At 33.8% G+C, this 144,179-nt stretch overlaps 4 protein-coding genes, 2 long non-coding RNA genes and 1 pseudogene across 9 annotated transcripts; 3 read left to right on the top strand and 4 right to left on the bottom strand.

Moving 5' to 3' along the window:
• Window positions 1-9,067: 9,067 nt before the first annotated feature.
• LOC128187239 (uncharacterized) lies at window positions 9,068-9,968 on the bottom strand (annotated as a pseudogene).
• Window positions 9,969-17,582: 7,614 nt separating this feature from the next.
• On the top strand, window positions 17,583-41,040 carry LOC128188694 (uncharacterized). Its single transcript, XM_052859906.1, has 30 exons — window positions 17,583-17,895; window positions 18,111-18,253; window positions 18,568-18,697; window positions 18,913-18,993; window positions 19,103-19,278; window positions 19,793-19,885; window positions 20,026-20,269; window positions 20,536-20,730; window positions 20,994-21,082; window positions 21,291-21,421; window positions 21,970-22,141; window positions 22,310-22,487; window positions 22,730-22,896; window positions 23,004-23,180; window positions 23,459-23,567; window positions 24,806-24,901; window positions 25,436-25,676; window positions 33,490-33,684; window positions 34,918-35,019; window positions 36,688-36,930; window positions 37,019-37,144; window positions 37,361-37,460; window positions 37,587-37,631; window positions 38,177-38,300; window positions 38,446-38,549; window positions 38,693-38,789; window positions 38,980-39,129; window positions 39,375-39,546; window positions 39,742-39,790; window positions 39,890-41,040. Exons 1-30 carry the CDS (start codon window positions 17,644-17,646, stop codon window positions 40,227-40,229), a joined length of 4,521 nt encoding a protein of 1,506 aa, XP_052715866.1. The 5' UTR covers window positions 17,583-17,643; the 3' UTR covers window positions 40,230-41,040.
• A 1,394-nt stretch (window positions 41,041-42,434) lies between these two features.
• On the bottom strand, window positions 42,435-47,973 carry LOC128188735 (b(0,+)-type amino acid transporter 1-like). The gene is made up of 13 exons (XM_052859971.1): window positions 47,854-47,973; window positions 47,265-47,444; window positions 46,745-46,846; window positions 46,339-46,578; window positions 45,932-46,057; window positions 45,735-45,834; window positions 45,583-45,627; window positions 45,169-45,292; window positions 44,612-44,715; window positions 44,402-44,498; window positions 43,740-43,889; window positions 43,317-43,485; window positions 42,435-42,963 (listed from the first exon to the last, which is right to left on the bottom strand). The coding sequence occupies exons 1-13, from the start codon at window positions 47,873-47,875 to the stop codon at window positions 42,896-42,898; spliced, it is 1,527 nt and encodes a 508-aa protein (XP_052715931.1). The 5' UTR covers window positions 47,876-47,973; the 3' UTR covers window positions 42,435-42,895.
• A 6,260-nt stretch (window positions 47,974-54,233) lies between these two features.
• LOC128188634 (sterile alpha motif domain-containing protein 9-like) lies at window positions 54,234-107,442 on the top strand. Its single transcript, XM_052859800.1, has 6 exons — window positions 54,234-54,356; window positions 90,483-90,799; window positions 92,213-92,441; window positions 99,397-99,470; window positions 100,624-105,530; window positions 107,068-107,442. Exons 2-6 carry the CDS (start codon window positions 90,511-90,513, stop codon window positions 107,167-107,169), a joined length of 5,601 nt encoding a protein of 1,866 aa, XP_052715760.1. The 5' UTR covers window positions 54,234-54,356; window positions 90,483-90,510; the 3' UTR covers window positions 107,170-107,442.
• A 2,669-nt stretch (window positions 107,443-110,111) lies between these two features.
• Window positions 110,112-114,759, bottom strand: LOC128190900 (uncharacterized). 3 transcript variants are annotated; one of them, XR_008244400.1, is made up of 4 exons: window positions 114,427-114,759; window positions 113,905-113,969; window positions 111,229-111,290; window positions 110,112-111,093 (listed from the first exon to the last, which is right to left on the bottom strand). It is a non-coding gene; the product is annotated as an uncharacterized LOC128190900 (long non-coding RNA). The 3 variants fall into 3 exon arrangements; XR_008244401.1 differs by lacking the exon at window positions 114,427-114,759 and adding an exon at window positions 114,113-114,131; XR_008244399.1 differs by lacking the exon at window positions 114,427-114,759 and having other exon boundaries at window positions 113,905-114,061.
• Window positions 114,760-126,968: 12,209 nt separating this feature from the next.
• Window positions 126,969-134,655, top strand: LOC128189237 (5-hydroxytryptamine receptor-like). Of its 2 annotated transcripts, XM_052860767.1 has the most exons (3): window positions 126,969-127,177; window positions 127,323-127,384; window positions 133,066-134,655. In XM_052860767.1, the coding sequence occupies exon 3, from the start codon at window positions 133,067-133,069 to the stop codon at window positions 134,372-134,374; it is 1,308 nt and encodes a 435-aa protein (XP_052716727.1). In that variant the 5' UTR covers window positions 126,969-127,177; window positions 127,323-127,384; window position 133,066; the 3' UTR covers window positions 134,375-134,655. The 2 variants fall into 2 exon arrangements, with proteins under 2 accessions (XP_052716727.1, XP_052716728.1); XM_052860768.1 differs by lacking the exon at window positions 126,969-127,177 and having other exon boundaries at window positions 127,201-127,384.
• On the bottom strand, window positions 130,083-136,552 carry LOC128189238 (uncharacterized). The gene is made up of 3 exons (XR_008244216.1): window positions 136,525-136,552; window positions 130,554-130,606; window positions 130,083-130,278 (listed from the first exon to the last, which is right to left on the bottom strand). It is a non-coding gene; the product is annotated as an uncharacterized LOC128189238 (long non-coding RNA).
• Window positions 136,553-144,179: the final 7,627 nt, after the last annotated feature.

The raw sequence follows: 144,179 nt of genomic DNA, 5'->3' as shown, positions 1-144,179 counted from the left end.
AACTGCACTTAAAAATGTCGAATGTAACTGAAAATGTTTTATTTTTCGTCTGTAAACATGCAAAAATGCCGAAGCGCAAAAAGGCAGAGGAGTTCCGCAAGGGGTGTGATACGGATCCGTATCAGCCCTGGAGGGCTGATAACCTGTATCAGCCCCGGAGGCCGATACGGATTTTGTGTTGTCATCTGTATCACATGTGCAAAAAACCTGTATTTATTACTAAGTATGTAATAAATCATGATAATCTAGATATTGTACATGATGAAATGTTTCAATTCAGTCAATTCAATTTTGTTAGTGCATTTGATTATACAAACAGATGGTGAATTTGCTAACTTCATATTAAAACACAGAAAATACAATTTATTCATGTTATATATTTGCACCTCTTTCTATTAATTTTCACCTTCATTCATACTCACAGACATACAAATATTGAAATGAAGTTTTCATGATCAGTCTATTTGAAAAGAAAAATATTTAAAATAAGTACGTATGTTTAATAATTCAGTATATTTGAGCAGTTTATATCTAGGAATAAAAAAAAACGATTAGAGACTCTGGTATAAATGTAAATATAGTGGAAAGATTGCAATAAAAAATGTAGGTAAAATCAAAACTACCATAGGAAAATAAAGCCAATTTTGTTGATTAGGCATGCAAGAAAAAAAATGCATGCATGTATTTGTTTCGGATGGAGACTCACAGCATTAGCATCTACTCTCATCAATCAATATATCCTTATATAAGTGAGTTTTTGAATTACAAGAGCTTTGGGTACATCTACGTTTTGAAGTTTGAAAGTTAATGTATCCTTATTTTTTCCGTCAAGGTTATACCATGATTTGTAATAGGAAGTCAATAAAAAATGGAAAATCTAACATGTATTGTGAAGCTAAACCATTGCTTATCGAGTTTGTGCTTAAAAAATAAATGTCCTTATTTCATACAGTAAATACATTATACTGGGTGAAAACTAAGAAGTTTTGTTTACATTTTCCCCAGTAAAGTCAACATTTACATTTTTTTGGCATTAAAATCAACGGCCCATGCTTAGTCTAGCTAGTTTTTAAAGTGTCAAGGTCATTAGTGGTTGCTACATTTTGTTGCAATACAACATCACCAATAAAGAAGTATTATTTGCAAATAATCTGATATTATTTGAAATATCATTAGTGGGGACATTGATATACAACAGAAATAGGAATAGACCAAGTACCGGACCATGGGGTACCCCAGCATACTATATCTTGTTTGTAGATGAAAATCCTTTCAATGTTACTTTTCGTTGCATATGAGTCAAATAATGTTGAATTCATTCTTATGTGCTTCCCCTACAAAAAATGACTTTAACGAATAACCACATGAATCGATCGACACTAAAGGCATCGATCATATGGCGTTGATAAATCACAAATCCCCCAGGAAAACCCAAAACAAAAACAGGTATTTATGTTAAGAGTTCAAAATTAAATACGGTCTATTACACAAACCAATAAATCATACTCTGGATAGAGTCAAAATGTTTAACATTATAAACTAGAAAAATCACGAGTACAAATTAAAGATAAAAGCACATCAAAAATAGAGAAAGTTTATTAACAAATTAAATAAAGCTCTTGCTTTTACATCAAGAAGGAAATGCTAAGATAAACACAGTGTGTCAAATCACACCACCACATGCATGAAAACAGGTTTGAAGAATACCCAGGCGATTCGTGCGATGACTAAAGTCCCTTTCACAATTGGCACACGAGCACTTTACAAAACTTTGCGATCGAAATTCGTTGGCTTTGCACGAGCTATTGCAGACGTTGCACGAACTCTCCCATTTGTTGCATGCGTTTTTGTGGTCGCATTCAAATGTCTCTTCAAAATTGTGAAAATGCACACAATTCAGACGCGACCAAATGCGATCCAAATTATTGCAATGCAACGCACGAACATTGGTACAATCTTTTACAACGTTTTGTGTGCTCGCAAGAGCGGTGCACGATTTTAAAGTTCGTAGGATAAATCGCAGCTGTAGTTGTATAGGTTGTGCGACCACGAGACTGTTGCTCAACGTGTTCCATGTAATCTTGCAACGTTTTACTGTCATTGCAAATATGATCGGTTTCAGTTTACATGTTTTGCAACTAAAATACACTGGATACAATCCTATTTTTGCCCGATGTTATTTTCACTTCTACTCATGGTTTTGCCTCGTCTTGAATTCGCCCCAATAATATTGTGGAAAAAGAGAGATAATATGAGACATTAAAAGTCGCCAATTATTAATCTGCTTACTGACAAAAAGAGCGAAATGAACGAAAAAAATCGGGGGCGAATACCCCTTATATAGTATACACTGTATTTGTTACACTGGCCACAATTGACCTTGATTTTGGCTGTAGCTTTTGTCATCTTCTTGGGCGGTATCTTCTCTTGCTTTTAAATATTTCTACAGAAGAGCATCGGAATCGGGCAGTTTATACCGGTGTCATATAATATTTTGAACCCCGCGATATATTGAACCCGGGTTCAAAATATCGCTGCGATATTTTGAACCCCCCCCCCCCCCCCCCCCCCATAAGATATTGAACCCAGGTTCAATATTTTATGGCTGCGATATTTTGAACCCCCTCTATTTTTTAATTGGTTTTTGGAGAGGGGGTTCGAAATATTATGGCTGCGATATTTTGAACCCCCATCTATTTTTCCTTGCTTTTGGAGAGGGGATTCAAAATATTATGGCTGCGATATATTGAACCCCCATCTATTCTTCCTTGCTTTTGGAGAGGGGATTCAAAATATTATGGCTGCGATATATTGAACCCTCTACCTTTTTCAAATTCCCATTGGCGAGGGGGTTCAAAATATCATGGCCGCGATATTTTGAACCCCCCTCTATTTTTCATTGCTTTTGGAGAGGGGGTTCAAAATATTATGCTGCTATATTTTGAATCCCCCCCCCCCCCCGCTATTTTTCATTGCCTTTGGAGAGGTGGATTAAAATATTATGGTCGCGATATTTTGAATCTCCCCCCCCCCCCCCCCGCTTTTTTTCATTGCCTTTGGAGAGGTAGATTAAAATATTATGGTCGCGATATTTTGAACCCCCCCCCCCCAGCTATTTTTCATTGCTTTTGGAGAGGGGGTTCAAAATATTATGGCTGTGATATATTGAACCCCCTACTTATTTCCAATTCCCATTGGAAAGGGGGGTCAAAATATTATGGCCGCGATATTTTGAACCCCCTCTATTTTTTTAAATTGCTTTTGAAGAGGGGGTTCAAAATATTGTGCTGCTGTATTTTGAATCCCCTACCTATTTCCAACTCCCATTGGAAGGGGTTCAAAATAGTATGGCCGCGATATTTTGAACTCGCCTCAATTTTCCTTGCTATTGGAGAGGGGTTTTTAAATATTATGTCTGCGATATTTTGAACCCCCTACCTTTTTCCAATTCCTATTGGAGAGGGTGTTCAATATATTATGGCTGCGATATTTTGAACCCCCCTCTATTTTTCCTTGCTTTTGGAGAGGGGATTCAAAATATTATGGCTGCGATATATTGAACCCTATACCTTTTTCAAATTCCCATTGGAGAGGCGGTTCAAAATATTATGGCCACGATATTTTGAATCCCCCTCTATTTTTCCTTGCTTTTGGAGAGGGGGTTTTAAATATTATGGCTGCGATATTTTGAACCCCCCTCTATTCTTCCTTGCTTTTGGAGAGGGGATTCAAAATATTATGGCTGCGATATATTGAACCCTATACCTTTTTCAAATTCCCATTGGAGAGGCGGTTCAAAATATTATGGCCACGATATTTTGAATCCCCCTCTATTTTTCATTGCTTTTGGAGAGGGGGTTCAAAATATTATGGCTGCAATATTTTGAACCCCCCCCCCCCGCTTTTTTTCATTGCCTTTGGAAAGGTGGATAAAAATATTATGGCCGCGATATTTTGAACCCCTCCCCCTCTATTTTTCATTGCTTTTGGAGAGGGGGTTCAAAATATTATGGCTGCGATATTTTGACCCCCCCCCCCCCCCGCCTAGTTTTCATTGCCTTTGGAAAGGTGGATAAAAATATTATGGCCGCGATAATTTGAACCCCCCCCCCCAGCTATTTTTCATTGCTTTTGGAGAGGGGGTTCAAAATATTATGGCTGCGATATATTGAACCCCCTACCTATTTCCAAATCCCTTTGGATAGGGAGTTCAAAATATTATAGCTGCGATATATTGAACCCTCTACCTTTTTTCAAATTCCCATTGGAGAGGGGGTTCAAAATATTATGGCCGCGATATTTTGAACCCCCCTCTATTTTTCATTGCTTTTGGAGAGGGGGTTCAAAATATTATGGCTGCGATATTTTGAACCCCCTACCTATTTCCAATTCCCATTGGAGAGGGGGTTCAAAATATTATGGTCACGATATTTTGAACCCCCCTCTTTTTTCATTTCTTTTGGAGAGGGGGTTCAAAATATTATGCTGCGATAAATTGAATCCCCTACCTATTCCCGATTCCCATTGGAGAGGGGGTTCAAAGTATTATGGCCGCGATATTTTAACCCCCCCCCCCCCCCGCTTTATTTTTCCTTGCTTTTGGAGAGGGGGTTCAAAATATTATGGCCGCGATATTTTGAACCCCCCTCTATTTTCCGTGCTATTGGAGAGGGGGTTCAAAATATCATGGCTGCGATATATTGAACCCCCTACCTATTTCCAATTCCCATTGGGGAGGGGGTTCAAAATATTATGATCGCGATATTTTGAACCCCCCTCTTTTTTTTTTGCTATTGGAGACGGGGTTCAAAATATTGAAGTTGGCGGGGGGGGGGGGGGGGAGGGTCAATGACGAGACTAAAAAATAAGGGTTTTAAATGTTTCGCAAATAAAATATATATGTTTCGCAAATAAAATATATATCTTAAAACCCCACTTAAAAGCAATAAAAATCAAGAAGGGGACCGGTGCATTAATATCTATAATTAAATTGCACAGCCATTAAATTTTGAAACCCCTCGATCTCCAATAGCTAGTGATAAGAAGGGTTTTTTATATTTTGCAGCCATAATAGTTTGAACCCCCTCATTACTGGTATAACATAATAGGAATACCATAAAGGCTGAATGGAACTGAATGTTTCCCAACCCTGTGTACACACAACACACATGTGTTAGCCCCCTTTTCCAACTGGTGACTATCATTTAGAGTAACCAAGTATACATTAAGTTGCTAATACGATTGTTGGGGAGGGGGGTGCAGTATATTGCAGACATAATATTTAAACCACATTTTCAATATGCAATGTAATTTAGATGGAAGGGGGTGAAAGAGTTAAAGTTTTGAAACTGAAACTTTTAAGTACATACATGTACAGTTAAACCGTGAAGTGCAATTAACACTTCTGTTCAAAGCCAGTTCAAAACTCTGAAGTCGGAGTCAATTTTTAACAGGGACAATTTTCAACGTGTCGATGTCATAAGAGGTTTGAAAAATATTTTTCAAGCTGTTGAAAAATGACCCCGGGTATAAATTTCACGACTTTTGGTCTCAATTTTCAACGTTGAAAAATGTCCCACGAGTCAAATTTCAAACCGGGTCAATATTTTTCATTACACCGGCGAATGGGTCATAAATGTCCAATACTCTCTTAACACACCTACAAAAAGTGTCTGTTTAGTGTTTGTCTCTGGATTGAACACATTATTTTTTCTGTCGAGTCATCAGTAGCAGAGATCAGTAGCTAATTATGCATCATTTAATATAGGTAATCTGGCAAGTTTAAAAAAAGTTATTGTTAAACTGAATTAATCAAATATTCACTGATCGCGACTTGTCTAATAAAAATATGACAACTGTTCATTAATGTGCTGTCAGTTAATTATCATGACTTCTCAAAATAATTTAAAGTTGTAGCGATTTGCCGGAAATATTACATAAACGGCCGGTATTGGTTTGACCACCTTCGCAAACCCTGGCCATCATGAACATGTTGGAGAGAGTTATTTATACGGACTCCGGACCGTGGCTTGAGACTATGCTGTTTGACATATATTCTTTTTAGCTGTATCTACATAGTTGAATAACAGGATACAGAGTTCTTAGTATTAATAACAAACTGTTGTAATCGGTAAAATAAAAGAATAAAAAAAAAAAAAAAAAAATCCAAATCGGCATGAATATCGGACAATATTAGGAATTAAAAAATGGAGTTGAAAATTTTAATCAGATACATGTTAATTGCGTAGAGCAATTGCAAGTTCCATTTCAAAGACAGTTCAAAAACCTGTAGTTGGTCAATTTTTAATATTTAACGTGTGAGTTCATCAGAGATTAGAAAAAAACAAACCTTTTTAAGCTTTTGAAAAATGACACAGGGTATAAATGTCACGACTTTTGGTCTCAGTTTTCAACGTTAGACACCCACACCCCCCCCCCCCCCGAATCAATAATCAACGTTCAAAAATAAAACCTAGGTCAATATTCTTTGTTACACCGACATGATCACTATTGTTTAAATACTTTTGATAAATTATATTATATCATTATTATTTTATATTATACTATATCATTATAATATTATATTTTGTTATACTTTCATGTTAAATACTGAAATCTGATTGGTTAAGACGCAGTTAATAATATTTACTATTACCCTCAGCGTTAGCAACGCACTTGGCAACGGGTAACATTAAAAAATGTTACATGCGCGAAAATTATGCGCGTACGGTTCGCTGTAGAATTCACGTTATTCCTATATAAAAGCAGTAAAATTTTCTTAAAATTTTTAAAAAAGACATTCAGTATAACAAAATAAATAGTGCCTGTTTGGGAGGATAACAGTTGAAATTGACACCCCTCGAAAACCATTGTCAACCGTCGGTTGACAATGGTTTTCTCGGGGTGTCAATTTCAACTGTTACCCTCCCAAACAGGCACTATTTATATAATATCATATTAAATATTATATTTTATCACATGTTTATCCCAATATACGGTGGATATCACTCATGGGATAAATTTTTGATATTCCACTGTGTGTTCTTACGCCACGTGACGTCATAGTTAATCATTACGTAGGTTTAGACGGTTGATTGACGTAGAATGAAAAAGTAAATAATCAATTCAGTTTTAGGGGTGTTGAGATATAAATTTGAAACATTTAATGTTGTTTCAGTTATTTGTCATGAATTCATAAAAAAATGTTAGAAAATGAATGTCTGTTTGTTGAACTTCGAGGAAACTTTTTTTCCATGCGTAACGTTGTTGACGTGTTGTAAATAATGTGTTAATTGTGCGGCTCACAATCACAATTTTTACAGAAAAAGTTGGGATTAACAAAATACTTGCTAAAACATGTGATAAAAAGAATCTCTCATGATTTGCGATGGTATATGATTTTTATCCAACTCGTTGTGTGTTTTCTATCCCCTCGCCAAGGCTCGGGGATAGAAAACACACAACTCGTTGGATAAAAATCATATACCATCGCAAATCATGAGAGATCCTATATATATCACATTATATAAATAGTGCCTGTTTGGGAGGGTAACAGTTGAAATTGACACCCCGAGAAAACCATTGTCAACCGACGCGAAGCGGAGGTTGACAATGGTTTTCGAGGGGTGTCAATTTCAACTGTTATCCTCCCAAACAGGCACTATTTATTTTGTTATACTGAATGTCTTAATTTTTAAGAAAATTTTACTGCTTTTATATAGGAATAACGTGAATTCTACAGCGAACCGTACGCGCATAATTTTCGCGCATGTAACATTTTTTAATGTTACCCGTTGCTAAGTGCGTTGCTAACGCTGATGGTAATAGAAAATATTATTAACTGCGTCTTAACCAATCAGATTTCAGTATTTAACATGAAAGTATAACAATAGAGGTTGCTACACAGCCATAATAATTTAAACCCCCTCTCCAATAGCAATAAAAAATAGAAGGGGGTTCAAAATATCACGGCCATAATATTTTGAACCCCCTCTCCAATAGCAATTAAAAAATAGAGGAGGGTTCAAAATATCGCGGCCGTAATATTTTGAATCCCCTCTTCAAAGGGAATTGGAAATAGTAGGGGGATTAATATATCGTGGCCATAATATTTTGAACCCCCTCTCCAATAGCAATAAAAAATAGAGGGGGGTTCAAAATATCGCAGCCATAATATTTTGAACCCCCTCTCCAAAGAGAATTGGAAACAGTAGGGGGGGGGGTCAATATATCGCGGCCATAATATTTTGAACCCTCTTTCCAATAGCAATAAAAAAGAGGGGGGGGGTCAAATTATCGCAGCCATAACATTTTGAACTCCCTCTCCAAAGGGAATTGGAAACAGTAGGGGGTTCAATATATCGTGGCCATAATATTTTGAACCCCCTCTCCAATAGCAATAAAAAATTGAGGGGGGTTCAAAATATCGCGGCCATAATATTTTAAACCCCCTCTCCATAGGGAATTGGAAACAGTAGATGGTTCAAAATATCGCGGCCATAATATTTTGAACCCCCTCTCCTAGAGCAATGAAAATTCAAGGGGGTTTCAAAATATCGCGGCCATAATATTTTGAACCCGGGGTTCAAAATTTTATGGGGGGGGGGGGGGGGGGGGTTCAATATATCGCAGCGATATTTTGAACCCGGGTTCATAATATCGCATAATATATTGAACCCGGGTTCAATATTTCGCGGTATCAAAATATTATATGACACCGGCATACCACCTCTGACTGGTACGATCATTGGTGCGATGAAACGAACGCCGCTGATCTTATCGTATTGGCGTACGTTCAATCGTCCGATCATCTGATCTTTCGTGAAATCTTATCGCATTATCTTAAAACACCCGAGTTCACTGTACAACAGTCGCATACATAGAGGCAAGATATATCGCAAGTTTCAATACGTTAAAATCGCACAACGGTCGCTTTGAATCGTGCGAGTTTCTACGAGTACTTTTTCATATGCAGTTATTTTGGCAACAGTTTACGAACCATATTCAATTTTTTCGGTCGCACGAATATTTTATTGCTTCTGCTCGTGCGCCAATTGTGAAAGGGGCTTTACGTCACTACAGCAAAATCTACAGTGTGACAGAATCCCTACATCAGAAATTAACACAATACCTCAACCAACGACAAGGGTTTCACCGACTCTCTTGTCTGTTGGACTTTCTGGCTGCATGTGTGTTTATGTCTTATCGTCAGCTGCTTTTGCAAGCTCCTCCATTTTTGCTCTGTCATATTTTGGTTTCTCCGACTTTGTTGTCCGTTGTACTGTCTGCACGCGTGTTGTTGTATTGTGGTCAGCAGCCATTGAAATTTAAGCTCCTGAATTTCTAGTATGTCATTCTTGCATTTCTTTTTGTAGCAGAGTTGATGAAATCGTAATCCGTCAAAAATCCACATACCAATAAATGGGATGAAGTAAAGAAAGCAGATGAAAATGACAAAAGAGTGGATATTGGTAATGTACAACACACAAAGAACCACAAATGTAATCAATGTGAATGCGGCAAACATCACCATGATGATCAGCCACTGTCTGGAAAACGTTCGTTTATCAGAAAACCACAAAAACCCTGTAAAAGACTTTATTTGACCTAAATTCACTGATCCAGCAAAGAAAACCAAAATGCGACGAAGCATTGAATGGGGTCTGTAGTGTTGTACATATTTTTGGAAGCTTCCACTGTTATGGATAGAAGCATTAAACCCTCGGCCAGTCCTTTAATCACTTCCAAGGAACTACAAAATTTCTCGACGTTTCCAGTAATCATAATGGCAAACAGCAAAGAAATGCTGACTAAGATCGTCAGGCAGATGATAGCGAAGGTCACTTGGATTTCGATATCCCAAGAGAGTAGAAAATAGTTGATTATTTCGTCTGCGACATATCTTGTTTATACTCTGTGAACATCCCTCCATACGTCTCGCGGACATTTGGCAACCAATCTAAACCCATACTTAATCTACAAAAAGACATCAATGAAATAATCGGCTATAAAAAGAGTAACAGACTTAATGTCTATAATATTCGCTATATATGACATTGGATTTAAATTCAGCTAGTAAGAAAACTTCCCAAATAACTCGTTTTGCTTTGAACGAATTTTTGAACTTATCTAGCCCCTGGAAATGTACTAGTGGTACACTGCCTTTGTCCTATTTTTCGGTTTTTGTAATTGGTATCAATAAATCGACAACATTTCTTTAAATCATGCTTTATTCCAATAATTCAATATATTTTTGTAGAAATTGCAAGCAACACATAAACAGACAGGTAGATGCCGGAGAACAGGCAATCAGAAAAGCTCTTTCAAATCCCACATTAAATAATTGTCAGCCAAAAATAGAAGTAAATATTTCAATATTATTTTTCATGCACTGTCTTCCAAACACAGTCACTAATATTAACCCTTGTCAAAAGTCGTTACGTACATTTACGTCATTTCATCAAAAGTATTTCGAAATTCGCTCATATAAACTGTAGACATATCTTTATGTCCCATAATTATTTCTGATTATCAACATCTCTGTCCGCTAAAATACCATATAACTATAAACATTTGAATATATTATTGATAGATAATATAATTGATATAAACATAGTGAAGGATAAATAAAACATATTAATGCTGTTCGATGAATTTAATATTTCAATTTGCTGAAGATGTTGATCAAGTTAGACATCAGCTAAACCTTATACATACCCTCGCACGAGATCTCCAGGTTACAGTTATGTAATTGTTTAGAAACAACGAGAATTTTGAATAGCTATGACCATACTGTGACGATTGTTGTTCACTCAACTATATATGAACCGCCAGATTAACACTCCAATCCAAAAAATGTTCTTCCTAATGCAATACTATTTACAATGTACGATTACAGACCTAGAAATAAACATACGTCAAGAACGGGTATACAGTGTATGTTGGAGATCAGACATGTTCACGTGACATAATTATATAGTTACATCATTATGAAACTAGAAGATTGCATCAATAAAACAAAGTCAGCAGTAATTTATCGATTATTCAATGCGTGTATTAATTGGTATGCGTATCAATTCATTTGTTGCTCTTGATGCTTATCGTTGCTACATGCATCAATTTTTGAGTTGATATATCTCCATCTCCTAGGATTTGTGTAATGTACCCCAATTAACCCCATCGATAACCTCAATGAACTCCGATGCTACCCTACTTAGCTCTGACGTCCTTAAATTACCCTAAACGATACTCCACTGAACACCTATGATGACCTTATGTAGGGCCTGTATAAGTAATGAACCAAATTAATACCCATGAAACCACAATGGTACACAACTAGCTCACGCCCTGAACCAAAATGATACCCAAATGATTCTTAAAAAATACCAAAACTAACCTCAATGGCACTTAAATGAACACCACTGTACCCAAAATATATGGCACACAAAATTCACAAAAATGAGCTAAACATAGTTTCACAGTCGATAAACAAGGTTTATCGACTGTTAACAATAGTTTACGGATCGTAAACAATAGTTACCGACGTTAATCTATATTTCACATCTGTAAACTATAGTTAACGCGATAATCTATGTTTCACATCTGTTAACACTGAAAACAATCATTTGCGGTTGTTAAACATAGTTTATCTGATAAATAGGGTTTTATGATCAGTAAACTACGGTTTACAAATCTAAAGCACGCCAAATTCACATAAATAAGCAAAACATATTTTCACAGTCGATAAACTAGGTTTATCGGCTGTTAACTATAGTTTACGGATCCAAAACTATAGTTACCGACGTTAATCTATATTTCACATCTGTAACTATAGTTTACGAATGCAAATCTATGTTTTTCTCTCTGGAAATACACGTTAACAATAGATTTTGCTGATAAATATAGATTCACATCTGTAAACTATAGTTTACATTCGTAAACTATAGTTTAGAGTTGATAAATATAGTTTTACGATTGTGGAACTATATTTATCAGATACAATTTGCATTCGTGAACTATAGTTTAGAGTTGTTAAACATAGTTTCACAATGGTGAAACTATATTTATCAGATAAACTATGTTTAACAATCGCAAATGATTGTTTTCAGTGTTAACTATAGTTAACAGATGTGAAACATAGATTATCGCGTTAACTATAGTTTACAGACGTGAAATATAGATTAACGTCGGTAACTATAGTTTTCGATCCGTAAACTATATTTAACAGTCGATAAACCTAGTTTATTGACTGTGAAACTATGTTAAGCTCATTTTTGTGAATTTGTCTGATAAATGTAGTTTCATGATTTGTGAAACTATAATTAACAACTCTTAACTATAGTTTACGATTGTAAATTATAATTAACAAATGTGAATCTATATTAATCAGCAAAATCTCTTGTTAACGTTTTTTACAGATAGATAAACTATGATTATCATTCGTAAACTATACTGTGGAATCATTAGATTTCGTGGTGGCTCAATTTTCGTGGAATTCGTGGGTACCTCTCATCCACGAATTAACATCCCCCAGGAATTAATAAATTAGGGCTATAAAGTCATATTCCTTTTGTATGTATACGAAAATACACACACGAAATAACGTCCCCACGAACCTGTAAAATTTAAGCAATCCACGAAAAATGGCCCCCACGAATTTTAATGATTCCACAGTAGTTTACATTCGTGAAATATAGTTTCACAGATGTAAACTATAGTTAACGAATCGTTAACTATAGTTTAGGATCCGTAAACTATAGTTAACAGCTGATAAACCTAGTTTATCGACTGTGAAACTATGTTTAGCTCATTTTTGTGAATTTGGCGTGCCATAAAAATAACCCCAGTAATACTCCGATAAACCCCTTTGATGGCATTGTCATATGCAATAAACCCCATAAATGCCTAAAAAAACCAAATGGTACCCCAAGCAACTCACCGAACCCAAATGATACCCAAATGACATTGAACCTCAATCATACCCTACTTTGATACCCAGTGAAGAAGTAATGTAGTGGACAATGCACTCGCTTCTCACCGCTGCAACCCGAGTTCGATCCCCGTGATCGACAGTGGTTGTATGTGATAGGATACGGCGGTCGCCCGCTTGGACAGGTGGTTCTCTTCGGGTACTCCGGCTTCTTCCCACACCAATGACTCCCTCGCGCTAACATCCTTGCCAACGAGAGATATTAATATAAGTTGTAGAACTTTTTTATCAATCGTTGTAAAATAAATAAAGTTCAGTTTTCATACATTCATATATTTGATCATAATAACAGAAAAAGAATGTAAAACAGCCTATAGGATTATATTGAGGATATAATCAGCTCTGATATAACGAACAACTCAAAAAGATTCCGGAGCTGCATAAAGAGCTAACGATGTGAAACAACAGGAGTTGTACCACTCAGAGACACAGATGGCTTAACATACTCAGACGGAGAGTCCAAAGCAAACATCTTTAACAGCGATGAAGACGTGAGCACCATCCCAGATAAAGGGCCAACTCCACACCCTGTCATGGATAACATCACAGTGACAGCAAACAAGTGTGTAAACTGCTAAGTAACTTGAACAGCCATAAAGCAAATGGCCCAGATGAAATACCAACTCGACTTATTATGGAACAAGCAGACAACTTAGCTCCCATGTTTACAACATTCTTCCGGGCCTCCATTACACAAGGAAAACTACAATCAGACTGGAAAGAGTCAAACGTAGTTCCAATCTTCAAAAAAGGAGAAAAGTGAAAAGCTGCCAGCTACAGGCCTATTTCTCTCACAGTAGTTACATGCAATATCCTAGGGCACAGAATATGCAGTAGTATCTCAAAACATCTGGAGAAGCATGGATTACTCACTGATGCTCAACATGGATTCCGGAAAAACAGATCACGCGAGTCCCAATTGATCTTGACAGTCCAGGAACTAGCCAAGAGTATGGATCTTGGAAAACTTGAAACTCTCCAATGCACATCCTTGGAAGAACGCCGAGCCAGGCACTTACCTACAGGATAGTGCATGGACAGAGAGCATCTATAATCACCTGCACTGTATATACATGCACTTGTTGTCACACCGAGCACAAGCTGAAGTGCGATGATACTTTACAGAGTCCTGTTGGGTGTTGCTAAAACGCGGAACGGAAAACGGAAAGGAAAGCAGAACGGAACGGATAACGGAAAATATCATGTCACGTACGTTTATCGCTTTAAAAGGGTAAAGACTGGCCAGAGACGATTGACTTTGTATCATTAATTCATATGTAATGAATGATTATCAACATGTTGCTGTCTTATTGATATTCTTATGAATGTCTATCAAATTTAGCATTGTATTCATTTGGCTTTAGTTGAGTATGAAACTGAAAAAAAAAAACCCAAATGTATACGAATTGTGAAACATTAACATGATTAAAAGAGCCAACTAGCTATTTTCTTATTTTTCTTATATGGTATTGCTGGCATATCAGCCTAACGTGCACAGTTAGTGAAAGCATTTTGTGTGTTTTATGAGTATCAGATATGATGTATATAAACTTACATCAACATTGAATTTTCGGTGTTCTATACGATCTTAAATCATATAGACGATACAGTATCATTTAGATGGAACAAAAAAACCCGGTACGACTGACGACATTAAAATACATTAAACATTAATGTACTTAGTCAACCTAATATTTTTAGCAATGAATTTTGTTTACGTTTGCATTACTTGGTAGTTGTTCATTCCTGCAGCTACAATGTATATACATGTACATATGATCCGACTAGAAAGCTCTAGACGTTGCCTTGTTTGATTTTCCAATTTTAATTGGGACTATAGTCTGTCGATCCCAAAACATTTATGCAGCAGATTTGGATGATTTAAAAAAAATACACATATCTGTAAAGGATGCAATTGAAATACATGAAACGGGAAATATCATTCATTGGCACATCATGTAAGTCACTCAGAAGACCTTGCACGATTTTTCAACGTAATCACCCGGGTCTGTTTAATTATTTTTAGCCGTGTATTGAAACCAGCTGATGAGGTAATGAGAACGTTTATAAGAAAGAATAATGAGAATTTTAATGCTTCTGGAAGAGAATTGCTTGAACCCTGAGGTATATATAAATATAGAGTTATTAAGCAATATTTGAATCGAGGATATTTTGGGACAGAATATTGTGGTAAATGCATGTACTGTTAATTTTGAGGAAATAATTATTCTTGAATGAAAAATCTAATATTGCTAATCTTTCAAACAAATTTAAAAATAACATAAAGTATATAGTTTTTAGCATGATTAACAAATCTATGAGGTAAATAACATTAGATAAGATTTTCCGTTTTCCGTTCCGTTCCGCTTTCCGTTCCGTTTTAGCACTGGCCCGATTTGGGGGGGGGGGGGGGGGTGGACTGAACGATACAACTTCCACAACACTAGCCTATCGATCTGATGAACTCACAGGAACTGATATTTCTTACATGTACGGCATGGTTAATGAGTTATATGATGTGTTCGAATAGAATCAGGGGGTCAGAGTCGAGGTATGCGGTATCGCGACACTTGATATGCTGTTTATTATACTATTATATACATAATCAGCGTTCCTGCATAAAAGTTGTTGTTAATTCATTAAGCATTTTATTGTTTCATATTCACAAACGAAGTGAGGGAGAATTTAACAATGTTTATATGAGATTGCATATCTTGCAAAAGCGACCTGCAAAGGCAACATTACCCGAATATTCAATGTAGGAATTAATAAAAAAGAACTGTGAACTTTGACCTCCTCGTCTAGTTTCACTTTGATCAACCCAAAATGTCAAATGGACATACGATATCTGACTACTGTAGAAGATAAAATTGTTGCTTTTCAAAGCAAGGTCTACTTCCTCACTTTTAAGTAAGTCATTCACACGCAGATTATATGATTATTGCTAAAAAAAAACGAGTGAACGGGATTTGTTGAGTAACAATACAGTATGGGTATCCGATTTACTTCTGTTATTTGATCAGATGCATGTAGATATAAGGAAGCAGGAAGAATAAAACGTATCCGGAGAAACATTGGGTACTTGTTAATGTCCTTATATTTTCTCATTATTCCAATGTTTTATTTTTGCATAACTTTATCAAAGAAATTGAAAATGACATTCTTGCTCCACCCCCCTGCTGTAAGGAAATGTATTTATAATATGTAATTAACTTAGAACAGATGCAGACGTGACAGGTGTATTTTTTTTAACTTTCTTTAAGTAAAGGGGTTGAGATACGCAGTAAAGGAGAAATCATATTAAAGAAATTATTGGTGACATGAAAAGCATACCACTGCTGTAAAAAAAGAATGAGTAGTATCATGCCGTCATCTGTTTCCGATAGTCACGTGTTTCCGATTGTCTATTTTGGTCACTTGCGTTTATAGCTGCAATAATGTAGCCCTCTCCTGATTATTTTTTTTTTGGGGGGGGGGGGGGGGGGGGGGGGAGTAAACATCAGATATAAAAGGGCCACATTATTGCAGCTATTGCGTTTACTACAAAATGATGTCATTTTTAATTACTTACAACACTGAAAATACAGAATCTCCTTTCATCTTTATACATCTCTCTCTCTCTCTCTCCCTCTCTCCCTCTCTCTCTCTCTCTCTCTCTCTTACAACACTGGAAATACAGAATATCCTTTCATCTTTATACATCTCTCTCTCTCTCTCTCTCTCTCTCACAAGTTATATGCTGCGTGCAAAGGTTTAAATCACACAATTACTCAAAAGGCAAATAAAAAGCTATGTTTTACTATTACTTTATAGTAATAAAAATTGCCTAATATCTTAATTATTATATCACAATGTCTAAATCTACTAATTGTCTTGTAAAATATATCTGTGATGATGTATTTTCATGCTAAAGTTATATCATGACTTTGTACTGTGTTTCTTAGTATCGATATCGAAGCTGAAGAGTGCTTTAAAATAAGGCTCTTCTAAAATAAAAACATAACTAAGTAATCATACAAAAAATGGAATTGTATCATGTTTAAGTGATGAAATGTAGTTTAATATATATGGGGTAAATGAAATAATTGAACTAATTAGGTTAAAATAAATGCTTTAAAGACAATTCAAAATATTAAAAGATACATTCGTAAGGTTTGTTTCTTTTGTTTCAAGTATTATTGAAGAAATTTGCTGATGAATCATACTATTGGAAACACATGACGCCCATTTTCATTTGTCAATTGCGGCATTATGTTTTTTTATACATAGATACTGCATAATATGATGACGTTTTTTCTTTAATTTAGTATCGGCAGTTTTTGATGCTATGTCTGGGGTTTAAAATGACATAGTTTTGAAATTATAGACTATAGAGACAACCATAAGAGGAAACATTTATTATTAGACTATCAGAAACCCATGATGTCAGGATACATTGTGCTAGCTATTATATATGAAATGCACTAACACATTGAATTTGATAATAGACAGGAAATAAAAAGGAAATGAAACTACATGTACAGAATACAATAGCTCTGAATATATATAATTTGTAACATTAAAAATACTTTCATTGGCAGGAAAAGTACTAGCTAAGCTTTTTTGCAATTTATCACCAATACATCTATTTAGACTGCGACTTCAGAAAAGTCAAAATGAGTGCTTTTATTGGAGACATGACTCCTGAAGCTGGGAATGAGACTCAGACGGACGAATCAGGACCGGATCAGGAAAACATAATTACAGAAACCCAGGAGGATTCAGCGTCATCCAGTCAACAAACAAATGAATCACTGCGGCCAAACTTAAGGCACCGCATGTTACAGAAAACAGGCCTTTCAGAGCCGCAACCGAAGGATGACACCATAGAGTACCCAGCAGATGACGAGTATGGACTTTTTGAACAGGTTAGTAACATGCGATACTTACTGACATATTGATGAGATTTGTCATTATTTACAGTTAACCTGTATCGTTTATCGATTATTTTCCTTACTGTTGCATAAAATCACATGGCCTGCTTAGGATTTTTTCCCCTTTATTGTTGTACCCACAACTGTTTGTATCCTGTATGAACAAATGGAGGTTTTGTGGGTTGAATGTATTTTGTTGTTTGTGACAGGGTAGGGACTATGAGCCGGTGTATGTGACACACAAGTACACAAAGGAGGAGCAGAGAACTCTCAGTTCCTTTGAGAGCGTGGATTACCTCCCTCCACACAGTGAAATCTACAAACAATGGCTCAAAAATCAGGGCCCTCTAGGGTAAGAAGATGCACATCCAAAAATTCATACATGAATATTGTGCTCTTTAGTTAAATAAATAAATACTGGTTTGAGCTTTAAGGAATTATTGCAAATACCAGTTAGTTTTAAATATCAACTTTTAAAACCAAATCTGTAGCTTTTGACAGTTAGTGATTGTTTGATCTTTGTTTTATAAATTCTCTTGAAGCAAGATTTAATATTTTGCATTGGTTGTCAATCAGTAATTTGTAGACCTAGATCTTTTTGAAAATATTTTATTAACATTATGTGTTATTATTCTGTGTCTGATGATCGATGCCTTTATTTTCCAGGTACAATCTGGGGCGATGGGTCATCATGGGACTGATTGGGTTCTTTGTGGGAATGATTGGGTTTTTGCTCCATGACCTGATAGAAGAAATAGCTCACTTGAAATGGCATTTAACACGACAATTCATAGATGTATGTATGGACTGGATATATAAACAAATCACTTAAACACATTTTCTGATGTAACAATTTTTTTCATATTAAGTCTATAAAAGAGAGGACCTTACTACCATCTTTTGCTGGCAAAAAACATTAGAAATCCATTTACATGTTGAAAATTGTTATAAAAGAGACATCCTACATGTTTTCAAGCTTTAATTGATGATATGATTTTTTTTTTATTTTAGGACAATGATTTTGCACTGGCATGTGTTGTTGCTATTGCATACAGTCTGGTTTTCATTATATTCAGTTCATTCATTGTTGTGGTGAGTTCAGCACTATATTGATAACAAATTTGAATTCCATCATCATAAAATGATAATGGAATGAATAACAAAGCAATGAAATATTCATGATTTGTTTTTATTTGCACAGTTTTTGCGACCAAGTGCGGCTGGCTCAGGGATACCAGAAGTGACAGGGTTTCTTAATGGGACCATGGTCCGTCATATATTTAATGTAAAGACGCTGGCGGTGAAATTCTTCTCTTGTGTGGCAGCAGTGGGGTGTGGCTTACCTGTTGGCCCAGAGGGTCCAATGATTCACATGGGGTACACCATTGATACAGTACCCGCAACATTATTTTAAGAAATCCTTTCCTTTCATATTGTGTATCAATCCTATCGTATTGTGCATGTTTAGTGTTCTGTTGTGCATTAATCCTCTCAGGTTCATCATTAATTTTGATAGTTTTTCCATTTAAGCTTTTGTGTTGATCGTATCGTGCATTTTTATAAGCAAGTCATTTTATTTTGAAGTCACAAGTCAATAAATGCCCTGATTACAATAATTTATTGAACCAATCCTATCCTATCGTGCATGTATCCTGTTCTATCGTCTGTTAATCCTATCCAATTGTGCTTGAATTCTATCCCATCATTTATCTTATAAAAAATAACATTGTAGGTACTGTACTTTACCACACTATATATTTTCTTATCTAATTATCAGTTTCAATTGATTATTTCTTAAACCTGTAGCAATTAAGGAATGATTAGATTCTGTTATATATGATCACACACTTGATACTTTAGTATATTAAATTTCTGTGATTTTTTTTCCCAGTGCTCTTGTTGGAGCGGGGGTGAGTCAGTTTCAGTCAGAGACCCTCAGAATCAACCTCCCAATCTTTGAGAGGTTCAGGACTTCTGAGGACAGGTAAGCTATCTGTAAACTTAAACATTGTATGTCTTTGAAAGATTTCAGGGGCAAGCAAAAATTAGTTTTGAAAAAATTACATTTCGAATGAAATGCCTGCATATGTTTTTTTTTAATTTTTGAGTGCGATAATTTTTCAGACGTAATTTTATATCTGCGGGGGCAGCTGCAGGGGTGGCTTCGGCCTTTGGTTCTCCAGTTGGGGGCCTCCTATTTTCAATGGAGGAGGTGTCCTCGTTTTGGACCACGACTTTATCATGGCAGATATTCTTCTGTTGCATGATCTCTACCTTCACGACCGATTTATTCAACTCAGCTTTTGCTGGATTCAAATTTACAGGCGCATTTGGTCAGTTCAAGACAACCAGATACATTCTCTTTAATGTAAGCATGTTTCTCCATTATACAATTAAACACTGTTACAGCAAAAAGTGTATTATCATATTCGCATTTACAGTGAATTCAGTTTCATTCCCTTTATCTTAAAATTGTATCATAAACTTATAATACGTTATGATTAACAATTATAATAAATTGAAACTGCTAGGATCTTGTGCTTTGCTGTTAGTGTTTTTTATGCACATTTCAAGCAAGAGTATCCCTGTTATCTAAAGACTGAATTCTGAGAGTTTTTTTAAATATTCACACAGATTGAGAGGGGTATAGATGTTAACATCTTGATGTTTATCCCTACCATTATTATCGGACTCATCGGGGGACTGTTGGGCGCAGTGTTTACAATCCTCCATCTTAAGATGACACGAGGCAGGAAGAGGTTTCTGGCCAACATAAAGAGTGAATGGCTCCAGAAACTTCTCAGGATATTTGAACCTGCTGTTATAATTGTAAGAAGCTTCCACATTCAAACTTTTTAAGAAACCAATTTCAAATGCTTTGCAGATCAAACGCATGTTAAGACTGCAAAGAGTGTTCAAGCAAGTAATTTTAAATGAACTTCATTAAAATATATAATTATTATACTACATACCAGTAATTAAATTATGACAAGTAAGTAAATTTATGATATATCATATCATACTGTATCATATAAAATTGATGTCTGAAAATCAATATGCATTAACTGTCCTTGTATGCTCTGTGTTTATAGATTATTGTGACCATTCTATCAGTGTATCTCCCCCAAGCCTTTGGTTGTACTAAGTTTACCTGCATAGAAGGAGTTAGTGGGGATGTCAGGTTTGTATGTCTCAGGTTTAGTTTTTATTTCCTATTGAAGTATTGGGTAAATTGGTATTTTGATATCATTTACTTGTTCAGTCGCTCTACATGCACATAAAACTTTCAAATCCTTGACAAAAAAAAGTTTCATTGTTAGAGGAATACAGATATTTACATATTTTTAGATGTAGATATTTATTTTTAATGGTGAGGTATTTGTTTACAGTGTGAACTGTATGAATGACACCAGGAATCCACTACATGTGGAGTCTACTGTAGAGACTTACACCTGTAAGAAAGGGATAATCACAGGATCCACCAACACTACAATTTACACTAACAGTACCTATAATGAAAGTAAGAATGCTATGGTGTACACTAGCAGTACCTATAATGAAAGTAAGAATGCTATGGTGTACACTAACAGTACCTACAATGAAAATAAGAATGCTATGGTGTACACTAACAGTACCTATAATGAAAGTAAGAATGCTATGGTGTACACTAACAGTACCTATAATGAAAGTAAGAATGCTATGGTGTACACTAACAGTACCTATAATGAAAGTAAGAATGCTATGGTGTACACTAACAGTATACCTATAATGAAAGTAAGAATGCTATGGTGTACACTAACAGTATACCTATAATGAAAGTAAGAATGCTATGGTGTACACTAACAGTATACCTATAATGAAAGTAAGAATGCTAGGGTGTACACTAACAGTACCTATAATGAAAGTAAGAATACTATGGTGAACAATAACAGTATAATGTATTTATTTAAAAAACAATAAAATGCTTTTTTTGGTAATTAATGCAGGATTTGAAGGTGGCTACATTGCAAAAAAAATACATAACCCAAAAGATACACATTAAGAACACAGATATATTTCTGTTTGCAGTGGCCACTCTGATGTTTGGGACCCTGGAGAATGCAGTGAAGCGGCTCTTTTCCCGCGACACACATCTCCAGTTTGGATTTGGTTCACTGCTGACGATGCTTGTCATCTACTTCCTGTTGATCTGCTGGGCTACAGGAACCTCTGTAGCCAGCGGTGCCTTGGTCCCCATGTTGTGAGTTAACCCTGTATATTGGCTCTTTTTTTCAGTACACTGTACAACATTTTCCTCAGTGACCATTTGTCAGCTGTTTAATTAATGCTGTATGCATATACAGTTCATATTCAATGTGATTCAATTTGTTTTAGCTTGTGAAAGTTGTTTACAATGTTTGTTTGACAGATTGGTGGGGGGTTTGTATGGTCGGGCTGTGGGTCTCCTGATGACCTACATGTTTGGCGTCCACAGTGAGGATTTTGGGTACTGGGCTTGGATGGACCCAGGAGTTTTCTCACTGATTGGGGCAGCCTCATTCTTTGGAGGAGTCACCCGCCTGGCCTTAGCTGTGACTGTGATCATGGTATTTATTTATGATAGCCTTGTTTAGCTAATGTTTTGGCTAATTTATTTCATTTTAAAATACCGAAATTTGAATTCTTTTGAAACATTCTCTATCTAAAATGACAATTCTTGATTCTTAAATAATTCTTTAGCACTTAAGCAATCAAGATCTAGTTGCATTTTGAAGTAATCAAATTCAATCATAACAAGTAAATATGAGATTTCCTCAGTACTATGTGATCAGCATGGCTTTGTTTGTAGATGGAGCTGACCAATGATGTACAGATCCTTCTACCAGTGATGGTCTCGGTGATGGTGGCCAAGTGGGTGGGGGATTTCTTCACCCACCCTATCTACCACGCCCTGCTGGAGCTGAAATGTATCCCTCTCTTGGACCCTGAGCCAAGAGTCAGGATAGACAAACAACAGTGAGTGTTTAATGTGGGGCACCCAATCAGTGTGGGATAGAATGAGAAAACTGAGTATTTTTATGTTTTTTGCCTGTATGACCTTGACCTCTGTCTTTGTTTCACAGGTTGAACTTGGACCTTTACAAGGCGGGTGACATCATGTCGTCCCCGGTGATCACCGTCCAGACCCGCGAGTCCGTGTCCGTCCTGTCCACCCTCATTCTGAACACGACTCACGGAGGATTTCCCGTCATTAGCAAAAACACAGACGGCAGCGAGAGCTTCTTTGGCATCATCACCAGGTTGGAACACCATCCTTTTATTTTCAAATAAGACAATGGTTTCTGTTCAAACCTCAGATTATTGAGATAAAGGATTGGAATGTTAATATGAAGAAGGAATTAAAAAGTAAATAAGTAACATATAATCTGTTGAATTTTTTATATACATGTAATTTTGTCAGTCACTGTGTTGGATCTTATCATATTTCTGATATGATTTTACATGGATAATCAGAGTGATTCAGATTGGATTGATTAATATGTACAAGTAGAATGTGTTAATTTCCATAATTTTGTAGAATGGAGGTCATAGTGCTCTTGAAGAATGATGCTTTGTTTAAGCCAGAGAATGATTCAGAGGAAAGTCTTGAAGAAGATGGAGCTCCATCTTGGGTGGAATACAATCAGGTAAGATTTTAAACAGATTAGTGCGAAGTTTGGGGCTTATAAACTTATGTAATGTGTTTTGTCTATTTTATAATCAATTCTTCTTAGATAAAACAACAATTTATCACTGTTCCCTCATTTCTCTATCATCTGTACTAAGCTGGATTTCTCTGATATTGGATTGATTTAATTATTTAATTTACAGAAAGATTTACCATCCTTTAAAGAATTAGTAAGACTTTCTAAAAGATTCTTTTTCCAAAAAATAAAAAATGTGAAACGCAGATGGTAATGCGCATTTTTTCATATGAGCATATGATATGCATGTGTTTGTATATGCAGGAATTATTAATTATAAGATATATTACTATCAAGAATTAACATGTGATATGAGCTATGCCCTTTTTTCAAACTTAATTGATAGTGAATATTCTTAATTTCATGAAATCAAATATAAACTTTATAACTATATACGATGTTACTAAATACTAATAAATTTGAACTTCAATATCTCAAACACTGATATCTCGAAAACAATGGATATGTAAGAGTAATTTGTAAATCTCAACCACATAATATACATTAAGGAGTTTGCCCTTGATATCTCAAATACTCTGATATCTCAAAGATTTTAACCAGGCCCATCTAGTTCGAGATAACAAGGTTTGACTGTATGTCAATTTACCAATATACATGTAATGCTACATACATTATGACTTTTTCCCTATACTGGGTACACATATTTTCAAATTAATTTCATAATCAGAACTAACAACTATTTATGATTGAATATAATAAAGGATAATAAAATATGTAATGCATTTAAATATAACGAAAAGAACTTGATAAAATTTCACAACATGAGTAATACAATGTACATGTACAATATTCATTGCAGGGTTAACTTGCAAAAAGATCATTTAGTGAAAAAAGCTGTTCCAATTTCCAGGTTTCAAAACACATTGTGTTAAAAAAATGTGTTTCTCAATCCAGGATATCTAAAAGAAACCACTTGGAAACTTCAATTTTCCCAGTGGTTACCATTATAGAACCATAAACTTTTAAACTGGAAGCATACTTTTTAGAGCAAAAAAAAATTTTTTTGGGGATGAAGAAGCATCTATTTCATTGGTCAGATATTGTGATTATAACGATGATTATTCAAATAAACTCTTTGTGTTCTGTTTTGTTCTGTTTGTGTTCTAGCTGTTTTGGACATTTGATGATCATGAAATGAAACTTTTTGTTGGTTTGGACAGTTGAATGTACACAAGCTGACAGATCCCCACGATACATCAGTGATGCTACACAAGTATGCCTCAGATCCACGCTACAGTAGTCTATATATAGACCTGGTCAGTCTCAGATTATTTACTGGAGAATATTTGATTCAACTCTGTTTGAATGATTGTCATGAAATAGAATACTATGGAATCATTTAAATTCATGGGGGCCAATTTTCGTGGATGGTTGGTTTTTTGCTTGTTCATGGGGATGTTAATTTGTGGATGCGTCGGTTTTCAGTTGCAATGAAAAAACTAACCTTTCAAAATTTGTTTTCGTCGAGGATGTAAATTCGTGGGGGAGGGCTACCCACAAATACCACAAAAATTGAGCCACCACGAATTCTAGTGATTCCACATAAATATTGCTTTCTGATCAATTATTTCATAAGTTAAAGAGAGTAAGGTTTTATTTGGAATCCCAATGGAATAAATGAAAAAAATTTAGTATATAATACCTATTTATAGAATAAAAAATTCTTGCTCTATCTCCATTATGATCAATTTTCTTGGCATACATGTATCTGTGTAAATTTATTCTGTAATTCATCATATACATGTACATCGAAACACTTATGAATTTTATTTTTCAATTCCGTTTTTCAGAAAATGTTTGCAAACCAGTCTGCTCTGTTCATTCCGGAGAAGTTTTCGCTCCAGAGGACATACATAATTTTCCGTACCCTGGGCCTGCGGCACTTGACGGTGGTAGACTGCCGGAACTCCGTGAAGGGAGTCATCACAAGGAAGGACCTGATGGGATTCTACATGGAAGAGAGGCTGGAGGAAAAAATGAAAAGGAGGCCAACCTTGGAGTTGGATGACCTTCAGAACCGAGGCACAGATAGTGCTAACCATGTTGTGTAGAAATAAGGGAGTTGACAATCTTTGTATCTAACAAATTTTATATACATGTTCTACATGTGAAAGCTATATCATAGAATAATCTAATATTATTTTAGTGATAAATTAAGTGGTTGGTAGTTATTGGATACTCATAAAAATGATATGTTTGTTAGAATATTTTTGCTGATTTTATTTTTTTAATGAAATATTCGATTTTTGATCATTTTCTATTTTTGAACAAGAGATAACGTACAGGGTGGTTGTGTTTTTATACATGTGCCAAACTTGAAAGTTGATTTTACATGTATATTTAAAAGTTGGGTACAATCCAAATTGTGAAATACTCATTAACACAGTGTACATATTTACTGGGGTATAACATCTTTTGAGAAGTTAGATCCTGTTTAATAATATATTTAAATCAAATTTCATTCCATGCAAACAAATTGAAGGTTTCCTCTAAATTGCATGTTTACATGTAAACTCAAGCATTTGACAATCACAAAGCAACTGGTTACTGTTGAATTGAACATTGCATTTCTTATGAACTGATATACTTAGCAAAGTATTATCCTGAATATGCTCACACTTCTATGAAATCCATCCTTACCTTTTTGTATATACACTGTATAGAGATCAAAGAAGGTTTTTTTTAATCTTTGTTTGTTATTTTGTTCTTTGTATATGAACATTCCATGACCCCTCAACCCTTTCTAAACAATGTTCTTGGTTACTTGTATCAAGTTGTTTGTTACTGATTTAAAATTTAAATTCAATTTTTATGTTGGATGATTTTTTTATTTTCAATTTTTTGGTTTATATTATTAAAGGTTAATACCTTTACAAAACCTTTAGCATATTCAAAAGATTGATTTATATCTGAAATGATTTTTTCCTCTTTACAATTTACATTGGTATTTTTATTCAATCAATTTTATCTATAACGTTTATAGATCCACTGATCATTCACAGATTCATGTAGTTAGTTGTTAAATAGATAGTTACATAGAGTTTTTTTTATCAAATTTCAATTTCAGGTATGCATGTGTCAATCATTCACATGTCAACCATACATCAACAAAATATTTATGTTTTCTTTTATATGTTTCTTAGTAACAAGTAATGAATTATGTAAATATAGTTAGTGATAAAATGGTGCCATGTTTTGCCAATGTTTGCTTTGATTCTCTTTAGTAGTGCTGCATCTTAAATTAATGTCAAGAAATAAAAATATATTAAAACTAAAATAAAGTTTTTTAACTGGGTGTAATTGTGGTTTATCTTTGAATTTCTATATATGTATCACTGAAATGAGAATATTTACTAATGTACAATTCCAGTAATTCGAAATGGCTGTCCAATATGGTTGGTTGTTTGTTGTTTGTTTTGCAGTACATGTATTGATATATGCCTTGCCAAATAAAGTTTTATTTTTTAATATCTAATAAATATGGTTTTAATTTGCATAATAATGTCAAGAGTGGATGATTGTGTTTGCACAATTTATTGAAATTTTCAGTTGCTTAGAGTTATTAAAAATGAATGTTATATTAATGATATGATCATTATACTATTCTAAAAAATATATTTGCTTTTATACAACGGCAATAGATGTACAAGCCATGACCAAACAAGGAAAAGTGTTCTCTCCCACACCTTCTATCCAACAATATGAGGATTCCCGAGAAATCCTGTATCTCTCCAATATGCAATTGAAGTCGACACTTATTGGTTGACTTTGGACTGACCTTTGGTAACAGCGAGACCGGACTGGATACTGTGACACAGATAGACAGATCTTTGTTGATGACAGTGGAATGTCCAAGGTTGTTCTGTTAAATCACACATATAAGTTATATCATATACCATTAGATTTGATAAATTCAAGGCTTTTGAAAATGCTTTGTGCTGTGCATGTTAGAAATGCGTCAAATTTTGGCCAATAACGTTCTTTGTTCTTTTCAAATTTTGCCCTTCAGTTTAGAGGTAACTGTAAATAAAATATTCTGGGTTATAAAGCGGCATTTTATGCATGGCGCATATTTGTTTTTTTTTTACATTTGGTTGCAAAAATGATAATGAATTTATAACTTGCCAAAAAGAGGATGGAAACACTGTGTATAGATATACCTTATTTCTAAGGGGGTTTCAATGTACTTTTGCTTATTGGTCCTAAGTCTAAGATATAAAATAACATGGAGTGATATCATAAGCAGATAACATGAGATGTTAAAACTTGTCCAATATACACTAAAACGGCTATCATGACAATCCGTTTTTACTATCTACATAACCGCCGATAAAATAAATTACTAGCAATTTTAAGAAACCTTGAATTGTTTAACTTGAATCAATCAGCCTCGGTTTGTTATCATTATGTCATAATGATGCTTTAAAGTGTACTTTATAAGATACTGAATAGTACAACCATTCAGTACGTTATTTATCTAAAGTTGTACTAGATAGACAAAGTACACACTATTACGACGTCATAGGAGTCATTATACGATACACAAGATACATGTCTGAGTGAGTGTGCGAGAGTCCCCTTGGAGTATCAACATCAGACTTATCTTATCCGATGTTTGCGGTAAACTGACCACGAGGCCATGTCAATACGAGGGCAAATAAGTCGATGACGACTGTCTCCATAATAGAGGACATATCTGACATTGTTAGCATTTCACGGGGATTCATGGAATACCCCCATCCCCTTCACATGTCATGACGTCATTCCTTGAATTCAGTACCCGCGCACTCCAAACCTTACTCAATCACTGTGTCGGTACCTTTATACAGCTACAAGTGTATTTCAAAATCATACTACAGAAGTCATCTATGAAACATTTAATAGCATGCCTTGATGTCAGTATCGAACTTATTATCGATATTGTTTCGATATTAATTCAGCATTGCGGGCAACTTCATTTTCGTGTCGATGTCCTCTGTATACATGTAATTTATTTTCAGTGGGGTTTGAATTCCGATAATAATTTGAAATGATTTGACAGTTTTTAAACGATATCCTATTCAATGGTCGATATCACATTTAAACTGGGGTTTAATCGATGCATATCGATTTGTCATTACGTGCACGATATCGCCGATATCACCTCATTGGGTTGTCTTGTACATCAAAGTTTTGGTAAGAGGAATTCCAGAGGGATGATGGCCGTGGCTAAATTCAGATTACCCCATTTAAGGTCAGACGACACGTTCCTCGAGCATCTTTTTTTTGTATCTCCTCGTAATAAAGAGTTTCAAATAAAAATTATTATTTTTATAATGATTTTCAAAATGATTAAAATTTACTTGTATATGGATATATGACTTGATGGCCGAGTGGTTAGAGCCGTGGCCAGTTTTTGCCAGGAGCGTAGGTTTTAGAGGTTGTATTATTAATTTATTTTTATATCAGCAATTCAAGTGTATTTTCAAGAAGATAATATAGGAAATTGCATTCTCTAGTATTTTGCAGAAATGCCTGGTAAGGTATCCTAATTTTTTGCAAGAAAGCTTGTCAGAGAAGTAGTAAACCAGTAACAAATTCCTGAAAAATGTTATATAAAATTGAAAACGTGTCGTCTGACCTTAAGCGAGAGCTTTGTTTAAAGAAGTAGGAAAAAAGCAAAAATTTTTGGATTTCTTTCATAACTAAATAATAGTTTATGGCCAAAGTATTGAATTCATAAGTTTACAGCTGATGGAGAATTTGCTGACCACCCACGCTGACCCTTGTGTGTCGTTGGTTATGACCTTACATGGAGAGAAGCATGTAGGATTTAGTATCCTCAGTTGGGATGAGATCGGAAAAAATCCCAAGTCTGCATCAGATCACGTGAAAAATGTAATACTTCAGAAACATGCAATTGGAACGTTTTTCAAATTATCGAAAAGTTCTCGACGCGACTTTTTTTCAGTTTGATAATCGCCCGCACGTGTCAATAGATTCTTGTGTTGTGAAATGATCATACTTCACTAGACCTATTTGAATTTCACTTGATTACCTGCTCTGTACATATGTATTATGTAATCTTTATCCAACTGCTGCAGTTGTTACTAGGAATCTTAAGTAGTGCACTCTTATGTTATCAAGAGAAAAACAGTGAACTAGATCCGTGAAAGTCGTGGTTAAAACTTTAGTGATTCAGAAATTTATTATGAAGAGCATAATATGCATTTCCATTTTAAGAAAAAGAGGTCACCTATAAACTCAAAAACTGCAATGAACTAGATTTGATCTATATTGGGAGTATCAATGGACTTATCTTTTGATCTGGTGCACAATAATACACACCATGTGCGACATTTCACAGTTATATGGCACCTCGATAATAGACATGGTTTAGCAGGGTTTTTTTTTCAATTTATGTCTTTGTTTTTCAACACAACACTTACTTCTATTATCAAAGACAATATAACAGGTAGTCCATTTTTTATCTAAAAAAATGTTAACTATTCTTGCGTCAAAAGAGTTTTATGGAATTCAAGTATTGAATACTAGATATTTGTCTTGAATATTAGTATACATGTACCTATGAAAAGGTTCATATTTTTTCATCACAGTGACAAACGATTAAATGACGAAATTTGGAGTCAATGTTCCTTAAATCCAAGTGCCAAACAAGAAAAGATCAAGGATAACTCTAAAGATCACAAAACGAGATCGGGATTAACATATACTGATATCATTTTAAATTAAATCTTTATCTTTAATAGGATATATAGTGGGTGTTTTAAGGCCCAAAGACAAAGCATTCGAATCTCTGCAAGAGGTTTTCAGAAAGTGATTGTTTTTGTTCCAAAGTTTGTTTTTAGATTATGTTTAAGAGGTTGATGGACATTGGAAGCCAATCAATGTCAACATTTACTGAGACACACATTTTGTCCTCTTTTGTCAAAACATAATAACCAAATAAGTAGATTAAAATGACTTTAAGTCTGGGAATCCAAAGCAATAACCAATGTAACACAATACATGCACTTTTAGAAAAGACACAACTATTAGAGCAACAAAACAGTCCAAGAAACGCAACAATTAATTTAAAAGCAAAACAACAATAAACATAACAATTAAAGCAACACAAGAAATCATGAAAGGCAACAGTTAAAACAACACAACAATCAAAGAAACACAAAATAAAAGCAACACAATAATTAAAACAAAGCAACAATTAAAGAAACGCAACAATTAGAGCAACCCAACAATAAAATAACGCAACGATGAAAGCAATACAACAATAAGAGCAAAACGACAGTTAAAATACGCAACAGTTACAGAAACGCAACAATTAAATTAACAAAACTACGAAAACAACGCAACAATCAAAACAACTCCAAAATAAAGCAACGCAACAATTGAAACAACACAATAATCAAAGAAAGACATTAAAAAACCAGAAAAATGAAAGCAACACCTAAAGCAACATAACAATTAAAGCAATGCAACAGTCAAAGAAACGACAATCAAAGAAACGCAAAGAACAAGCAACAGAAAACTATTAACACCTAAAGTGATATGAAAAGATATACATCTTATACTTGCAAAGTAGTGTTTATGCATTTTATTGCATGCATTTTGGTATTATTGAATTCATTGCATGCATTTTGGTATAATAGAATTTATTGTGCTTACTGTCTACTCCAAAAGCCAGACACTTACTAGGCCCCATTACATTAAAAACACAAATTGTCAAGCTTGTTTTTTTTTTTTGGTGGTATTGTTGTTATTGTAACAGAATCCAGTAAATATTCTAAGGAAAAATTAAACAGCAGTCAAAAGTATAGCCATTGCAGAAATTTCCAACTTCTTTAAAAATCCAGTACACAGAAGCAACGATTGGACGATATGGCTAACATTTAAAAAAAAAAGTCAAGATTGTCTATTTTGGATAATAATTGATTATTTTTTAAGATAAAGAGCATGATGGTTAGAATGTGATCCGTCGGTGTTTGGTCACTGTCGATTTGGAGGGGGGATATGGCGCGTTATCTGGCGGGGGTTACTCAGGGGGACAGCAGATACAAGAAGAAAGAGATAAATAAACAAGAAAGGACATCCCAGTCATCTTTATCAGTTTACAGCAGGGATGAGGCGGAACGTCGGTAAGTCTCCATGTTATTTGGCTAGCGTTGCATTACGTGTATATAGTGATTTTATAGTTAATGCCATTGAAGCTATTGCTTCAATGACATCATCAAAGAAAAAAAATGTATTACTTTTTTATATCATATATAAAATCAAGAGATTGGAAAACTTTTGAGCGTTGCAAAAATAATTTAATACTACTGCAGTATCATTTATTTTCATTGATTATCAAACGAAAAATAAATGAAAGATCCAATTTGTCTTTATTATTTTATGACTGTAACCAAAAATATTCTATTTGATCAGGATGATAGAGTAGTTAAAATAATGAAGATAATTACACTTACAGTATATATTAAACTAAAAAATAATATAAGAAAATGTGATCTCAAATGGCAAAGCCGACACTGCATCCTGTTTACAGGTATAATGTGTTTGGATATTTTAAGTAAATAGTTCCATTGCTGACACTTGGAGAGGAAGCAAAGATTAAAATATAAACCGACCTCTTGAGAAATGTTTGCTAAACACTTTTTCTGCAAGTCCAACAGAACCCGTGGACAAATAAAGATTTGCATGTCAATACCAGCCCATCAATAAGGCCAAACATGTTAAAAATTGAAACGGCTAATTTGAACAGTAGGCATGTTAGGTGATTTATCATGATCAATGGATAGTTATCGCGTAGATCATGTATATCTGATCATTCAGGAGTGTTTTTAATATAATATTGACAGCAAAGAACATAAAACATGCCGAAGAGACCCCCCCCCCAAAAAAAAAAGAAAATCCAAATAAAAAACAACCCCCCTCAAAGAAAATAATAAAGTGAAAAACATTTGTATTTTACGAAGAAACGTCGTGTCAAACGAATGATTAGATTTGATATATCAGATAACTTTGATATTTATAGCGATAAATTTATATCATATATCATGATATCAATATTGTAACATTATTGCCACAGATCTGCAGCTAGCATCCCATAAATATTAGTAGTTATATTGTTATACAAGCTGCATGCATAACTACAATCGCTTATTCAATTCTTTGCATCATATATTTTTTGATGTATCGTTAGTTGAGTGTTTTTATCTGCATAGATATGATGACATTTTGAACGAATCAGTTGAATGAAATATTCACATCAGAGAGAGAGAGAGAGAGAGAGAGAGAGAGAGAGAGAGAGAGAGAGAGAGAGAGAGAGAGAGAGAGAGAGAGAGAGAGAGAGAGATTAATGGGAATCATATTTCGTTGATTTTATAAAACAGGATACGGGTACATAATTTCGAAGACAATGCACAGTCTTGTCAATAGAATACACCGTCAAATCAATTATTTCGATATACATTTCATTTTATGATTATTTTTTTTTTATCTTTAACAATATTTATTGATATTTTACAATAGCAGGTACATGTATTTGACATAATGTACAATAAGATTGGGAAACCAGCCAAAAGGCTTATACAAATCTCTCTCTTAGATAAGACAATTTTTTTCTTATTTTATGAATTGAGTCAAGAACGACATCCACGAAATTTAGTATTCACGAATAATGATTTAACACTGAATTCAAATTCAGTGCAAAATGTCATGAATTATTCGAAAACTTGTCTGAAATAAAATAAAAAATTGGTTTTTTAATAAAGATAGTCCTTTTTTTTTTACGTAGCGAAACTTTGAAATAATTATATATCTTCACACTATTGTGGTTGATTCCTAGGTGACCGGCGGAGTAGCGCCTGCACACAGACAGACTTACTGGACGTGTCGATATGGGTTACCACCCAGAGGCGGGGGTCCGCCGACATCATAGACACCGCCATCAAATCACACAACATCAAGAAGGACTGGCATGCCAGCTTAAAGGAGATTGGAATCTTCTGGGGAGGCTCCCTCATAATGCAAACCGTGATCGGTGGGTAGTCCCCCCTCCCCCACCCCCAACAACCATCCTCATCCTTTACTTCACTGTATATGTTCGAAAGCCATATTGACATTAGATTTTGGGTATTAGGTACATTGGGAGGACTGGAGAGTTGTTGTCAATTTTAACCCATATTAATCTCCTTAAGGTGGTTTGGGATACCTGTCGATATTAATGTAGATGAAAGTACGTCATAATCAAAACACTTTCACCAATTTAGAAATTTCAAATTTTAGAATATTTTTGACTAAAAATAAGTTTAAAACTTTGTTGGAAAGTTAACATTAATATTTTATAAAAGCCCTGACGGGATTAGTACTAACGATTAACAGATTCGTATTTAACGCTCTAACTCATTGCGCTACCTTAAAAGAAAACATTTTTTAAATCATACCTGATTTATTTTTTTTTATTTCTACAAGAAGTACGTCACAATATGGATGTGTACCATATCACCTTAAGAAAAAGAGCCATGTTTACAGATATTTAATTAAAAAGTTATTCAAACTTTACAGCTACAATATTTATTGGGGTTTTTTTAAATAAAAATAAATTGTTTATTGCCAAATGAACCCCATTAACAATTTTTGGTTGATATGATAGGTAATTTGTTGAATACTCAGCCAGCTGAAATCTACACAGTAGATGTAATTGTGATGGTGAATTCACTCCTTGTTATATTTCATTTTACACAACAAAGTCCAACCAATAACCTCGTCCATCGTGTTGTTGACTGACATTGAGAGATGTAGATTAAGATTATTTACAAATGAACATATGTATTCAATATTAAGACAGTATTGCCCGAGTAATGCAGCTGCCACTGTCATATTATGATATCTTAGATAAAACTAACAAGTATGTGTTTATAATCTCCATTAATTTTTCGCCTTAATCGCAGACACCCTGACTTGAACCGAAACCAAAACAAATCCGAAAGTCCGCCTCCCCGAAAAAAAAAATCAACTCATCATTATAATTTGATGTATCCCGTGAAAATTATATACCTATACCAATGATCTTGGCCTTCACCGGTATTTCTAGAGGCACACGGGTGTTGATGAAACATCCTCAACCAGGATGTCAAACTCAACCAGGATGTCAAACTCAACCAGGATGTCAAACAATAATCAACCAATCAATCAAATGTCCTATAAGCGAAATTAATATTTTGTTTGTTATGTCCTTAAAACAGACTTAATTGAAAAAAGAGTCCATTTCCAGGTCCCGGAATTTTCACCTCCCCTAAGAACGTGGTGTCGGGAGCAGGGTCCGTGGGCTTGACCTTTGTCATCTGGGCCCTGTGTGGGGTGTTCTCTACATGTGGTGAGTTTAACATTTCTTTTATCTAGAAGAGTATCAAAATATATAACCATATGATATATTCTTTGCCCTCAGAATTTACAATAAGAATTTTTTTTTGGTTTTTATTAATTTTTAAAAGATACTGTACATTTTAAACTGTTCACGTCAAATTGGTGATATTCTATTTTATTAAAACAGTAGTGTTCTCATAGATAAGAAAATAAAACAATACAAAAAAGTACCAACTAACGAAAGTAAAAGTTTTCGAACGAAGTATTTATAATTTCATACTTCAGTACTTGACTATTTGACCAGTTAAGGGTTAACAGAATGCAGTGTTATTTTATTTTTGTTACTTTTACGACAACGCGATGTATCCAACTCCAACTTTATCACAGGCAAATAAATTTTGTAGACTATTGTGACTGTACATAGGGCTTGTGTTAAGATTGTCCGTGTGCACGTTTTTACTATTTTTTGGTAGATCACGTGCTTATTGCAACCTGGCAATAACCCAGTTATACCTTATCTGTGTCAGTTTGTTTATGAATGCAAAAGATTAAATGTGTTCCACATATAATCAAAACAATAAGCACATTCAATGAAGAATATGTCGATTTATACCTGTCTGCCTTCACGTAGTGAAAACAATAACACTCTTTAAAGTATAAAATAGATTACAATAGGTCTATAAGAAATGACAGGAAAGAAAACACAGTCAATATAAAATTTAAAAAATAAGTAAATGTTATATACCGGTACTTGTAAAAGTACAATGTTTCATTACAGTCAGGTTTAACATTTTTTCACCAAATAACAATATTTATTTAGCATTAAAATTCAAATGTTTGCGTTTTATGAATGGACCCCCGCTAAATTAACCTTGGTTTTCACTACACTACACTACATTGTTGACAATTCTACACTACGGATGTCCATTAATTATATCTTATCAGCTATCTACCCCGGGGTCTTCAATAAGTACACAAGGTTTGCTTAAATGAAAAGCTTTTATTGTCCCAGATGGACTGTTTTTAGACAAGAGGACCTTAATTTTTACATCACTTGGGATGCTTTCTAGCTTTAGCAAACACAACTTGTTTGTCCAATATATGTAGGAAACCAATGGCAGATAACCTATTTTTGAATGGAAAATGTTCCTTCCCCCAATCCTATTTGATAAGGCCTTGGTAATGTTTTCTCAAGGTGTGCAGCAGTACATTCCATCTTAATACTCTGTTTGTCTTTTTAAGTGTTTAGCCTTTTCTTATCTCGAAGACGTCCGGCAAATAAAATTTGTATGAATTACATTTGTCTTCAGATAAATTCTCCATTAGAGTTAAAAACAAAGGTCTAATGTGCCAATACAGAACACACACATCAAACGTCTCGAGGTTTTCTAAGGATAAAGAAAAGAGACCCAAAGTGATCCAAAAATTCAAAAAAAATACCTGTTACACATGTAGGTGTCTAATTTACTAGTACATTCATATAGCTAGTAAGCTACATTACTACCAGTACATTGTACATATATACTGTTATACATTGTCAAATTAAAGATATTACAATGAACACAGTATGCTAAAGAGTGATATTTGGCTTTTTGTATATATGTCTATATAATGCAATATTTCAATTACATGTATATCTATAACTTATTCATAGATATAAAGCACGAATTCGTTTCAGCTGCCTTGTGTTTCTCTGAACTCCAAATCTTTGTCCGACGGGCGGGTTGTGAGTATGGCTACCTCCACAAAGCCTTCGGTCCCCTCCCCGCCTTTATCTACACGTGGATGCGTATTGGTGCGGCCGAACCTTGCACCACTGCTGTCTTTGCCAAAGCGTTTGCCAGCTACATCGCAGATTTAATCGGCGACGATTGTGGACCGCCAGCTATCCTACACAAGCTGTTGGCCATTTTAGCGATCAGTAAGCTATTTAAAAGCCAATATCATGTTTTAAATACTCTATTTCACGTGATGCTTCGTTGATGCTTGTAGTATTGCTTACTCTGCAGTAACACTGTCCATCGTCAATGCATACAACGTACAGTTGGCAAGACAGATGATATCTGTATCAAATCTGGCAAAAGTCATCACTATCGGTACCATTATAGCCAGCGGAATATACAATATTTCATCCGGTAAGTTTTATTATAATTGAATATATCTGTAGATAGTCATAGGACTCTAAATAATTCCCACCTTTATTTTGCTAATACCATGTACACTTCTTCGATTTCTAGTAATATTTTTTGCAGAATAAGCAATAGCAGGAATGTTCATTTCTTAAGCTTCTACACCGGACAATGAATACAATGAATTTTACATACACATTGTTATATTTATTACCAAAATAGGAAGAACGGGGTCGCTGGGGGAGGGATTTAAAAACACCGAGTCCTCCAACAACCACGTGGTCTTTGCCGTCTACAACTCCATGTGGGCTTATGGTGGATGGTAGGTTAATACATGTAAATATAAACCTTGTCTTACCCTGAAATAGGGTTGGAGGGTAGTGCGCCATTATGGCGAATACTCTGATAGGAATGCATCATAAGGTGTTCTTAATTTGTGTGCTTTCAGGTCAAATGTCCCATCTGTCACAGCTGGGGTCAAAAAACCACCCAAGTAAGTAAGCGTGGAGTCCCGCCGGATTCCGCACCATGCCTACCCTATAGCACTATGTTCCTGACTATGTACTGACTATGTACTTGTGCATGCATATTTTCTTGTTTCGTACAGATTTTTTTATCGGTTGGATTAGTCCATCGAGATGCAATGGGAATATAGTTATTCTCTCAGACACGCAAGAATGGTATACGGGGACTGGAATCATACCACTATCTTAGTAGACCTGTTACAGTAAAACATGGTTATAGCGTACACGATCATAACGAATTCCTGCTGAGAGCGAATTCAATTCCACTCTAACTATCAAAACGTATAATGAACCTGTCGAATGTAACAAAATACCTTTATATTTAATGGATGTCTTGTCTATGGTACTTCACTATAACCGTGTTTTACTGTTTATATTTCGGGTCTTATCTGTGAGCAGACAATATGTATGATAGACTGAATCATGCAGTCATTGTATTTAAAACGCTGAAAAAGATACGCTCAGTTGACTATTCGTATTCTGTTGTAATCATAATTTTTTCTGTACGTTTCAGAAATCTTCCTCGATTGGTAAAGATCGTCATTCCGACGGTGATGCTGATTTACCTGTCCACTGTGACGTCATACTTCACGGTGCTGACGCCGGAAGAAATGACGGCGCATCGCTGGTTTGGGGTTGTAAGTTTTTTTATGCCTTTGTTACATATTGCGTAACCACTTGTTCAAATTATGAGCTCCAGCTTTAACTGGTGGTAACATCCAGAAAGAACCAAAAAACGCATGTATTGTTCGGGAAATTTAGACTCACTGTGGTTTTTTGCAGACGTGGGGACGAAAAATGTTAGGAGGGGCAGGCTTTCTTATCCCTGTCGGCGTTGCATTTGTTGCTTTGGGAAATGCCAACAACACAATCATAGCATCGGGGAGGTAAAATAACGAAGGCCTCACTGTCGAATGATTGCAATCACTATTTCAATAGTTTTTTTTTTAAATAACAACGTCTTTTATCATCCGTATAATGAGAAATAGACATTGGGAAGTAGAAATTTTCTTATCGGTTGTTCCTTCAGATTATCGTCAATTTCTGCGGAGGACGGATATGTCCCGGAGTTTCTAACATACAGACACGTCAGGACGAAGAGTCATATTCCGGCCATCATTATGAGGGTATCATGTTACATCAATACTATGGCAGCAGTTGTTTGTAAAATGTTTTTAAACAAATAATTGTGGAAACATATAGTTTCAATACCGAGGGGAATTATTATTATGCACATTGTTAAATAGAATTATCTGACTTTTATTGAATTTTAAAAGTGATTACCTAAACAAGTATATGTACATGTACATATTGCAGGCAATAGCAGCAATCGTCATGGCCACGTGTCTGTCCTCCCAGCTGATGGTACGGTTCTGGATTTTCACGGTCTGGTTGTTTCACGGACTCGCCATTTTTGGTCTGATCGTCATGAGGATTCGCAAACCCCACCTCCCTAGGCCGTACAAAGTAAGCATGCGTCTGTCTTTATCGCCATAAACTACATTTTTTGTAAAGAAAATATTCAGTTATTTTTATTTTAAAATTTAATATTTTCCTTTATATTTATATACAAAGCTCTTTGTCCAAAGAATATTAAGATATTATGTCTAATAGTCGATAAATGGACACGATCCTTTTTTTTTAAAAAAACCCTCAAACATGTTATGTAATAATATAAAGACGACAGGTGTGGATTGTATTTTCTGTTACAGGTGAACATACTAATCCCTATCTTTGTGACCCTGGGGGCGGGCTACTTGGTGATTGCCCCCCTCACAGTCTACCCACTGAAGGGCGAGTTCATCCTGACGCTGGCCGTGGCTGGGTCCGCCGTTGTGTTCTATGTCCCGCTAGTCAGGTGGAGTTGGAATAAAAAGATTACAGGTAAAGATTTATAAAGGAAGACGAAACACTCTGAGAGTATAGTTGAAATTAGCAATCTTTGAAAGGAAAAAATGTATTTACTTGGTAAAGCATTATAACTTTAAATATGGACACCTTTTTGTCTACTATAACGTAGATTCAGTCCTTTTCTTTAGAAGAAACTAAAGGCTTTCAGTGGAAAATTTTGTATTTCAGATTACTTTACGGTTTTCTTCCAACTGTTCTTTGAGATCGTTCCAGAGAAGTAAGTGTAATGCCAAAATGCATATATATCTATATTAATAGACGTTTCCAAAACAAACGAGACACCAGTTCAATTTTATGCATTTTATTTTCTTTACAGACGTTTCCAGAAGCGTCAGAGACAAAAGAAATCCCGGCGACCGGCGTCCGTAGCGCCGATGACGACACTGGAGCCCATCGAGGAAATGATAAACGAGTTTGACGACGCCTCTTCGGTAAGAAGGATGGGTCGCCAGGACTCCAACGACGCATGCTCAGTTGACTTTTCCGACGTGTTCACGGTGGCGACCTATGACACCATGGGGTCACTGGATGACCTTGAGTCGATGGACGGGACCATTGACGACTCCGTGTCAAACTTCAGTAGCTCGCCCTCTAGCGGCGAAAACTCGCCCCCGCCGAGGTACGAGGAATCCTTCGACTATGTGACCAAGCTGTGAAAGGTGTTGCATGTTACACCATTGGGTCATATTTATTCGGACAAGAACGGGTTTTAACGATTTATCTGGTCCAAAATATAATGATAAAGGCACGGGATCGTTCTTTTAGGCATGGGAATCATTCTTTCCTGCGACCAAAAACAATAAATCACAGAGACCATTCTATTTGGCAGCTGCAAGATTTGGCTAGTTCAATTGCCAGTCACCGAGAAAATTCTGAATGCAAAGAGTTCAGAGCGATGTCATCATGCCATGTTAGTTTTATCAAATTGATCAATGGGAGGTTACAAAGTTTTGTCTGTGATAAAATGTTTAGATATATATGTTTGATTTGTTTTGTTACAAAGTATTTATTTTATTCATTGTTCATTTGTTACAACTTTGTTTTCGATATTTGATAAAATTGTTTTCTTTTTCTGTGTTTGCCTACTTCCCGTTCTCAACTACAAGAAAAATATCAGTGACACCTCAAGTCGAATTTAACTCATAGGTGCCGCGAGCAGAATTGCTGTCTGGTCATCCAAGAAATCGGGCGTAAAGATACAGTCATGTACGATTTTTGATTAAACCAATTACAGTTATTACACCAATGAACAGTCGGTGGGTCGTCGCATGATTCTCGAACTAAACCAAAATCAGGCAAGACGATAATCATCATTAGATCTCCAGATAGTCGCCCTTAAATACAAAATCGGTCTTCCAAAAACCTAACAGATTTAGGAGCGTCTGATGTATAACTTGCACATAATAAAGGAAAAACCTTCATACACGTAAGCATAATTATAAATAATGTATATATTCACATTACCAAGTATGATTTCCTCTGTTTCTTACGGAATAATTTAGTGTATTTTACTTACATTTTACAATCTTACAATATTATTTTGTAAAAAGAAAGATTTAAATATTAACAATAAAATGCTTTCCTTGATAATTCATGCAGGTAAAGATGGTAACGACCATTGCAAAAAAAAATTAAAAAAAATTAACATAACCCGCTAAGGCGGGTTATGCATTTTGTTTGCAATGTCGACACCTTCATATTCCGATTGAATCACCAAAGAGAGCATTTTATTGTTTAAGGTAAGGTTTGCGGCTTGCATTTTTTAGAGGTTGTACCAAAGTTACATACCATTTTGTTCACTATACTAAAGTCTTTTTCCTCATGAAATTCAAATGAATTTTGCCCGTCCCGTTTTATAACTAAAAAAGGTCAAAGTTCATGATTTCCAATTTTCATTTTGATGAAATGTAAACAATTTCGTGAAAATATGTACATTTTATATGTGACTATTATGGGGGTTATTTATGCTTAAAATGTTCGAAAATAATATCACTATTGATATCATGATTCACTTTTATTAATTTCTGATGAGCTATCTAAAAATAGAATAAAATGCAACAAAAGTCTTAATTTTGGACTACTATTATGTAAACGAAAACATCTTATTTGAAACCTTTCCAAGTCCACCGATTTCAGGAAAAACGTATCTTAGAATATGTGTAATCTGATGTTTCTAAAACACTATTCAAAACCATATGATGCGGATTTCGTTTTCGTGGAAATTGATAAAATGCTTGTGTCCTCTTATTTTTTCATTGAAACTAAAAAAACCCGCGAAATAAAAAAAACCTGAAATCAATTATGACGTCATATAAATTTTGACGTCATAACTGAAATAAAGGGTAGTTAGTGTTACGTCACAATGAAAATGTGTAAGTTATCTCCCTGTAACCGCAAACCTTACCAAACACAGAGTAACCAATGATCATTTTTCTGCAGAATATTTTATTTCGATTTCATGCCCATAAATTGAAAATAATATTAGATTTCGAATTGAAGTACTTTCTTCTTGACTTCTTAATTGTTTATGAATAAACTTCTCTTTATTAATGCTTGTAAGTTACAAACAGTATAAATTTATGAAAATATCAGCTAGAATAATAAAATACATGTAAGCCTACATACATTACACGTATTTGAAATCACGGTATCTATAAATGTTAATGAATATGTATGAATGATGGTCTGTAACGTTGACGGCCCCTTCCTTTTGTCACCAGTCAAAATAGACTTGCGACTTGCAAAAATACTTTCACTTAAAAGTCTAAAGAACAACTTGATATGAAAATAACCAACCTTGTAAAATTATAATTTTGTAGGAAGGATTGGAATTCTTAATGCACATAAAAAACAGATGAACAAAAGCGAGAACTATTTATTGTATAAAAAAATAAAGCATATCACAGGCTAAAAGACATTGCAATCACATGTAACAGCAACGAAACAATAGTAACCTCGTGTTCAAAAAGCATCTACTCAAAGCAAAATAAAAGAATACAAAGTAAACTGACTTATATTGACGTAAATCTGGAGATTCGAAAACAATCTTGCTTATGAATAGAATGTTATAAAAAGATTACTGAGTACAATTTTGGTTTCATCGAAAAAAATAAAAGATTTCAAGAAAAAAAATGTTTACTTTTAAATTATATATAAAGAAATGTATTATAAAACGTGATATTTTTAAATAAGTAAAATTTTGTGCTTCGAAGAAAATTGATACATATAAATATTGAAAATATTGGTACAAGAAGATGGGTTACATGGAGAAAAATGAATAAAACAAATATGGTATGGCAATGTTTTAGAGTTGTGATCTCTACTAGCTTTCTGGTTCGTAAGGACTAGGAACAACTTCACAGAGTAGTTGCACTGATGTGGTTAACCATTCTGTAAGGAAAGAAACATTCATATAATCGTTATAAAAAAGTATTCTTCACTACAACAAACCTGTCAAAGAACCCTTAATTTGAGATCTTTAAAAATTTTTTTTCACAACATCTGAAAAATCGAAACGAGGGTAATGGGAAACGTCTTTTACACAATTAAAAAAAAAGCCCTCTAGTAATTGTTCTTATTAAGTATACTAGTATTTTTGTTCCGATGGTGAAACACTGATGTTACAAATCAAATGAATATTAAATGCTCGTGATATATCGATATATATTTAAGTTAACAATTAAAGCCCCTTAGATACACCGAATATAACTTTTGGTACAAAGTAACATCAAAAGGAATCTTACCGAATCCTTTGATTTTTAGCTTAAAGTAGACGAATGGAAAGTAGAACAGCAGTCCTCCAATGATAAACAAGAACGCATACAAAAGTTCGATCTGTGGGCTCTCGATGATCGGACCAATCACGAGGTAGATAGCAATCAACACAAACAGGATCGGTATTACAATAGGAACCTAAACAGAACAAAAAACTATGGTAAAATGGCAGATAATGCAGCACCCATAGGTCAAGGATAGTCCAAGCAATACTGTTAACTCAAAACCACAAAAATATTCACTTGATCCAATAAGAATGAGTTTACAGCTTCTTTTATGATAATTAGAGGAAAATTAATCTTAAACAGATTTAATACAAAGTGTACTTCATATATATTTACAAAGTATTTTTTAGTTTAGCTTTGATCATCAATAAGACAAAATAACGTTACTTTAATTGGTCTTTCCACGTCCTTTTTTGTGAAGCGGAAGATAATTAAACAGGAGACTGTCACCCCATAGAACAGCCACGCGGAGAAACTGAAGAAGTCCACCAGGGAACTAATATCTCCAGGGATGATCATAATCAACGAAATCACGATCTGAAATCACGAGCCAAATCTATGAATTGTTAGTTTGTAACCTTAAAAGTTTTTCTACATTTTTTAATTACCGTGGTTTCGTTGAATGCTAAAATTCGTGGATTTTTTTTGTTTGGTAGAACCACGAAATTATGATATTCCATGAAGTGCAATATCTAATATTGATTTCATTGATATAACTACTGGCAACGAATTAACGTATTCTTGGAAGTGCTGTTATTTCTAAAATCTCGAAAACTGATGCCAACGAATGTTTATGATACCATAGTACTTCCATTACACTGAGGATCTGTGACCTCTAGGCAAGCTTACAGCGCGAGATTATTGTAGATGGTAATCGTTTTTAATACATGTACTTTAAAAAATGGGTTTCTTTCTTTGTTTGCAATCTAAAATCGACAGACAATCATGATTTTGACTCACGGTGAATGTGATGGAAGGAAATGGTGTGTAATGTTTGTAATATTAATAATCTAAAATCGACAGATTACAAAATAATGATTTTGACTCACGGTGAATATGATGGAAGGAAATGGTGTGTAATATTTGCATTGTACGTATGATAACATTTCTGGAAGATGACCCTCTCTCGCGGCAACGTATACCACCCTACAACAAGTTGATAAAACAGCAACAGTTACTACATATTCCCTGAGTTTCAAGTTGGTGGATAACAAAAATTTATGAAAGAAGAGCCAGCTATCCGGTAATGGTGTAGGTACCTTCCTCCTCCAAAGAGGGTTCCGTTTGCAGCACCAAACGTTGAGAACAGCACAGACAGGGGCATCAGAACAGCAGCCCCTCCCAGAACGCGGTCTCCCCACGTCTACAAACAGACATACATTCAATACTGACACGTAAATGAAAGGTTATGTACAATATCTTAAATTGTCATCGACTGACTGATGAATTATTGTTTACTTGCTTATTAACCTGTGAATTGTATTATGACCCTAACTAAATAAACCAAAAACAAGGATTCAGATACCAAAAACGACGGTTTTATTTTGCTATGCCAAAAAAACCCCTACATATTGTCGAATGGTCTCAGTAGCCTATATTTTGACGGACCAATAACTTGAGAGTCATTCGGATGAGTACTCATTCATTCATTACTTATAAGTGGATGGTACCGTAATTTTCTGAGTCATATCAGTGGTCCGTTTTGCAGCGCATCTATAAAATTATTTAAGACACGCAAACAATCTTATATAACAGAGTCAAAAGGTCAGCTTTATCATTGTAAAAATCTTAAAGACATGCAATGATGTTTACATACCACGGCCACGGCCGGCGAATTGAGGAGTTCTAATGACGTCATCGCCGTCAGGTAGGAGATGTTGACCAACAGGTAGATGACCGTGGTTATCATGACACCCAGAACATTAGCGCGCGGAAGGTTTCTGCAAGAATGGGTTAGAGTCGAAGCATGTCATAATACAAACAGATACATATGTAAAAAATTTAACTTTGTAATGCATAGTATTAGATTAATAATTTGAAACAGTAATACAAATAGTTTTTACTGGTGCTAATATGTGCATACTGATTTGTGAAAATCATTGTATTTAAGTGTGTAGGGAGATTATTGTTCAGACAACCTGTTGACCAGTCAGTCTCCTTAAACGATATTTGGTCTGTTGTTCTATAACTCTAGATCTTTCAAGTTCAGATCAAGAAGAAAAGCACTTACTTTGCAGGGTCCTTAAGTTCCTCTGTTACGTAATTGAGATTATTCCTGCCAGATAAATAAAATGCACGATAAAGTAAAGAAAAAAATGGCCCAATGTATACGATAGCATAGCAAGGACACGACCCGACTTTGTAAATGTTTGTTGTGTTTACCAGCCGTCGTAAGCCCAGAGAGCATTGTAGAACGCCAGGGCGATGTTGGAAGGTGAAGTCGTCGTACCCTCAAAACTATTTTGAAACTGTGATACGTTCCCTGTAAGCATAGAATAAACAAATTAAAAAATGACTGAATTCAGATCATAAGGTTTTACTTAATAGAATATTGGTCGTTACATCACAGACTGTGGTACCTTGAATCAATTTGACGATTCCTCCGATGACGATGATGATGAGAGCGATGAGTTTTACAAACGTAAAGACGACTTGGGTTCTCCCTGCTAACGTGGTACTGTAACTGTTGATGACCCCTAAGGACACTGCAACGAAAGAAAGAATTCTCGACATTGACATACCACCCGTACATGTACATAAGAAAGATCGACGGGGCCCTCTTGCCAAGTAGATAGAACTCTGCCTTGCATGATATATTTATGGATGTAACTGATCACCTAACAAATAACAAATTCTCCAAAACAAATCCAGATTTGAAAATTATGATATTATAATGTTAATTAACCTATAACTAGTGATCACACATTATTAAAATTGTCGAACCGTCTTCAGTGACATGTTAATATTGTTTCAATGTGGGACATACCGATAGCAAGGGCTGCCACGAGTTTAATAGGAATGATGGGCGAGCCGCAGTAAGGGAAGAAGGTGGCCATGTACTCCCCAAACGTCAGACAAATGATGCCCATCGAGGAGGTCCGAACGACAATCACTGACGTCCATGCAAACAGAAAGGCTGGGATATCGCCTAGAGCTTCCTTGATGTAACTGTATTCACCGCCAGACTTCCGTATCACTGTTCCCAATTCAGCATACGACAAGGAACCTAAATGTTAATACAACGTTCAGTGCTCTGAATAAAGAAGAGGCTCAGCCGATAATTTAAGATGATACCTGGCATGTGTTGATACGAGAGAAAACTGTTTTCAAAATACAGAAGATGCTAAATTGTTTATTTACGGGATATCAAACCATTCCTCTTTATCATTTACCAAGAAGGGCCAGAAATCCACTTGCAGTCCAGACAACGAGGCTTAATCCTACTGATCCAGTTCTATCTAGAACACTTTTAGGGGATATGAATATCCCAGAGCCTAAAAATAAATTCAAAACTAGCAAGGATCTATAACAAACTTTGCAATTACAAACTCTTGATCTTGTAATGTTTTCATGTTTTTTTCTTCATATTACTTAACACATATAGCGTAAAGCCTTAGTTAAGTCTTTTATTACTTTAGAACAATTATTTATTACTTATTTGTAGCGCCTCTTAAGCAACAATGAAATAGTTTAAAGGGCATGACTTATGGCCCTATAAATTCATAAATCAATGGTAAAAAAGGGATTTGCAAATCATGTGGTGATGAAGACTATGTGCCCCATTCTATAGAGCAAGAATTCCTCCGCTACTGTGACACTACTAAATTCTGTCTGCTTTACGACCCCCTGTTATCGTCAGTTTTATAATCTGTGATCTTCAAATGCAACAGATATCGTCTGCTTGTCCTATACCTATAATCGTTCCCACTATGAGAGAAGTGCCACTAATAAGGCCCACTGTTTTCTTCATACGAACTTTCTCTTGCCGGATGCTGACGTCGCTACCGGAATAGTCCGGAGACTCCGTACTTTCCGTTGTATATCTTTTGCGGGAACCATTTTCAGAGGGTACTATTGTAGATTTTTCCGAGTCTGTTGTGAATTTGAAATATTTGATATGTAAATTTGATTAAGGTGAAAAATGCAAATACACTTACAAATGAGACTTAGCAGAGTGTTCTAAATCGAAGCAACTAAACAATAGACATTCATTATTTTTCTTCTTAATGTATACCAAAGGTCTGTTTTCAATCATAAATCCCACATTCTTGAAAAAAAGTTTATCAAAAACATATTCTGCGTTGGTATGTTGAAAAAAAATTCATTGGATGGAACTTTCATGTAAACAGACAACGATAAACACCTTGTTTTCTCTGTGGTTAAAAAAATATTAACAAACCGTTGATATAAGTACATGTACATGTTTAGTTATACAAAAATAAACCATTGCAATACTGTTACATGGAATAACATTCATAAAATGAAAATCCCAAAGATTTACCTTCGAATGCCCGGTTGTCCATGATCACATTTATAGGTCGCCGAATACTGGGTAGATAAGACCGGGTGTTTACATCGGAAAACTTCTAAATTGTCAATTTATAAGCGTTCTTATCAGAGCGGACTTGTACCAGACGTACGGATTTTCTAAATCTCTGCCACCCCTCCCCACCACTTATCTCAATAGCTAATATAATTCCGATCCCGCTTGTAAGTTTGTATATTTCATATTTTACTACATGTAAGCATTTGTTTAAAAATTTAAAAGCTGTTTGATCCAATTGTGGAGTACACATGTATTTTATAAACGCAGTAATATATTACTTCTATTTCATGCAAAACTACATGTACCATTAAGTTTTGCCTTAATTTAAAGTAAACTTTGAAAGAAAAAAAAAGTTATCATAGAGATGTAAAGTATATATTTTCGCTTAGAAATAAAATAAAGAAAGAAGAATTTCTAAACTTTATTGCAAAGCTGTATGTAGTTCTTATTTTTGGTTAAAAACCTTTAAAACTTTTCTCAACTAGTGTATAAACTTAAACATCAAGGAGTTGAAGAAGCTTAAATTGATGTGTTTTGATCACAGGCATTTGTATCTGCGATGAAGTTTACTCCATAGTATACGAGGGTCAATAAAAGATACGAAGACTTTTGCCATAGCTATGTTATTTAACGTCATATTATAATTACTAGATTTAGAAGACATAATTTAGCAATTGTTTTAAACAATTTGATATAAAAAAGTTCATATATTCCTTTATTTCTATGAATTTTTTAGAGTCTAATCCTGTAAAAATGAGGTCAAGGCGCACTGTTGTTCTGTCAAGAATAAATCATATTATGTTGAAAGTAATATCTTTATGAATTGGACATGTTAAATATTGTAATGATATTCTATGTACCAAATAATGACGGGATGTATACTGGTAGATTTGTTGAACAGATATCAGTAACAAAAGTCATCTTTAAAATTTACTAAAAACATTGATGTCGCCGGACGTCACGGTGCAACGAAATGTATAAACAGTATAAATCCAACTCGGGGAAAGGCCGATAAATACTGTGAAATGCTCAATTGTGGAAAAAATAAGTACAAAATTATTTGCATATTTGCCTTTAACACATTTTGCAGGGGGCTGTAATAGATGTATTTTGAGCATTAAACAGTACGAAAGATAGTAGAATATCTGTAAATATTTGACCAAAAAATAAACCACGTCATCTGACATTCAGGGATTTCTTTACTGTAAACAAAGAGGCATGCGGTAAAAATAAAAAAAAAACTTTGAGGAACTAACCACGTGAACATGATTTTCGAACAAATATGAACAAATTAGATGTCAGGTGAAATAGTCCCAATTTAAATTGTATGGTGAAAAACACAAAAGACTCAGGGTGATATAAAGATTGGATATTTCTATTAACTGTCCTAGCGTCATCTTGAAGTCTTGTTTTCTACGTTACCGTACGCCGTGGTGATAAAACATGTTGATTTTAAAATCGAGGAACACAAATACGCTTTCATCAAATGAAATGAAACTTCGTTTATCAATAAAATAAGAATTGTTGCAAAAATTAATATGTTTGTTTTGACTTTAACGAAAAATATATGATAGACAGCCTCATTGTCTTCGTACTTTTTGACTGACCCTCGTAATGAAACGGTCACTTATATATATATATATATATATATATATATATATATATATATATATATATATATATATAAGAAAACACGAAAAACGTTCAATATAGCTGAAGCGCTTTCATTTTTGAAAATGAAAGCGCTTAAGGTGGAATGTCCCATTGATAAGAGAGATAACTTCTGTAGAAAATAATATCACTTTGTTTCTGTTAACTCACAATTATTAATGCATGTAACAACAAGGGAGGTGGTGCATGGTCCCAATTTATGTTGGAAGGCGATACACTTATTTGAATTCAAAGATAGAAAAAGAAAATTAGAACTGAACCCCATGGCTCTTTTGAAGCAGGGGGGCAAAAAAGTAAAGAAAACTTTTACAAAATATTACAAGAAATGTATCATAATGATAAAGTATTTATGAGGCAATATCTACATGACTATTCCTCCCCCTCTCCCCTCCCCCCTCCCGATGGATTTATTCTTTTTTTAAAATATAACTAAATTTTATATACTTGTTCAGTACATGTACGGTACATGTTTGATGTTTTAGGCCAGAGAATATTTGGATTGAATATTTTTATTTCTCTATCTACAGCTCGTTCACAGAGCTGAATGAATTATAATTGGGAAAAATGTGACCTAGACAATTACAAATTCTAGACTTAGTGGAAATCGTTTAAATATAACTTATAACATTTCAAATGTTTAAAATTGAATAAAGCTTTTCTGTTCTGAGGAAGCAGATATGGGAAAACAAATTGAAAAAAACCCTAATATCTCAGCTCATTTGATTCAAGACAGTATATCCCTGTATTGATATACCAATTACTGGAAGATTATTCACTTGATCCCCTTTTTGTGTTACATAACAAAATGCTCTGGTTTACATTTTTAGGATTTCTTAAATATATATATCCATTTACTATCATCTTATCCAAATTTAAAAAAGAAAACCTTTTCTGAAATTTAAGAAACTGTGGCAATTTTTCTTGCACTGTATGTAAAACATGTATGTAAAACCTTCAATAGTCTATGATAAAGAAAGATAACTCTTGTTGATTGAAGCAATTTTTGTTGCAAACCTATACAACAAAGTGCTATTCTGAACTAAAATGCAGCGCTTCAACATGTTTTGTAATATGAATTGAAAATGTATATAACTATATATTATTTTCATATACATTTTGGATTTTTAATTTTATGCTGCGATGGTAAAATTTTGTTTTTTCTAATCACTATGTCTAGTTTTCTTCATATCATGATTAGACATTTTATCAATTTTTGAAAAATTTGTTTCATATGAATCGATTGATATTGACTTTGATGAAAATCAATATGAAATTTTTAAAAAAATTTATGGCAAAATTAATAGCAGAGGGATATTACACCTTCAGCTATATTGAACGTTTTCCGTGTTTTCTTATTTAATTTTGATCTATAACTCGCCGACCTCTGTGGATTTTATTGTGTTTCAATATATATATATATATATATATATATATATATATATATATATATATATATATATATATATATATATATATATATATATATATATATATATATATATATATATACACACACACACACACACACACACACATGTACATGTACTAATTAAATGTTCATGTCTGTCCTAGCTCTTTCAATCATCCAACTCTTTCCCTCTTGTATACATGCATGTATGTTTATTGAATGTTTTATGTACATTGGATGTTGTATGTACAGTCTTCATGTTGCCCCTTGAGGGCCCTTAATTGGTTAATAAAGAAATTGAAATTGAAATTGAAAGTGTTAATGGCGACTCTTTTGCTGATTAGTTATGTTTTGATTTTTGTTTTTGGTTAGTAAATACATCTGCAAGTTCCAAGCTTTTTACTGTATATTGATCCAATCATATATGCATACGTTAGGTAGGTGACAAAAAATTATAAAAGAGAAAATTCTAATTATTATCAGATCTACGTGCAGCCACGTCATTTTGTAATAAATGAATAAAACAAAAATGAGAAAAAATAAACTGTTAAAATATTTAAAGGTGTTTTTTTTAAAGTTGCTTATGTGGCAAAATCTTTAAATAATATTGGAGATCGCGCTTATTTACACACTAAAAAAGGGGGAGGGCAAATGTCTACAATGCATATATAGCATACAAAAAATCAAGAAAATTAAAAACAAAATTGATGTTACAGAGGAAAATAATTAAAACACAGATAACAACACGGAACAAAATGAGAAATAACACAGACGCGCAATTTATTTTGTATACTGATTTAATGATCATTAATAAAAAGCAAAGGAATGCTAAATCAAACATAAAGCCAAAGTTTTTGGTTGAGCAAGTCCACAGGTTGCATTTAACAATGATGAGAGATGTGTACACATTGTCCCTTCTGCGTTCGGCCTGGGAACGGTCACACCGTTAAACATATTATTAGGTGATAATTTCGGTCAGGGCGTGATCAAATCTATCAGGCTTTATTGGATTTGATCACGGCCCGACCGAAATTATTACCTCATAATACTCAAAGAATGATTCCTTATTCCTTAATTAAGAAAACGCTTCTATGCACTTCGCTGTACTTTTGATTTTACACGTTTTGTACAATTTGTAGAATTATGCGGCACGCAGAAATTATGACGTATTATACATTGAATTAGGGGATTCCCCATGTTACACGTACTCGTACACGTACACGTTCAAATGCTTAACCTCTCTATTAATTCTTTAATAACGACATAGGCGTCGGAACCGGGGGGGGGGGGGGGCTTAGCCCCCCCACTTTTTTGCAAAGTTATACCTAACCATTAGAAACATAGCATGATAGAGAGTTCAGCCCCCCCCCCCCCCCCACTTATTGTTTTACATAGGAATATATAGAGAAAATTTTTACAAATATTCTTCTCATAAACTATTAGGCCAGGAAAGCTCAAATTTGAGTGGAAGCATCCTCAGATAGTGTACATTCAAGTTTGTTCAAATCATGGTAACCGGGGGTAGGGTGGGGCCACAATGGGGGGATCAAGTTTTACAAAGGAATATATAGAGAAAATCTTTAAAAATCTTCTTTTCAAAAACTATTTGGCCAGGAAAGCTCAAATTTGAGTGGAAGCATCCTCAGATAGTGTAGATTCAAGTTTGTTCAATTCATGGTCCCCGGGGGTAGGGTGGGCCACAATTAGTGGATAAATTTTTATACAGGAATTTATAGAGAAAATCTTTAAAAAAAATTCTTTTAAAAACTATTTGGCCAAAAAAACTCAAATTGGCGTGTAACCATCCTCAGATAATGTAGATTCAAGTTTGTTCAAATCATGGTCCCTGGGGGTAGGGCGGGGCCACAATGGGGGATAAATTTTTATATATAGAGAAAATCTTTAAAAATCTTCTTCTCAAAACTATTAGGCCAGGAAAGCCCAAATTTGAGTGGAAGCATCCCCAGATCATATAGATTCAAGTTTGTTTAAATAATAGTCCAGGGGCATGGGGAGGCCACAATGGAGGATGAATTTATACATAGGAATATATAGAGAAAATCTTTAAAAATCTTCTTTTTAAAGACTATTTGGCCAGAAAAAGCTTAAACTTGTGTAGAGGCATCCTCGGGTAGTGTAAATTCAAGTTTGCAAAAGCACAGTCCCTAGTGATAGGGCGGGGCCGTGATGGCGGTTTGAATTTTTACATAGGAATATATAGAGAAAATCTTTGAAAATATTCTGGGAAAGTTTTCGGTCCAAAACTCAGTACTTAGTGTGAAAGCACAGGTTATGCAGATTTAAGTTTGATGAAACCATGATTCCCTAGAGAAAAGTGAGGCCACGAAATGGGGGTGGGGGTATATAGGAATAGAGAAAAATCTTCTTACAGGTACAACAACAAAAAGGGCTTGGTATTTACCAAAAATAGAGATGGATAAAAATTGACAGATTTTCAATTTTTTTTTAGAAAGATCTATTGTACTTAGTTGTCAAGATATTTTGATACTGTAATGCTAATTTGATCAGAATTAAGGCAATTGTTGCTCAGGTGAGCGATGTGGACCCTGGGCCTCTTGTTTCCTCAATATTTCCGAGGATTAGTTTGCCCCCCCCCCCCCCACTTTCAATTTGCTTCCGACGCCAGTGAACGATATCTTTTCTCGTATTTACTAGATAAAAATATTTTTATGAGGCCCTATTTGTCTTTCGTAGATTTTAGTTTTCATGCAAAGAACTTTCCAGAACGGGTCGTTATGGAAGCACAAGCAAATATTTTCGAAAACCAGGGCTGCGTTCAAGATCGTAGCTGCTACGTAGGGCTACGCGGTTGAACGGTAAACTAACCTGTAGCCACTCCGTAGATATTCGTTGCCTAAATATTTTATGCTTAGCATCAAATTCAAGATTGCCACCTTCGTTACCATTTTGTAAGAAACATAAGATCTAACCGTTATTAGTATTATATAACCAGTAGTGATGTTTTGTTTATCCTATAAGTTATAAAGAAATTTATAATGTATATTTTCACTTGAAATTAACAAATTATGTCGATATATTTGCATATGCATTGTTCTTTTTCACTGTAAGTCCATACGGAGGAACTGCAATTATTTTTCTATAATCGCAATTGCTCTGTCTGTATACTATGACGCCATAAAGGTGTGACGTCATATATTTCCAACTCGAATGAGAGACCTAACGGCTAACCTACGGTCCGGTCAACAGACATTTAGATATTATGTACGACTTAACGGTCAGGCTACCTGCTGTGATCTTGAACGCAGCCCAGCTTGTCGCTAACGGGAGATTATCAAGAAAAGGAAACGAAAGTACAAAATCTACTGAATGTATGGGCAACGAAGAGTCACCAAAGAAGGTAAGATATATTTTCCAATTATTGTATATTGTGTTTGTGCCAATAACATATCTCATTATTACGAGAAAAAATCTTGTAATTACGAGCAGAGACATAAATACATGTAACAATAATTAGGCCTATAAATTTTATGTCTCTGTTACGAGGTAATTATCTCGTAATTACAAGAAAAGAACCCATTATTACAGGAAAGATTTATATAAAATGGTGCGTTTGTGAAAAGACCTCCTAGTCGACTGGATCACCCTTTCAGTCTATCGTTTTCTTTCCAGAAAGGTTCATTTAATTTTGATTAATTTTTAGCTCACCTGAGCTGAAAGCTCAAGTGAGCTATTCTGATCACATTTTGTCCGTCGTCCGTTTGTCCGTCCGTCTGTAAACTTTTTACATTTTGAACTTCTTCTCTAAAACTGCTTATCCAATTTCAACCAAATTTGGCACAAAGCATAAGGGAGGGCGAATATAAATTGCAGAAATAAAAGTCCGATATTCAAAGCAGAGAAAACCTTGAAACTGTAGAAAAAAGGGGGTGCATTTTTAAAAATCTTCTTCTCAAGAACTACTGAGTCCAATTCAACGTAGTTTAGCATAAATTATCCTTATGGGAAGGAAAATTTAAATTGCAAAAATTAAGGAATAATTCTGTTTCAAATCTGAGTTATTACGAAAATAATAATAAAGGAAAGGCGTGTTTCAATCAGTTTAATAGCTTCGGGTTCGGCATCCAGTAAAATGGGTAGGCAAGACTTGGCCTGAGCAAAACAAAAGATTGGCAGTTATTAATCTGCCAATCTTATTAAAATTTCAGGATATTTGATGGACCAGTATATTTGAATTCGCTGTAGATATTGCTGCAAAATAATGGGTATTTGGAATTGACGATTGCCAATCTGCCCCGGCTTTTATTTTGCCACGGCTCGGGTTTGCATACCCATTTTACCAAGACTCGTATTTTCTAAAATGAGGTTCTTTGTTTAAAGCAGCCATGACATTATACGAAAAAGGGTCGATCTGACTATAATGAATTTGCTTGTTGTGCAACAGTTCGCGTATGAAGGGAAATTTTTGAAACATGCAAAATATATTGGTGCCGATTTTGTGAAGTAAAATGAGGCTAAAGATTTCAATGCGTTGACAGTTTTCACACATGACGTTGGTGTTAGCTTGTTCTGATTTTCGTTTCCACTATTTATGCTTTGTAACCTAGGAACTATTGTCTGTATTTCATGATTTTCACGTATCAAATCAAACAGAGACTTCGAATAATCAAACAGTTAACCTGATGTATCAAAAAAGTACTAAAATACAATTCATTCTATCGGTAATTCGGCATTATCTTTTGCGTAATGGTAGCTAGATTAATGCAAAAGGTTTTGTTAAGAAGCTCGGCATTTTCTCGAGTTTATTCAGTTTAAATAGAGTTTGATACCGCTGACGGAAATATGTAGGTATATATACATGTATATATATGATTCATTTCGAGAAAATAAATTGTGTTCTTTATTTGTTATAGTGCATGTTTCTTGTGTTTAATTGTTTACAATTTCTATTTACTAACCATATTTGAGTGTTAAGCTTCGAATTATAAGCAAGATACAGAGATTTGCTCACAATTCTATGTTTGTACACAGATCTTAAGGCCAGCATTTTTTTATTTTTAGGTTTACGAACATCAAAATGATAAAGTTCTGTACGAGGAGGAAATAAAAATAAAAATAAAATTAAATTTTGACCAACAGTTTTTTAGCTCACCTGAGCTGAAAGCTCAAGTGAGCTATTCTGATCACATTTTGTCTGTCGTCCGTCTGTCCGTCTGTCCGTCCGTCTGTCCGTAAACTTTTCACATTTTCAACATCTTCTCAAGAACTACTAGGCCAATTTCAACCAAACTTGGCACAAATCATCCTTAGGCAAAGGGGATTCAAAGTTGTGAAAATTAAGGGCCACACCCGTTTTCAAGGGGAGATGATTAGAAATTAATGAAAAATTTCGAGAAATTTTCAAAAATCTTCTTCTCAAGAACCAGAAAGCCAGGAAAGCTGAAACTTGTGTGGAAGCATCATCAGGTAGTGTAGATTCAAAGTTGTGAAATTCATGACCCCTGGGGGTAGGGTGGGGCCACAATGGGGGGTCGAAGTTTTACATAGAAATATATAGAGTAAATCTTTAAAAATCTTCTTCTCAGAAACTAAACAGCCAGGAAAGCTGAAACTTGTGTGGAAGCATCCTCAGGTAGTGTAGATTCAAAGTTGTGAAAATCATAACCCCCGAGTGTAGGGTGGGGCCACAATGGGGGGTCGAAGTTTTACATAGGAATATATAGAATAAATCTTTAAAAATCTTCTTCTCAGAAACTAATCAGCCAGGAAAGCTGAAACTTGTGTGGAAGCATCCTCAGGTAGTGTAGATTCAAAGTTGTGAAAATCATAACCCCCGGGTGTAGGGTGGGGCCACAATGGGGGGTCGAAGTTTTACATAGGAATATATAGAATAAATCTTTAAAAATCTTCTTCTCAGAAACTAATCAGCCAGGAAAGCTGAAACTTGTGTGGAAGCATCCTCAGGTAGTGTAGATTCAAAGTTGTGAAAATCATGATCCCTGGGGTTAGGTTGGGGCCACAATGGGGGGTCGAAGTTTTACATAGGAATATATAGAATAAATCTTTAAAAATCTTCTTCTCAGAAACTAATTAGCCAGGAAAGCTGAAACTTGTGTGGAAGCATCCTCAGGTAGTGTAGATTCAAAGTTGTGAAAATCATGGTCCCTGGGGTTAGGTTGGGGCCACAATGGGGGGTCGAAGTTTTACATAGGAATATATAGAGTAAATCTTTAAAAATCTTCTTCTCAGAAACTAATCAGCCAGGAAAGCTGAAACTTGTGTGGAAGCATCCTCAGGTAGTGTAGATTCAAAGTTGTGAAAATCATGATCCCTGGGGGTAGGGTGAGGCCACATTGGGGGGGGGGGGAAGGGTGTTAAAATTTTACAAATGAATATATAGAGTAAATCTTTAAAAATCTTCTTCTCAGAAACTAATCAGCCAGGAAAGCTGAAACTTGTGGGAAGTATCCTCAGGTAGTGAAGATTCAAAGTTGTGAAAATCATGACCCCTGGGGGTACATATTGTAGGGTGAGGCCACATGGGGGGGGGGATGTTAAAGTTTTACATAGGAATAAAGAGTAAATCTTTAAAAATCTTCTTCTCAGAAACTAATCAGCAAGATGATTCTTTATAATTGTTAAGACTTTGGCTCCAGGACAATTCTTCGGCCTCACAAGAAGGTTCAGAGTTTGATGTAGCTAAATATCCCATATATAAACAATTGTAAAGGATCTTTTTGAGAACTGCAATACTCAACATGTGATATGACTATAAAATTGAAGCAGGCAGCTATTTTTTCATTAGAATCTTTTTGTATTACTGTTTTGGGTTATTGCCCTTGATTTATTGATTCTTGATTATTTTAATTAATGCATCCACTGTTAACCAATTAATGTGATGATTATTTTTATACAATGATAAATATTCAATGTATATAAGTTGTTCTGCATAAGTAGTTTTTGGTTAGGCTGGATTAGTTTGTTTATTTTTGATTTCCAATATTTAGATACTATGAATTATTTTAGGCTGGCACATATATAGGGACAGTGTCTATTGCATTGCAACGAGCGACTGTTTGGGGTTAAACTTGAACAGGTACGGAGAGATTAAGGGTGTTGACATCCCTGCTCTTTCTAATCTTCGTGTTTTTCTAACCAACGATACAGAATGTGCGGTCATTTCTGCCCTGTATTGCATGAATACAAGTGTGCGGTCATACCTGCTTGTATTGGTGGTGGTTGTGGCGGAGCACTAGTGTATGGTCATCCCTGCTGGTGTTCTGGCCTTTCTAGCGCAAGTGTGCGGCACTCCCTGCGTTAGGTTCAGCTGTTGGCGCAAGTGTGAGGTCATCCCTGCTTGCGTTATCTCTGCTTGCATTAACGTTGGTACCTGTTGAGTTGTGTAGGTGTGCGGTCATCCCTGCCTGCATAACGTTGAGTCCCTATATATGTGCAGGAGCGGTGATTAAAGTCTGCTCTTGTAAATATTTTCAGCAATCAGGCTTATCCGAGTTCCAAGGGGGAAAAATGGATTTTATTTATACAGGATCTACATGTATTAATGTACATTGTCCAGATTGTATTATGACTCCATTAAGCTGACTTTATCATACCTATTGTTCCTCAGGTGAGCGATGTGGCCCATGGGCCTCTTGTTTAGGTTTCAAACCACAAAACTGTAAAGTTTTATATGAGGAAAAATTGGGGGGGGGGGGTTTGACATCATCTTTATTCTAATAATATAATGAATGGCAACTTCATGATAGTGGTGTGTAACTGCATCAAGTGGAGCATGAAGTGTAGCATGTGAAAAGGATGTATAATCTGTGAAACATATCAGTGAAATAGTACAATAGAATATTATAATTAGACATACAACTTTGATATTAAATGTAGCAATGTTCATTTGCCATTTTATAGGGATCAGGGTCATTTATCATTTAAGAATCTTTAGTTACAGTTGTATCTTATAAACTTTTTAGCTAGTTACAAATAGTTTTCCAATTATATGTTAAGGGTAATCTTCACTAAAACAAATGGAACAAAATTTCATATAAAATACAAATATAAATTTATAATCAGAGGTGCTAAGCATGGACATCATCATTAGACAATGTTGCTTTAGAATATGTTAACTTTCTTTATACAAATGGTATTAGAATTTTATTTTATTCTGCGATTTGGATGCTCAACTGACCGGTTCCTTTCAACTTGCAACACATCGACATGCATTAATTACATATCGGTCTGACAAGATAATATGATCTTTGAAAATTGTTGATCAAGGCATTTTCCACCCCTGCGAACTAATTTCAGACTAAACAATGCCAAAATAAACGTAAACATCAGTTCAATGTGAACATTTTCTCGCGCCATCTTAGACAGGAAGTTGTTGCCTTACAATATAAAATCTCGATCCTGAACCAAAAAAATCTTGATCCCGTCAAAAATATGCTATCGGGGGAAAAAAGATCTTTTTTATTAATTTTATTTTTTTTCTAAAAACTCAGAAAACCGAGCGGCGGGTTTGTAAACCTAAAAATAAAAAAATGCTGGCCTAAAAAAGTAAAAAAAAGTATAAAAGTCTGTTCTTCCAGAAACCAACTTTAACAACTTATTGTATTGTAAACTTAACCTTTTTTCGTCATTATTACTCCTACTGTACATGTGATCCATGACTGTGTTTGTGTACATTTGTATAAACTGATTTTGAACCTGAAATTGAAACTCTACGGAGATTTTGCATTGCATAAGCCATTAATAAGCCCGGATGATAACGTTAAAAAATTGTGCGAGGTATCCCGAGTACTTCCGAATGGAGAAAAGATGTAAACATTTCCCATTATAAGTCTCAGTAAGAAAATTGTTTTCGTTCCTGTGAAATTTTATGAGTGAAAAGGGATAATTATTCAATGAAGATATCTTGGATACGCAGCACAGTTAAGGCTGTCAATAAACTCCGTTCAGACAAAAAGTACGGGAAATGTGCATTATGACATCACAGTATATTACAAACCTCGAAAGTACTTATTAATCTATTTATTAGTAAAATTAACTTATACTAATCTTTTAATTAAAAACAACAAATGCTATTACTTACAATTTTGATGTCCGTTATATCGTACACACTGAAAAATAAGCGAGATGTGGTTCTCGCTGTACTACAAAATATGACGTCATATGCTTCAAAATGACGCATTAAGTTAAATCATTGAAGGCTATCGTGCAGTTTTATAGCGAAGAAAAATAAATATCATACATTAATGGAAAAGTATAAATGAATATTTTGTTTAAAATTATTATTAGTAGAATGCTACCTATATAGTCTTATTTTCATTTTGTTAAAAGTATGCATCGTATAAAGAAGCCACCTCGGTTTTGTATAAAATATCGTATATCTAAAATCTGAGTACCTAAATCAATCACTTAATTGCAAGGGCATACACTTACCTGATCCCAACAAACTTTTACATGTGAATTTGAAATATGCTATGAAACTTAAAAACTTCTACGATCCTTGTAAAATCTTACAAATTAATTATGTTTTAATGAAATTAACCCTGTGACCTTCAAAATTATTCAACATATGCATCATAAATTACGGTTTCTACTAACAAATATTCTTATCTTAAAAAGTTCGCACCGTTTTTCAAAATCTACGATATAACATCAAGTTATTTCATAATTCAGTTGTGAATTTTGACATAATTATGCCCTTGCAATATTGAATTTTTTAAATGACCTCAAAACCACAAATACATCTGCTTGTAACATGCGACTGCCATATCACGTGACCACTATGAACATAAAATATTGTACTGTTATATATATATTTTAGAAATATATTGCATTTGAGTGACTGTTATTGATTTTAAAAAGGACATGCCAGTTTAACTAAAGTATACGTGTTTTCATCACAAAAATTTGCTCATATTTTTATTGACCACCTTAACTGTACTGCGTATATTCCCTTTTAACGATTTCAACTGTATTTCTTTCACAGGTATGTGTAATTTTATTAAAAATCATCAAAAAGCGATGGAAGCAATAACTTGGGACCAGTTGCCCTTTTCACAAAAAATCTTAAGGTTTTGCGTAAGATTTCAACTTAAGAATATCTTACGAGAAATCTTAAGTGCTTTTCACGAACGCATTCGTAACAGGTTTCACTTAAGAATTTACGTACGAGTTATCCTTTCCCTAGCAACGATTTGAATTCACTTAATAATTCTTATAAAACAGGAGAACCATATAAATTAACCAACATTCTCATAAAAAAGATGCTAAACTAAAATTATATACCACTTACATCGAGTGAAATCAATGTGGTGTAGTAGAAATCCAAATATGACGTCACAATCACAATGTTTGTTTAGTGTGACGTAGGAAAATCTTACGAGAAAAATTTGCCGTAAAAATATTTGGAGAATTTATTTGTGTATTTTTTCAACAATAACTGCTATATAATGCAAAATAATGGTATAGTGCGGCTTAAAACATTAAATTTAGCTGTTTTTCTTGTCTATTTTACATAATACAATTATTATTTACAGTTTTGAAATGCTTACGAGAGGGTATGAGCTATCGTAAAGTTACGACAAATTTTACACGTAAGAATCTCATAAGATGTTTTGTGAAAATGAATAAAAACTTAAGTTTTCACTTACGATAAAAATTAATCGTAAGTTTTTTTGTGAAAAAGGCTACAGGCTTGGGCGAATTACATTGTAAAGTAATGCATTACATTACCATTACTTCATGAATTTGGGCATTAAATTACCATTACCATTACTTGATTTTCTTGAAGTAATGCATTACCATTACCATTACTAAAGTAAAGTAATGCATTACCATTACCATTACTTTGTTTTAAAAAATTAAAGCTAAATAGTTTTTGCAAATGTTGCAAATAAAAAACACTCTTTAACATATTTACAGGTTCATTTTCAGTATCAGGTTCAAATTCAATGACTTATAATTATACAAGATTCATTATGTATTTGCTCAATATATAATCATATCTTATGGCATTATGAATAACATATCACATAAAAGTAAATTGATATATATTATAGACATTTGACATGGTTCAATGTCAGGTATGAAATAGAGACACAGAAGTACATGCATAACAGAAAACAAATTATGGTATAACGTTGCTGTTATTTAAGCTAAATTGGGGTATTTCACCAGATTAAACAAATCTTTATAATTTTGGAAACTTACTTTATTAATTTATAAACAGAGGGTTTTCCCAGTAATTCTTAATATATTTTACTCGGATTTCTTTATACTGAGGACACTTTAAGACAAAAGATTGCTGTTGCACTTTATGATCACCAAAGTTTCAAAGGGTTTATCTCTTAACTGCATCCTGTTAGGTTTGAAAATCTTCCCAGCTACATGTATACTAAATAAACCTTCTACAGGAGCAGTGGAAGCTGGGACTGAATGTCTTATTTGCAATCTTTATATTAGGATATATATTAAGAGCAATGATAGAAAAATTACATAAATCTTGTATTTTCTATCAGTGTAAACTAGTGTACTTAATATACGAGAGAGAGAGAGAGAGAGAGAGAGAGAGAGAATTTTCAAATGGGTTATAATATTGAAAGTGATTTTGATTTTCATCATGGATGGACAGTGCATTGTTTTTAAAGGTGCATGTCCTTTTTTCTATTGGAACATAGCCAAGGGGAGGGGATTTGGGTGTTCAGTGCTTCTTATAACAATAGATTAATTATTTTGATACTTAGATTATCCTGGGGGCATTGTGTGTTGTTGACACCTTCTTAATTGAAGTGAAAACTAATTGGAGTAAATTGTTTAAATGATTTCAAACTCTTAATAACAACACTCTTAAAAATGTTATGGAGTTGTGTCATTATATCAAGTAATAAAATGAACTTTTTAAAAATCTTTTCTTATAATACAACTAAAACATTTTTATCTGAAGAACATTTTTTATCTCAAGAATTATTGCTTTCTCCTTTAAAATAATTTTAATCAAATACAACTTCAGCTATTCATTTATTTATCACATTTTTTAAAGTGAACATGCATAAATAGGCATGCATAGTAATGCAAAGTAATGCCATGTAATGCCAGCATTACACTAGATTTTGGAAAGTAATGAATTACATTACCATTACTTGTAATGCTAATTTTGTGGCATTACACATTACTAGCATTACTTTGAAAACATGTAATGCATTGCAATGCATTACCATTACATTTAGCATTACCCCAAGCCTGCTTGGGACAGACTACAGGATTTACCCGAATTGAGTTTTATATGTTTTGTATGTTCATACTCAACCTACATGTATATTGAAAAATAATTGATATATTAACATTTTGGAGTCTGAAGACAAATTACATGTATCCTTCTTATTAATGAACAGTTCAATGAATTTATTAATCAATCTGCTTTGCTACTTCTTCTGAAATTTCCTTAAAACTGCTTGGTCCGATTTTACATCAAATTATGTGTACGCTTTTTAAACGTTGATTATGCTAAGGATATGTATACATAATAATAGACATTGCAGTAGTTTATACACTTTACATTAAGAGAATAGGCCAATGAAACGCGCCATTTTACATTGAACTTTTCTCAGACTGTAATAACGAGATAATTAACCCTTATAAACGAGATCTTTTCTCGTAATTATGAGAAAATTAACTTGTAATAACAAGACATTTAACTCCTTATAACGAGATCTTTTCTCGTAATTACGAGATATAAAAATATTTTTTTATGTGGCCCTATTCGCTTTTGTATCAATCCCTTATTATAATAGATAATCTTCTTTAATAGATTTATAAAATGGACCTATTGTACTATTTTCTGGATGAGAGATCTTCTGTCTAGCCTAGAGAAGTTAAAGTTGGGTAACATTGCATTGCGGCATACACGACGACATTGTAAAGAACTACGTGTATTTATAATATCATACTGCATATATCTGCAGCTAATTTCCAGTTTTCGTAATGGTGCCAGGTCTGACATTTTTCAGGCATGTAAAATATCAAAATCGTCAAAAAAAGTAAGGAAAACGTCAGATATTTCATACTAAGTTATTACTGTCTTAACTCCATGGATGGTGTGTCTTATGATAATTCTGCGTTTGACAGGCTTGAATGCTGAATCTGAGCCACAGGTTTCTAAATTCTAATGCTGAATGAGGTTAAGGTTTTTGGAAGTGGTCAAATTTTGGAGCAGGTGCCCATCTGATGATTATTTCTTAACAACTAGACACGATCTCGTTGCGAGCAACGAGGAGGTCTTCCGTCTGATTTTTAGAATATGGAATGACCTTACTCTTGATCTTTGTCAACGAAACGTATCTTTTCATTCATTTTAGTAAAGAGGTATATTTGTGTACCGCTAATAAGTGTTTAAAAATTGGTTACCGTTTTTGAGATATCCGGGAAAAACCGTTTTGATATCCGGTCCTAAAACTCCTTTTAGGGTCCAGATAACAAACATTGTTTTGCCTCGGACTAGAATGTCGCGACATCATTGGATGAAACGCGTCACGTGGCTGCCTTACAAATTTCTTTAAAAGGCAAGCGTCAAAATTTATAGCGCAACATGGCAGACGTAACCTTATTTGAACTGATTTTCTACACAAACGTTTTTTTACATATCAAACTTTAGGTCCTCGACAAAACAAAACACTTATTAGGTTTGTTACTGACTGTTTAAAGAAATTTGTGGGGTCGGTAAAGTCCATAGAAGGCTCGGCTCCGCCTCGCCTTCTATGGACTTTACCGACCCCACAAATTTCTCTAAACAGTCAGTAACAAACCTAATAAGTAATAATATATGGTCGCACATTATTTTGAGCATCTTTTGTTCAATATTGCTTTTCAAAATTTTCCTCCATTTTGAGATATTAAGCATCAAAGTCTTGGACTTCTGGCCCCTTAAAACCCCTAATTACATAACAAAGGAGTACATGATTGCCATGTAAAGGTAAATAACCTTAGAATGAACATAATTGCTTCTATAACGTATCACAAAATATTTCACAGTAAAAAGTTATCATTAAAAGACTTTAGAGCCCCCTCAGTCCCTTATTTGAAGGGCCAGCCCCTTTTTCTTGGTTTCATATGAAAGCTCTTGTCACTTCAAACACTTTTTGTTCAACAAGTACTTACAAATTTTGTACTGTTCTCGAGGTATATTGAAAGGGTTGTTTTAGGGCCCGACCCTGTAAATCCCGTTAAGGACCGCATAACAAAGAAATTATGGTTGATTATTATTAAGCTCAATATTTTTAGCATCGTCTGTTGAATATTGCTTATCAAAATTTTTCGCCATTTTATGATATTGAGCATCAAAGTTTTGGACTTCTGGCCCCTTAAAATCCCTAATTACGAAACATAGGAGTAAATGGTTGTGATGTATAGGTGAATACCGCTTCTATAATGTAAAACAAAATATTTCACGGTAAAAAAGTTATCAATAAAAGACTTTAGAGCCCCCTCAGCCCCTTATTTGAAGGGCCAGCCCCTTTTAAATGATTTCAAATGAAAGCTCTTGTCACTTCAAACACATTTTGTTCAACAAGTGTTTACAAATTTTGTAACGTTCTCGAGATATTTGGAGAGGGCCGTTTTAGGGGCCGACCCTGTAACTCCTTTTAGGGACCGCATAACAAAGAAATTATGGATGCATATTGTTAAGCTCAATATTTTGAGCATCTTTTGTTCAATATTGCTTTTCAAAATTTTCCTCCATTTTGAGATATTGAGCATCGAAGTTTTGGACTTCTGGCCCCTTAAAATCCCTAATTACGTGACAAAGGAGTAAATAATTGCCATGTGTAGATGAATAACATTAGAATGAACATAATTGCTTCTATAGCGTATCACAAAATATTTCACTGTAAAAAGTTATCATAAAAAGACTTTAGTGCCCCCTCAGCCCCTTATTTGAAGGGTCAGCCCCTTTTTCTTGATGTCCCATAAACGCCCACGACTTTATAAAGATGTTTTGTTCTACATGTTATTGCAAAATATTATCGAGGAATGAGATATTGAAAGAGAACCACGAAAAATCACAAAGCTTTTTTAACCGTGATTTTAGAGCTAGGGCAAGGTTCGGCGCTTTTGGTCACAGGAAAATATATATACCACATGTCAGATCTACAACCTTTTGTCTACAATCCCTGAAATTTTGAACCCAATATCTTAAATCGTTTAGGAGTTTACCCCTGGACAAGCCGACCCTCTGAAAATCGTTAAATTTTGAATAACTCAAAACCGGAAGTGACGTCATTGGTAAAAAAAAATTTCCAATAGAGTTCAGACCACTATCTATCAAATCTGAAAGTTTCGTGTAAATCGGTCGAGTAGTTTTTGAGAAATCCTGTACACAAAATTTGTAAGAAAAAAAAAGAAAAATAACTAGACACGATCTCGTTGCGAGCAACGAGGAGGTCTTCCTTCCGATTTTTAGAAGAGGAAATGACTTTGCCTTTTATCTTCATCAACGAAACATATCAGGAAATGCAGATGTGATCTAAAAGAGCGATGGATGAAGGATTATACACCCCGTTGGATCCCCAATTTAGGGACCAGCCACATTTTATTTCATATCAAATAAGAGGTCTTTTGATTTCGATACATTTTGTGCAAAAAATTATTTGTAACCGTTCTTGATTTATCTGGAAGAGATAGTGGGAACTGATAACAAACAAGTTTTGGTTGCAGATTGTTAATCACATTTTTTAGCGTATTTTGTTCAATATTTCTCCTTAAAATTGCTTTTTTTAAATTTTGGGACGTTGATGATAAGTTCGGACTTTTGACCCCTTAAAATCCCTTATTACATAACATAGGAGTAAACAATTTCATGTTTAGGTACATAACATTTCGATTAACATAATTGCTTCCGTAATGTATTACAAAATATTTCACAATTAAAGGTTATGATTAAAAGACTTAAGAACTCTATCGGCTCCTAATTTGAATAGCCAGCCCCTTTTCGTGATATAAAAAGAAAGCTCTTGTCATTTTAAACACATTTTGTTCAACAAGTATGCAGAAATTATGTACCGTTCTCGAGATGTCTGGAAGAGATCGTTTTAAGGGCCGACCCTATAACTCCTTTTAGGGACCGGATAACAAAAAAATTATGGTTGCAAATTGTTAACGACATTATTTGGAGCATCTTTTGTTCAACATTGCTTTTCAAAATTTCTCTTCATTTTCAGATATATAAGATCAAAATTTCGGACTGCTGGCCCCTTAAAATCCCTAAATACGTAACAAAGGAGTAAACAACTGTCATGTATAGGTACATAACGTTACGATGAACATAATTTCTTCTATAAAGTATAACAAAATATTTCACATTAAAAAGATATCATTATAATACTTTAGAGCCCTTTCGGCCCTTAATTTAAAGGGCCAGCCCCTTTTCCCTAATGTCAAATGAAAGTTCTTGACTTTTTAAAGTTTTTTTGTTCTATAAGTCTTAACAAAATACTTCTGAGAAAAAAGATATTCAAAGAAAACCACAAAAAAATCATGACGCTTTTTATCTCAATTTTTAAGCGCAGACGAGCTTCGGTGTTTTTCGTCACAGAACAATGAAAATACTTCTGTCATATCCACAAACATAGGTCTACAAACCCTGAAAATTTGAATCAAATATCTGTTTTCGTTTAGGAGAAAAACACCGGACAAGCCGACCCTCTAAAAATCGTAAAAACGTCAATATCTCTAAAACGGAAATGATGTCATCAATGTAAAAAATTTCCAATAAGGTTCAGATCAATATCTGTTAGTTCTGAAAGTTTCATTAAAATCAGCCAAGCCGTTCCCGAGAACTCGCGTGCACAAAAATGCGTAAGAAAAAAAAAGAATGATAACTAGACACGATCTCGTTGCGAGCAACGAGGAGGTCTTCCGTCTGATTTTAGAAATTGAGATTTATGTTCGATCTTGATTTTGCTATTTAACAGCTATACATGATTTAAAATAGGAAAAGAGGAATAAACATTTTAAATGCCTGATACTATTTTGTTTCAGGTTTAAGAGTTTTGTTCAACAAGTGTTTAGAAATTCGTCACCGTTCTTGAGATATCTCAGAAAAAATATTTTAGGGGCCGGACCTTATCTCCTTATTGGGGCCGCTGAACAAAAATTGTAAGGTTGCATGTTATTAGGTACATTATTTTGAGCATCTTTTCTTTTATACTGCATTTCAAAATATTTTTTCTTTTTGAGATATAGGTTATCACATTTTTGGACCTTTGACCCCTAAAAATCCTTAATTACGTAACACATGAGAAAAATCATTATAATGTTAGGCTACACAACTGTTAGATAAACATATTTGTTTTTAGCTCACCAAAGTTGTGAAAATCATGACCCCTGGGGTTAGGTTGGGGCTACAATGGGGGGTCGAAGTTTTACATAGGAATATATAGAGTAAATCTTTAAAAATCTTCTTCTCAGAAACTAATCAGCCAGGAAAGCTGAAACTTGTGTGGAAGCATCCTCAGGTAGTGTAGATTCAAAGTTGTGAAAATCATGATCCCTGGGGGTAGGGTGAGGCCACATTGGGGGGGGGGGGTGTTAAAATTTTACATTGGAATATATATATAGAGTAAATCTTTAAAAATCTTCTTCTCAGAAACTAATCAACCAGGAAAGCTGAAACTTGTGGGAAGTATCCTCAGGTAGTGTAGATTCAAAGTTGTGAAAATCATGACCCCTGGGGGTAGGGTGAGGCCACATAGGGGGGGGGGGTGTTAAAGTTTTACATAGGAATAAAGAGTAAATCTTTAAAAATCTTCTTCTCAGAAACTAATCAGCAAGATGATTCTTTATAATTGTTAAGACTTTGGCTCCAGGACAATCCTTCGGCCTCACAAGAAGGTTCAGAGTTTGATGTAGCTAAATATCCCATATATAAACAATTGTAAAGGATCTTTTTGAGAACTGCAATACTCAGCATGTGATATGACTATAAAATTGAAGCAGGCAGGTATTTTTTCATTAGAATCTTTTTGTATTACTGTTTTGGGTTATTGCCCTTGATTTATTGATTCTTGATTATCTTAATTAATGCATCCACTGTTAACCAATTATTGTGATGATTATTTTTATACAATAATGAATATTCAATGTATATAAGTTGTTCTGCATAAGTAGTTTTGGGTTAGGCTGGATTAGTTTGTTTATTTTTGATTTCCAATTTTTAGATACTATGAATTATTTCAGGCCGGCACATATATAGGGACAGTGTCTATTGCATTGCGACGAGCGACTGTTTGGGGTTAAACTTGAACAGGAACGGAGAGATTGAGGGTGTTGACATCCCTGCTCTTTCTAATCTTCGTGTTTTTCTAACCAACGATACAGAATGTGCGGTTATTTCTGCCCTGTATCGCATTAATACAAGTGTGCGGTCATACCTGCTTGTATTGGTGGTGGTTGCTGCGGAGCACTAGTGTATGGTCATCCCTGCTGGTGTTCTGGCCTTTCTAGCGCAAGTGTGCGGCACTCCCTGCGTTAGGTTGAGCTGTCGGCGCAAGTGTGAGGTCATCCCTGCTTGCGTTATCGTTGGTACCTGTTGAGTTGCGTAGGTGTGCGGTCATCCCTGCCTGCATAACGTTGAGTCCCTAAATATGTGCAGGAGCGGTGATTAAAGTCTGCTCTTGTAAATATTTTCAGCAATCAGGGCTATCCGAGTTCCAAGGGGGAAAAATGGATTTTATTTATACAGGATCTACATGTATTAATGTACATTGTCCAGATTGTATTATGACTCCATTAAGCTGACTTTATCATACCTATTGTTCCTCAGGTGAGCGATGTGGCCCATGGGCCTCTTGTTTATAATCTATTACGAAATACCCATCGGTAAAGAACTATAGGAAAAAGACTTTAGAGCCCTCTAGGTCTCTAATATTAGGGGCTAGCCCCTTTTTCATGGTATCAAATGAAAGGTCATTTGATTATAAAGACATTTTGTTCAACAAGTGTTCAGAAATCCGTTACCATTCTTGAGATATCTCAGAAAGAATATTTTAGGGGCCGGTCCCTTATCTCCTTATTGGGGCCGCTGAACCAATTTTTTTAGGCTGCATGTTGTTGAGGACATCATTATGAACATCTTTTCTTTTATACTGCATTTCAAAATATTTTTCTGTTTTGAGATATAGGTGGTCAAAGTTTTGGACATCTGACCCCTAAAAATCCCTAATTACGTAACATATGAGAAAATCGTTATACTGCTTGGCTTCATAACTGTAAGATAAACATATTTGCTTCTATAATTTATTACAAAATATCCCTCAGGAAAGAACTATAGTAAAAAGACTTTAGAGCCCTCTAGGTCCCTAATATAAGGGGCCAGCCCCTTTTTCTTGGTATCAAATGAAAGGTCTTTTAATTATAAATACATTTTGTTCAACAAGTGTTCAGAAATTCGTTACTATTCTTGAGATACATGTATTTGAAAAAGAATGTTTTAGGGGCCGGTCCCTTATCTCCTTATTGGGGCCGCTGAACCAAATGTTTTAGGTTGCATGGTGTTAAGTACATCATTTTGAGCATCTTTTCTTTTATACTGCATTTCAAAATATTTTTCCGTTTTGAGATATAGGTGGTCAAAGTTTTGGACTTCTGACCCCTAAAAATCCTTAATTACGTAACATATGAGAAAATCGTTATACTGCTTGGCTTTATAACTGTAAGATAAACATATTTGCTTCAATAATTTATTACAAAATATCCCTCGGTAAAGAGGTATGGGTAAAAGACTTTAGAGCCCTCTAGGTCCCTAATTTGAGGGGCCAGCCCCTTTTTCTTGATATCAGCAGGAAGGTCTTGTAAAAATAAACTTTTTTTACATTACATGTTTTAACAAAATATTTTCCAGAAAAGAGATAAAGAGAAAAAAGCACAAAAATTCACGACGCTTTTTTAATGTCAATTTTCGAGCCATAGTGAGCTTTGGCGCAAGTAGTGCTAAACATACAAAACAACAATCATGCAAAACTTCAATCTTTCCTTTACCTACCGTAAAAATTTGAGCTTAATATCTCTTATAGTTTAGGAGAACAACAGAAGACAAAATACCCATATAAAAATTAGAAAAATCTCAATATCTCAAAAACGGATGTGACGTCATCGATACAAAAAATTTCCAATCAAGTTCAGACCACTATCTATCACATCCTAAAATTTGATTGAGATCGGCCGAGCCGTTTCTGAGAAATCGCGTGCACAAAAAAAGGAAGAAAAAAAATAATAACTAGACACGATCTCGTTGCGAGCAACGAGGAGGTCTTCCGTTCGATTTTTAGAAGGTGAAATGACGTCATCGACTTTAATTTTCGACAACAAAACATGATATGGAAATAGGAGTGAAGTACTAATTAATGCTTTCCTGTAATGCTTTTTTATAAGTTCTCTTACGTTGCCTTTTTAAATACTTCCATTTCTTCCAATTGAAATAAAAAAGATGAAACTTTTTTACCTCTGGTCCCTAATATCCCTAGTTAGGTATTGCATGAGAAAAACATTATATTGTAAGGATATATAAACGTATTATACCTAAAGTCTGTCCCAAGATATTTTTGCCACACACTTTCTTAAATTATTCGATATTTGTAAATATCTCTTGATTCAGACGATATTCATTCGATAGTATGAAAAAATCAAAAGATTACCTTTTTTTTGCAACGCCCCCTGCAGCTTGTCAGGTTTCAATACACGGCTAAAAAAAATGTCTACGGGGATTTTGCATCAGCCATTATAATGCCCGGATGATAACGTTGAAAAAATGTGCTAGATATTCGGAGAGACTTCCGAATTGAGAAAAGATGTAAACATTCCCCATTATAAATCTCTCTAGTAAATCTGTTTTCGATCCTATGAATGTTTACGAAGGAAAAATGGTAATTTGTGAATTAAGTTTGACCCCTAAAAACGTTATTACCTAATTACGTAACACATGATAAAATCAATAGATTTCTTGGATACATAACAGTTGAGATCTACACAAAATTTAAAATTTTGTTTAATTCATGTGATTTTGAATGACAGCAGTTGTGAATGGAATTGGAGATCATTGTGGAGAATAAGCAGGTATTGAAAATAATTAATGCACATGATCATGCACATGACAAATAAAGTGTCTTACATGTAAATCTTAATGTTAAAGCTGCTTGGTCCGATTTTCAATAAAATAATTGTACGCTTTTAAACGATGGTTATGCTAAGTATGTATGCAATAATATACGTTGCAGTAGTTTTCCCGGTCAGTTAAGCCATATTTCAATGAAAAAATTATGTACATGTTGAAGCTCGTTGAATCCGGATGTTGTGTATTACGGCATGCTGCCAAATCCTGCGACATTATTCAGCCTATTGACATTTTCCCATCATTTTTGTTTTAAATTTGTGCAATCCGGATCCTGTCTATTCTGTAAACCAGTGCAATGAAAAAGCCTACTGCTTATAATTAGTGAGAGTTATCTCCCGTAGTCCGTCCACTTATCGATCGATCGGCCTTCTGCGAGATATTAATGGTCTATTATCCACAAATTTTTCTGTTGTTGCTATTGATTTAAACAACTGTAAATATAGATCCAAAGTAGCAACTTATTTCAGTTAATACCGTAAAGTCTTGTTATGAATTGCAAAAATTTGATAATTAGATCACCCAATTTTTTTCAGGCCGTGATTCAGGATACTGTGAGAGTAAGACTACCGATATCGTTTGTTATCCCTGTTGTATGGCTACACGTACAGAGTTGCATATTATTCTGTCAAAATGCTCAATTTTTTTAAAAATAAAATTCTCATTTATATTAAAATTTATCCATTGTTTCCCTGCATCAAAACAGTTCTCGCCATCAGGTATTTCAGCCACCTGTTGACTTTTTAATGTTTTGTTTAACAATTTACGGTTTAGCATGCACTTTTCAGGTAAATCGGAAGTTTGAAAAATTATCAATAACGATGTTTTGATTCAATAAGTATTTCCATCGTATGTATTCCGTTATGGATTTATTGTTTCAAAAAAAAAATAAATAAATGAAAATTGGTACCGTAAATAAGATCGATGAAATCTAAAATATTTCAGAACAATGGAAAATTTTGCAAGAATACACGATCAGGACCTACTGCATTAAATACTAAAATTAATTTGCAACAATGTCCTCTAAACTGGATGTTGCCTAATCCGGCCATTTTTTTTCAGAACCCCCCTCCGCCGGATTAGACAAGTTGTATATTCACAAAATAATCGACATAAAAGAGTTTGGCGTTATTAAACTGGCCCCTTACGTCGAAGCTAGTATGATTATATAACGACTTTGACATCTGTCTTTTTTATATAATCTATTATAACACATAAAATATACGGCATGACTTTTTAAACAAAATTAAAGCAGTGTACATGTGTTCATTATAGTTTTGATGTCTACGTTGTTAATAATCATTACAAAACATGCAAAATGAATAAACCCAATCATTCGGAGGATAAAACCCAACGGTTTCCTTTTTTAAACATTCCATCATTGGAATAATTTTTTTTGGGGGGGGGTTGTATGCCCAAAATTTATTTTTATTTACTTTGAATATTTCTAACGTTGAAAGGAGAGCAATTCCGTGTAAATACGTCTATAACTTTGTAAGATCATTCATTTGGTTTGCAGGGAAAATTATATTTGATACTGTAATGGCCGACAAATCGGAACATGCAGCTTAAAGAAATTTCTCAACTTATTATACTTCGAAACGTTATTTCAAATCAGGCACCAAACAATGAAGGGAAATGGAAATATTCGGCGGATCCAAATGTTTAAATATTCTTATGATAAAAATTTGTATTTATGGCAAACATAGATTAATCAATTTTTATCTCCTACAAGATATAATCGCACCTGTTTTTTGTGTCCATCTCTTTTAAACTTTGTCCAAATTCGTGGTCGTTTCACCCTGTAAACCCCGCTGAAAGTTCACAATCGATGCGCTGTTGAACGACAGACTCGACTAGAAAAACTTGCTGCATGGGCCGTCTAACATTATTTATTTTAATGATGAATTTAGGAACTATTAGATTTCAAAAGGTGTCATTTTTTGTTAAGATACAGGAACATTGTTATTCATGCACATAAAATTTGTACAAAATAAGTTATATGTTATCTAACCAGTGTTTGAAATTTGAGACCGTTATTGAAATATTTGGGAAAGGAATTTTAGGGGTCATCCTTTCATCTTCTTATCGGGTCCGTGTAACAAAATTTGAACCATTTCCGAATAAATGTGTGCACAAAAATCGTTAATAAAAGAATGCAGGTAAAGGGAGTTTTGAACAGGGGAGCTGGGAATGCTTTAAAATTCATATTTACATGTATTAATTTACCTTGTAAAATTATCAGTCATAGGCATTAGATAACTGCTATTGCCTGATTGGTGAATTCGATTTGCCTATTGACTCCATGACATCTACAATTTCGCTTAGTTAAACGTACACATTTTTAAAAAAAAATGTATATAAGCATGTACTCGAATCAGGTGTTGTACTTTACAGAACGTTTTTTACGTGATCGCAAAGCGCTTCTTTTTGGGGAAGAACAGTCCTAATCAGACAGCAAATACATAATACAGCATACAGACGTTTTTATTTATATAATTATATATAATTTATGTATTAACTATTTAAGTGTGCTTGAATATGCAAATTTTAAAGACAATTCGATTTGTATTAGAGAATTAATCTACTAAGTACATGTAGTATTTTTAACCATGTGTTCGCTACTCGATCTTCACAGCTGTCCGAATACAATCAAAACTTTTACAATGAATGTACATGTACATAAAATTTTTAAAACTCACATATTCTTTCAGAATAAAAAAAAAAAATTAATTAGTAAATGAATGAATTCAGCAATGAGTATGCTTTTTAATGAATCTGACTACCATTTAGAAGAGGTCATACCAATATTGTGACCCTTATTATTTTACGGCCTGAATGTAAATAAAACTTCAACTTGTTTAAAAATGGTGAGTGAATTACGAGAGCAAAACAGCAATACTTCGTAGGTAATGGTATAATCCTTTTTCATTTTCTCTTTTATATCGTTAAAATATGATGTCTTTGTGTTTGCAGCTACATAAATAAACCCGTGTATGCATTACAGCAAGGCGCATATCTTGTGTATTGGATAACGGTAGACCGCTCGCTAGTCCAGCCGCGACCCATTTCCTCGGCCGCTGGCAAGGATCGGATACGTATAATTGTTTACATACATGAAGCTCGGAATACAGCTAGCTAGATTTTAAATGCGACTCAAATCAATTGCATAGAAGCAATTCTTTTACCCATAATGTGTTTCCCTAGAAAAGAATTAAACTGTTTAAACACTTTCCGAACGCAAGTACACTTGTCTATGGTAGTAGGTAAAGGTATAATCTTTTTTATTTACTATTAAAATCATTAAAATCGGAATTTTTGAGTTTGCAGCTACATAAATAAAACCCACGTGTGCATTACAGACAGACGCAAATCTTGTGTATTAGATAACGGCAGACCGCTCGCTAGTCCAGCCGTGACCTATTTCCTCGGCCGCGGGCAAGGGATCGGATACGTAATTGTTCACATACACAGCTCGGAATTCAGCTAGATTTTAAATACGACTCAAATGCATTGCATAGAAGCAGTTCTTTTATCCATAATGTGTTTCACTATAGAATAACTAAAATGTTTATACACTTTCCGTATGTAAACTGGTATCCTTTATGCCAGTTATACGCACAAATACCCCGTTTATTTGCCAAATAAAACACAAATACATGGTAACAAGTCTAGCGTTTTGCACTCACATTACGCAATACACGAACAAAATATTATTGTTACGACATTAATAAGATCATAATGAACATATTTTGCAGCGACAGCCATATTGAAATCTTAACCGCTTTTGAGTTATAGAGCTTATACTTTCAAGAACTCTAGGTCCCTAATTGGAGGGGCCAGCCCCTTTTTCTTGATGTCAAATGAAAGATCTTTTAAACATAAATCTTTTTTGTTCTACATGTCTTAACAAAATATTTTCGGACAAAAAGATAAATTAAGAAAACCATGCAAAATCACAACGCTTTTTTATCTCATTTTTGGAGCCCCACCGGGCTTCGGCGCTTTTTGCGCCGAAAAATTATAAATGCGCTATTGCAATTCTACATTCTTTGGACTATCATTCCTGAAAGTTTGAACTCAATATCTTTTTTAGTTTATGAGAACCTTCGTGGACAAGCCGACCCTATAAAAATTGTTGAATTGTTAATATCTCAAAAACGGAAGTGACGTCACCATTAAAAAAAATTTCCAATAAGGTTCAGAGTAATATCTATCAGATCTGAAAGTTTCTTGTTAATCGACCAGGTAGTTTCTGAGAAATCGCCTGCACAATATATGTAAGAAAAAAAAAGAATAGGGAAAAAGAAACCGAACGAAAACAATAAGGTCTTCCGTTGGAAAACGGAAGACCTTAATAAGAATAGGGAAAAAGAAACCGAAGAATAACAATAAGGGAAACAGAAACAAAGCAATAACAAGAAAGTCTTCCGTTGGAAACGGAAGACCTTAATAATAAGAAGACTAGACACGATCTCGTTGCGAGCAACAAGGAGGTCTTCCGTCCGATTTTTAGGTCATGGAATGACCTTACTCTTGATCTTCGTCAACGAAACGTATCAGGAAAAGGAGGCGGGATCTAAGAGTAATCGGTGAAAGACTATCTTTACCTTTGGTGTCCCTTATTTGAAGGATCTGCTCCTTTTCATTCATTTTAGTTAAAAGGTATTTTTGTGTACCGCTAATAAGTGTTTAGAAATTGGTTACCCTTTTTGAGATATCTGGGAAAATCGTTTTGATATCCGGTCCTAAAACTCATTTTAGGATCCAGATAACAAACAATATATGGTTGTACATTGTTAAGCACATTATTTTGAGCATATTTTGTTAAATACTGCTTTCCAGAACTTTCCTCTATTTCGAGATATTGAGGATCAAAGTGATGGACTTCTGGTCCCTTAAAATCCCTAATTACATAACATAGGAGTAAATGATTGCCATGTATAGGTAAAAAACCTTATAATAAACATAATTGCTTCTATAACGTATCACAACATATTTCACAGTAAAAAGTTATCATTAAAAGACTTTAGAGCCCCCTCAGCCCCTTATTTGAAGGGCCATCCCCTTTTCTTGATTTCAAATGAAAGCTCTTGTCAATTCAAACACATTTTGTTCAACAAGTAATTACAAATTTTGTGCCGTTCTCGAGATATCTTTAAAGGGTCGTTTTAGGGACCGACCCTGTTACTCCCTTTAAGGACCGCATAACAAAGAATAAATGGTTGTACATTGTTAAGCTCAATATTTTAAGCATCTTTTGTTCAATATTGCTTATCAAAATTTTCCTCCATTTTGAGATATTGAGCATCAAAGTTTTGGACTTCTGGCCCCTTTAAATCCCCTAATTATGTAACATGGGAGTAAATGATTGCCATGTATAGATGAATAACGTTAGAATAAACATAATTGCTTCTATAACGTATCACAAAATATTTCACAGTAAAAAGTTATCATTAAAAGACTTTTGAGCCCCCTCAGCCCCTTATTTGAAGGGTCAACCCCTTTTTCTTGATTTCAAATGAAAGCTCTTGTCAATTTAAACACATTTTGTTCAACAAGTAATTACAAATTTTGTGCCGTTCTCGAGATATCTTTAAAGGGTCGTTTTAGGGACCGACCCTGTAACTCCCTTTAAGGACCGCATAAAAAAGAATAAATGGTTGTACATTGTTAAGCTCAATATTTTGAGCATCTTTTGTTCAATATTGCTTATCAAAATTTTCCTCCATTTTGAGATATTGAGCATCAAAGTTTTGGACTTCTGGCCCCTTAAATCCCCTAATTATGTAACATAGGAGTAAATGATTGCCATGCATAGGTGAATAATGTTAGAAAAAACATAATTGCTTCTATAACGTATCACAAAATATTTCGCAGTAAAAAGTTATCATCAAAAGACTTTAGAGCCCCCTCAGCCCCTTATTTGAAGGGCCAGCCCCTTTTTCATGATTTCAAATGAAAGCTCTTGACTTTATAAAGATTTTTTATTCTACATGTTATAACAAAATACTATCGAGGAAAGAGATATTGAAAGAAAACCACGAAAAATCACGACGCTTTTTTAATCGTAATTTTCGAGCTCGGACGAGCTTCGGCGCTTTTGGTCACAGGAAAATATATATACCACATGTCAGATCTACAACTTTTTGTCTACAATCTCTGAAATTTTGAACTCAATATCTTAAATCGTTTAGGAGTTTACCCCTGGACAAGCCGACCCTCTGAAAATCGTTAAAATGTGAATAACTCAAAATCGGAAGTGACGTCATCGGTAAAAAAAATTTCCAATAAGGTTCAGATCACTATCGTTCAAATCTGAAAGTTTCGTGTAAATCGGTCGAACAGTTTCCGAGAAATTGCGTACACAAAATTTGTAAGAAAAAAAAAAAAAGAAATATAACTAGAGCAAAGCTCGTTGCAAAGCAACGAGTGGGTCTTCCGTTAGTGTCGGATGTAAAGCTGGAAGTTCCTGTAAGAAGCAGAGCTCTTAAACCAATAACAAGAGTAACTAAAATAAAAAGATGAAAATAATCGAATCATTCCTGGTACGACTTAACAAAATTCGAATGATTTTAAGTTCGAATTCACAAAAACCTTTCTGATTTCAAGAACGACTTAACAAAATAATCCGATGTGTTCAAGTACGACTTAACAATTATTTTTGGTACGAGTTAATTTTATTTTAAACATTACACTATTTTTTAAACCAAGGACGCGGAATCAAAATTTCCTGAAAAATCAATTTTTAAACCCCGATATCGTCCGATTTTAAAACGGCTTTCCGTGTTAGATTCAGCTTAATAAGCTTTACAAAACACCTATCTCCTTTTCAAGATAATAATGATCAAAGTTTTTGACTTCTGGCCCCTTGAAACCCCTAATTATGTAACATACGACTTTAGTATAGTCCTGAATAGATGAACAGCTGTACAATGAACATTTTTGCTTCTATAATTAATAACACATTATTTTTCAGTAAAGAGTTATAAAATAAAGACTTTAGAGCTCTCTTGGCCCCTAATTTGAGGGGCCATTCCCTTTTTCTTAATATTGAATAAAAGATCTTATAAATATAAACATATTTTGTTCAATAAGTTTTCAGAAATTGTTGACCGATTTGGAGATATCTGAACAACAGTGTTTTAGGGGCCGACCCTTAAACTCCTTACTGGGGCCATAAACCATAAATTGTAAGGTACAATGTTCTAAAGAACATTATTTTAAGCAACTTTTGTTCAACACTGCTTTTCAAAATATTCTTCCTTTTTCAAGATATATATGATCAAAGTTTGGGTCTTCTGGCCCCTTGAAACCCCTTATTACGTAACAAATTTTTAAAATAAGGTATTGTGTAGATAAACTGCTGTACAATGAACATTTTTGCTTCTATAATTAATGACAAATTATTGCTCAGTAAAGAGTTAACATTAAAAGACTTTAGAGCCCTCCTGGCCCCTAATTAAAGGGGCCAGCCCCTTTTTAATTAAACAAAACAAAAGCTCGTGTAAATCTTAACAACTTTTGCATTACATGTTTTAACAAATTATCTACAGGTTAAAAGATATTTTGCAAAACGTGTTAAAATTTTGCCAAAAATTTTGGTGCCAATTTTTGACCTCGGGCGAGCTTTGGCGCCGTGCGCATTTTTCACAATGTCAAATACAGAGGATCATATACAGACATCCATCTACATATTCCTGAAAGTTTCACGTTTCTATACCCTTTAGTTTCGGAGGAGTTACGTGGACAAAATGGTCCTTGCAAATTCACAAAATCTTCAAAATCTCAAACCGGAAGTGACGTCATCAGGTTAAAATTTTATAATCACAAGCACGTTTTATGTTCTATCAGTCCTGTAAATTTGGTGAAAATCGACCAAATAGTTTTTGAGTTATAGCTCTCGAAAAATGTCAGAGGAAAAATATAGAATAATAATAAAAAGAAACCGTAGAATAACAAGAGGGTCTTCCATTGGAAACGGAAGACCCTAATAATAAGAAGAATAGGGAAAAAGAAACCTAACGAAAACAATAAGGTCTTCCGTTGGAAACGGAAGACCTTAACTAGACACGATCTCGTTGCGAGCAACGAGGAGGTCTTCCGTCTGATTTTAGAATTTGAGATATATGTTCTATCTTGATTTTGCTATTTAACAGCTAAACATGATTCAGAATAGAAAAACAGGGTCTACATTCTAGGGGCCAGATACTATTTTGTTACAGGTGTATGAGCTTTGTTCAACAAGTGTTTAGAAATTCGTCACTGTTATTGAGGTAGTTTAGAAAAAAAGTTTTAGGGGCCGTCCCTTATCTCCTTTTTGGAGCCGCTGAACCAAATTTTGAAGATTGCATGTTGTTAAGTACATCATTTTTAGCATCTTTTCTTCTATACTGCATTTCAAAATATTTTTCTTTTTGAGATATAGGTGGTCATAGTTTTGGATTTTTGACCCCTAAAAAACCCTCATTACATAACACATGATAAAATCATTATATTGCTTGGATACATAATTGTAAGATAAACATATTTGCTTCTATAGCCTTTCACAAAATATCCCTCAGTAAAGAGCTATAGATGAATGACTTTAGAGCTTTTTGGTCCACTAATTTGAGGGGCCAGCCCCTTTTTCTTGATATCAAATAAAAGGTCATTTAAATCCCAACCCATTTCGTTCAACAACTGTTTAAAAATTCGTCACCATTCTTGAGATATATGGGAAAGAACATTTTAGGGGCCGATCCCTAAACTCCTTATAAGGGCCGTTTAACGAAATTTTGAAAATTGCATATGATTTAATACATCATTCTGAGCATCTTTTCTTCTATACTTTATTTCAAAATATTTTTCCTTTCTGAGATATGGGTGATCAAAATTCTGGACTTTTGGCCCCTAAAAACCCCTTATTACGTAACACACGATAAAATCATTACATTGTTTGGATACATAACTGTAAGATAAACATATTTGCTTCTATAACCGTTCACAAAATATCCCTCAGTAAAGGGCTATAGATGATAGATTTAGAGCCCTTTGGTCCCTTAATTTAAGGGGCCAGCCCCTTTTTCTTGATATCAAATGAAAGGTTGGTAAATATAAACTTTTTTTACATTACATGTGTTAACAAAATATTTTTCAGAAAAGAGATAAACTAAGAAAACCATTAAAAATTACCACGTTTTTTAGTCTCAATTTTCGGGACCAGGCGAGCTTAAACGCCTTTTGAGCATGACAAATATGAACGCCAAATAGCACATCTACAATCTCTTGTCTACAATCCCTTAAAGTTTGAACTCAATATCTTTTACCGTTTAGGAGGAGATCCCTGGACAAGCCAACCCTCTGAAAATCGTTAAAACGTCATTTTCTCAAGAACGGAAATGACATCATCAAAATAAAAAAATGTATATTAAGTTCGGATTATTATCTATTAGATCTGAAAGTTTCACGAAAATCTGCAGAGCCATTTCTGAGAAATCGCCTGCACAAATTTTGTAAGAAAAAAAATAATAATAGGGAAAAAGAAACTGAACGAAAACAATAAGGTCTTTCGTTGGAAAACGGAAGACCTTAAATAGGGAAAAAGAAACCGAACGAGAACAATAAGGTCTTCCGTTGGAAACGGAAGATCTTAATTACTGGTCCTAACTTCACCAACTTGCATCAATGGTTCGTCTTATAATACTTATGCACTTGCAGGTTTGAATGCTGAATCTATTTTTAGCCATAGGTTTTGGATGCTGGATGAGGTTAAGGTTTTTTTAAGCTGGTTAAAGCTTTTAGAGCTGGTGCCCTGTGATTGACAATTCTTAGTTATCATGGTTATTATTGGTTCAATCTTTGTCAACTTTGAATAGGTGATGCATCTTGTAATTTTGATGCAATTCACAGGCATGTATGTTAGGTTTCTGATGATGGAGGAAGTTTAGTTTTTTGGAACAGGTCACATGTTAAATAGATAATAGTACTATTTCAAACTTTCATGGTTGATTATCTTTATAAATGAACTGCAGAGATAGCTTCAGATACAGAGCCTGATCTCCATTATCAGGAATGCTAAAAAAAACCTCCTAACTCACTCAAACTTACTTGATAGATGTGTTTGTTGTTACTTGTTAAATGATATAACATGATTTCTTTGTTATAGTATTGTATGATATGATATACTATTGTATTATATGATACAATATTATACCATATATTCAACTGTAAAATAAATATATGATATAATATGAAACTGTATTAAAATTTTTGCATGTTATGATAAAATATTGTTTTAATTATTTGAAAGGATGATATATTATATTTTATTATACCTCAATATGATTATTCTGTATAACGCAACATCTGAATGGTTCTAGACAATCACGTGCCAGGGCGATAAAACTTCATATTTTCTTGTCATTGTCATATTTTTCATCATAGCCCACTCCCTTGAATTTTATTTCTATGATGAAGATAAATCCTGATGATGAACATACGATTATATTAAATGATTAATTCTATTACAAAATCTTTTTAAATCCTTTATATATTAGAAAACTTTCATAGAAAGTTGCCCTCGGGAAATATGATTTTTTTATGGGGGAATAAATCTTCATATCTCCCTCACCATCATGTAATAAATGTATAAAATTGTATCATATGATAATATATTGAATTATATTAAATGATACAATATCATACAATATCAGATCTTGATAAGATATCATATTATATGTTACTGTATACAATATCACATGATATAAATACATGTACAATATTGTATTGCAGATTGGAATGTAAGTGATTTGTTCACCGGCTCAGACTCTGTTTATGTAACCTACATGTAAATGATTATGAATAACTTGAGCTAATATAACACTCACAACAGTACTGTGACATCCCCTAAAGAAATTTGTGCATGTTAAATAATGTTGAAAATTGTTTTTTCATGTTTAATTAGAGCAAGATCAGTCACTGTTTGCATTATCCAGTACCTAAAGTTTGAATTGATGACATGGGACAACTATGTAATAAAACTTCTTTAGTACAAACTCAGATATAGGGAAATCTCAGATATAGCGAAGTTTTTTTTGGAGTAATTTTGAGTCCATAGAAAATTCTTCATAAATCTTTGCAAAATCTTACGATTTTAACAAATTCGGATATAATGAATTTCGGGATATATCGAACCAATTTTGATTCCTGAAGAGGTGAATAATAGTGAAAGAACAATATATATATGATATGAGTTGAACTTGGCCCTTATAATTCGCCATTTTTTAAAATGTTTCGGGAACAATAAAAGGTTATGTTATTTTTTAGAAGAGTTGATATTAAAAGAATACGGTATATTTTTCACCTATTTATTTGATTTATTTGCACTTACTTGCAGTTACTGTATATGACGTTAGAAGTGAAGCTATTTGTATAATTCAATCAAAATCAGTCAAAAATTGACATTTTTCTTATCTTTTTACAAATGGGAAATATAGAGTGCAATGCCATGCTTGAACAAGGAAATTTTTTTTGTCAGTTATTTGTCTTGGCTAATAACATCTCTGATTAAAATATTTTGTTTGTTCAAGCATGCGCTCTATTGTTCTCTGAAAGAAAAACTGCTTGAAAACAAGCTGTTTTATGCTAGTAAAAATGCAAAAATGGCGGGAAAAGATTGTCTTTATGATATCATATTTCTTAATTGTGGGCACTGGAATCAAAATGAACTTAATTTAAAAACATCACTATATATCTGTACAAGTAAAACACAGAATTACAGTAAAATGATGATGTTCATTTTAGGGGGCCATTTTAGGCCCATATCATATAGTCCTTTGACACTTTTATAGCGAATTTCTTTACAGTTTAAAAAGTTTGCACCACCATTAAACATAATAGTTTTAATGAATGTATTTTCACATAAATTCTTCAATTCACAATCCTATTTTTAAAGGCATCAAAAAAATTGATTTTCATTCTAAGCCACTAAAGTTAAAATTGTAGTCTGGTGAAAAAAAACATGTATGTAGTGAATTCGCTATAATAGATATTATTATGAATTCATTAAACAGATATAACAAATTATGGATATAACAAAGTAAAGCCATTGGTCCCTAGGACTTTGCTATAACCAAGTTGTACTGTATATTGCGTCATATGAAAGCAATTCTTCTGATCGGGGTTTATTTTGTGTCCGCTGTAGGTTTACTTTGGGTTTACTCTGGGTCCATTCTAGTAAACCCGGAATAAGCCCAAAAAGTAAGCCCAGGGTTTAGTTGGGGTTTTCTTTCTGTTAGGTTGGGTTTGATCGATACTGTAGGTTTTCTAAGAGAAGTCGTACCTTGGTTCTGGTTCTTTTAGAGATGTTGCTTCCTGGAGATTTTAGTCTTTATATTTTCCTGTTGATACTTTATTAATATAAATCATTATATCAATATACTTAATTAACGAAATGGGGAAAATACAGTAATAGGTTTGCAAGATTTAAAACCTAGATTTGATTTAAAAGTATATTTATAGATAAATTAGCAAGAATTAACATATGCATCCTGTCAAATTTAACTAGGTTTACTGATAAAATGTGCAGATATATAGGTTTGATGATTTTCAAACTTCCATAAAATTGTTTGTTTGAAGAATTCCTAAAGATATTTTTATACCCCCTGCAAACAAAGTTTGGGGGGGTATATAGGAATCACCTTGTCCGTCTGCCCGTCCGTCTGTCCGTCCGTCTGTCTGTCTGTGCAATCGTGTCCGGTCCATATCTTTCTTATGGAGAAACATTGGAAGTTCTTAATTCACACAAAGATTGCTTATGACCTAAGGGTGTGTCATGACCTTGACCCAAGGTCATTTGTGCAAGGTCAAGGTCACTGGCAGAAAAAGTGCAAAATATGTGTCCGGTCCATATTTTTGTTATGGAGAAACATTGGAAGTTTTAAATTCACACAAAGATTGCTTATGACTAAAGTGTGTGTCATGACCTTGATCTAAGGTCATTTGGTCAAGGTCGTTGCGAAAAATAGTGCAAAATTCGTGTCCGGTCATTATCTTTCTTATGGAGAGTTATTGGAAGTTCTTAATTCACACAAAGATTGCTTAGGACCATAGAGTGTGTCTTGACCTTGACCCAAGGTCATTTGGGCAAGGTCAAGGTCACTGGCAGAAAAAGTGCAAAATTTGTGTCCGGTCCATATCTTTGTTATGGAGAAACATTGGAAGTTTTTAATTCACACAAAGATTGCTTATGACCAACATTTTAAAAAAAAATAGAGCAGTTGTTATTTATAGAAAATGGACGGTGAAATTGATTCATCCAATATTTTCTATAATTGGAAAAATACACGCATTATGATTTTTATCTTAGCGGGGGGTATCAATTGTGAGCTTGCTCACAGTACCTCTAGTTTTAGTTGTTTAACCCATGTTTTGAGAATATTTTGAAGCTACTGATTATTGGTCATTTAGAGAGAGAGAGAGGAGGGGAGAAATGGGGAGAGAGAGAGGAAGGAGATGAGGGGCCAGTAATGTCACTAGATGCTATTGGCTGGTATCTACACAGTGGTTATTGAGTTGTGCCTGTCTAATTGTTGAAATAACAGAATAACCGAAGCAGGGCTACATTTATTTATAAAAGCCACAAGTAAATACTTTCATTAAGTTGTCTTGTATCTATATATTTTAACGGATAGGGGTACCAATAGGGTACCCCTATAGTACGGATAACACATCCTACAGTTTTTAAGATTTGATGGGATTTTGGATTCTGATTAATTAAGCAAAAATACCAGCTGTTGAACCGTTACAATCAACTTTAAAGGGGTATGGTCACAATTTTGGTCATATAATATTATTTTTCTGTTTTTAGCTCACCTGAGCTGAAAGCTCGAGTGAGCTATTCTGATCACATTTTGTCTGTCGTCCGTCTGTCCGTCCGTCTGTCTGTCTGTCCGTAAACTTTTCACATTTTCAACATCTTCTCAAGAACTACTAGGCCAATTTCAACCAAACTTGGCACAAATCATCCTTAGGCAAAGGGGATTCAAAGTTGTGAAAATTAAGGGCCACACCCGTTTTCAAGGGGAGATAATTAGAAATTAATGAAAAATTTCGAGAAATTTTCAAAAATCTTCTTCTCAAGAACCAGAAAGCCAGGAAAGCTGAAACTTGTGTGGAAGCATCCTCAGGTAGTGTAGATTCAAAGTTGTGAAATTCATGACCCCCGGGGGTAGGGTGGGCCCACAATGGGGGGTCGAAGTTTTACATAGAAATATATAGAGTAAATCTTTAAAAATCTTCTTCTCGGAAACTATTCAGCCAGGAAAGCTGAAACTTGTGTGGAAGCATCCTCAGGTAGTGTAGATTCAAAGTTGTGAAAATCATGAACCCCGGGGGTAGGGTGGGGCCACAATGGGGGTCGAAGTTTTACATAGGAAAATATAGAGTAAATCTTTAAAAATCTTCTTCTCAGAAACTAAACAGCCAGGAAAGCTGAAACTTGTGTGGAAGCATCCTCAGGTGTTGTGAAAATTATGAACCCCGGGGGTAGGGTGGGGCCACAATGGGGGGTCAAAGTTTTACATAGGTATAGAGTAAATCTTTAAAAATCTTCTTCTCAGAAACTAAACAGCCAGGAAAGCTGAAACTTGTGTGGAAGCATCCTCAGGTAGTGTAGATTCAAAGTTGTGAAAATCATGACCCCCGGGGGTAGGGCGGGGCCACAATGGGGGGTCGAAGTTTTACATAGGAATATATAGAGTAAATCTTTAAAAATCTTCTTCTCAGAAACTAAACAGCCAGGAAAGCTGAAACTTGTATGGAAGCATCCTCAGGTAGTATAGATTCAAAATTGTGAAAATCATGACCCTTGGGGGTAGGGTGGGGCCACAACGGGGGGGGGGTCGAAGTTTTACATAGGAAAATATAGAGTAAATCTTTAAAAATCATCTTCTCAAAAACTAATCAGCCAGGAAAGCTGAAACTTGTGTGGAAGCATCCTCAGGTAATGTAGATTCAAAGTTGTGAATCATGATCCCTGGGGGTAGGGTGAGGCCACATTGTGGGGGGGGGGGGTGTTAAAATTTTACATAGAAATATATAGAGTAAATCTTTAAAAATCTTCTTCTCAGAAACTGTTCAGCCAGGAAAGCTGAAACTTTTGTGGAAGCATCCTCAGGCAGTGTAAATTCAAAGTTGTGAAAATCATGATCCCTGGGGGTAGGGTGGGGCCACAATGGGGGGTTGAAGTTTTACATAGGAATTTATAGAGTAAATATTTAAAAATCTTCTTCTCAGAAACTAATAAGCCAGGAAAGCTGAAACTTGTGTGGAAGTATCCTCAGGTAGTGTAGATTCAAAGTTGTGAAAATCATGATCCCTGGGGGTAGGGTGAGGCCACATTGGGGGGGGGGGTGTTAAAGTTTTACATAGGAATATATAGAGCAAATCTTTAAAAATCTTCTTCTTAGAAACGGATCAGCAAGATGATACTTTATAATTGTTAAGACTTTGGCTCCAGGACAATTCTTCAGCCTCACAAGAAGGTTCAGAGTTTGATGCAGCTAAATATCCCATATATAAACAATTGAAAAGGATCTTTTTGAAAACTGCAATACTCAACATGTGATATGACTATAAAATTGAGGCAGGCAGCTATTTCTTCATTAAAATCTTTTTGTATTTCTGTATTGAGTTATTACCCTTGATTTATTGATTCTTGATTATTTTAATTAATGCATCCACTGTTAACCAATTATTGTGATGATTTTTTTTTATACAATAATAAATATTCAATGTATATAAGTTGTTCTGCATAAGTAGTTTTGGGTTAGGCCGGATTAGTTTGTTTATTTTTGATTTCCAATTTTTAGATACTATGAATTATTTTAGGCCGGCACATATATAGGGACAGTGTCTCTTGCATTACAATGTGTGACTGTTTGGGGTTAAACTTGAACAGGTACGGATAGATTGAGTGTGTGGACACCCCTGCTCTATCTAATCTTCGTGTTTTCTAACCTTTGATACAGAGTGTGCGCTCTTCCCTGCCCTGTATAGCATTAATACAAGTGTGCGGTCATACTTGCTTGTGGTGGTTGTGGCGGAGCACTAGTAAATGGTCATCTCTGCTGGTGTTCTGGCCTTTCTAGCGCAAGTGTGCGGCACTCCCTGCTTGCGTTATGTTGAGCTATTGGCGCAAGTGTGCGGTCATTCCTGCTTGGGTTATCCCTGCTTGCGTTAACGTTGGTACCTGTTGAGCTGCGTAGGTGTGCGGACATCCCTGCCTGCGTAAGGTTGAGTCCTTATACATGTGCAGGAGCGGTAATTAAAGTCTGCTCTTGTAAATATTGGCAGCAATCAGGGCTATCCGAGTTCCAAGGGGGAAAAATGGATTTTATTTATACAGGATCTACATGTATTATTGTACATTGTCCAGATTGTTTGTATTATGACTCCATTAAGCTGACTTTATCATACCTATTGTTCCTCAGGTGAGCGATGTGGCCCATGGGCCTCTTGTTATTATTTACAGTGCTTTATGAATGCATTTCTAATGATCAAATGAAATTTGGGTGCCAATTGTTGAGTTTTAGGCAAGATACAGGGCTCGCAATTCTTCGTCATGTAAACAGGGCTCGTGCCCTGTTTTTGTTTACATAGGTTCAATATACCAGTAAAAATCTTTTTTAAACTGATTTGTCTATCCTCTTTTTCATTTTAAGCATGAATTAACAGTTCCTAACGATTAACACATTCATTTTGTGTTTAAAACTAGAATTTTCACTTCAACATTCAAAATATAAACAAAAGTTTTGTTAACATAGTGAAGAATTGTAAGCTCTGTAACTCGCTTGTAACTCATCAAATGACACTTAAATTTTGGTTGCCTTTTTAAAATGCCTTACTAAAGAATTGTAAACACTTAAATCGAAAAAATAATTTTTGACCAAAATCGTGACCATGCCCCATTAAGTTTGTGCATTAATTTTTTTATTGATCGTCAGTGTCATTTGTTACAGTAGATTTGTGATGTTTGCCGTATAATGCCTCATTTTATGGGTTCTGGCATGGTCAGTATAATGTACAGACTCTACCCTGGTCATTCTTCCCAATTTTTTAGGTCCTTCTAAAAATGATATTTTGCCACTTTAGCGAACAGCGCACAATTTATTTAGAGACAAGATCTGAACCATATGGTTGCAATGTTCTTAGTAATTTTTGATATTAAAGTGGAATAATACACCTGGAAAAAGTCACTCAAATTAACAGTAAATTATGTGATTATGAAAGATATAATGATAAATAAGTTGTACATAGTCAAATAAGTAAAAAAAAATTGCAGTTTAGGGATAAAAAATGAATTTCTTAAAAATTCAAATCAGTAAGTAACAATAAAAGCCCCTGCGGGATTCGAACTCCAAGCCCGTTACTTTATCCACTCGGCTATGGTGCAAGTTACATATTGACGTTGATAAAATCTGTTTAATTAAACAAAATGTCGTTTTGATCAGGGATCAGCCATTTTGTGATGATGTGTTATTCCACCTTAAAGTAACGGTAACCAAATCCAAATTGGGGTTGGTTTCTAAAATATCTTATCATTTTTTACTGGGTTTTCCAAAGGAAAAATCTGGTTATTGGTTTGGTGAAAATGGCAGGCAGCTATCAAAAGGGTACTCCTATTATACGGATAACTACCCCTTCAGTTTTCAGGGTAGGAAGTTGTTGTTTTGCAGATCAATTGTACATATCTCAAAGATGTGCATTTTACTTCAAATTTTTATTTTTATTTAATTTTTGAGAAAATATATCAGCTGTTAAACTTAGTTATTTTTTGGCAAAAAATAATTGTCAGCTAATATGTGTAGATATTTATACCCCCACCCCACCCCAAAGGTATTACTTTTTTACACTTGTGTGACTGTCGATCTGTTCGTAACAAAAAATTCTGTTGCATTTTTCTCGGCAACTATTCATCACAAAAGCTTCAAATTTTAACACACTTTTTATTAATTAAGGCATGTTATATAGTGTATTCATTTTTGTACCAATTAAATGATGACTTGTTTATTTTTAGCTTAAATTTTCTAACAAATTTTTTTCAAATATTTCTCAGCAACTTTTAATTACAAATGTCTGAAATTTGAACACACTCTTTGTTTAGGCATGCTATGAAGTTGAATTCACTTTTGCATCAATTGAAGGTCAACTTCATGTTATTTGTCTACTTTGCTGTTTATTTAAATCAGAGCGGAAGTATCACTGGTGAGAATTGGCTCACAGACTTTTTGTTTGTATTTTGATACTTTATTTAAGACAGTCTATAGCTTTTGTTGTCTATTGTTGCACAGAAATTTTATTTTCTTTCAGTTGCTTGTTATTGGAGTATTCTTGAGAAATGAATTCTGAGCAAAGGCTAAAGATTCAGTTGAATTTCACCAATCTGGTAGATGGGCTGCTTGTGGATGAAATCACAGATAACTTATTTACTGAAAGTGTGATTGAACATGATGACTTGCAGAGAGTTCATGCGGAAAAAACAGACAGAGACAAAGCAAGTTGCTTGATAAATATATTGATTACAAGTGGAAACTCTTTTGAACCTTTCTTAAAAGAAGTTGAGTCTTCTCGCCCTGATTTGGCAGAAAAACTGAAACAGACAGATGTTGAGGAAGAGCTGAGAAAAGGTACACACATATTTGATATTTGAATGTATATTTAATTATACTCATAGTTATTGCCATTATTGTATGAAATGTTTGCAATTGTTCTTACTGAAACTTAGAGACTTATTACCTAAAAGTGTTAATGTTATGTTGCATCTTAATTTATGCTCTTAAGTTGATTAAATTGAATTTGAATTTTAAACAATGCATTGTAAGCAAAATCTATAATGGATTATACATTTTGAAAGACTTAAACATCATATTATATATACAATCTTATCGATTAAAGAACCAAGTTAAATGTTAATGTTCATGTTTTCCGGCTTAGTTGAAATCAGGTAAAAGGTACACACATATTTGATATTTAAATGTATATTTAATTATACTCATAGTTATTGCTATTATTGTATGAAATGTTTGCAATTGTTCTTACTGAAACTTAGAGACTTATGACCTAAAAGTGTTAATGTTATGTTGCATCTTAATTTATGCCCCCATGAATATTCTAGATGCGAACTATCTAAACCCTTAAAAGGCGCACGGCTGACATGTCAGATGAGCTCCATAATTCTTACTCGGGAAATATAGCACATTCTCGAATTAGGACGCATTTTGGTTTCAAGAAAATTAACTGTTCTTGTTTTCAATGCTAGGTTTTCCCGTACTCGTACGCAGCGGCGTTATAAATGGTGGATTACATTAATATTCATCAGACCTGTAGCAAAGTTTAGACACAATTAACTTAAGCCAGAGCATGTTTATTAATGGGCCTGGAGTTTGTGAAATGTCTAATTATAAGAGGCATGATGTATATTTTTACTCAAACCTATGTCAAAAATTTTTCTCCAAATATGCCACATATACCTTTAGCAAAATAATAAATATCTGTTTTGCGATGGTACTCAGCATATTATTTTTATCCAACTAGTGTGTTTTCTATCCCATTGCCAAGGTTTGGGGATAGAAAACACACAACTCGCTGGATAAAGATCATCTACCATCGCAAATCATGAGAGATTCTTTTTGTCACATGCATTGTTTACCACCTATTTTGTTACACCTCAATCTTTTCTGTAAAAGTTATGATTATGACCTGCACAACACATTTGCTACAAGACATCAACAACTTGAAAGGAGTCACTTGAGATAAACAAACGACATTTCATTTTTGAACATATATTAATTATTTTTCATGAAAACAAACAAAACAGCATTAAGTGCTTCACATGTACAACTCTTTACTTTTCAATTGAATTATTTTTTTACTTTTTCAATCGTCAATCAACTGCTTAAACCTATGTAATGTTAAATTATGACATCACATTGGGTATGAATATACAGTGTAATCTCAAAAATTCATTACATGAGTGATATCCACCATATAATGAGCTGAACATTTGATAAACTATGATTTAAAAAATATATTCATTACAGAAAAAGAAGAGAGGATCCAGTTTCTATGCAATGTTGTAAGAAAAAGATACAGATTTGTTGAGGATAAATCTGTACCAGAAGAAGATATGTTGAGGGAAATCACACTTGAATACTGGAAGACTAAGAAAAAACTTAGTGAACAAGAAATTCAGCCCAGCTTGATTGAATGCATCCAAAAGTTGTTCCCAAAAGCAAAGAGAAAAAAAGTAAAAAAGAAGAGTAAAAAAGTGTATCCTTTTCATTTATATAGTTATCCGGGCTTTCCAAAGGAGAAAATTGGTTTTTGAAATGGTAAAAATGGTGGGTGGGCGGTCGGGCGTGTGGTTTCCAAAAGGTAACCCTTATTGTACTGATAACTTCTACATTTTTTATGATAGGAAGTTGTTCTTTTGCAGATCAATTGTACATATATCAGAGGAATAAGATGCTAGGATTTTGATTTCTGATAATTTATGAAAAAAATTTCAGCTGTTGAATTCAGTCATTTTTTGGCAAAATATTGCATATAAGGTACCCTTATTGTACAGATAACTCCTTCTACATTTTTATAGTCCTGCAAATAAAGTAATGGGGGGTATATAGGTTTCATCCTGTCTGTCTGTCTGTCTGTCTGTCTGTCCTGTCTGTAGACGCAACTTTGTGCCCCCTATAGAATTTTTTACTACTACATATGGAACAGTCTGAAAATTTGTACATATGTTGGTCACCATCTGAAAATGTGCACCTGCAATTCATTTTAAGATCAGACAAGATATAATGCTTTCTATATGTTGTACACTGATGTTGAAAAGTAAGGGAGGTAATCCTAACAGATTTTATTAATTAATGAATAGTATTAAAACACTTTAAAATATATTTATATAAATACAACCAGATGGAGGTTTTTTGTCTTTATGTTTTAACTAAATTTATTTTTTTATAAGAATTCTATCAACTGACAATAAAAAATGTTTGTTTGTCAATGATAAATTTTAAGAAGCCAATAAGATCATCAAAGACAAGTGTGGCTGAATTCATTTGTCCCAAGGGGGCCATTATCTGAGCCATGGATTAGATGGAGCATGTGTTTAGGGAAAATTGATTATCGGTAAAAATGGGCAGTTGTTTTGGGGCTATTTTAAAACTGTTTCATATAAACGAAGAGTTTCAATCATTTTAAGGAAATGAATAATATCATTATTAATAAAGAAGTTTACTTTTTTAGAAGTTGTTTAAATTTATTTGTCAAGTAAATTGATGAAGTGACCCTATAGGACATTAATTTAAATGAAATTCAAAATTTCTGATATGATTGTAGTGTTTTGGCAATTTTAAAATTGTTTGTAATATTAATTTTTTTTTATATATTTTTACATAGTATGGTAATTATGGTGATGTTTTGTGAGTTTATTAAATAAAGAAAATCATAGTCCTATTGGATCAGTTTTCTGATATGGAGTTCCATTGTACCATAGGAGAAAGTGAGGAAAATTTGAAACAACTAATTGCATATGTCAAGCCTCTTATTAGAAAGATATTCAAAGATTATCAACAGAAGAGCATTGCTTGGCTACCGGTATTTCCATTTACTGCAAAGGGAGGGGTTATTGTCATTTTGTTGGTTTTTCTTTAAAACAATTGAATAAAAAAAATATATCAGATAAATGTATTACTGTTATACATATGTTTTTTCAGTGAAATTCAGACAATTTTGATTTTAATTTTCCTTTGTTAGCTAATTTTCTTTTTTACAATTCTAGAATTTTTTTTATTTGTATGTGTTCCAAACCTCTATTAAATTCAATTATTTGTCCCATTTGAAATTAGCCATGCGGGGGTTTTAGTCCCATTAGGACAGTTCTTGTCCAAAATAGGAAGATATTTCGGTTACTGAAATATTAAAAATAGCAGCTAGGTGGGCAGTCGGGTGGATGGTTGCCAAAAAGTAACCCTTATTTTACAGATAACTCCTCCTACAGTTTTTATGATAGGAATTTTTTCTTATGCAGATAAATTGTACATATATTAGAGGTGTGCATATTGCTAGGATTTTGATTTCTTATAAATTATGGAAAAATACCAGCTTTTGAACTTCATTATATTTGGCAAAATATTGCATATAGAGTACCCCTTACCTCTGGATAGGTAGTGTTCATCAATTCAGGGTTGACAAATGGATTATGGATACTGTTTACACAAAAGAAAACCCAGTTTGCTGTCACATTGACAGCTTTTCTCTTGTTTTAAAATACTTTGTGTGAAATTTTGTGTTTTGATGTTATGAATAGAACTATTAAAATATGCTTATAAGAGCTAAAGTAATGTAGAAATTAAGTAATTTTTATAAAAACAAAGTACTAGTATCCTAGTTATGCCATGATATACATGTAACTTTATAAAATCATAGAGTTTTATAAACTGACAATGCAAATTTTTGATATTTTATCAGTTTTATTGGACAGGAAATCAAGTATCGTATATAGATGATATATAATTAAGTGAAGGAAAAATAAACATGTAAAATAAATAATGCTGAAGTTACCATGCTCATAATAATTCCCTAGGCTTAAAGCTATACACGCTATAATTTGCGTCAATTTTGAATAAAGGGGAAAATGTATGTGTTTGATTACTAATAAAAGTTACCTTTATTCTGTTAATTATAATGCCCAATTCGATCACGTAACAAATATATCAAATATTAAACAATAAAAAATATTTATTTTCCTGCCAGGAAAGTAATGCCTCCTCGTGAATATCAATCTATCACGTGATATCGACAGCTAAATTTAGCCTATCATACCAAAACTGGTGAAGGGTCAACATCTTCATAATTGTGATAGTTTCACAAAGGAAAGGATATTTTCAGTAAAGCATAAATTTGTCCGATATACGAGTACAAACAAAAGGAAAAAATACAAGCCTGTGAGTAGATATGAATACTTCCTTTAAAAAAATGACGTAGACCTGTGTTTTTCCCCTATGTGCTATTTATAGATCCTATAAGTGTTAATGCAGAAGTAAGGGTATCGTGAATGGCAAGCGTATTTTACTCATTATACATGTATGTATTTCAAATTAACAACTGTTAAGCATATTAAAAATCAAGTTGGATATTTAATTAGGCAAACAATAACGACCACCTAGTTCTCCGCGGACATGCGCAATGAGGTCGGTTTGCTCTTCCTTCATCAATATTCATGAAAAGGTATATTTTCCTGGCAGGAAAATAAACAATTAAAAATCTATATCTTTGTAACGAGATGGAATTCACCCTTGTAATTTACAGATTAAGGATAACTTTTATAAGTAGACAAACACATGCGTTTTCACTGTCATTCAAAATTGACGCAACACAGGGCGAAAAACCATCTTTAAGCAAGTCCTTAAAGGTGGCTTAAAGGTGACTTAAAGGAGCTTAAAGGCTATACAACCTTTAAGCCGCCTTTAAGTCACCTTTAAGCAAGTGCTTATAGGTCCTTAATGTCCAAACTTCTTTAAGCTACCTTTAAGCCACCTTTAAGCCACCTTTAAGCATCTTTAAGTGGCATTTACGCTCTCTTTACACTGCCTTTACACTGTCTTTAAGTGGCCTTTAAGTCAATATTGATCAAGCTGAACAATAAAAACATATATTAAATGCAAAAGCTCTTTTATAGAGATGGGAGGGGGTCATCCGAGTGATAATATAATTTCCAAGGAAGGGGGGGGGGTGTTCCAGGCGGTTTTAATCGTTGCTCCATTAAACACAGATCGCTATCATCAGCACCGCTCTGATGGACACAGATTGCCGTTATAAAATTCTTTATAATTTTTTGGGGGTTTCAAAATTATTGTAGGTATGAGCGCAGTCTCTGTATCTTAATATGTGCATAAAACTAATTAAAGTATGTTTGTTTCCTATTATAAATTAATCGGTGAAAAAATTTCTCTCTCTCTCTCTCTCTCTCTCTCTCAGTTCATTCGGTTATTAAACAAAATAAAGATAATGAACCAAAAATGCATGATTTAATTTGTTAATCGGTTTAAGGTTTGTATTTTTTTTTCAATTTTCATTATTTCTAACTCTAGATCTGCTAGATAGATGTTAAAGATGAAAAGACTCTCAACTGCCTTTGTTATATCGGGCAGGATATTACGGCTTTGTTTGTCTAGACATAGTTTTGTTCGTTTGTGTATATCTAATTAGAGTCTATTGTTTGTCCAACTTAAGAAAACCCCTGGAACTAACACAGAATATACAAGATATACACAGCAGTTGTGTCGTGTGCCCAGGTGCATGTTTGTGTATATCTAATTAAAGTCTATTGTTTGTCCAACTTAAGAAAACCCCTGGAACTAACACAGAATATACAAGATATACACAACAGGTGTGTCGTGTGCCCAGGTGCACGTCAGGGTTTCTAAAGGCGTTGAATCTTAGTATGTACGAGTATATGATAAGTCTAGTGAATAAAAGTTAATTTACATTTGTAATTCATTTTCAAAGTATTATTTCCTAGCTCTGGGTTTCAAAGATGTTACGTCTACAAATTAAGTAAGAGTAAAATCTTGAGGCTAATTAATTAATGTACCGGTGATCATAAATAGGGGTTGATTATTTAAGTATATGTATAAGGGTAAATATGTCAAATATACCCGGCCTGGCACATCATACAATTGTATGTACAAGTCATTTGCAATTGCCACATGCAGTAAATACATCACCGGTAATTGGTAATTTTGTTTGTTATAGAATTGATGGTTTAAAAATCATGTACATGTACATACAATTACATGTAAATATTTAAACATATTGGAACGGCGCCGCGATCATGAAAACCGGGAAATTGCGGGAAATTGAACAAATACCCTAATAGTATCAATGCATTTAATAATTTAATAAAAAAAATGATTTCATTTTCTTTCTTACATTTTTATAGCTATAAATTAGATGAACGTATATCTACTCGGTTTAAATTTATTAACTAAGAAAGCCTACTATAGTGAACCTAACGGTTTCCATTTAGGTATAATATATTTTTGTTTACTGAAGACCAAGTTCCGTATTTCATTCTAAATACATGCATGCATGTAATTTATAAATTAGATATAATTGATTGTTACAAACTGAATGGTTTGTCAAAATCTTTTCAAGTAAACACATTCAATACAGTGATTCAATATCCACTGATATATAGGATATAAAAACGATCATATATATGTAAGTTGCCGTGGCGCAGAGGATGTGTGGTGATGCTAGTAAACTAAGGGTTCCGGGTTCAATTCTCGCCGTGGCCGGTTTTTTTGTGTGTTTTTTTTTTTCATTTTTCTTTCTAGAACAAAAACCGTTTTAATACCTTTTCTTTCATAAAGTTAATACATTTTGTTGGAAATTAAGCACAATATTGAATTAAATTTTTTTTAATGGCTTAAAGGTGGCTTAAAGGTAGCTTAAAGGTGGCTTAAAGGTGGCTTAAAGAAGTTTGGACATTAAGGACCTATAAGTTGTCCTTAAAGGTGGCTTAAAGATAGTCTTTAAGCTGCCTTTAAGCCATCTTTACGCTTTCTTTAAGCCACCTTTAAGCAATACTTATAGCTTAAAGGTAGCTTAAAGGTGGCTTAAAGATCGTCTTTAAGCTACCTTTAAACATCTTTAAGCTATCTTTAAGGAGGACTTAAAGATGGTCATTCATCCTGTGCAAATTATAGCGTGTATAGCTTTAAGGGAAAAAAGACAATAGGCGGAGAGCTTATGCTTTACACTTTGTATCAACATCAAGTTAAATATTTAGAGTGGTACCCTCATCTAACTTCTTAATGGTCCTAACGTTACCAAACTTATTAGATAGAGCACTTGCATCTTGCAATACTTATTTTCTTGATAGCTAGGTTTAGATGAAGATTAATAATCCAAGCCATCAATATTTGATGCTGGAAGAGGTAAAAAAAAATAAAACTGATTAAAGTCTTCTGAGCAGGTCAAATATCCAGGTACATGAAAATACTGGTCAGGCTTGGGGTAATGCTAAATATTATGATAATACATTGCAATGGATTACATGTCTTCAAAGTTAAGTTTGTAATGTGTAATGCCACAAATTTAGCATTACAAGTTATAGTAATGTAATGCATTACTTCCCAAAATCTAGTGTAATGCTGGCATTACATGGCATTACTATGCTTTTCTGTGCACAGTCATTTGTAAAATTTTGATGAAATGAATAACTGAAATTGTATTTGATTAACAGTTGTTTTAAAGAAGACAAATTCTTGAGATAAAAATATTTTGGTTGTACGATTAAAAAAAATTAAAAATCCATTCTTAAATTGTCAATATAACTAGCTATAACAAAACAATTTCATAACATTTTTAAGAGTGTTGTTATTTAGAATTTCGTATCATTTGAAAAATGTACTCCAATTAGTTGTGCGTTCAATGAATTCTTTACGGTGAAGAATGTGTCAACAACTGTACACAGAGACCCCAGAATAATCTAAGTATGAAAACCATTGTTTTAAGAGGTGCTAAACGCCCCAATCACCACCTTTCTCTTGGCTGCGCTCCATTAGAATAGAAAACAGTCATACGCCCTTAAAAGCAAAAATGAATGCACAAATAGAATGCACTGTCCAACCATGCTCTCTTAAAACTTAAAAACTACTTCTAGTATTATATCCCATTTGAAAATAATTTCTCTCCCTCTCTCTTTCTCTTCCTATCATGGTAATGGTAATGTTTACTTTACTCATGTAATGGTAATGTAATGCATTACTTCAATAAATTAAATAATGGTTATGATAATTTTATGCCCATATTCAGGAAGTAATGGTAATGTTATTCATCAATTTAACATGTCATTCGCCCCAAGCCTGATACTGGTAATAACCCATTCAAATTTGCATGTTTGCATATACAGTGTATATGTATATAAAAAAAGAGTCAGATATAGAGCTTGATCCTCACTATCAAGTTATTTAAAGAAGGTGAAACTGGGTTAGAGTCTTAAGCTGGTTAAATACTGGTCCAAACCTATACAGAAGGGTACTGAGCCTGACCTCGATTTCCTTTAGTGTGGGTTATTTATTTTTCAGTATTGCTTTGTACCTTCATACCTACATGAATCACCAAAAAGCATTTTATTGTGTTGTTAAAATTATGATAATAAGTAAGTTAATCTGTCATGATATATGATACTTTGATTAAGATTCTTAAAAGCTTCAAGCTGGAAGTACTGCAACATTGACAAAACAGAATTAGAAACATCTGAAGAGGAAGAAGAAAGCTGTACAGACACTGGTTTGTTTTTCTGAAAATGGAAACTAATTATTCAAATCATGTGTATTGTTGTTATCCAGATAAATAAGTCTGTTATTTCGTCATACTGTCATTTGAACCCAACCTTAAATAGTAACTAGTAGCACTAGTCACACTTTCACGATTTTTAGCTATGATTACATACACATTCACAATCCAAGCAACGAAGTTGCAAGGGGGTTAATGTTTTTGGTTTTTGCCAATCTATCAGTCATAAAGTCAGTCAGTAAGTCCTTTTGTAAATGCAAACCCACTTAAACGGCTGCATTAATGATTTTAGTGAAACTTTGTACGTATTCAGGATATAAAGTATACTGCAGATGTACATTTTGCCATCAAATATTGATTCCATTATTTTTCTGGGAATTTTGGCCCTTTTTAACTAGAATATTTCGGCAATATATTGAATATACATTTAGTAATAAACAGCTTCTTCTAAACCTTGTATGGAATCAATATAAATTTTGAGGTATATAGGATGTAGATGTGAATACCGGTATTTCAGGAAAGTTTGATTCCATTATAATTTTGAACCTTTTGAGTTTGAATTTCAGCAATGTGTTGAATAGATAGCATATGTAGTAATGAACCTTTCGTGAGCGTAACTTCTCATACACAGCTGCTCGGAATTTCGTGAAACCCTATTGATATTTAAAAACATAATGTTTAGATATACCAGGAACTTCCTATTCCATCATTTCTTTTGGCCTTTTTTAAACATTCTATGTTGGCCAGATATTGAATAGTAATGAATAGTTTGTAACTTAACTTCTTAATAAATCACTGCATTGAATTTAGTGAAACAGTAGGTGTTTCGGACACAATGTGTAAATATTCCAATTATTTTTTCTAGAAATTTTGGCCTTCTTGAGTTGAAAATTAGTAGTTGTTAAAGACAAAGGAATAGACATGCATTTTTGCTCACTTTTTCTTTCATTAATAAAGCTACTGATAGAATCGTCTTCTGCTAATGAAAACTGACATTATTTTCATAATCTATCATCTTATTTAGAAAATGAATATTCGCATTAAAAATATTATAATTTACAATAACATCATTAAACGTTCGTAAGTGGTTACAAACATTTTATTTTAATCAAATATATGATTATAAAGAGATTTCTTAAATCAACAGAATCAATCCATGCAAAAGATGAATTTATCTCTACAAAAGATAAACTGGAGACCAGTGAGAAACATATTCCTCCAAAGCAATTTAAAGATTTGAAGACGCCTGATATGAAATATGTTTTGGCACCTTATTTTGAAAAAGATGAAATAGAAAGTAGGTTTTTGGAGGTCTTTGATCGAGAAAAAATTGATGGAAAAGTATTTGCAGATTGTGATATGGATGACCTTGATAGGTTGTTTAAAGATATGCCATATGGAGACAAAAAAAGACTTTTCAATATTAAAAAATCCATCTTAGAAGAAGAGTCATCAGCAGGCCCGTTTCTTCAAATTGCAGAAGCTTCTTGTCAGGGTATCGAAGACACTAAAGTAATGAAAAGAGATTTATCTGTAGGTCAGAATGAAGGAGATGAATATGACCCCGAGACAAAGTTTAAGGAAATATTTCGGACTTTTGATACTTCAGCAAAAGCAGTCGATGCTTACAGAAAACATGCGGTTTTCAGAACAAGCAATTTGTTCATATCAGATTTGATAGAACCATTACATTGTTTTCGACATAGAATTGAGCAAAACCAAACAATACTAATGAAATGGATTGCAGAGGAGACAGTTAAATTTGCTGGTGCATGTTTTTCGGATCGCACAAATGGAACAATACACTTTGGAATATCAGAAATTTGTGATGCAGATGGTCATCTAGAGGGAAAAGTGGTTGGATTGCAAATAAACCAGTCAAGATTTCTTGATCTGTTTTATGAAGAAATTAAAGCATCCTTTTACAAGGACCAGCTAAGCATTGTGCTACAATGTTTAAGACCACCTCAGTTTGTCAAAGTACACCACAAAGAGCTTACCAACGAACGTGATAAACAACTGTTTGTAGTTGAAGTTGATATTGTACCAAATTTCAGCTTGACAACTCATGACACTTTCTACTTGAAGTTGAAAAATGAGAAAAATGAAAGTGTTCCAAGGATTTACAAATTTGAAAAAAATGTTCCAAAGGTTTTGGTCGATGATGACTTGAAAGCTTACATGGCAGCAAAAATTAAAATTGCAAACAACAGAAAATACACAGAAATAAGCTCATTATCGTCAAACGAGTATGAAAATTTGCGAGAACAATTTCTCAATTTCTATACTGCCGGAAATGACAAACTTACAAATGATATATATCCCATTCTCTTTCTCAGTCCATTAGATAGTGCAATGAGTGAAGATTTTGTTTCTGAAAATTTTGCATTCTTGCTTAATATAGAACCATCTGCGATATTTGATTTTCATTCAAGCTTGGATAAAAAATGTTTGTACAACTTTGTTGATGCAGATCTAGAAAGAGTAGTAAAAGTGTATACTACTGACAATTTTGACAGAAGCAGTGAAGAAAATGCTAACAGTTCTGACAAGCTAAACAATGTTCTTGAAGAGTTGAGAACAAGTCAATTGAAACCATGGATATTTTGTAATGGGTATGAACCTCTGCAGAAACCACCATTAAATAGGCTGGAATGGAAAAAGAAAAGAAGTGAAGGCTTTAAGGAAGTTACACGATTTCTTCAACAAGAAATTCCAAATGAAAGAGCTCTTGTTATATTTCTCATTTTTTCAAAAAACTATGACATCATGCTTGAAGTAGCAGAAGAAGTAATCCTTAAATTTCAAAATCAATGGATTGCAATGTCAGAGAACGAAAAACTGATAGAAAACTGGCGCGATGAGCTACTGCGAAGAGACAGTGTTGACAAGAAAACTTTGAAAGAGAGATGCATTATTGGATTACCTTGGAGGCATTTAAATAACATTGTAAAAGAAGTCAGCACATCTTTGTCCATGGCATCAAAATGTCAACTACCAACATCGGCAGGTGCATTTTGTTACTTAAAAGACAAAATTAGGAATGAATTGTGTGATCTAGAAATTCTCAGTGTAAATGAATGCGAAAATCATGACATTTGTAAGGATGATGATAAACTTGAAAAGCACCGGCAGCTAGTAGAAGAAACGTTTTATCGAGGAGGAGAAGTGACTTGGTGGAACCTACACTTTGAAGATGATCATGTGTTGCTGCGATCACAACAAGAAAGAATCCAAGAAAGCATTGAAAAGTTACTGAAACCCAAACAAAGAGTTGATGACACTCGTGTTCCTTGTTTTAAACTATTCCACCAACCAGGGGCCGGTGGAACCACTACAGCCCATCATACGCTGTGGCGTTTTAGAAAAAACAACAGATGTGCAATAGTAAGAAAAATTACAGATCAAACTTGTAATCAGATAGAGAGACTAAGATGCTTTGAAGATCTGGACAATCCGAAGCCTCCGGTCATTTTAATTGATAATGGTGACGAAGAAAAGATACAGGACTTATGTTCTCGGCTTGAATACAAAGCAAGAACAAGTGGCAAAAATGATTCGGGAACAATTTATTGCCTTTTATTTCTTTGTGTGAGGCGAGCAAACCTTCCTTTGTTTGCCGACAGTAACACAGTTCAACTAAAGCATGAATTGTCCCAAAGAGAATTGGATTGGCTAAAAAGAAAATACCAGTCATTGAATGAAAGGTTTAAGAACAACGAAGGGGTGAATCCAAAACTCCTCATATCGTTTAACATTTTGAAAGAAAATTTTGACGCAAAGTACATTGAACGTACAGTTAAAGAATTTGTTGATAGCATTGACGTTGATCAAGAGATAAAACTCATTAAATATTTGTCTCTGATTAATTCTTATGATATTGACTTTCAATCTGTACCACTGAGTGCATTTGATCCACTGATGGCCGAAAGAAAAGACAATGTCATAATTTCGATGGGCAGTGTGACTGGGATGCGAAAGAGGGCATCAAACCTTCGAAGGAATTGGGAACACACTTTACGTCAATCAACAGAGGTACTATTGAATAGAAACGCTAGAGTTTTGACTGGTGGTCAAGCACTTTCCATTATTAGTAAACTGTTTGCAAAAGCTATTTTAGACTACATTGTTGGAAAGGAAAATGTTTCAATAGGTAAAGTGATGATTGAATGTTTGTGTTGCCCAATGTTCATCGTAGAAAACGCATCAACTAGAATGTTAAAAAGAATTATACAAGACGTTTTGAAAAAACGAGAATTTACTGCAGATCAAAAGAAAGAAATGTTTTCTCCTATGATATTGGAAATTGCAGAAAAAGAGGGGAAAGACATAGCTGCCGAAGTTCTTGAAACTGGATATAATAAAACAAAAGATCCCATGCTTGCACAACAGATAGCTCGTTTTTACATACATGTTGCAAACTGGGGAAAGGCAGAACATTACGCCAAAGAGGCAGTGAAAAGCAAACCCGAAAACTCGTATCTTTGGGATACGTATGGACAGATATATAAAAAGAGACTGACAGAAAGATATAAAAATTGTATAGCAAATGATACACCCCCAACTGACTCTGAAATGAAAGACTTTATCGAACTAGCCATGAAAGGAATGGCCAATTTTACTAAAGAACAGACAGTAAGTGAAAACAGCAATTTTGGACGGGAAAATGATGCAGGTTATTTTGGAGAAGTACGTCTTATTGTGCAACTTCTTGATTTGCTGAATCTTTGGTTTCCAGACGAAGATAAAACGGAATTGCATGCATACCTAGTAAACCTGGATAACCCTGCCATTTTCCAGCATTTTTCAGAGGAAAGCCGAAGCTTTTTGAAAAATCTTTATTCTCGATCAGAGAAGACGATGCAAGTTATAGAGGACAAACTTGCGCAGCTCAAAAATGAAAGAGAGGGAGAAATTTTTACTCAGAACGCAGGTTACAATCCGCGTCAAGAACTTGTACAGCTGAGAGAAAACTTAGATAACTATCTAGGGGAGCAAACTAGCGAAATACCTGATAATCTGTCACCTGAAGCAACAGCGTCCTTTATTAGAAGAAGAATCAAGCGCATAGGTGGTAGATCTTGTTCAAGTATATTAGACCTGAGATCGTCCCCAGACGGAGAAAATAGATTAGACGAAATGTCATCAAAACTGATGAAAAATATCGACTCCAGGTTTTCGAATGCTTATGATTATGTAACACTTATAACAGTCACGCTTGTTAAACAAATGACAAATAAAACTTTTCCAGAAGAAGACTTCAGAAATTTAGTTGAGTGGAGTAAGATTGGTTATGAAATGACTCTTCGTCTCAGAGAGGATGAACGACCACAACTAGAGGCGTTCATGTACTTTGTAATGATCCACTGGCCAACCGAAAGTAAGAGAAAGTTTAAGTTATGTCCTGTAGAGACTGTCGAAGAAGCTATCAAAAGATGGAAACAAGCATTTTACAAAATACACAGTAAACAAAAGGATGAAGCTCATTCTTTTCGTCGGAGAGTGACAACATACTATTTTCTGGGTAAAGGAAACAACTCGAAAGAGATAGTCTATTATAAAGATCTTAAATGTAAACAGCCTAATTTAGACGGAGAAGCTATGTGGCGATCAAAGCCTGTAAAAGACAAACTGCAACAATTAAGAGGAACACTTCTTAGTGATGGATGGGAAATCATGTACCCATTTGTCAGTAAGGCAGGAAATACATCTAGTATCAAAGTTATGAATTCATACCCAAGCCCAAAAAGTTTGTGGCAAAAAAGCGTCGTATTTTATCTTGGATTTAGTTGGAGTGGACCAAAAGCATATATCCAAATAGACTTGACTCCATCCGAGGGTGAGGAGCAATCTTACAAACGGCCTGTGATGTTATGTAGTAACATACAGCTAGAAGGACCTGTATTGAAACAAGGAAATTCAGGAAAGCAGAAAAAGACAGATTGGCAAGATGTAGCTACCCACGAAGCGTATTTGCAATCTCTGAGGAAAATTAATGCCGAATTGAAAGAAATTGAAAGTTTCAAAAATAAAAAAAAATATACACAAAAACAGGTAATTTCAGAGTACTGGCTCCAATTACTGTAATTTTTTAATGATCGAGCATACTAGCTAGTATGTACAAAGCCGTTCAAAAATTACGCCTACGCACTATAATCTATTCTTACAGGCGTCAAATAGCAAAAAAAAATTACAGAAACAAATTTGTATATAATTTGAGTAATTTTTATGTACACCTTTTTTTATTAATTTTTATAGGATTTTTATAGAACTTTGATTGGATTTTGAATGAACGGCGACAAACGATATTGAAAATGCTTGCAATTGCTTTTTAAATACTATTACATGTACTATTTTGACTTACGAAAATACTTAAAATGCAGCAATGTGAATCCCTTAATATTTTTTTGAAGATTATAATGTTAAAGAGACCGTACAGCTGAAATCATATGTGTGAATAACTTCAGATTTACCTATTGTATCGTTACAGAAGAAATAACGTTGGTTGTAATAGTTGAAATACATAAAATCCCGTTCACATACTTAATTAACGTAATTATGAGCTTCTGGAAATGTAAGGGTCGTACAAACCAGAATAATCTTATATCGTTTATTTGTACCACGTGGACTTTGATTGACAGTAATTGACACGTGCTGAAAGCTACAAGATATCCGTTCGACTACGGTCATCATGGTATACGAGGTTACAGGGGCTCTCCAAACGGAACACATCCTCACTTACTCGATAATTTATAAATAGTTTACCAATTTCGGTTCATTTTAAAATGAAATATGTCAAATACATGTAACCCCTCAAAGGGCCTCACTTACAAAAATGAATACAGGTTGTAGCAACTCTTATGATAAACACGAAAAATACATGCTTACAAAATAATAATTGTGATTATTTTAAAAACCTTGAACAATTGTTACCTGGGAGAAGTAGAAAAGACATGTTTTTATCAACAAGCATGTCCAGGAGAATCTTCGCGAGCCCTGCATGTATTTTGTTTACAGTAAATATGCATGCGTAATAGTATAGAAGGCTGAACCCCGTAACACGTTGCGATGTAAATAATTATGTGATAGGTTATACGTAATTATAAATTTTAGTGAAATGGTTAGATTTATTTCATGGAGAACTTTGTAATTTTTTGAAAGTTTATACATTCATGAGTAATACAAAAATACTGAACCCAATGGGAAAATTTTTTAAAGGTCGGTTTTTTATAAGATGCGCCGTACTGTCTCTCTAAGATAATCGACAAGGAGTGCATTCAGAAATGTGTGCCCAAAATTGTTTATTTGACATTTATTAAATAATTAACAAAAATCTTTCACATATACAATGTTTTGGATAAACTTTTTAGAACCAAATAAGTGAATGCTGGTTGATGATATATGTGACTTTGCTTTGCTTGTGTCTTCAGAGAGTAATCTATTTAAAAAAAGTCCGCGTAAAATTTGAACGGCCCTTGTACTTACTCAGTTTGCAATATTGTAAGTCGGTTTTCACCATTTTCAATAAAGTTTTGAAACCAATGGTAATGACATCAAGGTATTTAATATGTAATAATTTCATTTATTTCAGAGAGAGCAAATCAATAAAGAGAAGCGGTTACTGGAGGAACGAAAAGACTTGGTGCTTAGACGCTGTGAATTTGTAGACCGCTCTAATGTTGAGAACTCTTAGATTAGATTTTGATCTAGTGACAGATATTTTTTAATGCATGTCAAATTTGCTTCGTTTATATATAATGCAAAATGACATTGATTTGGGTACATGTATCTGTTGAAGTGGGTTTCATTATTTAATGTACTGCTATACGTTGACCAGTATCTTGTGTTTTAACAGTAATCTAAAACAATGTTTATGGTATCTATCCTGAAACATGTAATACTGAATATCTCATGATGCCCTTTCTTAATATCAAAAATTGTGTTGGTATGCATAATAAAGCCTGAACTAAACAATGCTTTAAAATTGTCATTTATCATGCACAATTATCTTTTAGGTGTGCGATGTAATCCAACTTATTCATGACGACTTTATTTCGCGTTTTACATGGAATATATCGGTTGGCGAGGACTATTTTTCGCTACTATGCCTTATTCAGACCCTGTTGTAATTACAACTGTAATACAACGACTGGTTTGCGGTGAGAATTATTCGCGATATAGAGGTTCTCGGGATAAGTTCTTGCACTCGAATAAAATTTGGTTTAGAGAAGTTTCACTACAAGTCAGAGTTAGAACTCAGCTCTGGCTTTAATATTCATGCTGATTAGATTTAAATTTGTGCAATATGTCACTAGAAAGTATTTGGATCTCGATTTTAAATGTGCATGGTCACGATTTTGGTCAAAAATTATTTTTCCGATTTTAATGTTTACAAAGCTTAAGTAAGGCATTTTTAATATGCAACCAAATTTTGAGTGTCATTTGTTGAGTTAAAAGCGAGTAACAGAGCTCACAAATCTTAACTATGTAAAGAATGCTTTTGTTTACATTTTGAATGTGGATGAGAAAAGTCCAGTTTTAGACCTTAAATGATTGTGTTAAACGTTATGAACTGTTTATGTATGCTTAGGATGAAGAAGAAGAATCAGAATTCAGCTTGAAAAAGATTTTTACTGGTATGTTTAACCTATTTAAACAAAAACAGGGCACGAGTCTTGTTTACATAAAGAGTTGTAAGCTCTGTATCTTGCTTATAAACAAATGACTGACTCTCAAATTTCATATGATCATTAGAAATGTATACCTAAAGCATTCTAAATAATAGAAACAAAAAATTAGAATTTGACCAAAATCGTGACCATGCCTCTTTAAAGGCATGGCAGTAAAATTGTTTGCGAATTTCAATTCAACATACATTGTTCGACGTTAAATATATGGCTATGTATGTTTAAATGAAAAAAACATAATAGATATTTTTAGTGACTTTTTCCAGGGGTTACGATCTGCATTACTATACAAAGTCAATATCTCCATTTTTAACCGGGTTTTCCAACGAAAAAATCCGGTTAATAAAATGGTGAAAATGGCGGGCGGGCGGGTGGGCGGGCGGCTGCCAAAAGGGTACCTTCGTTGTACGGATAACTCCTCCTACAGTTTTCAAGATAGGAAGTTGTTCTTTTGCAGATCAATTGTACATATATCAGAGGTGTGCATATTGCTAGGATTTTGATTTCTGATAATTTATCGAAAAAATACCAGCTTTTGAACTTAGTCATTTTTTTGGCAAAATATTGCATATAGGGTACCCTCATTGTACGGATAACTCCTACAGTTTTCAAGATAGGAAGTTGTTCTTTTGCAGATCAATTGTACATATATCAGAGGTGTGCATATTGCTAGGATTTTGATTTCTGATAATTTTTGAAAAAAATACCAGGTTTTGAACTTTGTCATTTTTTGGCAAAATATTGCATATAGGGTACCCTCATTGTACGGATAACTCCTCCTACAGTTTTCAAGATAGGAAGTTGTTCTTTTGCAGATCAATTGTACATATATCAGAGGTGTGCATATTGCTAGGATTTTGATTTCTGATAATTTATGAAAAAAATACCAGGTTTTGAACTTAGTCATTTTTTGGAAAAATGTTGCATATAGGGTACTCCATTTCACTGGATACGGGTTGACATGGATTATGGATACAATTCACATAAAAGAAAACCCGGTTTGCTGTCACATTGACAGCTTTTCACTTGTTTCGTTCTTGTGGTCACCACACTCTTACCCAAGCGGTCCTATTAGGATAAATCGGACAGATCCTCTTACTAACTTGCTTGTGTAAACAACGAGCCAATAGGGAAGAGAAACTACTAGTAATTTGCTCTTTAAGAATCGTTATTTATACCGTAAATTCCTTATTTTACGCGAGTACTTAACTTTGCGAATCCGCTGTTTTGTATCAATTTTTTTTATAATTTCATATCATACAAAAGCAAGATATTACATGTAACTCCTCGCGTTTTACAAGGAATCTACAGTATATAAAATTATATTGGAACCGTGCAAAATCTGATAGTCATCCCGGAAAATACACACCTACTCATTTACAAAGCTCAATTTCAGATTTTGTTGTTTCTTGGCCTCCTTTCCACAATATTTAAACTTCATATTAGTGTTAGTGTCACCATAGAATATACTGCTTTTCAAATAGCAATACCCAAAGATAAGAAAAATATCCTTCTATAATATTTTAGAAGAAAAATCGCCTAGTCCATCAATGAAAGACATAGAGAGTTCAAGTATAAAAGACTATTTTAATGACCCATTGAACCCGTGTATGGACTTATGTTTTTTTTATATCGAACTAAAATGTCGCAATGTCATGGGATAAAACGCGTCACTTTCCATGCTTGACACGTTCAGTGCCCATTAGTAATGTAAATTTATTTCCTACCCTGAAACTCCTTTACGGATTTTTTTTGAAAATATTTTTGATTAAAGAGTTAAATATTTTTGGAATCTCCATGGAAAAAAATATAAGTAATCTTAAGATTTGAAATAACCCATGATTTAAAAAAACGCCTAGTAAGACTCCTATCCGGGATCTTACTTTAAAGGGTAGAGTCTCTGGATCTGACTGATAATTATATAATAAATGCTTCTCAACAACAACAGTTTAGAAGTATACATTTTTAATTAGAGTTTCGTTGATTATTTCAATAAAACTTTTTATCATTCGAAAGATTACGCGTTGGATACCAGTAACCAACATTAAGATATGAAATGAAAATAACCTTTAAAATGCATTTGAACATAACACAAATTCACGAAAATAAGAAATCGCAGCCATCCAGTGAGTGCATCAGTTCAGTACAAAACTTCTCCATTGCTATTCCACATGGAATCAAAACTAGCTTCTAGAATAGAGTTCACGCGGGAAGAAATATTGGGAGGAAACTGGCAGTAGTCCAAGACATTTGGTGTTTCCTCGCTCTCAATAAGCGAAATTTTATCAGCAGTAAGTACTGAAGTCTGACTCTGAGAAAGTGGAAGAGTAAAACGAGGTACTAAAGGACTATGTTTGAAATTTCTCGAATTCATATTTCCAAACTGATGTAGAGAATTATCCTCATGAAGGTTGGAAAAAAAGTCGTCAACTCTGTCTCCTTCCAGTGCTTTCGACGCGCTGCACGTTTGAACTATTTTAGGAACATAGCCATACATGCTTTCACTGGTACGTCTGAAGGAAGTATGATCATAACAGTATATTTTTGGAGTGTACTCACTCCCAAAGTCAGCGTGCGTTCGAATAGGTGTACCGTCTCCTGTTTCAGAGTCTCGTACGTTGTTAGAACAATCAGAATGCGCTACGTTAAATATATCCTGCACGCGTCTTCTTTTATTTGGTATCGAGCTGTCTGGCTGTTTTGTCTCACTTGTGATCGTATAATTCCCTTCCCTTTCGTTAAAAGAGGCTTGTTTACGAATGTGATCTGCTGACTGCGCAAGTCTGCTCAGTTTCCGCTTCTGTTGAACGGAAGTGAATCCGCCGTCATCATTCTGGTTCCTGTCCCGTTTCGTTTTCCGCTTCGACCTCGTACGGCGATTTGGAAAACACAACCAGTTAAAGAAAGATGACATTCTTCTAGGACTTAGTCTGCAAAATACACGAACCCCTAATCAAAGTGTCAAATTTGTGATAATTTGTTTACCCTTAATTCAACGAACATTCATATAAATTATCATCTAATGAGTGTTAACGAGCAAAAACAATGCATATAATCCTGCTTACTTGCATTTGATATCTTCAAAACGTTGTCATTAGTCCAAAACTATGCAGGTGTTGTGTTCAGTCTGAAAGATATGACCATCACGTTAGCTATCTTTCAATCTGGCATTTACGAGATCGGTAAGATGTGAATAAATTAGTATTTAACTTAGGCAAAGTATTTTGCATTTATAATTGCAACTTAAACAAACCAAAGCTGACAACGAAACAAGTGACCGCCTAAGAAAGGAATTCATGTTGATACTACCTTATCATTCAAAGAAAATGTAAATGATAATTACACATGTGCATAATTTACATTTAGAATAAACCACTGACAGTCTAAACCCAATTAGATATGTACAAAAACATGTCAGGTATGCAAAAAGATGAAGCAGACGACCGAATCCTTGTGAAATGGCTGGATGATGTTGGACAGAGATGAATCGCAATGTTTATCGTGTCCTCTTTAGAAAAAATGAGATTGAATACCGGTATATATCTAAATGTAATAAATAACCCTCCAACTTCTTAATAAATATAACAGATTTGAATTCCACATAGCAGAGTAAAGTAAACAATGCTAGTTGTTCGCAATGGTGTCATAAACTATTTATTTTAAAGTTTGAAACACTTCGAGTTGCATTTATTTTAGCAAATAATTTGTTGTATTAATCTAAATGTTGTACGGTCTGTTTATACTGTAAGTTATACTCACGGACAGAGTCTGATAAATTTCTTGTTTTTTGGTCACGTGAGCCTTTGAACTTCTTTTATCCCCCCCCCCCTCCTCCCTGCACGCTCTTCAAAAGTCTTGTGTTAACCCAGACAGACTACTAAATGTCATCAATAAACATATAATGTGAATCATAATCGGTGATAGCGTTCTTTGTGTAACCAATTGATAAAAAAATCGGTGAAGGCATTTTTGACACGAGATATATATTTCGCAGGTGGGTTATTGCGGTATACACCGTATAGTCGTGTCGAGACAACACTGAGTTAACAAACAGAAGTGACTGCAATATTTCAGTTCCTGCGAAGAGGGAAAAAACAGATAGCTCTTTTCATATATAACCCATATTTGTGTTTCAAAAATGACACTCGACTTGAGTGTGTCTGGTAATTTTCAAGATTTTTTTTCATGTCCATTGAGTTTTGTTAAGCCTCTTAACACGCGGCAAGAGATTGCTAGACACAGCTGATAAGTATGGAGTGGTGTCACGAAAGAGTCCACTTATTGTGTATTATGGTTTATCGTAAAGCCAGTAAGAAATCAAAACGAAGTGGATTTTAAAACACAATCAGATATAATCTTAAGTTTCCGTCCATAATCTACAGGATAAGAGAGATTATAGCACTTACATCCCTCTAAAAAAGAAAGCCCATACTTAACCTCCGTTAAGAATAGAGCAAATTACTAGATAACGAGTTGTTATTGTTTTATCAATGCACATATTCAGGATAGAACAACTAGTTAGCGACTAGTATGCAATCTAATAATAAATGTGAAAAATATGGATCTCATTGAGAAAACTGTGTAAGAAAATATTTTTGCACCTTATGTCTGTGTGGTCAACATTGAAAAAAAAAAACAGTATCGTGCAGTATCCGTAAGAAATTGAATAGTTGTACACCTTCATGAAAATCTGAAGGGAAAACATTGCCTAAATATATGAGAACAACGTTGTAGAACACAAATTGTAGGAAACACCTATATCTATTATGAAATTCTGGAATCCATTATTTGTATACCATTATCTCTGCCGACAACATTGTAGAATACATTTTTACACCGTTATAAGTAACGACAACATTGTAGGATACAGCATTTATACGCCGCCATTAGTAACGACAACATTGTAGGATACAGCATTTATACACCGCCATTAGTAACGACAACATTGTAGGATACAGCATTTATACACCGCCATTAGTAACGACAACATTGTAGGATACAGCATTTATACACCGCCATTAGTAACGACAACATAAGTAACAACAACATTGTAAGATACAGCAGTTGTACATTATTATTTGTAACCACAACATTGTACAATATGACATCTTTATACCTATTAGCATGGAGGATTTAAATAATATGATCGTGCATTTTAACATTTCGTACAATATCTGTACATCTGGTACAGCAATACCCGTAAGGATAACAGTGTACAATACAACATCCGTACACATATATCTGTATGGTCAACTGTGCAGTACCTTCTTTAAAGACCTATATGTGGACACAACTAAATGCAATATAATGTGTGTAGTACCTACATTTAATTGAAAAAAACAGAATGGATGCTGAAATACATTTGGAAGACCCGAAGTCAAACATTCAAGAGACTGAAATTACAGTCATGTAAAGCTTATGGCGAACCTTGAGGAATAAAGTCAACGTTTATCATAACACAGAAGTACAATTTTTGTACGAATTAAACCTAAAGTAAACATTGTTGAATAAACTACTAATAACTAATCGAAACAAGAAACATGTTAGTACCTGGTTGCGGATTATGTTTGTCTACACGATTTATTTTTAATTAATGAATATGACATTTTTTTTACAAACCTTTCAAATGTGAATGAATGATATCTTAACACTGCTTTTACAAAAAGAATTACATATGATGACAATGTACTAATACTATAACATACCCTGTTTATTATACTAATATACGGAAAGAGACTTACCCAATCTAATGATGTCAACAGTACTGTCCGTCTGTGTTAAGAGTATCCACCGTGTATTGAGAAATCTGAATAAAATAACAGAAAAATATAGACTTATTACAGACTTATAATTAGAACAGACCACGTCATTCTCAGTTACAGAAAACAGTTGTAAATAGAGGATTTAAATCCCCACACGACTTAAACTGCTAGAGTTAAAAACACTAACATGGACGGGACATTTGCAAGAGTTTAAATCACGCTCGTCGAGAAGCTTCTTCTCTCAAAAGTTCATTACCGATTTGCACGGGCAGCGACCGGAACCAATTTAATGGACATAAAACTACCCTTTCTTTATCACCCTTATAGTGATAGCAGACTAACTGCACATACGTTCCCACGGGTCAGGGTCAATTAAAACCCCCAACCCTAAACCACCGCCCCTCTACTTTACAAACTGAGAATATCAGATAAAATCATAACATATTGAACTATATTTTCATAATATGTACAAAAGTGACTTAAGATAAGATTGTTACTTACAAATAGTGCATCAAAAATATCAAGGAAGAAACAGAAATGCTGCAAAATTGTACGTTGTTTTCATCGCAAAGTGGCAGAATCATTAGAAAAAAACAACCATCTAGTAGGACACATTCCATACACTATCAAGATCATTAATAATATTAAGCGACTCGTTGATTGATTGTGGTTTTAGTCCTCCATAAACTGCCACCAATCAGATCTCAATCATTTTTGTCTACAGCCAAAAACAATCACGCGCCAAGTTAAAGGCCTTCCAATGACACTCAATAACAAATGTCTACAACAACAAGAATTTACATGGGACACTCCAATAAACGGTTACTGCGGGATGAGTGATGAGGTTTAAGTTGATGTTTAAAGGGATGTTTACTGCAATGCTGGTGATTGCTGGAAGAAAAACAAATTTAATATTATGCTAGGCAGCTGAAAAGAGATTAAAGATCCTGTCTCTGGAAGATTGCGATTCCCTTAATGGCTGTGCATTTATACCCGTGTAATGGAATCTCCTCACGTTAAACATACTTATTCAAAATTATTTCCGTACCACAGTTTTGTTTTGATATTCTTGAATTGTGCTTTTGCACTTATTAAAGAAAATTTGTCCCACTCATGAAATAGACTCTATATCTCACAACATCGTTTTGAATCTCTACCGTGTCCTTGTGCTATTTAATAGCGGTAAAATTGAAATCTGGGCCTTCTGGTGATCATTTTAAATTCAGCAGCCAAACAAACATAACAATTAGCTACCAATACACCTTACACAAACATAACAAACAGCTACCAATACACCTTACACAAACATAACGTACAGCTACCAATACACCTTACACAAACATAACGTACAGCTACCAATACACCTTACACAAACATAACGTACAGCTACCAATACACCTTACACAAACATAACAATTAGCTACCAATACACCTTACACAAACATAACGTACAGCTACCAATACACCTTACACAAACATAACAATTAGCTACCAATACACCTTACACAAACATAACGTACAGCTACCAATACACCTTACACAAACATAACAAACAGCTACCAATACACCTTACACAACCGTCTTCAGATGAGCTATATACATTTCAATGTAGTACGTTAAACAACAAACTCTCAGGAATGTTTACTTGTATTTGGAATCAAATGAAATTTGATATTGATGCATTGATTTGTTAACTTTTTGAGGTTATCGTTGTTAATTCTTTGTTTAGTCCGTTTCTTTTAGAAATACGACTATACATGGGGTGAGTTTGAGAAAGAAAGAGAGAGAAGGGTTTGTAACTGTTCATCAGGGTTGTCTTTCGTTGTATAACGATCATGTATTAGTCTACCATCAACCACAAGAATATGTTTATTGTTGCTAGAACTGTCTCTGTAGTTTATACATTAATGCATTGATTTATGTTAGTTCGTTTGAGACGGTATCAAATATGCACTAACATACGTTAAATTTAAACTTTAAAGAAAAATTACCTGTTATTACAGTTTCCCGATTCAATTGTAGCAACTCAAACTGCATAAAATCAAACCAAGAAAAACCCAATCTTTCCTCCCCTCCCCCTAACGAATAAATAACATAACAATGTTAACACTCATCAGTACGATAGCTTGCTCCTTTATTAATACAAAGACAACAAAATTTTTTAGATAAATAAAACCTGCCGGATGGACAACATCCTCTATCCTATTTTTATTAATCTGTTGTATTTACAACCAGTGGCTATTTCTCTGAGGATTGTTTTAGAAGTTTTTTCCCTTAAACTTAAGTTTTGGTTGAATATTTTCATATTTCATGGCTCACTCTTTAGAAGAGTACTAAATGCGTTTTCCCCAAAACTTCCCCCAAACAGCCATCTATATGACAATCGCATCCCATGATTTATCAATATACACAGTCTACACGTTTTCTACATATCGGCTATATTCATCATTTTTCTCTTTATTCCTGTAACTAATCTATACACTACTAATTATTAATTGATTAATCAATTAATAATGCGCGTTAGGGGGTTAAGCATTGCTTTCTCTGATGAGATACACACTGTTCAAAGTACAATTGAAGTCAATGCTATCCAAAATCCACAGACACTTAAAACAAAAAGCCTACATACATATGTAACTGTAATAAATTTTATTCATTGCACCGATACAACATGAACATGAAAAAATGTCAACAGTTATATGAATACAAAGCTTAAACACGTAAAGTCAATTTATATTGATTGACATTGTTCAAATATTTCATAAAATATGTTTTTTGCAATTCCAGGGAACAGCTTCAAAGTATGGAAACACAAAAGTAGACAAAATTACTAAAATGTATAAATAATCCTCGTAATCAAAAGAAGAGACTGAGATAACATATCAGTACCTTATGGTAAAGATGACTGAACATATTACGTCATTGGTTTAACATATCCTGCAATGCCCGGATGTAGTTCTGTGACATCAGCAGTGTTTCGTATTTCGAAAGCTGTTTTGATGGCGGGGATGGGATGACGGCTCTCAGACGATCGAACGCTTCGTTAAGGCCTCTCATTCGTCTTCGTTCCCTTTCGTTGGCAGATATTCTTCTAACTTTCTTGAGATCTGAATTGGTCACACTGCGGTGTCTTTTATTCCGCTTCACCTTTTTCGTCGAATCGGGATCTGCTTCCGACGTTGCCAAAGAATTTGCGTCGTTTGCGTTATTTGCGTTGTTTGTGTCGTTTGCGCTTGGATTTGATGCGGATTCTGCGGTCAGTTCGGACGGTGGCCTCAAAGTGTCATAATGTTGATACGCCGTAGCTGAATAAATTTCTGTTAAGTCAAAAGGAACAGTATACGTTTCGAAAATGTCGTCCGTAATAAATTTGTATTCGTCGTTCCTTGCATGGTGAATTTCCATTTTCGTGTTCTTCTTGCGAAAAATAAAACAAATAGTATCCGAAACGTTTGTTACATTCGAAATCTTTGCATTATGTGTGAGATACCTAAACTTTGATACTGCTGCTCATCATTTATATATATACGTAAGGTCATATTTTTTTATATCCGGCGTCTTTAACGCATGCAGTGATTGGTCAAAAAAGGGTCATAGTTAAACCTGAATATTCCGATGCTTTGAATTTGAATTCAAATTTTACAAATTTTGATTGGATTTTCTGTTACTAGGCGGATAAAAAGAGAGAGAGAGAGAGAGAGAGAGAGAGAGAGAGAGAGAGAGAGAGAGAGAGAGTTTTTTGGGGAATTTCTGTCTATCAAGAGGATATGTTCAACAATATGTCTCAACGACCACGCATTTGTTGAACATCACCTTTAAAATATCTCCATTTTGTTTTACACATCTTTTTGTCACAAAATCAACAGAGAAACAGAAAAGTTTCATTATTCATAATTCAGCTTCTAAACAAGTAAAAACTACTCCCTATTTAAAAAGTATAAGTGTTCTTCTGGCGAAAAAATCCTGTAAAATGCAAGTATATGAATTTTTTTTTCGAGAATATGTATATCAATGAAAGTTTTCATCTATTATGAATTTAATATCTCCTGAAAATAATAATACAATGATATTATTGGATTATCATAAATTCATAAACTATCATATTGCTAAATATCCATTCTGTGTATGGCATAAATGTTCAAAACATATATGTTTGTATAAAATGTTTGAAGCTAATCGAGATCCCTGGAAATGAAATTGAAAAAAAACGGTCACTGTTGTATTTCTGTTCTGATTTTGAAGTAGTTATGCTTTTGAAAAGCAACCAATTCCATGCAATGACTAGCCATTTATGCAAGTGCAAAGACTAGCTTTATAGGTTTCTTTTTGAAAAATTTTGAAATGTTGGTTGCTGTATAAACATCTGAACTTATAAATGATCAATGACCGAGTCAATTGTTGTATAAATGTGCTACTCGACATAATACAGTGTAAATTCAAAGCTTTTTGTGTGTAAGTATTTTGATATTTTATTGATTAAAGGTAAGCAACGAATAAAATCCCTTGCACCTCTCAGAACTTTAAAATGATAAAAAATTTCATCTCCTGCAAAGTTTTCAATGTTAGAATTAGGTTATCATATAATACCCTTTGACCTTCTCGACAGAAATCAAATTTTTGCATTTCTATCATAAACACCATGCATTTCTCGGAAGCTAACACTTCTAATTTTCCATTTACCTGTTATATAACTAAATTTCAACATTTCTACGAACAGTATACGACTCATCTATCTCAAATTTGTAACATGTAAATTTAGAAAAATCGAACCAATAAGTCCGCTGCTTAGAAACCAGGCATAATTTATGGTGTCATCTTTACACATGCCAAGTGTGCATTAACTGCCCCATCTATAACCGAAATATTTTCATTCTCTTAACGAAAGCATTCCACCATTATCCTTATTTCAGTTTTATCTTAATAGTATAAGAAATATACGCAGCTACAGCACTATGCTACAAGTCCCTAATCAAAGAAAGGAGAAAACGTGGAATTTGCAACACTTAAGGTTTTATTAATTATTATTAACTCATTTAAAAGCGATTTTACACGTATACTAATTTAGGAATATGCAGCATATCGCCCAACTGTTTGTTTCTGTAAATCGCATACATTGAACCCAATCCGAATTTTGGCACCATTAGGCTTATGATTTTTTTCTGTTTTATGTAGGTCAATTAATATCTTGCTTTAATATAAAAATCAAAGAAACTCCAAAAAATATATATCCCCCCTCCCCTTCCCACAAAAAGGGAAAAGGGAAAACTGTCTCGTTTTTGAATTGGTATCTCGAGTATAGAGGCATTTACGACACTAAAAACGCGAGCAGGCACGTTCTCGCGTTGTAACAGTGTGCCTGTCGCGTGCCGACAAAACGCGACTGGGGGTGCACCTGACATTTCGTGACTTAATCTGGAATACAACATTACTAGTTTAAAATCAGTGCAAACAAACGCCACAGCTTGATCTTATCGTCTGGTAGAGAGGTGCACGTCAATAACAATTAGACTGTACTTTTACTGTCATCCTTATGTGTACCTCTCAAGGAGGTCGAACGCAAATTGATGTTTTGTTTCCAAAACCATTTATCGCATTTGGGTGGCTCGTCACACCAGTGCATTATTTGATGGATCGATAAAGAATCATTTTTGAAAAGCGATTTTACTAAAATAAGACTGAAAACAAGAAATTTGGTATCAATTTATGCACAATAAATGCATATTAAAGACGGCCAATGAACTTATGGAAATGAAAATCGAGAATTAATTCTATCGATATGCCATATCTTTTAGTTTAAGAAGTTGAAGCTGCTTGATCCGATTTTATATCAAATTTTGTGACCGCTTTTAAACGATGGTTATTCTATGTATGTGTATAAAAAAAAAAGACATTGCAGTAGTTTTCCCAGTCAATTCAGTCATATTTCAATGAAAAAAGTGATGTACATTTGTTTTAAAAACAAACGACACAAAAAGGGTACCGTCGCCACTTATTAAAATTCGCCCCTGATGTGGAGGTAGCTATGAATGTATTACAACTGTGACATCACTATAAATAAAGGTTATAATCATAATGTTTTGCCAAATCAAAAATAGTCCTGTGTTCATTTTGTTCACTAATATTTCTGCTTTGTTTACAGTCTATGCAATGTGTTCATGTATATGCTAAACAACAAATTAACTTACAATTTATCATCATATGACAAAAGTCCAGCTTATTATTTATTATCCAATTATCCTTTGTCTTGTATACAAAAAATATCAATAATATATCACTCTGTAAACTGGTAAATTATACTATATACTATATTCTATGATTATTTTATAAAAACATCACTTCTTTACTTTGTATTTTGGAGAGGGTTTATATAGGCTTTGCCTGTTGCCTAATCCATTTGATTACTCAATAAAATATGTTTAAAAGTCTATGCATAACATGCAGGTTGAATAATCCTAATCATTCGGGGGACGAAACCATATGATTTTTTCCAAACATTCCCATTATGCTAATTGGTTTGGGGATTTTTTGGATGCCCACAAGCTTATTTTTTAAAAAGATTGATGAGCTAGCGCCTTAGCCATCATAAAACACAAAAGCAGATTTCTAAAACATTGGTTTATATTTCTGAATCGATTAATTAACAATAAGAAGGATCAGTGGTGTACTGGAATTGTGCTGGAGTGGGGTCTCAATTTGTGAATCTAGAGTGGGCTTCACATCGACAATGGCATAGCTTATTAACTGTGCCTTAATCATTATGTTTCTGCTTTAATTTCATTTTCGAGGTGAAAATTTTCAAGAACCATTGGTACTGTTGTGTAGCAATCGTATCTTCTCGGGCCTTTCCGGCATTTCCGGCAAGCTCGGAAAACATATCCGTGGTTGTTTTCCGAGCTTGAAGGAATTTAAGATAAAGCTAGCTATTTTTTATAATATTTAAAAAAAACTTTGCATTATAAGACCTAAGCTACTGTTTCTTTTTGACATTTTCAATAAAACACAAAACTTCGTGTGAAGATGATAAAACGAAATTCAAATGTTTATCTACAGTAGTACAGTATTCCCAGAATCCCCTACTATGGAGTCACGCATGCGTATTCCAGTGAAAATGACTAACGTAGTTGCTAGCGCTCGAGAGCGCTAGCAATAAAGAAATTATTTCATTTGCTTTGGATATTTCTAACTTTGAAACAAGACCGATTCTGTTGGTGTATATAAGCGAAAGTCTATAACTTTTTAAGATAATTGGTTTGTATGGAAAAATTTTTGATATGGGTCGCATGCTGACTGACTTATTCATACTAATTGTTAGACCATAATTAATCACCTAATTGTCTACAGACTTTTCCGTTTTTCCCGATGACGACAACGAGCACACGGCGGGTGTGACCGGTCAGCTGAGGATGATCACTCCTCCGAGGCACCTGATCCTACTATTAAAGTAATGGAGGTCCGTGTTTGCTCAATGTTTGTATTTTGACCATCACAAACAAACCAAATCATCTTTCCCTATTATGACATTTTCCCGATTTTTACATTTACCTCGATTATGATATGCCCAATTGTGATAAGGAGCACAAGGTGGGTGCAACCGGTCAGCAGAGGATGCTCACTCCTCCTAGGCACCTGATCCTACCTCTATCTTTTTAAAGGTCCGTGTTGCTCTGCTTTGAATTTGTATTTCGTTTTATGGATTTTTGAGATGGTTAACAGTTTGTTATTGTCATTTTTTATTGATACTCTAATAGCGAAAAAATCGGACCATGCAGCTTTAACAAGTTATAATTAAGTTCTTTCCGTTTTGAAACAAATAGTTTAAATTGAAGGGGAGAGGATGAAAAAGAAAATTTTCGTCTACATAAAACTGTAATATATTTCATTACATTAACTTCTCACATGGATCTTTGTTTTCAAAGAGGTCAACTGTCCGATGGAGCTTAACTTATCCGGATCCCAATGACCCCTTTTAGAACCACGGATGACGCGATAGCCCATGTCTTTTGAAGAAATGTATTCGGAATAAACAGTATTTACTGTTTTTATCACTCTTTAAATAAAGCTCCTGAATATGATGAAATGTCAGTATAATTCAATTAATACGATTCAGTATTTAACCTTTATATGAAAAAAAACCCCGAAATCTTTATCTAAAATAGAATAACAGGTAAACAACGAATCCTGTATATAACGGATTTAATTTTCATGTTGTAAATTTTGAATTTAGTGCATGGATGTAAATACAAAATTTACAACATGACAACTATCATGTTTTAAATTTTGTATTTTCACCCACCCAAAATTATTGTATATTCCTTAAGCCTTGTAAATGAATAGGTCCTCATGTATATTTGATTTGTTGTTTTTTTTTATACTGAATCCTTCTCTTGAATTTTTCTCTTAATTTTCTTTACCATTCAGTGACATGGGTGTATTATCGCCTTGTGTATTTTAAATCAAATACCGGAAAACATTATTCATATCTGTTGGTGGATACAAAAGAACTACATGTACTGTAACATTTCGTTAAAAAATAACTCCTCCAATAAAATTAATTGGTTATTGGTATTTTTTTTTTGTTATAACGTGTTAAGAGGCTGTTGACTTGCATTGATCGCAGGATTAAAAGTGACTGAGTTTTTGCGGTTATTATATTCAGATGCTTATACTTACTTCCCCCTATTATGACACTGTACATCGACCATATGTCGAACCGAGAACTAGTATGTAGTCTTTATAATCAATGAACTCGATACGGGTTAGATATTTTCTGAATATAAAACAAATATAACCCCCTATTTAGCTTCATATTCAATCTTTAAACAGAAAGATGGTGGATTTTACCTGATTCCCCCTTGGTCAAATTGTACCTCATTAACATTACTATAAGCATTACAAGTACTTTTAGTTCTTTGATTTTTGTTTCAACTGGAACGGCACAAATTCTGACATCCTTTAAACACAAAAATACAAGAAATAGAAATGAATAAAGTTAAATGACTTAATAAATTTAAATAAAACAAATTTCGACAGTATACAAGTATGCTTTTTTCATTAAAGGTAACCCAAGAAATAGCATGTTACCATGTCATTTATCAACATAAGTCCTCAAAAGATTCACTGCCAAATTGTCAATGGACAAATTCTGTAGGATTTAGACTATAAAAAAACTCATTTTCTTAATCAAAAGATAAAAATGTGTTTACTGTTAGCTTAGATCAACGCATGTGGTAGAGGCTTGGGGTCGGTTTATCAAATTAGTCACTATAGTTTATATCCCTGATTCAAAGCTCAAGAATCTGTCTCATTTTTTTTCAGCTTTTCCATATCTTTTATTACGATGCATCTGAACGACGTAACTGTTTCATTCAATACAGGGGACATCGTTCCTGGTCCATGAAGTGATAAGTATCGATAACCATCCCATAGTAGGATCAAAGGCAAGCTGAATGTTTGAATGGAGGAGAGGGGGATTCCACCTTCGAGCTTAGACAATATATGTTTGAAAACGAGATCATTGTAATTGTATGCAAATTTATTCAGCAATGAGGCTGAAGGAAACAGTAGATAATTAAAAGTGTTTCAGATGACACGGACAAGACCTTGGCTTTGTGTATCGCAACAAACCGTCGCAGAGGACATCAAATTGATTACTTATCACTGAGTATAGCAACAAACCGTCGCAAATGACATCAAAGTGGTTACTTATCACCAGACCCATTATCTGCTATTTGCATCCTGCATTTTGCAAACGAGACGGAATTTTTATTTCAAGGATTGAAACCTTGGCGAGAAAAAGGTTGTTTTAGAATAAAAGCGAAAACCATTAAAGGCTTTCTAAATGTTTGTTAGTTTATATGCCATCTGTGACTTGCACCATTTACGTAATTGATATGTTTACCAAGAAAAGGATGTTCAGTTATAGACTGTTACATATGAGAACAAAGATGCCTGTTGAAGATTTATAATTTTTCCATTTATTGAAGGCACAATTGCTTTATGCCAAGATTCATATAAGCACTGAAATATCAACAATGTAATTTATATACAAAGTCATTTTACAGGTTATAAGTAGTTTTTACGAAATAATATCGAACTTGTATCTATAGTTCTCATGAGAAAATAAGTCGTTTTCACGAGATGTTACATTGATTTTCATGAGATTATTTTTTTCTAGTTACTTTAGTTTTAAATGCACCTCCGTTCACTAATATAGTACATACATTTAAAAATTTCCTTCGAGATAATATTTTGAACATTTGTTTACTACCTGGTGTATTTGAAGTATTTCAGCGGGAGATGACTCTTCTATAACATGTGCATTACAATTCTCCGAAATAAGTCATAAAAATATACTGCTCATTTAAAAATGCTCAGAAACGCTTATTTACCATTCTATGGGGATAAACTCATAAACGCTCGGCGATATTATATTTGTAGTTACGACTTTGACCTCTGACTCTGCAATATGAATGGAAGAATTATAATATTTATATCATAATGACCAATTCACCCAACGATATGATCATCATTAAATTCTCAAGTGAATTTATACTCTGGCGAATAAATTAAGATTAAATCAAATAGATTTATAATAAATACTGTATTCCATACATAAAAAGCTATTTATTCAAATTCATTCATACTCAGTATTTTGTGATCATGGACTATGTATCAATAAGTGTTAAAGAATATAAGTACTTAGTTTACTTACCAGAAAAATAGCAAGTTCTGGTCCAGAATTCAAGTAGAAGTCACTACGTATAATATAGGTCTACTCTGGTCAATGTCCTTACAAAGGTTGTCAAATTTGGCGGTAAAACTCATAAAGACACAGACAACCAAAAAAAACCCCGAAATCACAAATATCAACTGAACAACTCAAAATCACGCACCGCTCTTAGAATATATTTATTATTAAAATTTATGAATCTAAAGGGGTGGATCTAAGTTTACTCTGTGGATATTCATTTAGGTGTGTTTTAATTACATGCACCTTTATTCATTCAAATCAACAATGCTCATACTATTACAACATTTTTATCAAGAACAATGTTGATAGATGTCAATGTTTTTTGGTATTTTTTTTTTTATACTTTTGAATTTCTATAAATACATGTATGTCACTGTTCTTTATTAAATGATATTTCATTCTCGTATTACAATACAGTCGAATTAAAACATATAGGGCAAACGAACCGTATTACTTTAGGGCAATTACATCGCTGCTGATTAAAAAAAAAAACAATGTTTGAATTTATCGTAATTTATTTGAATTAAAAAAAAATAATAAACATTGCTACAACTCTGAACAAATTATTGTTATCGTTTTAACGCCAACTGTTTTGATTGTATCTTTATGTTTACAGAAAAAACTAGACCCCACACTGTGTACTTTTAGGACAGGAAAGTTTATAAGAGACAAGTAAAAGACGCCGAGTTGACAATCATCATTTATCACAAAGTGTTTTATATTGTGTTTTGAGCACTTACCTTAGGAGTCAAAGTTATATATTTATAACTTAAATACTTGTTGATTAAAAGTAAACATATTTAAATTTTATCTGTAGGACATCACTATGAAGCTACGGAGAAAATTTGAAATCGATTCACCAAACCATAACAAAAAGTCAAGAAAAACGAATTGGGGACAAAATAATTGTCAAACCATGATAAAAACCATGGCCCTCCCCCTTCCCTTTTTTCACAGACGGGGGACTATAATAATCGTAGGAAACTACAGATTTTTTCACGGAATTTTCAAATTTTGTTTTTACAAAGTGCACATAGTAAAGCTGTAAACATGTCGTTTCTGTATACCATTTTGTTTGAAGATGGAAGATTCAATATTCCATAATTTCTATCACCCCTTTCTTTTGCTAGCTAGGCCCACACGTATGAATAGGAAGAAATTTTATTTTTTTACTTTTTTAAAGAAAATGTTTGTGCAAAAGCACATACAACCTTACTGAAGACCCCCAATGTTTTAACTGGGTAGAGAGAGCGCATCAGTGGAGGTCTTTTGGTGGAAAGAGGCAAGTAGAAACAGCAGTAATGTTGTTTGGAATTAATCATCCTACTGTTGTATTTCAAAACAAATATTGAAAAACATAGAACGCCTACGGTGAACTGGTAATCCTCGGTGGACTAGTCCAGACGAGTGTAACTAGGGGAGATCCTGATCAGTCTGTACAGTATACAGTCGTCACTAACTCGTGCTACAGTCAAATTACAATAAATACGTTAGAATACATTTTGAACTAGATTGCGGTACCATGCAAATTGAGTCATGAATACATGACAGAAAAAGAAGAAGAAGAAACCTATGCTTGAAATTGTGCGATTTTTTTTAATTCTTAAGTCCTACGCTCCCATTTTTTACACGTGAAAATCTTAGATCAATTACAATAGGTTAATTTGTATACATGATTATATTGCATAAAAATTAATGAGGTAGAAATTATTGCATAAAAAAATCAAAACTATGTATTTTGAGACTGAACCAAAGAAGTAGGATAATTTGGGGTCAGACTTGGGACGAGGGTGGTCCTCCGTAAGAGACAAACTTGGTCATCACCACATGATTCATTTGTTCCGGAATCATGACTTAAAAAAAAACATTTATCAACTTATCATTTTTACATTTATTTTACTCGGTTTAAATATATATTTTTTCTTTGCATTACTGCAAAATTTGTTAAAGTTTTTATCTGATCGAATACTAGTATCTAATCAGTTTGCCAAACAAAAAGGATACCTTAGGTAAATTATCAATTCTATACAGATGTACATTAACATGCATAAATTACAGACAGGAATAACAAAATATGGGCGGGGGTATAAAAGATGTATTGAAAACTGTGACATTTGATTTTAGATTATTTTTCAAGGAGATCTAATAAATTGGGCAAATATGACAAACTATTTCACAAGTTTTGTTTGGATTGTTTAAATGCTATCGACAGGTATAGATTTCATATTCTTTGACTAAAACAAAAACACAGATTTCCAGCGTATAAAATCCCATTTGTAGATGAGAAGATTGTTCACAGTCAAACAATTTAGCGGAAACATTGACCTTGGTCTACACTCCCTCCAGCACTGACCATAGCCTTGATCAAACATACTGAGAAAACAGTCAGATACCTATACAATATACGTATGCAAGGTTCGATATACGTTCAGAATCCTATGGACATCTATTGTGGACTGTCAGAAGGGGATGTAAATAAGCCGATGACTTTTGTACATCAAAGTGAGATCATTAAAAACAATTTCTGATTGTTAGAAGAAAAAACTTAATATGTTTATAATAGAAATAATTGTGCTGTAAAACATGCGATCCCATTTGAATACTGCGATTAGATTAAAAAGCGGATCGCATTATTTTTTATTTGTAGTTTTCAAGAATCTACGGCCTGCCAGAGTTTTAAATTGCAACCCTAAGATCATTCTTGTGCAAGTAAGTAAAAATAAATGTTCAATTGTGATTAGATGCGATTTTGGCAAACTATGGAGATGTCAAAAACAAAAACACTTTTCACTTTGGAGTCTTACAGAGCTGGACAGTCATAGCCATTTTTAGAATATAGTTTTGTCCTTTAGATGAAGATCTCTGTGTTTAGATGAAAATATTTAAATTTAAATTTTACAAAAGCTTAGGATTTTTTTCTTTCCTAGAATTTTTATGACCAAAAATATCATATTCAAAATCTTAAGGTACAGATCTGATGGATTATTATTTGAGTATATAACCTTATACATATAACTTAGACACGATTTGACTTAAAATTTTCAAATTTTATTGTTCCATTTTCAACATTTATAATGATAAATATAGAAGTTTATTATGCTATGTAAAAATTTGACAGATATCAAGTTATAAGCAAGATACAGAGTTCATAATTCTTTGTTTTGTAAACAAAGCTCGAATATTGTAATTTTTTAACTATATGTTGTATTGGTGTAAGTTTCAATCAAATGTAATTTTCTTTTGTTGATAATAGTATTTATGAAGATATTGAATTTGTTTAAGTTGTTTTTTACAAGTCATTTTTCTAAGAAATGGTAATTATGTACTTTACATTTTTTGTAAACAACCATAAGACTCGAGCTTTATTTATATAACAATCATTTCTTACCTCTGTATCTCGCTTGTAACTTGCAATTGACTTTAACATTCAATATTTTGGTCAATCATTACAAATGCACCAGTAAACCATTTAATACATAAAAATTAATTTTTTTTTATCTCAAATCGTGTCTAAGTCTCTTTAATAAATCAATTATGTATGATAAAAAACATTGTTTTGAGACCATGCATTTTGCATGATCCTCTTTGCATTGTTCAAATAGATTATTCAGTTTCCAACTCTTTTATTTATATAAAGGTTAATTTAATAGGTACATGCTTTGAGAAACACATCCCTAAATGTCTTGGAAGTATGCATATAAAGATGCGATCAAATATACAAGCCACGGTTGCTCTTTCGTCAAACTCGCAACAAAAATTATTCCCCGAGGAGTTTTTCATTATACTACACCTTTTTAGTAATAGTAAGATCATAGAAAGAGAAATCTTTGTCATGAAGAATGGGCGGAGCGGAGCGAAGCTGGCAAGTTTAAGACTGCGTGAATTGTTACGAAACAGAGTGCTCAAATCTTTACACTGTTTATAAACGTTTCTGCTAAACTTTTAGAAAACTAGTAGATGTAGTGTTTATGCAAAAATTGGGTGTAAAATAATTAAGCAAGTAGGAGAAAAAAAATCTTAGAAACATTTTAACAAGACCTTGGACTTTCGGTTGGACGTAGCTTTCTATTACTTGCGTCAAAACAAGTTAAAAATGACACAGTTTCAAGCGAATAATGCACCAATTGCGTAGTCTTAGCTCAAAAGCCAGACAAATCTTGTTGATTTCAAAGAGCCATGGCTGAGTGGCCAGCATTGAAATAGACACCTACGTCACATTGCTGTTTGACACATCTACCGAAAGTCCAAGCTCTTGTTAAAATGGTTCTATTTATAACAATTCATTTGATTCATGTTTAAAAACGTTAAATATATTTAAATTTATTTTTAAACTTTTACGATTTATATCTCAGATTCCTGCACTTTAAAAAAACATAGTATTTCATCGTTTTTTTTTTTACTTTTATACAAGCCATCATATATCAGGGACCAAAGACCTACATGTATGCTCATTACAACAGTCAAATCGACTAATATTTCACATCTAGCCAATAATTGGAGGTATAAGTTATAATCCAGTTAGACAACTAAGACCAGCAAGTTCAAAATCGCCTATTTTGATAGTGATATTGATAAATTGATTACATTGGGATTCATGTCGCCTAGGAAAGATTGGTTAAATGAGATACTATTGTTTCTTTAGTTATCTACTTTACGAATGTATAGTAATTGAGCATTAAACATAAAAGGACTTTCTATAGATAATAGATTGATCAAATGTGTTCATTTGTGTTCATTTCTAAACGATGAGGGAAACACTTTTGCAGTGAAAAATAAACCGCGAATAATTATTCTCAAACATGTTGGAGATATTACAGTAATGGTATATATAGACAGAAAAATAGAATAATATGGTAAATTTTCGTTATAACTTTTCAAAAACTACTTTGTGTACAATCAGATACATAAAACACTTGATACTAAAATGTCAGCGAATATCAAATACCCGGTATTGAAATCTGAGTAATACGATATGATTGAAGTTTGTATCGTCGTTATGAATATTCGTTTATTTATAAGAATACTTACCGACTCCCTCCCCCGAGAAAGAAACATAAAATAATTTAAAGAAACAATGAGTTACAGTTAGAGATCCACTGCAATGTTTAATATACAGACTATAGCATCACACATGTAGTTACGGAGGCGTGTAGGGGCCTACATTTATTGCGTTAAAATGAATTAATAATTTTTCTCTTTTTTTCTGCCAATGTTAAGTATCAGGATCTCTTATGGGTTTTTTTATAATTTGAATTAGCGTTTTACATTTATTTACTATTATTGCAATATGGTATGTCGACTTTTTAATTTTTCAATTTAATTAACTTTTCAAATTTTACGAGAAAGAAATTCTGACATATAGCATGTTTGTATTTTGACCATCACAAACAAACCAATTCTTCAACGTTTTGTTTATTCCCTATAACGACAATTTTCCGATTTTGACATCTACATCTATCATGACCTGCTCCGTTGTGACAAGGAGCGCACGGCGGGTGTAACCGGTCAACAGGGGATGCTTACTCCTCCTAGGCACCTGGTCCCATCTCTATTTTTTATGTCCGTGTAGTTCCTCTTTGAATTTTTAGTTCGCTTCATGAATTCTGGAGATGGTTGACAAATTTTTATTGTCGTCGATTTTCATGCAAAATGTGACAGTGTTAAATGTTCAGGATATCAAGAATTCAGGTGGACTTGTCGCGGGAAAATTAATTTTTGAAATGTTTATGATTAAAAGGGTTAATAGTATTAACAAAACATAATTAACGCATTGTTATTTTTTAAAGTTATTGACTTTACAGCTTTCGTTTGCAAACTACTTGATTTTGTCGGGTTTTCTGGTGAGATGTTCAAATACAATGCAACATGCTATAAAGACCTTTAGATGATATCCATCTTACAGAAATTTCTTCGAAGTTGAGACAAATCCGCCTGTAATATTGTAAAAGGTAAAAGAGTATCCTTAATTTGAAGCAAATTTAGCATACATATTTACCAAACAACTCATCTTTTAGAATAGGTTTTATTTTCTTTAAAAACTACGAGTTGAACATTCACCAAAGTTGAACATTTTATCACTTTACATACAACACAATGTTTCAAAAAAGGAAATTATCTGTGTAAGATTGTTGTTTGTCTCAATTATTATTGACGTTTAAATTTTTTTTATCTTTATAATACCTTAGTGCTTCAAAGTAATGATAATGATTAAAGATGCTTGATTTATACAAAATATACAAATTGAATTATTTACACTGATTTTTGTTTGGATTGAGTTTTAATTAGTCAAATATTTTCATTATAAATAAGCCCAAAGAATATTTATATGTTGATGGATAACTGGCTTCACTGAAGATTGGTCCTTTACGCTTCAAGATTTTTTCTTACATTTTGATAGTGGAGTTAGTTTTTGAATCATTACACATTGAATATAAATATGTGTGAAAAGGTAGGATACTGTAGATTACAAAATTAAGTAAACTTATTAGATGATGGAGAGAATAAATAACTTCTCGATAAGAAATGTGTTGCTTTAAAATTAAGCAACGTTGAAGGCAACGACATATTGATTTTATCAGTTTTCAGCATTTAAATTACTTTGATAGTAAATGTCTCAAGAGGTTGTTATTTCTTCACTGTGATATTTATTTAAGGAAGGAGTCTTTTTATTATCAAACATACTTCTTATAATAAGAAATGCATGAAATTTTGACACAGCCAGACGGATCATATTACTTAATGATTCTATCAGTTTAATTAAATTTGACCTTTTTGTTTTCGGATAAAGGTCAGGTCAAGGTCACTACCTTTTTCCTCAACGTAAAGAGTGATAAAAATAAGTGTAGCTCTTTATAGTTCTGTAGACATTTGTTTAAGATTTGAAGATTGAAATCTTCAATGAAATCGTAGACCATGAGAGTGTCTATCAGCTTATATTACTAAATTGGAATAAATATTTATACTAAAGTTGATATTGCTTAGCCCGCATTTCCTCTAATTTTCTTAAATTTTGAAGAAATTTTGATTATTTTTTTATGCTTCCAATAATGAAATATTTCTAATTTTTATGTATTATAAAGACTTTATATAAAGATATAAATTGACAGAAAAGCTAATATATTGACCGTTTCATAAGAGAGAAAAACTGATTTTAGTGATTTTTTCACAAAAATCAATGTATAGAATGGGCGCTTTAAAAAGCTTATAAAAATGTTATTTGATAGGCAAATCATATTTTAAAAACATATTCTGAAACCCAAGTATCATATTATTAGTTCACATTAGTAAAAAAAAATCCAACATTATTGTTATTGTTTTTAAAATGCTAAAACAGACTCATTATATATATATGATCTGCAGCAATTCTGAATTGCGCAATATGGGATATTTTCCTACGCCAATATTACACCAAAAATATAGTCCTTGTTCCATTCTAAACATTGATTACATTTTTCTATGCCAAGTTGTATGATAGTAAAAAAGAAAGAAAAATATACTATTTTAATTTCCTTTCATCTTGATTTAATAAACAATTAATCAAATTTACGTTTCACAAGTCGCAAACCAGAAAAGACTCCTTCCTTAAAGGTCATGCGCGGATCCAGAAAATTTTTCCAGGGGGGGTCCGAAGGATAATTGTGTTTGCCAGGGGGGGTCCGAAGCATATTTTCGCGATAATTTTACTATGTAAATTTAATAAATTTTCATTTTCCAGGGGGGGTCGGGACCCCCCCGACCCCCCCCCCCCCTCTAGATCCGCGCATGAAAGGTTATGGTTTCGTTAATTCCCTTGAGACAAACAGATATATCACTCTTTGACCCTGTAGGTATAAATCATAATTTAATTCAACCGTAAAGGCTGTCTTACTTTATCCAGGTCATCTAATTAACTCAACGAAGTGTGTTTTGTTCGATATAAAGTATTGATATCAATGTACACGGGTGATATCTGCCGTATAAATTTGTTTTCGTTATAACGAGAATTTTCTATCGTTTTTTGATATAATTAAAAGTATGTCGTAATGATAGAAAAAATGTTTCTTAAAATAAAGAAATCTAAAAATTAATATACACATGTCCTACTTTTCATGTCAATGCGAGATCTTTTCTCGTAATTAAAAGAATATTGTCAACCTGTTTTAATACAAATAATTGTGTTTGTATATGCAGATTTTATGTTTTAATTTATTGGATAGTGGGTGTTGTCTGCGGGAACTCCACCACATACACAACTTGAAACCGTATCATCTCTGATACCAAAATTTTTTGAATATATCTTATAAATTTATATTTCTTTTAAAGTGTGAAAAATAAATATCAAAGCATATTGATTTCGTGTCATATCTGATGTAAACTCGTTTGCATTTCTCTTATTTTTATTTCTTCTTCAGGATGAAAAATTTAACTGATTTGGACACACAACAGTTTTGGGCGGAAGTGGAACATGAGGAGATCATCAAGAGAATCCCAGTCGCAGTTGTTGTCGGTTTATTCTCCGTAGTAGGAATTATGGGAAATTTTCACATCCTGATTGTTTTCTCTCGAAACCTCAACAACTTTTCGACCTATCACGTCATGGTTTCAGCTCTTGCAGTTTCGGACTTGTTCGTCTGTGCGACGTATCTTCCCGTGGAAATAACAATGGTGATGAAACCCTTCTCCTTCGATTATGACCTAACATGCCGCCTGGCTCTTCTCAACAGCTATGTTTGGGGAATATGGTCGGCTTTCCTAACAGTTCTGATAGCCGTAGAGAGATATCGACGAATTTGTTATCCTGTTCGGGAGCAGATTTCATGTTCTACAGCTCGGAAATTCTGTTTGGTTCTGTTTTTGATAGCCACGTTTAATGCTGCCCCGATCGGTTACATTGCGGGAACGCACACAGTTGCACTCTCAAACGACACTAATGGTTACGAGTGTTTCGTTAGTGACGATCTAAAAGAATCTTATATACCAACCGGCTACTTCTTTTTCCTTCTTTTCGAGGTTCTTGTCTTAGGGTTCGCTATTGTGTTACTGTATCTCCCCATTAGAAGAGCTATTCAACGGAGTAACACTTTACGAAAACACCACGCGAAAATCAGCGAAAGTGAAACCACACAGGTGTCATCGGGAAAGACCGAGGAATCCATAAGCAGATTGTCGAAATCCCTCAAATATACCGAAAATTATGACATTCCTCAAATAATCATCGAAGATGCCGACAAGGCAGACATAAACCATTCATCCGATTTTCAAAATATCACGAAAATGGCGGCAAACGAATCGACAAAAGAATCAAACTCTGCCCAATCAGAGGACAAGGGTCCAAACACCCTGAAGATCTCGCTGAGCGTTTCGTCTGTTTGCAGCCTAGATTACAGCAAACCGCAGGCAACACGGTCCCTGTCCTCTAAGTCTCTGTGTTCAACAAGAAGGTTTGTGATCAACAATGCTGTTACAAAGGTCACCATTGGCCTGTTTCTCATCAGCATCATATTCTTTGTGACCCTCATCACGTTCCTTGTTTTGACGCTCCTCCGGATCCTGGCGGAAGAGACACTGAGTGGGATGTCCGTAACAGAGGCCTATATATTCCTGTTTGGTTTTGAACTCGGATATCTTAACCATGTTGTTAACTGTTTTATATATTTCTACAGTGACCGTCGCTTCAGGAAAGAGGTACAGACAATGTATTCCTGTCGTCCACGAAAATGATATAAGTGGTATTACTAAAGACATGACTGTTTACCATCCTTCAAGTATTCATAAACTGTATATATTTCATTCATGAAATAAGATATGCATGCAAAAGTAATTAGATGTATTAGATAGTGTTATATTTTAACTGTTGTATAAAAACAACAAGTAAATCATGACAAAACTAGCACTTAGCTAGTAACTAACAAAACACATCTAGCATCATGTTAAAGCATAGTTGCAATATCAGAACAAACACCTAAAGAGTAAAAGAAATACGCACCCGGCGGCGCAGTGGACGATTTGTGTTCAAGTTATACTAAAAAAGGACAAGAGCGTACAAGGCCCGACAAATCCCCCCGTACTCAGGATTTTGAAATGACATATGAACATATATGAAAAATCTTCACATTTGAAGCTATGCAGCGGTACATGTACATGTATAAGATAGAACTGCATTCTCTGACAAATACATAATATACAAATAATACATGTAGGCTACTTGGTACTTATCTCTTTTGTTTGATTTGATGCTTTCTAAGCATTACAGCATGATCACTTATCTGTGCTAGCGCTCTTTTATCCGACATTGTATGTACAGAACATGACCATGACGTTTTTGTTGTATATAAATGGTATTATAGATACTTCCAATAAAAAAACAAAACATGTTTACTTAAAAGTAAATGAATTAAAAATAAAACGCCGTCTATAGGATTCGAACACCCTCTCAATCGAGAAGGATGGACTTCGAGCGACCGCCTATCACAGTGAGCTACGTTGACACATTCGGTTGAAGATATTTAACTCTTTGACAATTATCAATAAAGTAAAACGTTTTTGGTGAAAATCACAAATTTGACCCATTATGGATCTAGACTCCATCTTAAAAAATCAGTAATAAAAATCAAAATAAACTTATTCTTTAAATAAAAGTACTTTTAGGATGGAGTCAGGACCCATTCATACCTAATTTTACAATTAAGAACAGTGAATGATCCAAGATCTATAGGCAAAAAACGATGTGCACCTTAATTTGGAAACATATACCTGTCGTGTTTATAGAATGAAAGCACACTATTGACTTCCATTGTGAAATCTATACTGAAAACAATGCATACAAGTCAAAAATTAATATTCTAACTTAAATTGAAATTCTATCGTCTTCCTTGCTCCGAGTGAGGGATATACAACACCTTGTACGCCCCTCTTCTTTATTGAGAAGGTTTAATCTTTAGATAATCATTAGTGGAGAAGACGAAGAAGAATTTTATTTTGACAGATAATTACGGCGTTTCCAAACTGTTCAAATATGTTGCAAAAGGTGGACTTGTAGGTGGGCTTGTAGTACTGCATATCTGATATAAAAACAATCACAAAATTAACATTAGCACGTTTGAAATTGCCATGCCTTTAGAAAGATATTGTACTGCATGACTAATCGGGCTTGTATCACTGACCAGAGGCAAGATCAAGAACCTCATTTTCAATTACCATTGGATTAAAGAATGCTTAATGAATCACATGAGAGGAAAGTCACAAAAGGAATCGGGTATATGGAACAATTTTGAGAGAGGTGTACATCCTGGCATTGACAGGCCTTAATGTACAAGTCAGTACAATCGACGATTTCAAACCATAATGTTAAAACAGAGTAGGCATAGTTTTGTGTCATGCTGATACACTATATATATATATATATATATATATATATATATATATATATATATATATATATATATATATATATATATATATATATATATATATGACATTTATTCCGTGCGTAGCCATTTTTTTTTTTTTTTATTAAATTTTTTTTGCGTAGCCATTTTGGTTGAAATTGGTTAACCAAAAACAACATTCAAATGTTGTTCTCTGTTCTGCTAATGTCTTATTCAACATTTTTAAGTCCAATAAATTAAATTTCAAATTTATTCTTGAAAGTTGGTTAACCAATGACATCACTTAAGTTTGTACACAATTGGGTGTTTTTTAACAATTTTCATGGCATATTTTTTTAAAGCTCGTTCAAAATTAATTTCAAAGCTTCTACAGAACTCAGCGTATACACGAATCTTTCTTTCTTTGGTTTTTTCTTTGTCATAGACAATGCAATTTCTTAACATTGCTAAGTGATGAAGATTTACGCCTAAAAATCGCTTTACCTTTTGGAACGCTTAAACCTTGTTCTGAGATAATCATTGGTTTGTAAACTCGGGATCGTTTAAGTACTTTATATACTAGAATGTTTATCGCTCTCTTAGTATCACTGTACCGGTATTTGAATTTTAGAAGACTTTTTCTTTTTCTACAATTAAAAACATCTATCATTGGTATCCCAAGCATTGTTCTCTGTAAAATTGGTAACAAGAGAATTACAAAAATACATGATGATGTTGTTTACATACAAAGAAGGGGGACGTACAAGGCCTAAAAGATTCCCTGTATTTAGAAATTAAGAACAACAAATGCCGTTCAGAAGAAATGTTTAAATATGCAACAGTACATAATTTACTAGAAGTAGTATTTACAATATCTGTTAAAACAATCATTTATGTATACAAGATCACAATACCTATCTACAAGTTCACAATAACTTCTTTACAAATTCACGTTATCTTCTCAACTAGTTCACAATGACGTATTCATGTCTTTTAGTTCACAAAATCGTTTAGTCTACAATGTCTGATATGTTTCATAATAAATTCTAAAATTTTCACGATATTTTCCAGTAAACCGCGTAAAAATGATATAAAATACCATATCCATTATTTTACATTTTTGTGTCTCTTTAAAGATATCTACCAGTCTACATTTTCCCTTGGCTACTTGTCTACTATATATCACATTTTTTATTGTATTTATCTATTACATGCACATGAAAACATATAACAATTCTTTATCTTATCATTGTCAGGAAAACTATTATCATATCAAAATAGATAAATCTGGATATAGAAAGTGTATTTAGTGTATATAATTGACCAAGTTTTGAAAATTTTCTTCTTTTCCAAGATTTAAAAAGTTCAATGTTCCGATAAATTTTCACCCACTTTTTGTTACATCATTCTTCTTTATTGTTGTCATAACTTATATTCCGGAACAACTAATTTCAGTATGTAGTTTTAACATTAAATAAAAGTCAATAAACATTTTATATAAAGTCACCAACTACGATGCATTAAAATTCGCGTATAATTATTGCAATCCAATACCCAAGTTCATATTATCTATTTATTATAATAGCGTATCATAGCGTATATGTGCATGTACATATCTTTAGCCATTTTGGGGGGTTGATTTTAATCAACTCTCCTATGCAGTCACTCTGGCAAACCGAAAGTGAAACAGTGTTTGGACCTAAGCACAAATCATCACCGCTGACAAGTCTTAGTTCTTGAATATGATAGAAAAATTCGATGTAATGTATGCTGAAGCATTGTTTTTCAAGGAAACTTATCTATAAACACTTTGAAAATAGTAAGATTTTATATAATACGAATAATTTAGATATTTATGTAGTCTCATGTATTCATACGCCAGAATTTAATATAGTCTCGTTCAACCAAAAACTCGGCTGTCTCCGTAAATCTCCGACAAACTGAGAGGCTCTCTTGCTTGTCGGAGATTAACAGAGACAGCTGAGCGTCTGGTTGAACGAGACTGGAGTTCAATATCAATAGCGCTTGGATCCATACAATTTTTAGAATTGTTTCGATTACTTATACATAGTTTAAAATCTATCTTTAAATATTTCACAACATGATTCATATGGGGTTTCTCTAAATTCTTGTCTGAAAAGTCTAATTAAAGTTCATATTATAAAAAAAGTGCGTAATTTAATAACAGACTAGAAACTAATTGCCACGCAAGATAAGTTGATTTTAAAATAAATGATAATCGATAAAATCAACTCCCGTCAGTACTTCAGTACTTTGATTTATATTTCGTCTTAAACAGCTAAATCATATCGCTAAAACATATGTTTTTATCTTTATTTTGTAATTACTGGTGATGGTCCTTTTCATATATTTGGTAACATTTTATCTTAATAGACAAAATTCCCTTGGAAAATAGGAAAATGATCCAAAAAAGATTAAAACGCTACACAGATACACATACGATATATATAACGGCTCCAATAGTTAGTTCAGTTTTGGAAGCACAAAAGAAACATTTTCTTGTTTTTGAAATATAGGCATGAGTTCATAAGGCCAGATATTAGTCACGTGGCCGTTTTGCTCTTCGTGCTTTTCTGGGGGGAAAAAGGCACCTCCTCCCCCAAATAAAAACAGGGAAAAATATCACTAAAAAAACAACACATACACACAAAAGTTTGACTTAATTTATATTAAATAGTATCACTCGTTTGAATTTAAAAAGCTGACGGTCAAAGCAAATGATATCGATATTCTTTCATCGGTTCGCAAATTACATGAATTAGACTTTCTAAACATCTTAAATGCATAGAGAAATTGTCACACTGCGATTCTAGTAAACGAAGTCTAGTGAAACATTTTCATACAGACATTCGATTTCAGTCTCTATAGATTTGGATTGGTCAAGAAACAGTCCAGAATAGCCCCCCCCCCCCCCCCGTAAACCCCCGCCCGTATCCTCCCGGCATGTTTTTTTTTCTCTCTTTCAATGGAAGGTGACATTGCGGTTTGCAAATACACGCTGAAACGTATGGTGTCCGGATATGGCCATTTGAGTTAGCGCGACATAGCGTTTAAATAAACGCGCCGTCGCGTTAACGCAACTATGCACAACGCACCGTCACGCTAACACACAACACGCCGTCGGGCTAACCTGGCACAATTTTACACAACACACCGTCGCGCCAACACAACTTTGCACGACACGTCGTCGCGGCAACACAACTTTGCATAACACGCCGTCGCGCCAACACAACTTTGCACAACACGCCGTCGCGCTATCGCAACTTTGCAAGTTTCACAGTCTATAATACGAAGTCGTGTCAGGAAATATCAGTAACATATTATATGTACCGTGTATATTTTTTGAATTAAGAATCTGATTAACACATGAATTTCAATCAACATGGGTAGTTGACACGAGTTCCTGCAAGACTGTGGAACTTGCACAGTTGCGTTAGCGCGACGTCGTGTTGTTCAAAGTTGTGTTAGCGGGATGACGCAATGTGTGTAAGCGGTACGGCGTGTTGTTCAAAGTTTCCTTAGTGCGACGGTGCGTTGTATGTTAGCGCGACGAGGTGTGGTGAAAAGTTGCGTTAGCGCGACGGCACGTTGTGTGTTAGTGCAACGACGCTTTTATCTGAACGTGATGTCGCGCAAACGCAAATGTTCTAACCTGACACCTTGGTAACATAAACCACATGTCATTTGCAGTTTACCTCCAAATAGAATTTCAGTTAAATCAAACGATTAATAAAACAACTCTTTCTTTCTGCACTTGGTACTACGAAAGAAGAATAGGGCCACATAAACAATATTTTTATCTCGTTATAACGAGAAAAAATCTCGTTATTAGGAGTTAATTTTATCGTTATTACGAGAAAGGTCCCGCTATTACGAGTTCATTTTCTCGTAATTACGAGAAAATATCTCGTTATTACGGGAAATGTTTTCGTTATTACGAGAAAAGATCTCGTTATTACGAGTTAATTATCTCGTTATTACGAGAAAAGATCTCGTTATTACGAGTTAATTATCTCGTATTTACGAGAAAAGATCTCGTTATAACGAGTTAATTATCTCGTTATTACGAGAAAAGATCTCGTTATTACGAGAAAAGATCATGTTATTACGAGAAAAGATTTATATAAAATGGTGCGTTTCCAAGTCGATGGTTCACACTTTCAGTCTCTTTTTTCTTTCCAGAAACGTTTATTCAATTTTGATTAATTTTTTATTAATTTCTAAATAACAACGGCCATTATTCATTAATTCTTACATAAAATGATCGAAATGACATTTTATTAATAAGTGGAAAGAACTTCATGTATTTCTACTTTTCAACTTAAATATTATAATTCCACTCCGATGTAAATACCATGTAGTCCTAGTCGTAAAATCACAAGTTTATTTGTTAAAGATGACTTATATGACAATATAGTTTCAATCATAGATAAACAGGATTTACCCGAATTGTGTTTTATATGTTCATACACAACCTATATGTATATCTACGGAAACGTATAACCGCCTCTTGATGTTGTGTTTAAGCTCTAAACGGCAAATTAAAATTAGTGTCATCTTCCTATAAAATGTATATATTGCCAAAATTATGTCGACTTGTACAAAGAAAAAACATACAAATCGATATATTTTGGATGATTTAACCGCTCATTTCAAGCTCTGTTGACTTTGATTATGTCAAAATATTATTTTGCGTAATAATTTTGTCGCATTTATATAAATGCGTGGAAATTTTCTCGCTATCTTTTATATTGAAAATTTATTATGTTGAAATTGTATAATTTGTGGAGCTTTCGCGTCCATGTTTTGATTACTTCTTGTCTGTTTACAAGGAATTCAACTTAAGTATGTCGAATTAATGTCAATTATAAACACAATAATGTAAAGCAGTAACTGCAAAGCTCTATAAGCGTGAGAAACAGGGGCGTGGCACATTCTTTAGTAACAAAAAAAAAAACAACAACAGCTTTAAAGTGTAAATAAACGAGTGCAAAGATAAAACAAATTAGATAGAACAAAGATTTGAACAGGTTTTTTTTTATTATTATTTCAGTAAATACTTTAATCAATACACGATTTTAGTTAAACTAAATTTGTAATACAAAACGAAGAAACTTTTTGTAGATTTTAATTAGGTTTCAAATAATTCATGTATAAATGTATACATGAAGAGTTTTATATATACCCAATTAATGATGATTCTACATAATTCGAAGTGCTTTTGAAAGATTAAATATAAAATTACTGAGAAAAATATGCATTTCCGAATGTTCTACATACTTCTTAAAGTTCAATTTAAAAGTAAAAAAAAGAAAAGAAAGACTAAACCTTTAATGTGGGAATCTTAATAGCTGAGATTATTTGATGGTAACGAAAACGGATATAACAAATCCCAAAGAATGCAGTTTTTGAAATGTTAAATGAATATAGTACCTGAAATAAAAAATGTTTTTCTTAAACTAAATAAGTTAAATTCAGTCTGTATGTATGGTCTTAACCAGAGCTTAAACTCTAAAGCATGTAAGGGAGTTTACCATCCCTTCACCATATCATGACATTCTATCGGTAAACTAATTATTCTAGTCGTTCAAATTTTAGTAAAAATTCCTCTCTAACTTAGATAAGTCGCCAAGGTGAATTCGCCAAACACAATTATGTTGCAATAAATTATACGACATTTAATTTTGGCGGCATAGTTTATACACATTATTTTAGCGCGACATTGCGGAATTCGACTTTAACAGATTAAAGTGCTTAAGACGTCAAAAACATGTCGAAATGGTGTCACTAAATAAATTTTGTTGTCATAAATAAATGGCTAAACCTTAAAAAAATCATATATGACAATATATTTATGTGAATATATCGCGTTCTAACGCAACAATGAGAGGCGGTTAAACGTTTCCGTATATATCTAAAATAATTGATTTTGTATGTTAACATTTTAGAGTCTTAAAACAAATAACATGTATCCTTATTATCAATAAATAGTTCAATGAAATTTCTTTAAAACTGCTTGGTCTGATTTTATATCAAATTTGGTGTATGCTTTTAAACGATAATTATATGCTAAGTATGTGTATAATTAAAGACATTGCAATAGTTCAAACACTTTACATAAAGAGAATAGAATAATGAAACGCGCCATTTTAAATAGATCTTTTCTCGTTATAACGAGATCTTTTCTCGTTATTTCGAGATTGTTTCTCGTAATAACGAGATAATTAACTCGTTATTACGAGAAAAGATCTCGTAATTACGAGATAAATAACTCGTAATAATGAGATCTTTTCTCGTAATAACGAGTTAATTATCTCATTTTTACGAGAAAAGATCTCGTAATAACGAGATAATCCACTCGTTATTACGAGATCTTTTCTCGTATTACGAGATAGTTAACTCATAATGACGAGATCTTTTCTAGTGCTTACGAGATAAAAATATTTTTTCTGTGGCCCTATTCGTCTTTCGTATGGTACTTATTCATACTTAGGTTTGTTTTCATCACATGGTACATTTGTCTGTATTTTGTTTTCTCAACTTCTCCAAATTGCGGTCATTCTCGAAAGTCTGAAATAAAGGCCAATGAGCCAAGTTCCGCGCTCACGTTATCTACTGTAATGTTTGACAACATTCACGTTACTGTAATTTTTGACAACATTCACGTTACTGTAATGTTTGACAACCTTCACGTTACTGTAATGTTTGACAACATTCACGTTACTGTAATGTTTGACAACCTTCACGTTACTGTAATGTTTGACAACATTCACGTTTCTGTAATGTTTGACAACATTCACGTTACTGTAATGTTTGACAACCTTCACGTTACTGTAATGTTTGACAACCTTCGACCCCTGTCTCATGCTCTAGACTGATTTGTAAAATCCAACATATATACATTTACTTAAAAACAGAACGGAAATCATTTCATATACCACAAGTTTTATATGTTTTTTTCATATCTATTTTCTTTTAAATATACAATTAGATATTTTTTCTTTCCTTCCTCTGTTGGTTATAACTTTTTTAAAACTCTTATGTACGTGTAGAATTTATCATAATAATAAAATGTTGCGGCAGGGGTCCCGTGGACCCATGATGGTTTTCTGGTGAGAAAAGGCGGGCCGAAAAGGGCATTTACCAGTGCAGCTTTGCATTATTGAAGTTTTGTTGAAGAGTTAACTCTCTTGGTTTCTTAAATAAATCAAGTCTATTCAGGTTTTCACTCTGGTGCATAAATTGTTCGTCTACGGAAAAATAGACAACAATCTTAATAACGCTACAATATATCTCCTCCTTATGTCATTTACAATGTTTTAAAGAGTTAAGTCTCTCTCTCTCTCTCTCTCTCTCTCTCTCTCTCTCTCTCTCTCTCTCTCTATATATATATATACTTTTAAAATGGTGATTAAAATGGTTACATTTTTAAATAAGTTACGTTCATTCTTTAATTTTACATAATTTGAGGTAACTGAGCTCCTTGCAAACTAGTTGTACGTCGCAATATACCGGTATAATGACGTTTTGTGTAAATTACTTTTCGTTGTTGTTTTTTTTTATATTTCACATTTTTATTCATTTCATGTTAAAATATAAACTGCAATATTGAAAATTTCCCTGGGATATATACATAACTTTGCATGATGGTCAGGATATCTTATCCCAAGAAGCCCGAAGCTAGAAGACTTTATCACATACCAGCCAATTTCGTTAGAGGAAAAAAATGTTATGTAAAAAATAGCTCCGTATATCTCTAGTGGTAAATTTTCTTCAACATACACATGCTATATTGTTATAACATGTGCTTAGACTATTTTTGGGAGTTGATTTTTAATCAACTCTCCTATGCAGTCACGCGGACAAATCGAAAGTGAAACAGTGTTTGGACCTCAGCACAAATCATTGCTCCTGACAAGACTTAGTTCTTGAAAATCATTGATGAATTCGATGTAATGTATGCTAAAATATTTTTTTCAAGGAAACTTATTTACAAATACCTTAAAAAGAGTCAGATTTTAAATGGTACAAACAATTTAAATATATTTTGTAGTCGTATGTATTCCTACGCTAGAGTTCAATATAGTCTCGTTCAACTCGACGCTCGGCTGTCTCCGTAAACCCTTGTCGGAGATTAA

The sequence above is a fragment of the Crassostrea angulata genome, chromosome 6 (genome assembly GCF_025612915.1).
Source record: "Crassostrea angulata isolate pt1a10 chromosome 6, ASM2561291v2, whole genome shotgun sequence".
In the NCBI taxonomy this organism is placed as follows: domain Eukaryota; kingdom Metazoa; phylum Mollusca; class Bivalvia; order Ostreida; family Ostreidae; genus Magallana; species Magallana angulata.
The sequence above is the reverse complement of the archived record's forward strand: the minus strand, read 5'-3'. Positions and strand labels throughout refer to the sequence as shown.

Coding starts and splice junctions, on each gene's coding strand:
- LOC128188694 (XM_052859906.1), top strand. CDS start 17,644: ATGAGTGCTTTTATTGGAGACATGACTCCTGAAGCTGGGAATGAGACT. Junction 19,279..19,792: donor GGTCCAATGATTCACATGGG/GTACACCATTGA, acceptor TTTTTTTCCCAG/TGCTCTTGTTGGAGCGGGGG. Junction 20,270..20,535: donor CCAGATACATTCTCTTTAAT/GTAAGCATGTTT, acceptor ATATTCACACAG/ATTGAGAGGGGTATAGATGT.
- LOC128188735 (XM_052859971.1), bottom strand. CDS start 47,875: ATGGACAACCGGGCATTCGAAG. Junction 45,835..45,931: donor AATCGTCAAATTGATTCAAG/GTACCACAGTCT, acceptor CTATGCTTACAG/GGAACGTATCACAGTTTCAA. Junction 43,486..43,739: donor ACGTGGAAAGACCAATTAAA/GTAACGTTATTT, acceptor TGTTCTGTTTAG/GTTCCTATTGTAATACCGAT.
- LOC128189237 (XM_052860767.1), top strand. CDS start 133,067: ATGAAAAATTTAACTGATTTGGACACACAACAGTTTTGGGCGGAAGTG.
- LOC128188634 (XM_052859800.1), top strand. CDS start 90,511: ATGAATTCTGAGCAAAGGCTAAAGATTCAGTTGAATTTCACCAATCTG. Junction 99,471..100,623: donor AGAAAGCTGTACAGACACTG/GTTTGTTTTTCT, acceptor TTAAATCAACAG/AATCAATCCATGCAAAAGAT. Junction 105,531..107,067: donor AAAAATATACACAAAAACAG/GTAATTTCAGAG, acceptor CATTTATTTCAG/AGAGAGCAAATCAATAAAGA.